General features: G+C 39.8%; 11 protein-coding genes and 2 long non-coding RNA genes across 17 annotated transcripts in view; 9 read left to right on the forward strand and 4 right to left on the reverse strand.

The window, feature by feature from the left end:
- Positions 1-21107: 21107 nt before the first annotated feature.
- LOC134881079 (uncharacterized protein C14orf132) lies at positions 21108-42207 on the forward strand. Its single transcript, XM_063908208.1, has 2 exons — positions 21108-21407; positions 40377-42207. Exons 1-2 carry the CDS (start codon positions 21381-21383, stop codon positions 40611-40613), a joined length of 264 nt encoding a protein of 87 aa, XP_063764278.1. The 5' UTR covers positions 21108-21380; the 3' UTR covers positions 40614-42207.
- A 12128-nt stretch (positions 42208-54335) lies between these two features.
- bdkrb2 (bradykinin receptor B2) lies at positions 54336-57195 on the forward strand. The gene is made up of 2 exons (XM_063907994.1): positions 54336-54499; positions 55835-57195. The coding sequence occupies exons 1-2, from the start codon at positions 54480-54482 to the stop codon at positions 56874-56876; spliced, it is 1062 nt and encodes a 353-aa protein (XP_063764064.1). The 5' UTR covers positions 54336-54479; the 3' UTR covers positions 56877-57195.
- A 238-nt stretch (positions 57196-57433) lies between these two features.
- LOC134880948 (B2 bradykinin receptor-like) lies at positions 57434-59753 on the forward strand. The gene has a single exon (XM_063907995.1). The coding sequence runs from the start codon at positions 58308-58310 to the stop codon at positions 59334-59336; it is 1029 nt and encodes a 342-aa protein (XP_063764065.1). The 5' UTR covers positions 57434-58307; the 3' UTR covers positions 59337-59753.
- Positions 59754-60243: 490 nt separating this feature from the next.
- LOC134881752 (uncharacterized) lies at positions 60244-78003 on the reverse strand. The gene is made up of 3 exons (XR_010168077.1): positions 77914-78003; positions 61946-62141; positions 60244-61815 (listed from the first exon to the last, which is right to left on the reverse strand). It is a non-coding gene; the product is annotated as an uncharacterized LOC134881752 (long non-coding RNA).
- Positions 60655-62938, forward strand: bdkrb1 (bradykinin receptor B1). Its single transcript, XM_063909289.1, has 2 exons — positions 60655-60718; positions 61171-62938. The coding sequence occupies exons 1-2, from the start codon at positions 60707-60709 to the stop codon at positions 62260-62262; spliced, it is 1104 nt and encodes a 367-aa protein (XP_063765359.1). The 5' UTR covers positions 60655-60706; the 3' UTR covers positions 62263-62938.
- On the forward strand, positions 63443-64730 carry LOC134881168 (uncharacterized). Its single transcript, XR_010168009.1, has 2 exons — positions 63443-63946; positions 64101-64730. It is a non-coding gene; the product is annotated as an uncharacterized LOC134881168 (long non-coding RNA).
- Positions 65676-68631, forward strand: LOC134881033 (B2 bradykinin receptor-like). Of its 2 annotated transcripts, XM_063908137.1 has the most exons (3): positions 65676-65813; positions 66737-66797; positions 67395-68631. In XM_063908137.1, the coding sequence occupies exons 1-3, from the start codon at positions 65794-65796 to the stop codon at positions 67806-67808; spliced, it is 495 nt and encodes a 164-aa protein (XP_063764207.1). In that variant the 5' UTR covers positions 65676-65793; the 3' UTR covers positions 67809-68631. The 2 variants fall into 2 exon arrangements, with proteins under 2 accessions (XP_063764207.1, XP_063764206.1); XM_063908136.1 differs by having other exon boundaries at positions 66737-68631.
- Positions 69358-74772, forward strand: LOC134881631 (uncharacterized). The gene is made up of 3 exons (XM_063909129.1): positions 69358-70436; positions 71665-71770; positions 72097-74772. Exons 1-3 carry the CDS (start codon positions 69494-69496, stop codon positions 73067-73069), a joined length of 2022 nt encoding a protein of 673 aa, XP_063765199.1. The 5' UTR covers positions 69358-69493; the 3' UTR covers positions 73070-74772.
- A 2906-nt stretch (positions 78004-80909) lies between the features above and the next one.
- Positions 80910-96009, reverse strand: kcnk10b (potassium channel, subfamily K, member 10b). Of its 2 annotated transcripts, none has more exons than XM_063909249.1 (7): positions 95832-96009; positions 90896-91311; positions 85520-85637; positions 84037-84197; positions 83736-83928; positions 83266-83408; positions 80910-82921 (listed from the first exon to the last, which is right to left on the reverse strand). In XM_063909249.1, coding segments are annotated over exons 1-7 (1674 nt in total). In that variant the 5' UTR covers positions 95833-96009; the 3' UTR covers positions 80910-82279. The 2 variants fall into 2 exon arrangements, with proteins under 2 accessions (XP_063765319.1, XP_063765318.1); XM_063909248.1 differs by lacking the exon at positions 95832-96009 and adding an exon at positions 95251-95530.
- A 1813-nt stretch (positions 96010-97822) lies between these two features.
- Positions 97823-103110, forward strand: spata7 (spermatogenesis associated 7). Its single transcript, XM_063908124.1, is given in 13 exon segments — positions 97823-98035; positions 98660-98716; positions 98819-98908; positions 99154-99201; positions 99693-99796; positions 99889-100296; positions 100298-100350; positions 100479-100524; positions 101013-101134; positions 101239-101289; positions 101454-101531; positions 101648-101705; positions 101856-103110. Coding segments are annotated over 13 exon segments (1788 nt in total). The 5' UTR covers positions 97823-97992; the 3' UTR covers positions 102486-103110.
- A 507-nt stretch (positions 103111-103617) lies between these two features.
- Positions 103618-118398, forward strand: ptpn21 (protein tyrosine phosphatase non-receptor type 21). 2 transcript variants are annotated; one of them, XM_063908700.1, is made up of 20 exons: positions 103618-103827; positions 104615-104913; positions 106068-106237; positions 106468-106565; positions 107598-107665; positions 107779-107849; positions 108112-108199; positions 108297-108385; positions 108852-108939; positions 109284-109363; positions 109483-109590; positions 110189-110249; positions 110390-110471; positions 110597-112122; positions 112605-112745; positions 114017-114235; positions 115136-115264; positions 115356-115590; positions 116280-116440; positions 116527-118398. In XM_063908700.1, exons 2-20 carry the CDS (start codon positions 104734-104736, stop codon positions 116653-116655), a joined length of 3723 nt encoding a protein of 1240 aa, XP_063764770.1. In that variant the 5' UTR covers positions 103618-103827; positions 104615-104733; the 3' UTR covers positions 116656-118398. The 2 variants fall into 2 exon arrangements, with proteins under 2 accessions (XP_063764770.1, XP_063764771.1); XM_063908701.1 differs by lacking the exon at positions 109483-109590.
- A 340-nt stretch (positions 118399-118738) lies between these two features.
- Positions 118739-122333, reverse strand: fam98b (family with sequence similarity 98 member B). Its single transcript, XM_063908103.1, has 8 exons — positions 122132-122333; positions 121398-121546; positions 121184-121312; positions 120923-121095; positions 120488-120568; positions 120245-120361; positions 119945-120112; positions 118739-119861 (listed from the first exon to the last, which is right to left on the reverse strand). Exons 1-8 carry the CDS (start codon positions 122179-122181, stop codon positions 119655-119657), a joined length of 1074 nt encoding a protein of 357 aa, XP_063764173.1. The 5' UTR covers positions 122182-122333; the 3' UTR covers positions 118739-119654.
- Positions 122334-123567: 1234 nt separating this feature from the next.
- The window catches only part of spred1 (sprouty related EVH1 domain containing 1), a 31179-nt gene continuing 10567 nt past the window's right edge, over positions 123568-144179 (reverse strand). Inside the window, exons 2-6 of one of the 2 annotated variants that reach the window (XM_063909043.1) lie at positions 142624-142894; positions 138053-138221; positions 134778-134824; positions 129357-129512; positions 123568-129187 (exon numbers count right to left, since the gene is read on the reverse strand). In XM_063909043.1, the coding sequence (XP_063765113.1) occupies positions 128489-129187; positions 129357-129512; positions 134778-134824; positions 138053-138221; positions 142624-142894 (1342 nt within the window). In that variant the 3' untranslated portion in view covers positions 123568-128488. Of the gene's footprint in view, positions 129188-129317; positions 129513-134777; positions 134825-138052; positions 138222-142623; positions 142895-144179 lie in introns of both variants that reach the window. The other variant, XM_063909042.1, reaches the window with a different exon arrangement.

Genomic DNA, 144179 nt, shown 5'->3' on the forward strand with positions numbered 1-144179 from the left:
AGGGTCGTGCCAATTTCAAATAACCTTCTGTGCTCTCAGTCAGAGGAGAAGTTTAAAAGCTTGAAACAAAGCAACACTTCTTCTCCCTAACCAGGTCACAGTTCAGTCCTGCAGTGTCAATGTCGTGACTTCCCTGAATCCAAAATCCTCCCCTCAATTAGGGATCTGAGAGGATTTCCCAAACAGATGTGTCCTTTATAGATTTCCTGTCACAGAGGCTGCATATATCCAGCTGCCTAACCCTTTCTTCACATTTATTCATGCAAAGAAATAAATCCAGTAATCAAATTCTGGGAACGGGCTTGAAGGCCATGACAAATCCTGATATAAATGTAAAACTTGAGAGACGAAAGTGTCAAAGTGTCAGGTTTAGCTTGACTGTTTAGATTATACATCTTTTTTCTTTTATTTTGCAAAGGGAAATGTTTTGAGTCATGTAATGGTGGAGATCAACCTGTCGGCCAAAGCAAACTCCATCTTAAGGGAACATTGGGATTTTAGCCTTTGCACACCATTTACATGCACGAAAACATACTGTATATAATACATTACAAGAAAGTGAAAATCCCAAGGATAATAGGGCCTCTTTAAGAGCATGCCTCCACCTTCTTTAGTACAGTTAAAGCTTATGATTCAAACAGTGACAACAATGAATCAGTTGAGTGAGTTCAGTTTAAATACAAAGAGTTAAAGATTTGTGCGTACATGTACTGAACATGTTTCACTTTCTGAGAGGAATACAGCAGGGGAAAAAAGCAGGATGTATCCTCTTAAATGTCGATAACCAATGCTATATGGGCTTGTTGAAAAGGGATTAAAGTTAAAAAAAACAGTTTTTGTTTTCATGACATGCTGCGGTAAGTAGCGCACAACCGAATTTGAAAGAGCTTCTTTCAGCAAAGCTGGCTCTGAGATGTCTGCTGCCGGCGATGAAAACTCCCACCCAAAGGCCAGAAGCTTTGATCATTTTCAAAGATTGAGGTATCATTTCAGTTTCTATTTCCATGCACAAAAAAGAAAGAAGAACATACATTTCAGTTCAAGTTGGCTGAGAGTAATTTACTTGTCTGCCACCTTTGCACCGTTTGAAAAAACTAGGAGCTAAAATCTGACCAGTAGAAACTAATGAGAAAAAAGTCATTAGTTTCCCCCTCACTACGCAAGAGCCAAACTGTTCTCGTATCATTATGCTTGTATTAAGATCATAAAAAACATGAAAACAACACACCTACACATCCTTCTCCTCTTTGCCTATGACACACACTCATACACACACAGACTGCCATACAGCTTTATTAGCAGTCGACTAGACAAGGAAGAGAAAGTCATTAGAGGGATGGGATGCTTCAAAGCAGTTTGTCTTGCATTTAGGACGCAAGCCAAGGATCCTCACGACAGAACAAACACGCTTTGTAGCCATCTTTACCTCAGAAAGTGGGTCATCATTATCACCACGGTGAACTGAATGTAAAACTTTATGTCCCTCTGTTTGGTGAGACAACAAACTGTATTTTTCATTCAAACGAATTTAGAAAGTGTAGATGTGGGTATTTTAGTGACATTAAATGCTCATACCAGTGACGACTTATGAACAGTTCAAGCTTTAAATAAGTAAACAGAGGTTAACAAAAAACAGAGGTTAAAACTTTGTTGTTCAAAGTAAACCGACCTCGGCTTTAATACATTCTGCTTCATTAAGTTAAAAGAGGCGACGTTAAAAACACCCAAACTGTTTACATACATTCCACTGAAGCTGTTTGATGCAAGTGATGTGCTGACTTTGATTGATTATGTTAATATTTATTTAGGGTCTGGTGTTTCACAACGGCATGATTAAGTAGCTCTCTTGTTAACTGTCAGAAAACTTTTTTTTAAAATCCAGTCTGATCTCCCTAACTATTGTGTTAGCCGACTGGAACGTCTTACAGTAAGTTGGAAGATTTTCACTTGTGGTTTAGAGACCACCCTGCGTTTCAGCTTAGTGTGATACAAGTTTTGGGGATGAAGACTTACAGGATATGCAAAATATGTCAACACTGAGTCATGCCGTTAAAAAAACTTACAGTGAAAAAACTCATTCATGTATTTTAACTTTGGGATAAAAATAGATCATGCCTGTAAAAGGACAGATCACAGCAAGTGGGTGTTTTAATGGTCAGACGAGAAGGAAAAGTGGAGGGTGGGACAGCTGTGGTGTCTCAAGCTGAGACTTGAAGACTCAACTCCCAGTTTCTGTCACTGTTGTCTAAACAAAGACTGCTGAGCTTCTGGATAGACTCCAGAGCCTGTGGCTTCTGCAAAGCTGACTATTATGGAAAATGTCTGTTTATAAGCACAGTTTGGATAAAAAAACGTCCCTTTGCTTTTTTGGGGGGATCAAAACTCTGCAAAGACGGCTGGTCAGAAAGTACAAGATATATTTGATCTGGTGTAAAATCAATGCTCGCTAACTACTTAGACTCTAGTGGACACGATCAGCAGAATAGGTTTCGCTCTTACTGTACTTCTCACTTTGAGTCTGATTTGCTCCCAGAGGAGAGGGATGGATGAGTCCCAGGCCAAATGATTAAGGCAGGGTAGAGACGAGGTTTAAGCAGAAAAAAGCCTCAACCATACACAGTCGTATTCAAGGGCTGAAACACCCCAGTGCACTTCAATCAGTCCAGCTGTTGAGGTGGCACACACGCCGTGCAGCTGCTGAACATACATTCACTCATTCCTGCTGTTTCAAGCACATCCCTGGTATATTCACGAAGCATATCATGTTTGCATGGTTTTTGCAATGTGCTCAACAAAAGTCACCCTTTGTATTTAATCACCCTTTATAAAGAGTTTCTATGTAATGACTCAACTGTGTTTGGAAATTAACTTACTTTTGATCCATGGATCACCAACAAAAACTGAAGCTTTCAACTACTTATGGGTTTCAAAAAGAAAGTATTAAAGTGATCATGTGACTTCATTTTCAACTTACATTGGTTATGCAGTATAATGGTTTAATGAAACTGAAAAATCTACTGACTTTGAATGACAAAAGAGGAATAATTGCCTTCAAAAACGTCCAGACAATAGTGCAGATCAAAATGATCCAGGCTGATGTAAGCCTTATTTGAAGAACTGGCAAAACTTCTTCAACAAATGGAAGAATTACATAAGAAAGTGAATTGTCTTTCGACGTGTACATCTAGACAGTACAGTGAGCATCAGCACTGAATATGTCAAAAAACCAAATCAAAAGGGTTTGCCTTGAAGTTTACGCAGGACTTTTTTTTATAGCAGCAAGAAAGACAATATTCTCACTAAAGAAAGACACAGAGCTTCTTGCTCACCAGCCAAAGTTAAGGTCAGAAACTACTAAACCTTCACAGCCACACCCAACTTGAAAAGCTTAAACTTTTGTGGGTAGTTTTGAGCCCAAACACTGGATGAAACTGTAAAAACCAAACAGATATCACAATGTTTCAAAACTAATGTGTGAAATACATAGAAAACAACACTATATTGACGAGTTACCACATGACTCATTATCATCAGGAGTCCCTTTATCATATGTTTGAACAGCAGCAGTAGTCAGGTCCAGCTCTGGCACACAGTCAGATTTGAATGGGGTCACCATCACCACAGTAGCTGAGTGCTTGTTTGACTCGAGCACCTTCCTCTGCCAGGCTGAAACACAGAGCCACTGCTGCTTTGTTTGACATTAAGCAGTGCTGTAAGGGCAGGCGTAGGATACAGAGGCAGACATAACAAGTATGCAGATGACTGCCAAGAAAAAAGAGGGGATGTCTTTATTTGAGCCGCCAAAGTAATTTCACTGCTCCAATAACAAGTCTGTTTGAAAAAGGATAGAGGAGAGAAGACCCACACTGCCCTCTGCTGATGGAGACTGAGAGGGGAAGCCAATTCATGACTCATGTTGGAAGCTGTTCTAATTAAAAGTATTTTATTTATTCATTGCCATCCTTAATAACTAATTTAGGAATTTATCAATATGCTGTTTAACCAATGCAATGGTAAATAATCAACCGAATGAATACAGTACAGAACAATATATACAATGTTATGATAGTACAAACAGACAAAAGCCTCTCAAATTAAACATATGCTGCACCAAATTTGTTTTAAGATTCAGTTCGCATTGAAGTATAAAATGCTAGCACTTAATGATATTTTTGTCCATAGCCTGCGTACTTTATTAGATTTAGGATGAGATATGAGGCTATCCCAACATTTCACTTTGGTCTACTCAAATGTTCGACCTCCCCAAAATCTGCATGCTGCTGACATCTAGCTGGCACAAAAGGCAACAACAAAAATATCCAGACAATCAGTCACAACACAATAAGAATCCAATAATGTAAAGTAAAATCATATTTCATCGCCTGGTGTTTTGGTGACTCATTCAAATTCTGTTTTTCACAGATTGAAAAAAGCTACTGATGTGTATTCAATGTGTTGCGAATGGTGTCGCCTCCACTAAGCCATTGATATTCAACAGAGTGATTGTTTGCTTTAATGAGGCAGTGCTCTACTCAGAACTAAATGTCATTTCTAAATCTGTATTCTGACATTAAAACTCAGTAAGGGATTTGAGAAACCACACAAACACTCAACAATTACACCCAAGTGCTTCTATCCACTGGGAGGAAGCATCATGCTGAGGAAAAAATACATTAAACTGTGATTTTATTGAAGGCTAAATCTTTAGTAGTACTATTACTCAAGTCAGGTGTAGCGTAGTTGTCCATCTTTGCAGGCGATCATGTCAAAACACCAGCTTACTCAGCCGCCCCCCTGCTGAACTCATCCCGAAGGTAATCAGGTTTTCTTTTATCCACACAATCATGGAGCCAGATACAAACAACTCACACAGCAGCAACAGGGCAATGATGCAACACAACCTGCATCAATATCGGGGTATTTGTTTCATAGAAGAGGAGAGTTACTAAAATAACCAACCACAGTGCCACCTACGAGCTACAGCTTAGCATTAAATAAACATTTAAATGTTGTCACAAAATGAAGAGATATATAGCATTTATGCAAAGCTAAGTTAGGCTCTTTAACACACTGATGACTAACACACATGTCAAAACACATTTTAACAGGCACTTCCTCACTAAATACCACTTAAAGCTTTGCAGGGTACAAATGAGAATAAAGGCATCAGGCATTTATAAGCACCGGGAGATTTACGCTTTAATACTGCAGTAAATATGTCTCAACACAGACTGCGCAACACCTGACCAATTTCTTAATGAGCCTGAAAACACCCATGACCTTGTTATCGCTGCCCTCCCTCTTTAAAGGATGCTAAAATATGGGTCCAATGTGAAATAAAATCTTTGTAGCCTGTCATTTTCGAGTGTCTGTCCATTTGACTTTACTGACAAAATAAGAGGAGACAATTATTCCATTAGCTTGGGCAGAGAATGTGTCACCTTCTGGGTATAAACGCTTAATGCATTGCATCTTCTTGTACACATGAATAATTCACAGTCGTTAATTGCACCCATTGCACGACCCTATTCAAAGTAAGAAAAGATACAACACGCATTTACGGTAACCTGGGACTTGATTGGGAAACATAACTTGGAATAAAAAGGAATGAAATAAATTATCTTTAGAAAAGCAGAAGTAAAACATAAAAACAATAGCAAGCAGGGACACACAAAAGAAACACTAAGGAAAATCACATGGTACTATTAAGAAGGGAGATATTGTTACACATTTTCAACATACTTACAAAAGACACATTATTTTCAGCTAAAGGTGACAAGGACAACTCTGAAAATGTAGCTATTTCAAGAAGTCAACTTGAGCTACGATAATGCATATACACGTGACATGCCTCACCCCGTTGTACTACCAACCAACCAACCCTATTCTCCTAAATCTGGCAGCCTATTCAAGCTGTAAGATTTGCTATCCCTTCGTCTGTCTTGCCAATGCTGCTGCTGCCCTGCTTCTGCACCGCTGTTGCTTTTCAGCCCCGCCACCACCGCAGCATACACCTGTAGGCTCCAGGTGGGAAGTTATTTAATCATCACTCCTCAATATTCTGTGTCAATATAATTGCAGGGAATGATTTGAACAGAGCCAAGACTCCAATTAATCAATAATACAAGCTCAAGAGTCCTTCAAAATAATTAGAAAGCCCATGAACTTGAATTTGTTTTTAGGAAAATACTGTTAATATTGTTAATAGCTTTAAAGCACATGGACTCTTAGAGGTTTTAGGCTAAAGTGTATTACATTTCGAGATTTTATGTGTTATCTGTTTTTATCTTTTCTTAAACCTCACATTCAAACATTTATTGTCCTTCTAACCAGCTAATTAAATCTAACATTAATGATGTCTGAGCTCAGTTACTTGGCAAAGAGACATCTGTGTTTATTTTATCCCTCAAAGTTGTCTCACACACACACACAGCTTGAGGGAATGGCAGGGGAGGATTGTTGTTGTTGTTGTTGTTGTTGTTGTTGTTGTTGTTGTTGTTGTGCGTGTGTGTGTATGTATGGGTGTGTGTGTGTGTGAACAGACGGAATTGGTGACCTTTTCAGAAAGCTATCATTTAATAAGCACTGACAGCCTTTAAGAGACCACTTACCATTCATCTGGTCTACAAGATTAGGCTCCGCAGTGAAACTACACAGTGATCGAATCATTGTCCCTAGACGACATAGTGACAGCAAGAAAACACAAAATCAATATTTCTTTTGGTGAAGATTTATTTTAGGAAATGCTGGCAGCAATATGTAGCAGTACCATCCATCCATCCATCCATCCATCCATCCATCCATCCATCCATCCATCCATCCATCCATCCATCCATCCATCCATCCATCCATCCATCCATCCATCCATCCATTCCATCCATCCATCCATTCCATCCATCTATCCATCCATCCATCCATCCATCCATCCATCCATCCATCCATCCATCCATCCATCCATCCATCCATCCATCCATCCATCCATCCATCCATCCATCCATCCATCCATCCATCCATCCATCCATCCATCCATCCATCCATCCATCCATCCATCCATCCATCCATTCCATCCATCCATCCATCCATCCATCCATCCATCATCCATCCATCCATCCATCCATCCATCCATCCATCCATCCATCCATCCATCCATCCATCCATCCATCCATCCATCCATCCATCCATCCATCCATCCATCCATCCATCCATCCATCCATCCATCCATCCATCCATCCATCCATCCATCCATCCATCCATTCCATCCATCCATCCATCCATTCCATCCATCCATTCCATCCATCCATCCATTCCATCCCATCCATCCATCCATCCATCCATCTATCCATCCATCCATCCATCCATCCATCCATCCATCCATCCATCCATCCATCCATCCATCCATCCATCCATCCATCCATCCATTCCATCCATCCATCCATCCATCCATCCATCAATGTATAAACCTGGTTAGTAGGGTCATAAGAGGGCTGGACTCTATAATGTATGTGGTAGGAGAATCATTATGGACAAGAGGAGTCTATAACAGGGCTAACAGACATGAGCTCTGTTGCGTTTCTGAGCCTGAAAATGAACTGTCACTCAAAGTGAGATGTCTACCCACACAGGGTTAAAAAATAAAGATGCCTTAAGGCAGCATTTTGCAAATTTGCCAGCCATTTCTAGGTTTGATATACAGACTTGGGCATAAACATTTCAACTTAAGCCGCATTTTCACACTTTCTCTGTTTTGTTGTCAGTAATTGTATTTATCCCCTGTAGTCAGCAGTTGTTTCCATGTGTGTGTGTTTTGGTTTGGGCAGATGGACTGTGTATTTGTGATATAGGTGAGTCTTCAGAAAAACAAGCAAGTAACTGTTTCCCTGTACAGTTACCATTTTATTCATTAGTGGAAATCAATAAAAGAGCTTTGAAAGAAAGATACAGAGTTGCATTATGGTGTGGAAATCCAGTGCACTGGGAGGTCAACTCACTCAAAAGACTATTAAAGATTGGACATCTCAATCTCTGCTGCCTCAATTTTGATGCATTCTAGAAGTCCTATAAACACTTTGCTTTGTAAGCAAACATCAGCTTGGCATAGTGACTTCCCAGAGGCTTGTTTTTATGTCAAGGGTCATAATTACTTTGTATGTATGAACCATCGCCTCAAAAATAACAGCGCAATGTTACCCCCGGGTGCTGCACGGTAGCTGCCCACTGCTCCTAGTACTAGGATGGGTTAAATACAGAGACCAATTTCACTGTGTGTGCTCTGCTGTGTGCATGTATGTGACAATAAAGAGGGTTTCATCCTCCGATTCTTCTTCTTACTTCCCTTTTTTCCTAACCTTCTACTCAAACTCTTGGTGTGCAAAACTCCCCACACAAAGTTCCCAAACAGCTTGGAAAGGTTTGAAACAAGGCCCTTCATGCTTGAGGCAACAGGGCTGCTAACAGTCCTCAAACTGACTTTTAAGGTTTATAAAAAGAACAAGGGACTGAGATTCAAGAAGAAAAAAAATCTGGGTAGTGTTTCTTCCAATAGTCAAAGTACATTTCACTAGTGCAACAAGACAAGACAGATTTTACATGACTTACCAACTTTAACTAAACACACATCTGCACACACACGCCAGTGAGACAGGTTAACTGTGAGTGCTTGGCCACCCTCATTCGGTAACGCGTTTCATGCACCGCTGCAGCAAACACGAGAAGTGCATACCGGAAACAGGCCGACAAGGAGAAAAGCAAGAGCACGCAACCGCTCCTTTCGTCTGAGGCAGCCTCTCACCCACCCGGCTTCATGTTTTTCATATTAAATATAAAGCAATTACACAGCCTTACACAAGCCACGTTGCCTCTCAATCTCACTTTTGAAGTGAAAATAAAATTCCTTTCCTCATGTTTTTCCTTGCTAGGAGGAAAAAACTTCAACGACATCTCAGGGTGGAAAAAGGCATCCACTCTCAACACCTTTCTCCAGAGGGACAGAGGCATGTTGATAGCGAGATAAGAGATAAATTGATGAAGTTTCATTTGGATGAATAAATTAGTGGGCCAACTTGTACCAGAATACATTTACATGTAGATGAGATATACAGTGCTGACATACAAGCTCATTACTGGCCTCTGCTACTTTCTCCAGATGTCATCACCCAATTGCATCCTAACTCATTCAGCCGGGTCGCTGCTGGGACGGTGAGAACAATGCTGGCTGATTGATGTGATATATCAGAGCGAGGGAACACAGAGGAACTACCGGCCACGCAATGTGAAAGCTGAGTTTTAGTCACCGCACCAAAGAGACCCCGAGGTGCAGATAAATGTCTCGACATTTTAGGTTAAAGGATTTTTAATTAAAGGCTAAATAGCACATCTTCTGGCCACAAACGTTATAAGATGAAAATCCTCCTTCAATTTACACGTCGGCCTCTGGACTCTTCCCTTGTCTACTTCTATGAGGCAATGGACCTTGGAGGGGCCTTTTATGTCTACAAATAAAACACAATGTTTATGCGATCATAAAGCAATACGAAACTGGAATTCTAGTTATATGTGGCTCTGTTACGAGGCCAAAGAGATTGTGTTTTAAGAAGCAGCATCCTAAGGACGTTTTATGCAGCACTATCCAAACTTATATCTACAAATATTGAAGGGCTTCAGTTTTATAAATAACGCATTTGTATTTATATGCATTACTTTCTTGCATCTTATGCTGAATATTTGTGTTTAAATGTTTTGTAATGATCGTGGAAAGTACAACTTTTGAGGTGCATTTATATAATTATAGTCCATATTTCAGTAGGAATTTATGCATACAGATTCTCAGTTCAAAACATACGATGACCTTGTAAAGTAGGAGGCAAATTCAATTACCCAACAGTGTGAATAGCTGTCAAAATTAAAAAGCTACAGTAACGTTCATACAGTATGTTTCTTAGAATATTATGTATAGCACTAGTGATGCTTTGATACTTTTGTTTGTAGTGCTTTAATGCTTATTAGGAATATTTCAATTATGAAGTAGTCATGCATAAATTAGCAATATGAAATTGCATTTATATTATATTTTTAGCTCATTCTTTTACAACTTTCTGCTTTGTTCCACTCTCATAGCATCAATCTGGGTTTCCAGCAATGACAGCTTTAAAAACCTACATACTCAACCTGCTTCAAAACACAACAGCTAGGTGACACAGATATTGATCAGCCAGTGAAACATTAAGCAACTGAAATGCCACATATTTACTCAGTAGTTGATTAAAAAACCAAAACAGCAGAAAATAAATAATACACTTAAATTAATCAGGAAGCCATAAACTTTATTCCAAATGAATGCTGATGTTTCTCTATGTCGGCTTGATGTATAAAAGTCAAATAGCGTGCTACTATATTAGAAAGATCACATTAAATGACTACTTTCAATCCTTTTGCATGTAGCATTTGCCACAGTCAGGCTTGCAGGCGCATGGGATCAAAGAGACAGCCCTGACATGGCCTGCAGCTTAAAGTGACAGTGAAAAGCCCGGACATAAATGGAAGGAGAAAAAACCATGGAGTGTGAAAAGGTAAAGGTGGCTCAACGGGTGAATCTGCCGAAGGGAAGGCTCAAGGGAAGGATAACACGCCTGTCAGTGGTGACCAAAGCACTTTCACACACACACACACACACACACACACACACACACACACACACACACACACACACACACACACACACACACACACACACACACACACACACACACACACACACACACACACACACACACATATACCATGCCACATGAACAAGTGCTGATATCATCTAAAAACACATAAAGGTGAACAGGTACCACATAAAAAACATGAACATATAGCAATGCATTGTGGTTAAAAAAAAAAAAACACCATTTGAAGGGCACCGCCTGGAGAGCGGGCGCTTCAACACCTGCCACTTCTCGCCTTCAGATGTTCAAAAGATGCCTTGTGACACTCGGCACAGCCCATCTATCACTCAGCACAAAGCCATAACCTTCTGCCTCCCCATGCACCATTACATATTCAGGCTGCAATCTGAATATGAGATTGAAGGAAGGAAGAATAAGAGCATGCAGGGAGAATGGAAAGTGAAAGGTTCAATTGTGGGCATGCAGGTGACAGTGCCAGATAGGGATTGTGGATGAATTTGGCAGGTACATATTATAGCTCAGAGACATGTCTGCTGTTTATGGTTTACAGCAGGCAATAAGGACAAAGCCGCGCTTCTGAGGACCTCACAGGTGCCGGCTGATGGACAGGCCCTGCTATTTGTATTAAATCACAGAGGATAAGTGTGACTCTGAGGGATAAACTGTCCAGTCTCGCTTGTGAGAAAGCCTTGTATCAAGAAAAAGGACAAAAAAGCCTCAGATGGTAAGAATAGACTTGAATCCCTTTTAACCATTTGGGGCCGCAGTGGTTAATAACATTCTTGAAGGCAGCACACAGCGATATATATTTGTTATAGAAAACATGTTCTCCTTTTTTATGGTATGAATTGATATTTCTAAAAGCGTTTCATGGTACAGAGAGTTCATTTTGGTTTATATATGCTGAAGTTGATTTTTAAATCCTAAAGAGAAGCAGGTGAGACAGCATGAGCTCACATCATCCCGTTCATTGTAGAACATTTAAAAGGTGAAGAGACTTTTGTGGGAGGATTTTGTGCTTATCTCATTGACTTTGTGGTTTATAGTTTATTTAATCCTGATGTCACAATGATTTAGAGAGTGAACCTAATTCCCTGGAATAAAAAGGACAAAACTATGGCATGAGAGTTTTAACTTCTCTAGAGGCACAAGTGTCATGTGAAGTTAGTCTGAGGTGTTTAATTAATGACAGTCCCAAGGGAAACATCTCATGCAAGAACTTGTTGTTCTGGGGTTTTGCCGTTATCTTAGCACTAATGTATCTCTTAGTATATTGTAGATGCACTTGCATATCAAGCAAACAATTTCACTGAATTAGTCTAATATCTTAATTGTTTTACGGCAACAAAGGTTTTTTAAGGCCACATTTATGATTGAAAAATAAATTGCTTTTGCTTGATGATAACCTGTGTGATCTTCTTACAGGAGCTTATATTACATGACATCAATAAATACTGAACACTGCGTTTTGACATTTATTTGCAGCTTCTAAATAAAATCTGGCTCTTATAAAACAACCTTGAGGAGGATATGGAGTAATAAATGAAATTGCCAGCAAAATGCACTTCTAATCAAAAAAATAGCAGATGACATTTACTGTAGCAGATGATATCATAGAGATGAATCACCCATTGTCCTTGAATGCAATTTGTGGATCAGTGCGACCTTTAACCTGGGTGTGTTTTAAGAGTGCATTTGTAAAGGTCACAGGGTAAGCCTATAAGTGTGTTGTTAGTGATATCATACGGAAGCTGGACACAAACTCAGTGGAGTGTAAAATCGGAAAAACACATTGACAGCAGGCGATGGAGGATCTGCTGCCTGTCAGTTACTTTATTCAGAGCAGTCTGCTTTCATTCACAGGCAGCACCACCTCCCTGTATGTTCTGACACAAAGTCCCATAGATGCCAACATTTTGATGAATAAGTAAACATCGCAAACAATTTCAGTCCATTTGTGATTTTCGATATTGGTACAATGCAAATGCAATAGTCAACAGGCAGTTCCTTCTACCTGGACGGTCCTGTCCTGTATCAGATATTACGTTCCCATTCATTAAAACTGCTTTTTCAAATTTCAAGGGGGAACTTAGTTTTAGATGCATTAGTTTTTTACCTGAGAATTTTAAGATAAAAAGAATATTATATTGCTTGCAGGCTAGTGTATTATTTTGATTCACTACCTCTTCTAAAATGAATAATATGCTTGTATTTAAATGCACAAATAGCACAGCAGACACGTTGATAAACCCTACACTATCACAACCTTACAATGGTCATTTGGTCAACATGCTGGCATAGACACAAACTCAGTGGAGTGTAAAATCGGAAAAACACATTGACAGCAGGCGATGGAGGATCTGCTGCCTGTCAGTTACTTTATTCAGAGCAGTCTGCTTTCATTCACAGGCAGCACCACCTCACTGTAGCATAAATGGGTCGCAAAATGTCAATATCAAGCACAGCTATTTTTTTTTCTGTTATATCGCTGTTGGGTGGGGTTTTATTTTACATTGTCCATCCCCTTGTTCAGTGTATTTATTGGATATTTCATAGCAGAGATAAAACTGTGCGAGACATAAGATGACATGCAACAATGATCCGAGGCCAGATTCACACGCAAGACATTCCAGCTACATGACACCTGAGACAACTAAACCTCCAAGGTGTCTATGTAGTCTCATTTCACACTTAAACATGTTGTACACACATCCTAACATCCACAGAGGGACAGATGCCATAAAGGTCAGGACAGTTTGCCTGCCATTTACTGCTAAAGACCAAATGTGTGCGCACTTCCACACACATTGACATTGTGCCGTGGTATTCAGGTATGAGCAGACTCTTTGTGTCTGAGCAGGCAACCAAACCTGATGCTAAATGTTGTTTAATCAATTGTTTTGGTCCACTTTGCTTTCATTCAATTACCACAAAGTACAGATAAATCTGTGCCAGTGAAAGCACAAAATTAACAAGAGGACATTTAAAAGTCAATTTTATTTATAATAAGGGTGAGTTGAGCCTTGGGCTAAGATGAATGTCCCAGACAGAAATATCCGAAATTAATCAGGTGATCATGGAAGTAGATTTTGAAAAGGCAGTTCATTTCCATTTATTCTGAATGGTTGAGAGCACATGGAGGATGTGGGAAGACAGCCAGGCCCCCCCAAAAAGGCTTTTGCTCTGTCACATGGTTTCCCTAGGGTAAAGATGTCATGAGCCTTGCATTAAATGGAAGCTGATACTTTTGAGGCTGCATTAAATATTGCTCCAGCGGAAAACGAAGAAGATATTACCCGTATGGCACTAAAAAGATATCAAAAGGAAGACATGGCCTAAAGGTTGTGATGACAGTTGTGCTGTGCATGTGGAGTGTAAATATTGATTATTACCAAACATTAACGGTACATTTATCATGGTTCACTTACCATAAATCTCCCCTGGAGCACTTTTTGTTGATCCATTTAAACAATGTAGATGGAGAAGGCAGCCACAGCTCCACATCTGTGGTGCCTACTGTACTATATTGCTTTGGTTCTACTTTTAACCATCAGATTGACCTGTTAAGGGGGGTGAATGAAAGTCAATAGGTATGATGGAACCAGGTTAAGCATAAATTGATGAAATGGGACCGATAATGATTCAGGAGGGGTGGTAGTAGAGCGAGGATCCAATTACTGGTTCCAAATCCCTGTTTCTATGAAAGAGAAAGAGGGGATGAACAAGAACATAATGTTTTCTGACTGAATCTGTATGGTTAATTGTTTGTTTCTTATAAAAACAAATAAAGAAAAAAGGGGGTTGGACACACCTAGGCATGGAAGATTGGATTAGCATCACCTTTGTAACTATAAAGCGATTTTCTTCAATGTGGACTAAAATAGAGCCCCCAAAGCCAACCAAACCAGATGAAGAAAACAGGCAAATAACCAGAGAAAGCTTTTACCCTCCATCCACTGAGCCACTGTGCTGCTCAAAGTAGTTATACCTGACCCATGAATATAACATACATTAACATAAGAGGGACAGCTTTAAAAAGAGGAATGCTATGTTTCTTCATCACTATTCCTTTATGATCTGTGGACTTATTAGTCACAACAACAAGGAATAGTCAAATTCTACTGCAACAACTTGCTAGTGAACCGTGCATGACATCTTCAGGTCCTTTATGATGAAGTAACAGTGACAGTTCAAACACGTGGTAACACTTTTATGTGCACTGATTGGTCGTCTACCTGTCACCCCAAGGCTTTACAGCTCATCCCACTGCTCTCTACCTACTTTAATCATTGGCCTACTGTAGGGCCAACAGAGGCGCAATGTGAGAACAGATATGATTAGTGCATTGAAATTAATATTAATTACCCTGCTTAGACTGTGACATTATAAGAACAGAGAGACAGATTAAAATCCAAGCTACAATAACAAAAGCTTTTAATTATTTAGAAAATTGACACTCTCCCTCTGCTATAATAAACCTTTTTTCTGGAAGTAAGTAAGAGAATATCTTTTAATATCCGTGGATGCTCCAAACCCCTTTCCCAGCGGCTTCAATGTGATTCTATTTCTGTGTCTAGCTGTAGTTGACAAGTTTCATTGTAGTGGTTGTGATGTGATAAACAAAAGATTAAGAGATAAAAGCGGTTTTAAACTACAATTTCACCCAAGTCAGGTATGTTTATGGGTATTTTAACCATGTGTGTGTGTGTGTGTGTGTGTGTGTGTGTGTGTGTGTGTGTGTGTGTGTGTGTGTGTGTGTGTGTGTGTGTGTGTGTGTGTGCGTGCGGGTATGTCTCCCTTCCAGCTGTCAAGAACATGGTTATACATGTGGGACCTTGATGTTGTTGCTGCAGCGAAAGGAGTGTTTCTGGCAGTGTTTCTGGCAGGACTGATGCAATGAGAGCTGAAGGGTGAACGGACAGGGGTCAAACCTCTGCGCTGAGTCTTCTTCCATCTCAAGTCAACGCACACACACATGCACAGACTCCACCACTGACATGAGTGGTATATACAAAGACAGCAGAATGTGTAATAGCCCTTGGTATGAAAATACGATTGATGTATAAAGCATCAAAACTCTTATGAAGTTCCACATATTTATTGATGGTGGGAATGACAAGAAAGGCTCCACCATTTTATTTGATGTTACCAATTGCTGCATTTAAAAGGTAATTTCTAAAATGTATTCTGGTATGTCACATAAAGATGTAAAGATATTCTGGTCACACATACATATGGGAATTCAGAGAATTATCTCTGGGAATCCTTTAGTTCATACTGAGATTGGGATCTTTAATGAGGCTGGTACACAGTGTTACGCAGTTTCATTTTCTTTCAGGCACAAAAGTGTCTGCTCTACAAGGTCTTTACATAAAACCGGAAAGTAATTGCTGGTACATTTATTTGCTCCATTAATAGTGTGTTAATACCACAGAAAAAAAACTAAAACCATTGATGGAACATACTCATTTTGAAGATTGTCGTTTTCAGTAGGAGCCAATTGGTATGGGATTGCCACATTGCTGGAGAAGTCCCAAAGTATTGAGGAAAGAGCTGAAGCATAGTTGCCTTTGCTCTTTTACTGTAGTGGGACTTTTTGAAAACAACACATAGAGAAACATGCTAGCCTTTTCCTTTAAATGCATTTATTCTTCAGGTTTTTCTTTATTTGTGCAAATCCCACTCTTTTCGCCTGATAGATAAAATCCTGAATAAAAAGTTTAAGTTTGCTTAAAATGTCGCAAAGTAATGCGTCTTGGATTTTGGAGGAATGACAAACAAATCCCTCAGGTTTAAAGCCACCATGTGCATATTTTAAAGATTTTTTTTTAACTTTAGAGCTTATTTCCCTGTCTTTGATACTACCACTGAGAACAGCAGAAAAAAAAGGCCCAAAGCAACACATGACTGTCAAGAGGATTTTTTCCTTTATACAAAAATATATGTGATCTAGATACTTCAAAAGAAGCTATACATACATTCTACACATACAAGCACACAGTAGCTTTAGGTGATATTCTACAGCAAAATATGCATGCTGTATGTGGCCATAAGCCAGAGCATATCCCTGAAGTATTTATGTGTGAGGGCATGATGCAAACACAACTACACGCTTCTCTTCAACCTGTGGGCTTTGAGAAAATGTGCTTTAACACATCTGGCTGGTCTATAACAGCCTCTGTCAGACAAACAAAGCCTGAGAGGTTTTTGCAATGCTGGACCATGATATGGTTAGATGCAATAATTTAGCCCGAACAGATGTGGTGTGAAGATGCAGAGGGAGGCTTTTCCATTTGTTTTGTTTGGTTGATTAAAATTAAACAGACTCGGCCAAGTGAAAACACAAAAAAGCCACTTTGATGAAAGACGACTTTGGTCTCATGAGGTACAAGAAAGAGAAAAAAAAGCTCTCCGTTTCCGAAAGGACACTTGACTGAATGCGCTGAAAGAGTTACTCACAGGCGCCTCATGTGAAAAATCTAGAAAAAAAACATTGTGTGTAAAGCTATGTTAAGACTGCAACCCATGGTCAAACACACACATGATGAATTTTGAAATATTCAGCTGAAAATTAATTATGAATAACCTGCCTTGTTGGCTATGCATCAATTGAGGAGACGCAAACTAAGACATACTGTACGGTGAGTGCACGAAGCCGAGAAAAGAGCTTATACAGCACATGAAAAGTGTGTGTGTGTCGCATGATGAGTTTGTGAGTAGAAGTGTGGGAGAGCAGCATGAATTTACCCACATTTTCTTGACAAATAATAAACCGGTGTGCGTGGGGAGAAGGAATGCAGGGTTCTCATTATAGGTTTTTTCCCTTGTGCGTTTGGCTCAAAATCCCTCTATTTGATGCTTCATACAATGTCTCTTGATTGATTTATCACAGATATTCAGCTGCAGTAATGCTATTCATAGGTTCTGACATACAGCTGTCACATTCAAAATGACTACAAAAGATTCAGGATAGTTAGGATTAATCAAACAGTATGAATCCACGAGTAAGCCAGCCAACCAGGGTATACATAAATACATAACATCTCACAAGCACAAACACGCTGATATAGGCTTAGGTGACAGACCACATCAGTCACACCACAGGCATTCATACATTTTGAGCAGGCCAGCATAGTAGGTGGCATGACATTATTCCAACTCATTACCGTCAACCTGGAATATTGTAACATGACAAGACCCAGTTTGATGCTTGTTAATAATCTATTTTTACCGAGATTATACTGCTGTGAATCGAGGCCAGTGGATGCCCAGTGGCATGACCATCACAAAAGGAAAATAGATGCAGAACAGATGAGGTTTGTTACAGACAACCACACAGATACCCATCATACTAAACTGAAAGCTTCAGCTATCTTGCATTCAAATAATAGTAATATAAAGTCCACTGTAATATAATAGTACTCTATTTTTGCTGGGATGTAGTTGGACTGAAATGGCATTTTCAACAGGTGAGACAAACCTGATAAACATTCCTGATCCAGCAAATGCGTCATTTTTTGTGTTTGACCTTGTTACTTTAGGGAAAATTACTTAACTTAAAAATTAGTTTAACAGACTCAACTTTTAAGAGAGTGGTTGGCTGTCTAAAATTTAAATAATCTTTAATCGTTTGACTTTTTTTTTTACTATGTTTACCTCTGTTTGAGAGACAGGCACTGTTATGTGATTCATAAATAAAGGTTTAACTTAATGTTAATACCCCTACATTTTTGATAATAAGGTGCTGGTAAAACCTATACTGTATAACTTCAGGTGATTCATGAGCCTCATCAAATAAAGACTTTTACCACCTGTTACATTTTCACAATCATGGTTCTACATTTCTGTCATAAAAATATGTTTCAAATCAAAGTGCTGATCAGGCTGAAAAGAGGCTTCTTTATACATGTGATCACTATTTGTCCCCCCTGGTTTTTTCTTACCATCAGTATCAGCAAAGCCGAATGATTAGAGATAAGCTAATGATAAAAACAACCTGTAACTGTAATGGCTCTAAACACACGAAGCATTACCAGTATCAGATCATTAATCAGTCTTTTTTTAATTCATTTGCTCTGTAAACTCGATCCAAAGATAGTTCTGCTACTAATTAATCACATTATCAGTGGGGAATATGGATATGTGCTGTTTTGCTTTATGCATCACTGAGTGATTCAAGGCAAAGTGTTTTCAGCTTCATGTGGCAAGAACTCAGCAATTTAAGTCATGTTTTTTCTGAAACCCTACAGTTTACCTTAACCACAGTTTCCTAATCACAGCCCAATGGTGAAATTGTTGATGCCTTTAACAGCAATTCTACACATTTTCAAATAAGGGAAGTGCACATGCCTATCTGTGAAAGTTACTGCTTTCAGGGCATATATAGATCTTTTCTACAAAGGCCTCACAAATTCCCTATTGGACTGTGTTTTATATCTGTGAGAAGCTGCAACACAGCAGTATGTTTATCGAGGCCGAGCTTTGGATGATTTGAAATGGTGGGAAAGAACATTTTAATAAGATCTAGGTTGGAAAACATTGAACCTAAGTGCTAATTTATGCAAATGTAGTGCTTAAAAGTAAGCGTGTTAACTGTGGAAGGGTCACTCCTGGGAATGACATTAATAACCACCAAAGTCATTTACATATTCTGTTTTCATTTAGAAAATGGCTTAAGAATCCTAAAAATATCATCCCTAATGAGGGATCATGAAATGTAATGATTCATGACAAACTACATTTGGTATGTTCCAAATGAGACGTCAAGCTAATACAGAAGTTAAAGTAGAAACAGAATATTTTGTTATGAGAAGCTGAAAAAGAAGCTAGTAACGAAACTGAAATTAAATCCCCAACCATCGAGGATTGAACTTCATGTTGTGTATGCCTGTTCAGCAAAAAAGCAAACGGCAGAAGTCTTAACTGCTGATCCAGGAAATCGACTTCGCCCCCTCAATGTCAGAGGTTGTAGTGAAGTGTCAAAAGCACATCAAGCTAAGGATATTAACATAAACCGGGACTGTATCAGTATGTCTCCATCCAGGGACATCACCTAAATTGTTGCCAAATCACCTTTTTTTTATCCTGAAAAACTTGAATAACATGAAAGTGAATTACTTTCAGAAGGGATAAACAACCTTGCGTTTATTTGGGAACAAACATGAATCATAATTTAAGAAGGGAAACAATAATCTGATATATGTCTGTGTTACTTGACCCAAATAAATTGCAAGTACAAGCTGTCTGATCGGCTCTTTGAAACGGCTCTCTATAGCCAAAGAATACATTTTAGTATTCACAGCGAAAGCCGGGTCACCACTAAATGATCACTCCTCATACTGTAAGTAGAGCTTGTTAATTGGCTTTTTGAAGAGGCTCTCCAATTTATAATGGCAGCATCCTTTATTCTGCAGGCCTAGTTAATTCAAGAATGTGTCATTAGTTTTTGATCACAGGTTTTCAAGCCAGGGGAAGGACTCTGGAGGAAAAGGACTCAAGTGCAAAATCTTGAGATTCAACTTAATTTTGGATGAGAAGTCCTCCTGCATTCAATGTCAGGTTCATCCTATAAAAATACAGAAAGCTGATATCAAAAGGCTAAAATGCACAAAAGCATTGTATTATCAACATGAGGAAGAGGTCCATTGTCAATACATACGTTCTGAATAAGTTGGGTGTTATTTATCATTGGCAAGCAGAAAAAAAAACATAACAAGCTTTGGCTACTTTGAGCTTTCCAGGTCTGCCTTTCTACGCACAGAATATCCAGTAAACCAGAGATTCCTGTAGTGCTTTTCAATTCTTACAAAATAAAATGAAGCCTGGCAAAAGCAGATAAATAAAATAAAATCTTTAAAATAAATAATAAATTGCTATAACAGGGAGTAAGGGGTTTTGCCCACAAATGTTAACCATCTTGATGATCTCAAGGAGGCCGGGAATGACATACATTAATGCTCAATAAGGATAATGAGTTGTACATACTGGTGTAACTTGCTATCATTTAAATGTATTCTTAACTATGTTGTGTGTCACACAAAACCAGCAAGGACCTGTGTCATTTCAACAGGTAGGTGTAGATTGTCCTCCTTAATACAAAAACAAACTCTGCTCTGAGATTTGAATAGAAATGAAAAAAGAGAGCAAAAGAATATGGGCAAAAAGCCCTAATTCAAAAGGAAACAATAGTTGGTTACATGGACATGTGTGTCTAAACGCACATGCACGTTTCACTGAGTGGAGATTTCAATAAGAATATTGTAGATACATTACTTTGAGAAAAAGACTGAATGAAAATCTAATATAAAGACAATGAAGAAAGAGAAGACACAAAGAGAAAGAGAGAGAGAGCGAGTGAGAGACTTGCACCTCCTTCGTTACATGTGACAGTCTAGCTCCCCCTCTCCCTCCCCCCTCTCTCACTCTCATGCCGTCTCGCGCGTCCTCATCTCTTCATTTCTCCGTCTGCTCAGCTTCTGCTCCTGCTTTTCCGACACATCCTCTTCATTTCCCCCTGATCCTTCTTTCTCGTTTTTGTTTTCTATATATCTGCATCTTCGACATGCTCACGTGAAGTCCGCCAACTTGCAGAGCACTGTGGATGCCGAGTTTAAAAAATAAAAAACAAGGCAAATGATCTATCGGGGAATAACAGAAACAACTACGCACGTTTGCATCTTTCGTTGAGTGCCTTGGCTTGAACGGAGCAACAGGATGGATCTGTCATTCATGGCTGCGCAGGTGAGACATCTTTTCTCTGATTTGCACAAAGAGGTATATCTAGTTGTAACTTTTTTACATTTATCTATTGATTTCATGGGCGTGGCCGGTCAACAAGTCTATGTACTTTAACAATTTACATTTTCTGTACGTCTGAACACTATTTAGCTTATCATATATATTTGGTACCCTGAACTGGAAAATCAATATATAAATTATCATAATATGGCTAAAGGGACTTTATGGCACTTAGTACCTACTCCCCTTCTGTATGAGAATTTGTGCGGAGGTATTTAAGTAAATACTTGATATTGGTATCCTTTATATGAGTATTACAGATTTGAGTTTTTTTGTAGTTTATGTTCATGTTGGACTTGGACACCTTTCCGTGTGTTTATTAAATTAAAACTTTAAAAAATATATTTCTTGATTATATTTTATCTTTTTTTCCCCAGTTAAATGAAAACAGTTTGATTTGACCAAGACCTCGTGGTCTACTGTGTTGATGAATGTGCCTGTTTGAATTGATTTTTGGATTAATGGAGAACATGTGTTATTGTGCATCTTTTTGGACATGTGGTTTGTTTTCATGGGAGCTGATAGGCTATTATTCCCTCTCCTCGCTCAGTGTCTGGCTGCATACGGTTTGTATGGTGCCATTTACTCTGCCATTTTCTTTGCAACGGCTAATAAAGGGGTTTACAGCATCATCTATGCTACCAAATGCTGTTGTGCAGGATAGACATGCCTCCAAATCTTTATAAATCATAAACCCCTGAATTGAATGGCATAGGAGCATGGAGTCATCCGAGAATAAATGTTTATTCAACATGATTCTAAGAGAGGTGGAGTGAGATAACAATGTGGAAAATGTAATCTAACATCCAAAAATAGTCTGCATTATTCACAATATTTATTCAATCTTTTGGTGAATCGAGTTATCAAAATCAGGGTTATAATTCACATCATACTGTTCATTTTCTTTAAGGACTAAATCAGCTGTTGTGTTTTTAGAAACTTTATATAGATAATATAGACATGCACATGAACCACACTTAGCTGACAGCATGGGAAAGGCAGACCACTATCAGCCTATTTATATGTGGGAAGTCAGTTACTCATAATCACACCTGGGAATGGTTTGAACACACTGGAGCTTGGGACTCCGCTGCCAAAGTAATATGTTTCTTTTGCCCTGGCGATGCATGAGGATGCACAGCTATACAGAAAGCACTCTCAGTAATGGGAAGACAATGAGCTGGCCTTAAAAGTATGTATAGCAAGCAATTAAAAGAAATGTGGAAACCATATTGCACATTGAGACCCAATGTACTTGCAAAATGAATAAGCAAGAGGGAAACTAAATGATCAGCAGTTTAAGATCATGTGTAATGGATTCAGTAAACCTACACCTAACAATGGCTGGAACTAACACAGCTAGTAATACCTGCAAATACAAGTAAAAATAAATGAGCAGAAGGTTCAAATTCTCTTTTTATTGCCTCAAACATCTGTTTTATCCTTCCTCACATTAATACATGAGACAATAACATTTTCTACAATGTTTTAAAACCGAATGAGGTCTGATTGCCACTCAATTTATTATGCCACCCTGTGGTGCTCTTCTTCTGCAACGGTATTATTGTCTTCAAATGTTGGTGCCACCTGCTGCTCATCTTGAAAAACGAATTGCTAATAATTGCATAACTGTTGGGGGAAAAAAACATTGTTCAAATTGTCTTTTTTTGCTTAAATTGGCTTTACATTTGTATATATAATGTCAGGTAAACTGTTTCTGCTCTGGACCAGTTGTGTTAAGAGTTAAAATGCTAAGATTCATGGTAGCAGGTGACAAATATTTAGTGCCAGGAGTCATGGCCTCACCTAAATAAGGCTCTGCTTCTAGTTCCCCATGACCCCATCACATCAAACTTATTTCCTGCGGCTCATCCAGTTAACCTTTTCTCTGAGCATTTGTACTCCTCGACCTCAAGACTGCAGACCCATCAGAAGGCTAATGGCTAATTTTACTGAGGGGAAAATCATCCCATTGCCTTGAGTCATTCATTAATGGTGTCTGTGAATGAAGTCAGGAAAATGTCCCTGGCGTTTTGAAGATTGACTTCACAATGGATGGTTCTTTTGACCATCCATCTCAGCGTAGCTCTGACGTCTGCAAATCACTGAACCTTTGCCAACACTATGTCTCTCAAAGATGAGTGATGCTGCCATAACTGTTCCCTCATAAAGATAGGGAAAGTTTTAAACAGGTCCAACTTAGAGGACCTGGCTGGGTGTTTTCTCCCTGTAGCAGGAGATCAAGAATAAGTATTTCAGGAGATCTACTAGTCATTGTTGCAGCAGTGTATTTAAAGAGAACCTATTAAACTCATTAGTAGTATAGATCTTTCAGAATCTAATTTCCTTAGAAAACTAAGTCTGGCATGCAGCAAAACACATTCTCCAACACAAGAGCATACATCATGTGTTTACCAGAGAATACCACTTCAGACGGGCAACATAATTGGCAGTATGTTCACTGCATTTGTCACTCTTCTTTTGTTCAAATGATATTGTATGGTATCACAGAAACATGCTAAATAGGTCTCTGCAGAACAATGGGTGCGCTTTGTGTTTGGTGAATCATTTTCATTTGGCAGCAATGCCTCACTGGTTCGAAATGAAAAAGGGCATACTTCATTAGGCTGAAAGAGGTGGAATCCTCAAGCATAGCAAAACATGGATTAATAGGTGACAATCACAGTTAAGCTTTGAATACTAAGGTGGAGTGCAATGAGGCAATTTATTTTTTATCTTTTCAAAGAGACTGAATTAGAAATGTTTCAGATAACTTCCCCCAGCTCCTTATTAAGATCAATTTTTAAGGTGCGCTTAGTTTCTGCTATATGTATTTTTCAAGACAAACTATGATTGTTAATCATACCGTCTTCACCTTTGTGATGTCGATATTATTGCAGTGGCTTAAAACATCAGCTAGTGTGTTCCCTGGTCACTAACTGATGTTGAGGTCAAGTTTAAAGTGTAGTAGACGGGCTTCATCCTGGGCATTTTCCATTTTCAGCCTTGCTTCAGCCGACAGATCTGCCACACAGGACAGCAAAACCCTCAAGGCTGTGTCTATTCAGTACAAAGTGACCCACTGGCCTTGGCCTTTAACTCATTTATGCATGTGCACATGAATTGCATGCACACAGAAACCCTTTTAAAAAAGTACTATTGTGGCATTTGTTTATCCCCATGTGTAAGAAAAAGGCCTCACTACATGTGTTTCTTTTCCTTTACTGTCTAGACAGTTAGGTATTGACCGTCTTGAGTTCCCTGTGGGTAAGAACTGTCAGATTGCAAGGTCAAGGGGTGAACATATTCTACATTTGGCTTGCACTTAACTGATATTGATTTCTTTTGACTGATCCATCTTTTAGGTCAAATAAAATATATTTCTCCAAACTAAGTGTGTGCCAACCACAATCTGCTGTAGATAATACTGTAACAATGGATGCCTTATACAACCCCACTATCCCTGCTATCCCTTTCTATGAGACGCTTATGGTCTGTTTCCATTCTCTTCATTTTAGATATTTTGTCTTTTCATGACAGGCCATCAGCCATTCTCATTACTCAATTACTTATTCAGTGAAGCTTTGGCTCCGAGTCATTCTACCTGACAGGGTAGTATATACATATATATCTGCTTGCGTTAGAGAGGATAGATGAGAATGAAAGGATGAGGATGGAAGGAGCCGTTTAGAGGCTCAACACAAACAGAGACATGTTTATTTACCCCGAGCAACAGGAGCAAACAGGACCAAGAAAAATACCTTGTTATAATAATGAACCAAAAGATTGGACATTAGAAAGTCAGTACAAACAGAGTGATGGAAATTATGGTACATTTGTTTAAATACATTGACCTGATGCAGCATTTATTTGCAGTTTTGAGAATAATTTGCTAAAGCTACCTAGATTATATAACCATTTAACTGTCATCTGATAATGTCTGGAGATGTACAGTAGTGAGGAGACTTGTTTGTGCACCTCTACCACTGATATGAAGCCAGATATGGTAATGCAAGTTGAATAGTTCACAAATGAGATTATTTTCCTATTAAACACACTTTGCAAAATAGCAGCCGCCACAAGGGCTATATCGAGACCATCTTTGTTCGAAATTGTATAAAAAATTCAATTACATAATCATGTTATCTCCCCCGTTATCTCTTCACACACGGACTGTCCCTTTTACAGAATAGATCTCCTGGTCTCTATAGTAGAGGCTTAATTGAAGTGTGTCATAATGGCCCTCAAGCCTTTTCATTTATTTGACTTCAGTTCCCCTCTGGCGTTTTTGTCTGCCTTTTCCTCAATTGGTTTTATATAAAAGCTATATTCTTGAGAAAACTCCCACAGACCCATCTCAGCCTTCTTCCACGTTTATGAACCTCCATGGCTGTAAACAGGTTGAGAAACCAACATTAACCTTAAATCAGTTAGACGGAGCTGTAAGTCTACAGAATAGTCAATGAATGATTTGAATAGATGAAAAGCCGCTCTTTGTTGGATCTGGTTTCTTTATTTAGAGGCTGTCCCGGGAAGAACTGCCTAAGGGTTTACATTTAATTTCAGTTTAGTTTTTTTACTTGCACCTTTATATTTATGCTTCCATTGTAGATATAAATACAACTTAAATTGATAGAATAACATTAAAAACCAAAGGGATTTTTTGTGTTTCTTTGTGTGCAATATGTTTTATGTGAAAGCCAGCAGAAGCATTCAAAGACATTATTACGCTGCAACAGACCAGGATGCCATGTTAAAAAGTAGATCCTTTAAATGGGGAAAATGTACCGGAAGTGATGAAGATGTTACCCTGCTTTTCACAGCAGAGCTACTTTGTGGTTTACTTAATAGATGTACTGCATGTAGAGAGGGAACATAAAATACACTGGGGGCAGAAACATTCAGAACAAACACAATGTGCAGCATTTTGTTGGGGATTTGCTTTGGATGACTGACTTTTACGTCATATATCCCCACAATCAAACAAAACCTCATTAAAAAATAATGTATGTATAGGTTTTTGTAACTGTTGCTTTTGGAGAGAGTTGCTACAGCTGCAGGTGGTCGGGTTAAATTAGCAGCATCGGACTCTTCCTGTTGAAGTGAGAAGTCTTAATGCTCTCACTGGGAACTATTGACTTACCACCAGGAAGCTGCAGGTCTCTATTTTTGGCTCTGATAACGGCTGAAGCAGGCTCCAAACAGCATGTAAACAGATTGAACATTTGCTTAACCCTTTCCCCTTAGCAGCAAGTGTCCAATCATTACTTAGCAACCGTTACTAGGCACAGCGGGCCTGAAGGTTTGGATTTCACTAAAAGTTGAGATTTGCGTTATTGTTTTTTTTATAGCCCAAAACCAAAATACAAGAGGAAAAATGTTGAGATTTGATCAAATATTGTTTGACCAATCCAAACAAGGGACATTTCGTACTTCATTATTCTCTGGGGTTAGAGCAGAAATAGATATTTGACCATGTTACCATGCTTCTTAAAATGACTTTTTGAGGAGTCAGTGTGCCAACAATATCATTTTATACAGCCATGCATGAAAAGAGAGCTAGACAGTATCAACCATAAGCCGTTAGTTACTGGTTAAATTAGGCGTTCGGTTCTCACTGAGATTACAGTGATTGATGAAAATAATGCGACTAAGCTGCCACAACACTGTACGTAATTTCCCAGTTTCTCCATGCTATCTCAGCTTACAACATGTTTGTACTGCAGATGCAAACATCTCCCAGCTGTTTTGCACCTGAAATGAATGATTGCATATTGAAAAAAGTCCTGGGGAGAATGAAAGGGAGATTTAATGGACTGTGACAGCCAAGTATGAAGTAATAACATCTTTCCCTGATAGACCTAACCCCCCTAACTGCATGATGCTTCCTATATAACTGTGCCTCTGATATTCAGCTGGTATGAATTATGTATTCCCGTATAAATGATCTATTCCTGACATCATTTAAAGCAGCTTTATCTCCTGTATTGATATGTTCCTGAATACAACAGATGCTTTGATTGTGGCTGAATTGTTGATGAATATTGACTCATCTTAAAAATGAAAGCTCCATGCACATACACTTAAAATCTAAATTCAGCTCGTGAACAGTTCTTTTAATTAAAGGGAATTTGGGAGGGATTTAACAATGCATGCTTTGCTTTTGTGTAGGCTGCAAACAATCAAGGAAGACGCTGAGATGTATTATCATTGTAGTTAAACATATCGGTATTGCTGCTGTAACTCATCGTTATATTTAGTGTTTTTCATTAGCATGCAAAACATAACATTTGGTAATTTTGCGTATGGAGTCTCCAGCATAGCTTTTTCTAGTTTGCCAAGAGTTTTCAGTTAAAATGTTCTATTCCCTCTGTTTAATTTCAGTAAATTACCCCTGTATACACAAAGAGTAAAACAGGATTTCTTGGAGCTTTTTTTCATTTTTTAGACAACAGAATTTCTGGTGCAGCTTTTCAGCAATTTAAGTCAGTTCTCACCCCAAGCTTTAATACTCTAGTGATTTCAAACAATGCCTCTATATTAACACCAACAGCAAAGCCTGCTTTTGATTTGATCTGTTTCACTGGGCCTTACTCTTTGAGTCTGACCTTGGGCTTTGTTCAAAGGAAGCTGCCTTGAAACTAATGACATAGTCTTCAGACGGGTCTCTCTCTCCGCCCTTCCCTCTCACTCACTCATGTTCAATCTGCAAAGAAGCTGAGGTTATATCGCATAATATACCTGCCGAGAAACACTGCTGCCCTAAGAGAAAGTTCAAGTTTCACTGTCTCAGTACTATATGTAGCTCAGGCACAGTCTGTATAGAACCCAGAGTATCCACACACCATCTCATTATCCTGGATTGTATAACACCCGTCCTATTAGAACTCAATTACCATATTTCAGTCTTATAGCTCATTTGTGTCATATGCATCTGATCATTATGCTCCAAATAGAGTAGTTTCAATTTCCCTACTGATGAACTTCCCAAAAGGTAAATTACACCCGTCGTCTGTGCATAACTTCAATGTGTTGCTGCTGATATTTTACATCAGATTAATGGCAGCTGTTTTTGTCGTACAATACTAGCCTTGCTTAAAGCTCCTCAGCTCCTATTATGTTTCATATGAAGCAAATCTGACTTCGACCTTCTCATTTCGGGTGCATGCAACTTTAATGCCCTGATGATGAATCAGGCACTTACGGTACAGTCAGTTGTATTACGTATGGAAATCATTTGGAATGCCCGCCGGTATGCATGAGTGGTGGAGAAGTACACTAACTTGGATTTTTCTTAAAATGTTGAATTTTTCATGGCTCTTACAATGGCTCTTACTAGAGCTTCAAAACACTAGAGCTTCAAGCTTTTTTTTTGCCGATGCTTTTTTGTGTTTGAGCTAAATACCATAATGTTTTAACCACAGTATCAGTCCTAACAATGTATCATTCTCAGTAGTGTGTGGCTCTCTGGTCTGTTGTGTTTCACTGTTTTACCCCTGAGCTATTTGCAACATATTAACTTATGAGGCTTCTCTGTGATTTCAGGCATTTTTATCCAGTGAAAATGGCACAATGAGTATTGAGCTTCGCCATGTAGTGCAGCACAACACTTCCATTATGTACGTTACAGCTTACAGATACTTTGTAAGCTTTACACATCACCTGCAGGTCAGTGCAATATGGGATTACTATGTACTCACCAATGTGTAAACAATAAAACAATTGTATCATTTTGAAGAAATGATTTTGTTTAGTGCTGTAGTTGCTGATCAAAGAGTGTGAACATGGTGTAATTGATTAATTTCACGCCTGAGACTCTTTTATGGGATGCTACCATCTTACACACAAACACACGCCTGCTGTTCAGACAAGGCTCTGTGTCCTGACACCCACCTCATTTATCAATGTGATATATTTCCATCTAAGAGTGGGAATGAAAGAAATCCTTTTATTTATGGCCGTTATTTATGGACAGTAGGTACGTAACAATAAACGCAGCGATTTAAAGTACCAGTGGTGTGTGTGTGTGTGTGTGTGTGTGTGTGTGTGTGTGTGTGTGTGTGTGTGTGTGTGTGTGTGTGTGTGTGTGTGTGTGTGTGTGTGTGTGTGTGTGTGTGTGTGTGTTTTAATGCATGTAATAAGAAGAGTAACTACCTTTACGGAGGAATAATTCACATGATTTGGCTGATGCATACATGTGTTTTGTCACATTATCCATGAACTAACAAACATGCATGACACTGAACAAACTCACACTAGCATAATTACAAGGACACACACATACTGTAAACATCATATTAATTCAAGACTGAGGGCATGCAGAGCACCGTTGAACTGTTACAGTATCTGAAATCACTGTAACTAGGCCAACATGGCACTTGCGTGACAAATTTATAACACCCCCGGCAACCCCCTCCTCCCACGGGGGACATACATACAGCAACCATTCATAAATGCGTTTGCCAACCTGCAGCGGTATGCTGCGCTATAGCAGCTACACCAGTACATACGGTAAGATGCTAACTTCATTTTACAGCATTTGTGTTGTTACGCTGAAGGCAATTTACACACTGAGGAAAAATTAGATTCAACCATGGCTTTATTATGACATTGGGCCTAATGCAAGAACATTTTCCACTTCTTTTACTCAACCCCTCTTACTTTTTTTTAGGTTTGCGTGAGATGTTATTACTTGAATTCAGGAAACTCGCTTAACTGCACCATCTTGTTTTCAACCTAATGAATTCAATATATGTTCTTACGTTCTGCAGGATTTGTAGGCAGGTTCAATTCACAAAAAATACTCAATAATAATAATAATAAAAAGAATCACAATTAATGTTGTCTAGTCATGTCTTTTATTTTGTTCATTTTTTGTGTGGTTTTTAATCTCAATAACTCCACCATTTGTGTCCCGTGTGAAACAAAAAGTCAATGTTTACTTATTTTAACTTACATATGTATGTTCATTGGTACTATTAGTACTTGTGAAACAAACAATGATCTTTCAATACATTTAACTAAATATGTATGTTGCCTAAACCTCATCAATTGTAAACTTCCACCTGGTGTTTAATACTGTGACCTTAATTAGGGAGTAAATATATGTGATTGTAATGTAATTGAGAATTTGGGTTGATTGAGTGCCCCGTCTTATTATCTACGGAACACACAATATTCAGTTGTAGAGAGGCTTGCTGAGTGCTGAGTCTTTCTGAGTCATTTGCTGAAAAACGGACTGCCTTTATAAAGTAGTACAACTACAAACAAGAAGAAAGAGAAACCAGACATTTACAGAACACAAAGTATTTATTATTAATTTTCACGACAAAAATTCATTAAATCAACATGACACTGGTAGGTGTATTGCCCAGGACCTAAGAAAGCGTAGTGTTATCATGAAGTTGTTTTGCGCTGCCGTAGTTTTACAAATGAACCAAGAGGATTCTAGATTATTATGGACTGACAGTTTGCTCATTTACTGAACAGGTTTAGGTGATCAAATGAAACCATTTTTAGTGCGCATATTAACTTTGAGTGTACTTCAAAGTTTTCCATTGTGGAAGTATATGTTTTCAAAACTTGCTGAGAGTTGGAAGTTGTATATAGCTCTACTGAGGGGATAATTAATCACATTTCACGTTTAGACTGACAGTTCGTGACAGCAGCTAGCAGGCTATTACACAAGAGAGGAATAGAACAAGGGACGAATAATTGCAAGAGAGCTTTTATATGTTAAAATAGAGATGAAAAACACAAACAATACAGCAACGAAGCCTCTGAGGATTTGAAACGTGTTATGCTTAATTTATACCGGTTGTCCAGAGGGGTCTCCAGCAACAGCTGAGGTTGCAAAACAAGAAAGACTAAAGAAATCTAAATTAGATCTATTATCTTCATAAATTCAACACACAGGATTTTATCTGTATACTGAACGTTAGTGGATAGAGTTTTGTTATACTGTCTAATGAGTGTCTCTCTCTTGTAGGTGTACTCAAATGTGTGCTCTGTTGATCTCAATTTCATCTCTTAAACCATGTAAAATACTCTAAACAGAATAGATTAAAAAGGAAATAATGCCTACATACAATTTGTGTGCTGTATGTTTAGTTCAATGCACACTGTACTGTATGTGCGAGTTAGAGGAAGAGAATTTCCTTCCATCTGGCTATCGTTCCTGAGTAACTTCTGCTACCTCTCAGTCTCATTCCCAGTGGAGTTATCTTACAGTACAGAAAGACACAGCACTACAGTGGAAAGGAGCATCTGTCACATGCTATAAATGTAAATGCTAATATTGCATGGTATGTTGGGTCATGAAGATGACTTGTGCTGTACGCAGAAATTAATAGGAGAGGATATTAAAGAGAAAGCCAAAGAAATGTTTGAATACAAAAAACGCGAGTGAAATAAATAGGATGAGCTAAAATGACTGAATGATCAACAATAATTGTAGAAATGGGGCGAAGCCTGCGAGCTAGTTCAGGCAGTCAACTCGAGCACCAATGATACATTCGCACATAACGCCCCTCGTCACACTTGCAACCAACCAAACATAGTCTCCTAATCTGGCGCTACCTACCTCGGCCTCGCTAATGCTGCTGCTACTACTGCTGTTTCCAATCTGCTAATGTGTTCACCTTGCTGCTGTTGCTGCTGCTGCTGCGTTCACGTTGGCGATGCTCGCCTGCCCCACCACCACCCCAGCTTCCATCTGTAGGCTCGGGGGATAGTTATCTAATCATCACTCAATGTTCTATGTTAATATGTGGAGTGATGAGGCCCAAGCTTAGACGCCAAACTCAAACTATATACTGTTTCTAATAAACATATTAATGAAACGCATGAGTTGTCTGACTGAACTGTAATCATAAAAATGACATGCAAGTCATAAGAAAGCGATCAGTCGATTAAACGGTGAAACTTCCTTGACTGTTTTTAAGAATGGTCTGTTTCCACAAATGTTGCAGAGAATTTGAATGATATGATGCAGTTTAATAGAAACCATGATGCTGGCTCAGCTAAAATGAGAGCTTTTCATCTCCCATTGGGGTGTTTCTGCTTTCTCTGTATATTAAGTCTCACAGTCTTGGCTCACCCTCAGCCAAGTCTTACATGAGTGGAGATTCAATTAAGGGCTACCATCTCTCCGACTGAAATTTCTCTGTAAAGCACAGTGAATGAGCAGGCATGGACGGAGCCGTAGGGGCGTCTGACGCCAGCAACAGATACAGTGTGGTGATCTTTTTCTCCCACCTCAGTTTTCTGACTGCTGCTGAGATACACAACCTTTACCTCAGGTTGGATAATGACAATGAATTTTATTAAAGAACAAATCTTCTACAGTAAAAAAATGTAAATCGCTTTTTTATTTTAGCAAGCCATTTGTTAATTCAACACATTGTTTTTACAATTTTGACAATCTACAGTAAGACTTGTTTTCAGTAATTCTCCCCTCATTCAACAGAGCAAATGTTTCTACTTTTACCCACGGCAAGATGAATATTAGCATTTTAATGGCATTGGAACATTTCAATAGTTTCTAATCAAACCTGTCAAAAAACACAAAATACTCACAAAAACAATCTCCCTTAAAGTCTTCAGAGAAGACATACAGTATGCTCATTCTCAGGTTCATATTTGTATTTTGTGCTTCTACTGAGACATATTTCTTAAATGTTCAAAAGTGCTTCTCAAACTGCCTGTGTCGCAACACCTAATAGGGCCTCTTTAAGAATGGGAAATGATACACTATAACCTCGGATACAAAAATGTTTATATTCTTAACAAGCTTTTATACCGTATTGTGTAATCAGCACAGGTGAGCTAAATCCTCATGACACCAACTCTAGCCTCAGGCTCCTGCAAAGAGAGCCGCTCACATAGAGGGGGTGCATGCCAATTACCTTGATTGGTATGCACATTTTCCCCCTATGCTGATAGCACATAAGTGATTTCTTTTACCAGAGTGTGTTTTACTGATATTCTTTTTGTCAATTCATGACTAAATACAGGTTATGATGTGAATGTTTCATTACTTTAAGAACATATTTATTCGCCTACTTTTTTTGTACTTCAATCAAATTGGTATTGCTATGGGTCTGTTACCTTCAGTATAAACTGCAGCAATGTTGTTATGTAGTATCAGATCAGCACATAGACTTGATTTGCCATGAATGCAATCTGTTTGCTTAACACATGAACATGCAAGAGGCAACATGTGACTCCACTGGGTGTGTTTTAATTAAAATTGCACATAATGTAAAATACATGTGCTCTGCATGGAGATTTGAAGTGGTGTGCAACATAGCACACCAAGAAATCTCTGTAGCTATCGCATGCTGTGTTCTTTGTTGTAAACTGTACCATAAAACACATGCTGCACATAATCCAGTGTATGCATATTTAAAATATCTGCTCCTTTAAATAATATATGGCCCTTAGCTTCATTGAAAAAGCAATTTTCTGTAGATTTTGAGAGGTATCTGAAAAAACCTAAGAGTGAAAAGTTAATGAATCAGGTTGATATATGCCAAAATATAACAGGGATGTATTTATCTGTAGGATTGGCGGTTTGTAAGAAGTATTTTTATAATTAATCTGAGCTATAATTGCTTCTAACAATAGAGACTTTAAATAAAGTGTGATATATTATGTATATTGTTGATGCTCTTGAAAACTTTATTAGTATTACTTTATTATGTTTACTGTGTAATCACACAAACCTAAGAAACATAGCTTACACCGAATATCGCTAGGTAGCCAATCAATAGTAATATATTGATTCTAATGTCTAGTTGGGTCCATAATACTGTAAATAAAGCATGACTAAAATTCAACAGAATAATCTCAAAGCTTACATATCAACGATAATAACATTCAAAACAATGGAACTGTCCGGGCTGACAGTTTGATACCAGTGTTGCATCGTCTCTGATCTGAGATTCCTCAGGAGAAAATGACGGTTCATCTTCTGCAGGATAAAGGATATATTTTTTGTCTTGTCTTCACCATGTAGAAGTCTTTCAACTTTCAAGCTACAATGATTCTCCTCCTTGTTTTAGACGATGATGACAGTTGTCATGTTTGATTTTAGGGTATCTGTCTTTATATTCCTGTGTGAACTGGGTCTCTGCAGCAAGCGTAGTCACAGACAAATGCACTACAAACATTCACATGTCAAGTCAGACAATGTGACGCACACACACACACACACACACACACACACACACACACACACACACACACACACACACACACACACACACACACACACACACACACACACACACACACACACACACACAGCCCCTGTCTCTTTCACTCTTTCTCGTCACTTTAAATTCTTGTTCATCTGGCAATGTTTTTCAGGTCTCATCTGGCGAGAATAAGAAATCACTCTTTCTTTGTGGTGGATTTTAATGTTTAATAACTGCAGAGTTTAGTTTCATCTAAAATGTCATCACGCAACTGAAAATTAGCAGCACATATCACTGAGCAACAACTCCAGATGTGAACATGCATTATTTCCTCCGCTTGAAGAAATGTTCTACCAGCGTGAGGCTGGAATTGTTTTCACCTTGTCTGTGAGTGTGTATCATTATAACAAAAGGTGGTCTTTGAAACAGAATCTTGAGTACTTTGACAGGTGTCTATGTTTGTGATCTTGGATAGATATGGTTAAAACAATAGCTTCACAACTGTTCATGGTCTAAGCAAGGGCACCTGGAGTAAGGAGACTTTACACATGTGGCCGGATATGGTGTCGTGGGACGTTTGATTCCATCGCAAAATGGTCTTTTAGTAGCTATGATTGTAGATACTGGACGAAAAAAATCAATCACATTGAGGTTAACTACTCTATTGATAAAAGAAACATGAAGGTGATACATTTATTATTCATAATATCAAGGACGTATAATAAACTTTCCCTTGAGGGGCACCATTTCCACAGAGCTGACAGATTGACCAGGATGTCAAGCAAGGACCACTTGCTCCACTTGTTCTTGTGAATTATAAGATGTATTGTTAAATGCTGCTGGGCTGCTGAGACAGGGAAAATCAATGAGAGAACAGCTGTAAATCTGACCAGCAGGAACCAGACCTGAAACTAGAGGTCTCGCCACTTCTGCGCGGGTGAACAAGCCTCCTTAAAACCCCTGTAAATCTCCCTTTAGATTTATGTCAAAACTAGCTGTTTCGTATGGTACTGACCAAATCTATTTTTTGCCTAAGTAGGTACTATTGGATGCTTTTCACTGCTACCCCTACACAGAAGAGATTATTTCTATGATTTTTTTTCAATACTGTAATCCCATTTATTTATATCCCTGATCATAGGTGTCCTGAGTTGTATTTGCAGTAGGTTATATATAACATCCCGTCAAAAAGCTGTCCTCTTTTTATCCTATCTTTGGGAAATGTGAGGATTTGAAGAAATGTGTACAGTTTAATACAGCTGTAAAGAATGCAAGGACAAATCTAAAATCGTATTAAGTTTTATTTTAATTAATGTAGTTTGGCCGTCAATACAATGGAAAGAAGGACACTCAATCTGTGCCTGATTTTGGCTGAAAGTTGAAAAGAAATCTGGAATTTCTCCCTATTTACAGTAGGTCAATACTTTCTGTCAGTCATTTAATATCAATGTCTGACTTCTGAGGGAGGATGACTCATTTAAAATCCTAAAAAAATAACAATGTTTTATTTTTGTATGATTGTATAAAGGTTTAAAAGCTGCATTTACTGCTCAATAGAATGTAAACGGACTATTATATAGGGATTATGTTGAGCAGTAACAAGACAAGCGACAACCAACAACCTGCATGTATTTTTTTTTTAAAAGCAGTACTTCCCTAACGTTCCAAGTCCACACATGAATTAGACATTAAATATGTTTTTGTTCAGTGATTTCCAAAAACACCACTGTGCCACAGTGCTTTGGAGAGAACACGAGGAGTTGATATAAATACTCCCTTCAATTAAACCTGACCCATGTGCCGGGTAAATGCTTATAAAGTGGAATAAAGCCAAAAAACATGTGATTGTGGATTTCCAACAGAAGAAGCCCCAAGTTTGGCTGTCACAATCTCAGAACTGACCATAAAGGGTGGAACAGAAACAGCTCAAGGTGCATGGCATTAATACTACCGTTCCTTCAAGGAGAACTCTCTTTGAACAGTGCTTTTGGGAACGTCAAAAACAAAAGAATCCAGAAGGCAATGTCTTTGAAATCATTGCTCTTTCTGCTTGTGTATGACAGTAGTCTGCTCTACGTCTGATTGCACTGTGATCTCAATACAAAAGTCGGATATAAATATATGAAAAACAAAGATGCCATCATAATGGAGACAAAGCCTACAATAACACCTTTCCAGCAGTGACGTGGTCGATAGAGCAGAGATGGTTGTGACAGAGGGCTAAATCGTTTTCATTGATTGAGGGTGTGATGTCCAGCACAATGTCCATTCTTTGCACAGCAGGGGTCCACCTCCGTGCCTTTCCTCAACGATTCAGTTTGTTCTCTCGAGTGCACCTTCAAGTTTGTTATCCACAAGGACACAAGTATTGACCTTTTCATTTGACCGCGTTTTATCCCTGAGCGCAGAAAACCAACTTGTTTTCTCTGATTTTGCTTCTTAACAGCCAATGCTTGAGTGCTTTTGTGGTTAGGTATATGTTTTCTCCTTCCCATTACCCAAAGACATTTATTTGGGTTTTGCTTGTTTATTCCAAAGCCATTTCACCGAGTTCTTACTGGTGGCAGCATCCAATCCCACAGGAGGCAATTACTGTCCATTCTATTTCACAATTACTGTGATCACCGATGTAGGATGGTACAGCTCGAGGAACAGCTGGGAGGATAAATCAAAGCTGTGAGAGCAGAGCAGGTGGAATTGTACAGCAAATGGAGCTTCACTGTATCGTCTACCTTAGATCGGGGTTTTCCTGTGTGGAATATTGCACAGGTGTTGTCATCACTCAGAACCAAGGAGGTGTGAAATATGCAAGTCAGGACATTTTCTAGTGTTGGTTAATGGGGGGAAGTTATTTTTCTCATTGACGTCACACAAGTTCTGTTTTGAAAGTCTCTTTCATTCTTCATGCTCATGTTACCCTTTTCTTTTACACATTTCAGTACTGTAAGTCTATAGAAGTTTACAAAAATTGCTTATATCTCAGTCACTGTATTCTTCTTGGGTTGATCAGAAAAGCTATTGGATAAACGTAAATGCATATTCTGTCTTTCTTAGTACTGGACACACAGGTTCATTACATGCAACCGACAACCCCCATTTGCAGGTCGTTCATGAAAAACAAGAAACATTTAAATGAGATGTGTGGTCCGGTCAACAGAGACTCAAATACAGTATGTGGCTGAGATTAAAGTAAAGTGCATTTAACATCATATGGTTCTATCAGGTTACAAAGCCCTCAAAATGATAAGGGTAAATGGAGCCTCTATATAATTAGGTATCTCTAATACATATCATTCTAACAAACCAGACTACCATACTAATTCAGATTAAATGATGATGATTGAACTAAGCTAGAAAGGTCGGTTTCAAAATAGGGGACATCAAAAAACAATATTTAATTTTAATCTAAAAATGAAAAATCATGTCTTGCCCTTTTGCAGTTGAATAAAACTAAAGCTATTTACCATTATTTTTTTAAACAATCTCCTGAAGTTTACATTTGTTGCATCTTGATTCATACGTAACGCAGGAGAGTAACACTGATGTCCTCGAGAGTTTGCACTAAATAAGAGATATATTGTACTATAATCAAGACACACATTTTCACAGTTTGAGAGTGAATCAGTTCACTTAGTTGTAATCTAAAGGTTAAAAGAAAGACTACTTTATAAGACAACATGTGAAATAAAACCACTTACTGTTTGTCAGGGGAATACTTATGGAGGGTGTTAGCTGTGGGTTCAGGAAGCTCGATTCCAACACACTTTGCTTTCTGTGGGGATGTTCTTGTTGAAGCCATTCAGCCATTGGTTTAATGTTAAACTGGAGAAGTGAGTGTGTATGGTTTCCAGGAAATTTTGGTCAGTGTAGTTGAACTTTATCACTTAAGGCATCAATATATCTCATCAAGAAAGGGTTTCCTGGCAGTAATGCTTAGGGGATGACCTTCATACCCCGCTTTAAGTGCTCAGATGCTTTAGGATGCTCCCTCTCTGGGTCTCTATTTCCCTCGTTTCCATTAGTGCTTAACCGCTTGCTGCGCAAACCTCACATGCATGATCCACATGGGATTTGTGGGCTTGGATGAATGGATAGAGGAGCAGGTCCCTTGAAAAATGATGATATACTAGTGACAAGTAATCGAAACAGCTTTCTACATGTACTGCATATATATATTTAGGCACACCATCTCCAAAAATAGACAGCAATCAAATATTTAAAAATCAGGCTTACTGACGGAATATATTTGCACACACTCCCAGTATCCACTTCGTTTTATCCGGTACACTTACCCAATTATGCAAACAGCTCACGCCTGTAGACAATGAGTTACTTATAAATAAAACAAAAATATAAAGAATGCAGACAGGGTTGAGAGCTTCAGTTATGGTCATATATGTATGACATAGCAGAAGGATCCACTGGGAATGAGTGGTGTGTTGGGGTTGCTGGACTTCATGCATGCCTGTCTGCCTCCATCATGCTCATGTGAACAGTAGGCGCTCCACGGGATGTGTCATGTCATTATTCTCCACCAGGGGCCAATGAACGTAGAGCAGCTGAATGCTTTCTAAACAGTGTTTTCCCCTGTGTGGGGCAAGACCTCACAAAGACTGTCTTTGTGCATTAGCCTGCGTGTACATGAGAGAGAGAGAGAGAGAGAGAGAGAGAGAGAGAGAGAGAGAGAGAGAGAGAGAGAGAGAGAGGAGAGTGTGAGAAGGACTGAAGGTGAGCAAATGAGCGAGCAAGAGAGAGTTCCTGTGTATGCGGGCGCTCGACATTCCTCCGAGGTATTTTTAGCATTGTTTTTCAACAACTTCAGCAGAGCCTGTTTTTCTAGTCGAGCGTGGTACGGGTCTCTCATGCATTTCACAATCATATCCTCTGCTTTCAAGACACACAGACACACAGACATACCCACACACACGCGCGCGCGCGCGCACACACACACACACACACACACACACACACACACACACACACACACACACACACACACACACACACACACACAAAATACTTTCTCACAAACACATGAAAGCATTTGGTTGCTTTCTGCTTTAGTGGCCAACATTTACAGAGAACTGATTGTCCAAGAAATAAATCATTTTCACTTCTACATCTGAAATATTTATTCCATTTTAATCAAGCACCTCTTCCTAAACACAAACACACTCTCAGCGGTGTGTGAGATTAGAGTAGGACCCTGCACGCCTTGTAGCCATTTACTAACGATGTCGTGATGCTGCTATACCTCTCAGTTATTTTAATACAGCACTCACACTTGCTAATGCGTGACCAATAGGCAAACAATCTGACGTGCACTGATTGATGGAAAAGGCGAGCTTTCCTTCCCTGCACGAAGACTGTGAAGTGGTTTGTTTTTATCGAGTTAAATGATTACTCATCTTTTACAGTAGCAATTCAACACTGAAAACATCATCACTTTGCAAGTCTGTGAGGCTACAACATGCTACACTGAACAATATCCAAAAATACTTTTTAGTTGTTTTTCTTACAGGCACCCTAGAAAAGTTGACCGGGTTGTCTATTTCTTTTGGGTTCCTAGGCAATCCAATTACCAATTGATAGCCACAGTATTAGCAGCCAAATATTGATAAATGACATACTGTCATTTTTTCCAACTGCAGCTTAACTAAGTGTAAACATTGAATGTTTTCTTTTATTCTTCTTTTTCTTCATCCCTTTCTAGATCCCGGTAATGACGGGGGCCTTCATGGACTCCTCGCCCAATGACGACTACAGCGGCGAGCATTCACTCTTCAACTCCTCAGCCAGTGTGCACGCCGCAGCCTCCACCGCCTCAGTACACGGCCAGCCGGACGAATCACAGTCCATGTCCAGTGATGCTATCTGGCTGTGGATCGCCATCATCGCCACCATCGGAAACATTGTGGTGGTTGGCGTTGTCTATGCCTGCACTTTCTGATGAACATATTCTAAGAAAGACAAACACGCACACAAACACATCCTGCTTTCTCCAGATCTCTGGACCACCTGAGCGGAGCCTCTCTTCATGTCTCTCTCTCTTTCTCTTTCACCCCCTGCACTTGTTTTTGGATCGGTTTGAGCCCCTAAGGGTGTGTAAGTTGTGATGCCAGAGAATGACATATGGACTATTATATTTCTTTTTCAGAGAGAAAGATGGGACTTGGCTGCAATCATTGCAACCAAGCAATTTTGGATGCTACAACTGGAGAAGAAGCTTTTGTGTTCAACAGCTCTTCAGTTAAAAACAGAAACATCAGTCTGTGCTCTCAACAGAGAATCAAAGCAACGTATTTCTTTTAGCCTAAGTTTGTTTCCATGTTTCTCCTCAGACAACACCCTCACTTAAAATGCAGAGATGAGAATGGAGATATTGGGCTTAAGATTCAGGTTGATTCAGGCCATCTTAAACACCCTCCAGATAGTTGCTCTGCAATTCAGGGCAGTCCTGTTAAATTATGCGGCTGAGCAGAGATACTGAATGTTGAAACATTTAGAAAGTGCTGGGATTATTTTCATTTAGACAGCCCTGAGGCCCAGGACATCAGAGCTCATTTAAGGACTAATTTGTAGATGTGTGGACAATAATCGTCAGTGTATATACTATCTAAACACTTTTACTGACAGGAAATGAAGAAAACAACACATTTAAAATTCCATCATCATCTCTAAATGGCTAACTATATACAATGAATCATGACTTTATGATAATGGACGTATTACCAAAAACATAATTTAGGGAATATTAGGAAATCTAATTGTATTGTCATGGTCTGTTCAGTCATGTTTAGATATTATCTACAGATGATAATGAAATACAATTTAAAGCACAAATTGAATCGCAAGAAGATGTAGCCTACTAAACTTACTCCACCTGATCATGTTTTGTAGTTATTTTAAAGTACAGCTTGTAAAAGTATTTCTTATCAATCATTATTAATACTAACAACAGAGCAGATCTGTAGTGAACTTTGTGATTTGTGTATGCTAACGTGAGTAGGGAAAGGATGTCTCAATTGGAAATCAAATGTTGTCATGTATCAAGCTACCCTTATAAATTTGTCCAGTAAATCAAATCATGGCACCTTGGCAACTAATACTCTCCTAATTGGGAACTTTACTCTTAAAATGTTAATAATTTTGATTTTCCAAATGTGAATATTAAATTAAGTAAGCAGTACTTGTTTTTTTCTGTAACGTTATATTACTTCTGGGATTTATGAAATGACATCAATATACTTTAGATTAAACAATACAAACTTGTCCTGTGAACACCATACTGTACTTGTTCAAATGTTCATACACTGCAAATTACAATACTAGCTTACTGTATCAACTGTACCAATGTAAGGAGAAATTCAGACACACTCTGTTATTATGAGTATACTTCTACAATGTTCAGAGAAGGACTTTTCAAGCCTGTTATTTTTAATAAATGGTTGATGTAGAAATGTATTTAGACATGTTGTAAACCACGTACACAATGCTCCTTTTGTAAAAATATATGCTATTATTAAAGTTTCTCTAATAATGCATTTTAGTTTTACTCTGTCGACAAAAGAGGCACAGAAAACAGTTCCCCTTGACCTTAAGTGTCAAATACAAACATGAGGCTTTGGGGACAATGCTTCATCTTGCGAAGAGGTATTTTAGCTCCATCTTTTCTCCGTCTGAATAAGCTGGCATTGTTCCTGGTGAAGCTAACCCACTGACAGACATCAGCAGTGGCTGCTGAGCCATCAGGTGATATTGATGCTCGACGAAGATGGTGCCATCTGTCATTTCGACACAGACACATCTTTTTTGGAATCCACTTGAATCCATTGTACTGCACCACTCCATCTCTCTTCGTACTCGTATTTCTGAGCCAACAGGCTGTGTGGGAAGTGAAGACACTCCTACACTCCAAAAATCCTACAATATTAAAAGAATGCAAGATTGTCTTGACAAATAATAGAAAGGTTATGTGCAAAAAGAAATGCTATGGGGTTTTCTAAATGCAGTTAATATCCTACCGTCTGAAATCCTTATAGCCAAAATGATTTTACTTGAAGTGAGCTTATCAGCTTACTGCAACAACTAAATTAAATTAATTAATTATTATACATCTGTGGTAATACTTGACTAAATGGATAAAGGTTATGGTTACAGGCAACAACGTTTCTAAGAATCCAGGAGGTACTGTATGTTGAGATGTTTCACGGAATAAGTGGTCCCAAAGAAAAAGTCGGGATCACTAAAGTCATCATTCATTAAAAGGCTTCGGTCGATGTGCACCATGGGTATTTTATGGCAATCCCACAACATTTTAACTAGAAACTAAACACGTCAACCTGCAGGAGTAGCGATCAGGATTCATCCTCCGGGAAACCATCCATCCTTCCATCTTCTCCCGAATATCCGTCAGGGTCGCGGAGGTAACAGGTCCAGCAGAGAGCTCCAAACTTCTCTTTCCCTGGTCACATCAGCCAGCTCTGACTGGGGGATTCCAATGTGCTCCCAGGCCAGAGAAGAGATATAATCCCTCCACCTGGTCCTAGGTCTACCCCTCGGTCTCTTCCCAGCTGGACGTGCCTGGAACACCTCCCTAGGGAGGCGCTCAGGTGGCATCCTCACTAAGTGCCCGAACAACCTCAACTGGCTCCTTTCAACGCGAAGTAGTGGCGGTTCTACTCCGAGTCCCTCCCGGATGACTGAACTTCTCACCTTATCCTTAGGGGAGATGCCAGCCACCCTGCGGAGAAATCCCATTTCGGCCGCTTGTATCCGCGATCTCGTTCTTTCGGTCATGACCCATCCTTCACGACCATAGGTGAGGGTAGGAACGAAAATGGCCTGGTAGATAGACAGAGAGCTTTGCCTTCTGGCTCAACGCTCTTTTCGTCACAACGGTGCGGTAAAGCGACTGCAGTACCGCTCCCGCTGCTCCGATTCTCCGGCCCATCTCACGCTCCATTGTTCCCTCACTCGAGAACAAGACCCTGAGATACCTGAACTCCTTCACTTGGGGTAAGGCCTCATTCCCTACCTGGAGTATCCAGACAGTCCATCGGTTTCCTGGGGAACCATGGGGAAACATCAATGGTTTATATGGCAATCAACCCAGCAGTTCTTGAGATACTTCATTGCTGACGGCGTGATTAAAAACCTCTACATGTTGAAAGAAGATAAGATGTTTTTTTTCTACCAAACAGAAATGCTTTTGTACTTTAAATGGGTGTAGTCTTTACATTCCTCCTTCAAGTTTCGGATCCACTGCCATTCAAAATGACTGGAGGAATGATAAAGTAATCCAACATTTATATGATGTGATCCGTGACTTGATCCGCAGCATCAGAGGTGCTTTTATAACAGAAACAATCATATCCAGAATGGCTCACTCTAATCAGTCAGTGACTGCAAATGTCACCCTGGGGAGAAGTAATGTCAAAAACATTTAGAAAGCTCATTCATAATTCCCTTAAACTGTACTGCTTAACCTTTTACACCACCTTACAGACTGAATCAGCCCTTTCAACACTGGAAAAAAAAAGGCAGCTTAATCTTTTAAGTGCCACAAATTTCCATCCTCCATTCTGATCCTCCCCGCAGACGAGATATACAGTAGCTGTGCAAGAAGACAGCTCAACACGAACATCTAACAACCTTTACATTGTGTTTGCTTTTCTTGTTTCTTTTCTCATATTCCAATCATGGGACTCAATTGGCAGAAGAATATACAAGTCTACAGGGCCTTGCCACAGTCCCCTGCTCCTTTAGTTATGGGAGTCTCAATGAATCCCTCAGGAAGAGAAAGATGAAATAGATAACGATTGACCTTGCCTTGGCTAATCTATGCTAATGCATGGTAATTATTAGATTTCATTTATAAGGTCTGCACGAGATGAAGCCAGTTTTGCCTGTGAATAATAGATAGTGTCATTAATTTAAAGCCAGGAAGAGATTAATCAATCTGAAAAGTATGAAGAAATGAGGGGGAGGGACAGGGTAAGGAACAGGAGAATGTAAGGAAAGGTTGTCTCTCCTCCTCTGTTGCCCTCGAGTCTTGCAGGATGTAACACTTCTAACTCCTAACTCCTGTCCAGCCGAGAGTGACAGCTTGGTGATGAGGTGCAGGGTATGCTAATATATGCCAAGCCGCTTAGACACATCTTGTCAAACTGTCACTACAGAGACACATGAGAACATACAGTATGGTTCTATACTTATCCTGTGCCTAGACAAAGGCTTCAAATTAACATCTACAGTATATAATGTGTCACATAAATATGTCCATAACAGCTCGTTGCTGTTTGTGACAAAGCGCTGCATCAGTAAATTGAGAGGGAGGAGAGGATGTGTGTTACAGCGTGCAAGCTCACAGTCTGTGGGTGTGTGAGAAAGTGAGTGATACTGGAGCCTCTCAATATCATCAACAGAATCATGCAGGAAAATACACAAAATACACAACATTATTTTAGCTTTTTGTATACTTATTAGTTTCAATTTGACAATTTTTTTTGTGTAACCAACTTTGGAGACAATTTTCTCAACCACCTCATGAGAGGACATGAACTTAACCATCATTCATTTAAAATTCAGAACGCCAGATCACCAGAGCAGCTCTATCAATGAATGGTTGGTAAATGTACAAAGATTTCTTGATCAATAATCAAAACAGTTATATTTACAGTATAAGAAATATGTTTTCACAGGAGACGTCATAATTGGAAAAACATAATAGCTTGGTATAAACCATGATTAGATGTCTGTACAGTGTTTATAAATGCTAAAGTATGGGTTAGGTTACATTCAATTGGTGCAGATGCCGTTTTGAGAAGGTGTTAGTCTGCAGCCAATCATATGCATGCATAAAGATGTTTTTTAGGTGCCAGTATGGCTGAGGGGAAATCTTTCCTACTCTGTATTTTGGGCGCTTCAAACTTTTCCCACATTCTTAGATACTATGCAATCGTTTTAGCATGGGAACCTGACAGAGCTACTTACAGTGCAGTTTCAAAATTTAAAAAAACTGGACCAGACTCTGGAAAGTTGGCAAAGGATCTTCAGGCCTTAACATGATTTGAGAGTTTTCTAACTTCTGCACCTCACCTGATGCATTAGTCACAGAGTATTATTTTTTTTAAATGATGTTCCCAGCAGTCAGCGCATCATGATATGGGATTGATTGTGCAGCAGGGACCTGGGGTCAAAAGTGTAATGGCTGTCCCCAGGTTAGTGAGCTAATAGCAGCAGACCACAACAGAGGGAGGATAATAGGGATTCATTAGTTTGCTTCAAGTTGAATAATTTGGTTGTCTGACTCATGGGATTAGGTAATCGGATCACTAATGGGCTTTTGCTCACAGTGTTTCCTGTTGAAGGTTACTTTCCAAGAATAGGAAAGATCATAACAGCCTCCCACTTCTTTATGACACAATCTCTGATCAAAAGAGGCATTGGTTTGGCACGAGTAATCAGAGCGTAACGTGAATTATGCTGTGTTTGCATCATCTGTAATCGACTGTAACATTACAATGATAGATGTTTTTGATGGTAACTGCTTGAGTGCACAAGCAGGATGGAGTTTCATTCCTTGATCTGATTCGATGAAGACTTGAGGTACTGACAGCTGTCAACACACTAACAGAGATTTTTACAGAGACTTCACCAGCTGGCATTGTTTGCCTCGTGGTAACATACAAGCGGGAGAACGGATAGTTATACAAATTATTTTAGGTGGGCTGCTACCATGGCAACAGCAGGCTATAATGGATTTGGACAGCACCTTTGGCTTGTGGCAACCATTCCTGGTCATTAATTCAGCTTGCGTCTTTCTTTGGTTTTTCTTCTTTCAACCTTTTATTTGTCACGCACAAAGACACCCTTTAATGAGGCTGGTCATTACAGATACTTGTCAATACAGCTAATTACTTTTGATGAGGGGCTCACCTTCTGCTCCGACGAAGCAGAACGATTAAACAAGATAATAAACCCTGTGAGTTGTTAACTGATGATGTGCATCCTCAGTAAGATTTAATTTGTTAATTGCTCTCCAATACAGAGTCATAATTGAAATAATTGCTTCCCCGCTGATTTATTAAGTCTAGTTGCCATTTGTTTGGACAGAAGCAGCAGCCGAAATGTAGGAGTAATAATATCTATTTCACTGCTGCATTACGTTTTCCATTCTAGCTTCAATTGCATGGGATCGTAAATAGTGTGGCAAGTTTTGCTGAGAACATAGAGTCTTTATTGCAATCCCAAGGGCTCCACCACCCTCTGATGCTACAGCAGTCTCAGTGAAAATGCTTCATTATTGTTACTCCATGATGGGAGCTCAGCATCACCCGCCATCCAAGGCACCCTATTCTCTTGATTTAGTATCGCTCTCTCTCTCTCTCTCTCTGTCTCTCTCTCTCTCTCTCTCTCTCTCTCTCTCTCTCTCTCTCTCTCTCTCTCTCTCTCTCTCTCTCTCTCTCTCTCTCTCATGGAAGAAGGACAGTGTATCTCTCTCGTTCTGAAAACAACCTTAGAAACAATTTATGAAGAAACTGCCATTTTAACAAGATGGCTATAGCCCTGCCCACCTGTGCCCTTAGCAAAGTCTCTACCATAAAGTGTAAAACTGTTGCAATCCGGCTGCCAAGAGCAAATAGCTTGATCCAGGATGCCACGATGGATCCAGGTCACTGAAACAGTTTCTGACGCCTTATTCTCTGATGCGTTTGGTCCAGCAGGTCTGGCAGGATACCCAGAAGATTCAGTGGGCATCTCAAGGTTTGCTAACCTTTTTCTAATCCCCATGCTTCAATAAATAATATAACATCAATCCAGTCATCAGTTTTTACTAAAAGAAATTAAAACCTTCAACCTTTTGTTTGTGGTAAAGATGGGGATGAGGATGAAGTCAGGGGTAAGTCAGTACGATGTCCAGACAAAGTTTCATGCTCAATCAACGACCTGGACAGGAAGTACTGGAGGATTTCTAGAGATAAGATGCCAATACCTCAGAAAACCACAGCCAAAACTCTGTCACTATAATAAAAATGAATATCAGCATGCCGATTATGCAGGCTGTCACCATGGAGACTGACATGTATCACTCCAGCTGCCTGATTGGCAGTCACAGTTGAGTCTCCCTTACCCGGTTGCTGGCCAAAATTAAAGTGGAAACCACAGCGGGTGGGGGTATTGAGGGATCCATTGAACACGGAGTGAGTTAAGTAAAGAGACAGATAGACGGATGCAGTGACTAACAGGAAATGACAGGATGATTTAGAAGAGCAACAAAGTTATAAAATAGGAAAGGAAAGGATTGGGATTAACAATGAAAACCTCAGGTCCAGTTCCCTGTTTTGTAAATTATGCGTGACAGGTGTTCTCTCAGAGCAGATCAGAGATTGATCGAACCTTGTCATCTCTGAATCACTCTGAAACATCGGCAAGTGTGCCAAGGCAACTCTTTCCTGCAATTTGTATTCCTACCTTGTAATTTATGTTTCATGAGAACTGAAAGGTTATTTCAGTGCAACTTAAAGTCAGCAAATTGTTTAAGGGATTCTTCTCAATTAAAGTGTTACTAGAATAGTAAAGTGGAAACATATTTGGGACAAAGGACAGTCATTGACTATCCCAACGTTAACCTAATGTCATGAGGAGTCCAAGTTAAAAGTAAAAGTCTTTCTTTCAAATGAAGTAAAGGTTCACAAGTATAATAACCACAACTGAGCTTCAAAGGTATCTGTTGTAAAGAATAGCCCATGTCAGTGTTTGAATATTATATTTTCTCAGTGGTGGATAGGAAATGTACCTAAGTAAAAAACTTAAGTACATTTTGAGGTGATGTTTACTTCTACTGTACGACAAATCAGAGGGAATAATTGTACTATAATTACGAAGTTACAAAAAAGCAGTTTGGTACAACACTTGAGTCAATTTACTTGAATAACTGCTTAATATTATGGTGTATTTTAGCATATTTTATGCAGATCAGATAAGGTAACTTTTGGTCAAAAATCAGCAAGGTCACATCCTCACAAACCTCAAATTTCAGTATCAGAAAAATGACAGATCTTATGACACTCACATGGACATAATGTGTGTGCTAAGTCTTCAATAGTTATTTTCATACATGTTGTATTGGTCCTGTGTTGAAAAAAAGTGGAGGGCTGACAGTCTGCACACTAAGTATGTTGTCTATATATTTCCAAGGCTCACAACACTTTATAATTCGTCCAGTAGAGGGCTCTATGTCAATAATATTTTCAGACGCTACATCAAGGATGATGAGGGTAAACATTATTTACAGTGCATAAGAAACTGTTAACTGTGCCAGAATTGTATTTTAAATATACTCACACTTGTGTCTGATGGCGTAACTAACACAATTAATGCTTTAAATCAAATAGTATAGATTTGTGTCAAATAGTACTTAAATGTGCAACAGTATGCTTTGACTGTTGTTTTTATATTTAAACTACGTTGTATACCTAAGGATCCATGGAGTATATGTGTTTTAGTAGAATAGATCCTTTCTTTGTTGCAGGGATATTGCACAGACATTGCTTTGTTAAGATAATATGGGTGATTTATCAGTTCATGATGTTCATTGAGCTGTGTGTTGCGCCAGCTGGAAGGAACAAGTTGAAGGAAATGGATTACGTGTGTGGTGTGAGGGACATGTGGGCATTTCTTTCCCTACCTATCTCAGCCTATACAGCCTTTTATTTGGACATAAAATGTAATTCAAATACATTGTTATTCAATTGATGTGTTTTAACAACATATAATGACTTTGTATCTAGAAGCAAATCAATTAAATTAAGGTTTAAAAATGTTTGAAAACACATGTCTCTATGTTTTCAAAAAGGTTTTCTTTTTAGATTGAAGATGTTTCAAGCAGGAGACACAATTGTGATGTGTCGAAGCAATCCTCTTTTTAAGTATCACTGTACTGTCAAAAGTAATGCAGTCTCATAAGCAGTCTTCTGTTTTGCCCCTCTGAGGCAAACATTTGTAGTCTGTCAGTAGGCATCAGAGTGAAAAGACATGATATTTTAGAGCTGTCTGTGTGTGTCTGTCTGTCACATTGCATTTCATTTAATTGAGCTGACATCTTGTATTACAAATAGCTTCTATTGTGCTTTTTTATGCAGCATTTGGACTGATGCATAGACCAGATTGGAAACAACTCTAATTTCTCAATATCACTCACAGATGTGGAAAAAGTTTATCCTCACTTAGAAGTTGTGTAGTCCAATAAAATCATTCAGAGTCATAACCACAACCAACCACTCTACTGGAGCCATAATAATCAAATATTCATTCCCAATCAAGTGGCTTTCTCGCACTTAGTGTCCCTCAGTCAGTTCCTCTATAAACTACTTCATTATTCTCCCAACTCTCAGCTCGGTCATTGCTGACAAACATGTTTAGTTTACCATAAATGGTAGATTTTCTGGCATTGCTCAAGTATTTTTTCTATTCGTTCTGACGTTCGTATCACAGAATGAAAACAAGACTAAGTCAGACAACCGATGTTTGGACTGCACCCACCTGATGTTTATAACATCTGGTTTCTTAATGTTGAGGGATTTGAAATTGAATCCCTTTTTATTAACTTCCAATATGATGTGTTGATTTTAGGTTGCATTTATTTCAAAGAAAGATTGAAATAATACATCAACCATTTGGAATCTAAGATATGAAAATATGAATGTAGACACAGATCACTATCCAAATCCTGTCTCAGCCTGTTAAAAGTCCCTGTCTGTATAACAGTAAGTGAAGCAATCTTGGTTGGGCTGTGTATTTTATGCCAGGAAAATGTGAGCAGTCAGACACACATTATTAGAAGCAGGAGTTGAATTGTACTTTTTGTTTTAAATGGCTGATTGTTCAATGGCTGGCTGCATTAGTGTATTAGTGGTTTCAGACATGAGCCTAGCCCGCCCGGGTCCACTCCCAGCATCAGTCCCTGGAGTTGGTACGATTCCATCTCTTATGAGGTCTCATTCCCTCCCCGTTTAAAGGCCCCGATTGTAGCTGACAGCTGTGAAAACAATATATATACACTACACAACGAGGGCTGGCTTTAAATCAGTGAGGAGTTATGAAAGAGGGAACGGGGGCGGAATCAGCTCCATGTTATGGAGCTCACAGCCTGGAAAAAACCTTAAGCAGACAGGCAGAAGGAGACAGGAAATGAGCTGAGTATTTTCTTTTAGAGGAGCATGAGCATGGCCGCCCCCTCGTCCAGACATTAGTTTTATACCTCATTACACACTACTGAGACATAACTAACAGCAGCGGACAGACTTGTAGTCTGTTGTCAAGATACTCAAGAACCTTTCAGTTTTGTATAATAAATTACTTTAGAGTCTACTCTGAAACAGTTATTTATTGGGAGAATATATTGAGTGTGTCTATATAAAGGATTAGCACAGGGTGGAGGCTTAAATTACTAATATTAGGCTTACGTTTAAGGCTGTTATATCTAATAAATGAGATATGTGGACATTGTGCCAAAGGGCCCACTAACTTTACAAAATCGCCTCACTTTTTACACGCAATTACGTTTTTATTTGCTAAGGTTTAAGATGGCGTGTTTCGTGGTGATCATCATCACAAGCCAAAGAGCAAAGACAGAACAGAACAGAACATTCTCTAAAAAACTAAACAATGAATAAAATGTTGTTGCGGGACATTTTATAGAGGGGTTTATCTCTTTTTCCCTGGAAGTTTGTACAATTACCTTTGTGAATAATTGCAAGCAGTACCAAAAGGAACTCATTTTGATAATTATCTTTAGTTGAAATAGTTTCAACCTGGTCGAAAAGAATTCAGCCAAATGCTGTCATAGCGATTCACATATCAATACATATCCACATATTTAGCATCTAAGGTATAGAGAAACATATTGAATCAAAGGAACATACAAATCAATACAAAATCACAAAACATGTCACAAAAAGCTTTCATGTTTAGAAGAAGAAGAAGAAGAAGACATACTTTATTAATCCCTTACAGGGAAATTGCTTTCTCTACTCTGTTGTGTTGACACACATTAAACACACAGAGGATATACATGCACACACAACCACATGCAGAGGAGAGGTGGCAGAGCAGGGAGGCAGCCAGGTACCCGGCGCCAAGGGAGCAGATAGAGGTTAGGTTACTTGCTCAAGGGCACCTTGGCAGTGGCCTAGGAGGAGAACTGGCACCTTTCCAGCTACCGGCTCACTCCATATTTTATTTATTTTTTTTGGTCCGATCGGGACGTGAACCGGCGACCCTTCGGTCCCAAGACCAAGTCCCTACTGACTGAGCCACTGCCGACCCCCTAATTTATTTTTGAATCAAGGTTTTTTATTATCTTGGGATATGCAGTGATATGGGAAATAGATTGCGAATATTTTGTTTATTAAATGGGAAATGAGAGGCCCAGAAAAAACATTTTTCCATGTCTCTCTATATAAACACAAACATAGCTTTATTGATTAAAGCTATTCATGTCAATATGTCTAGATTAGGACATTGACAGTCTTGAACAACCACCACAAAAAAGCAATACAGAGACAGAACAACATTCAGAAAGAAAACATGACCAAACCTGAGCTTATTGGAAAGAGGAAGCCTGAGAGTCAGCACCTAAAATAACAATTGATATCAATGTAGATATTAAAACATCTATCATATCAACCCTGGTCATTTAAAGACTTCCATTGTTTGGAGCATGGGTGTTGCATAACAACACTTGTACTTGTGTTTGGACATCCAATTTCCATCTATTGTATTTTATTCCAAGGAAATGTATTGTCCAAGAGTCATGAGTGGGAAGTCAATAATGCACAGCACTGTCAGAATTACACAGACAAAATCCATTAAACAAGTGTATAAAAACATCTGTCCAGTGATACATAGGATTTTGACTCTTATTATATCTAAAAAGAGGAAACGGGAGCAAGACAAAATGAGGAAACAATATCTCTGTTGAAACACCAGGAAGTCTCATGACTGTGCTGTTATTAGATTCTATGTTTGACAGCCTAAGCTGTCTTGGAAAACTAATGGTGGGTGAGAGAACGATGTCAGAATGGCGCCAGCAACAACTGGATTCTGCTTCAGCCGCTGCCAAAGCTATGGGCTCCCCTCTTACTGGAGGTCACTTCAAGGTTATCAGTCACATTTTCCTTTCACTCAAACACAGTTAAGGGTCCATGTGTCTTAATAACAGTTACACTTACATTACGGAAAAGCATGAAGGTCTTCTTCCATGTCTGTGTGTTTTAAGGACCAACAGGAAGAGGCATAACTGAATCATTATCATTGCAACATTTCTTTTTTGCATGACCAGTCATGGTCATGCATTTACTGCACGCTAATCATATGAATGTGACACAACAGATCAGTTTTCACACATTATTGGCTACCTTTAATCCCCATTATCTATTCTAATCAATGCTAACTTGAAAATGGCCTTTGGGTTAAAATGAATTCTCCCTATTTAGCTGCACTGTGAGATCTTAATGTCCCTCAAATGGCCATGTTGTTTTTCCCAAATGCTGGCTCTGAGATAGATGAAGATGTCAGCCCTCAGATACAAGCTGATAATCACAGGCTTGATGATTGAGTCAACAGTCAATCTTCCTGCACACACACATACACACGCAGCATAGAAAATCGAATCAGTCAATTATACATGTAGTTTAGTAAGGGGTCAATATTACATAACATAACGGAACGGACTGGGTCCTCCAGGGTCTAGAAGTAGACAACAAACGGGAAAACTTGCTTTTTTGGATTGTGCAACTTTCCTATTCACCCTTTTGTACCCAATGCCTAACACCGCTGATTAAAGCAATAGAAGAGCATGTGGAAAAAAATCCTAAACCACAATGGCAGCCATTATAAGTCCTACCCTGTTGTTTTGGTTAAGTCAACCCTTTGGCAACTAAAATCACTTTCTCATGCCAAACTTGCAATGTGCAGGGCAAGGGCAAGCGGACACATGAGGGGAAATGTTGGCCATGGTTTTCAAGTGTTTTGTAGAAGCCTAATGCTTAACCTGGGAGGGGAGCTTGAAAGGGTTGACATGATCATGGTCTAGAAGCACGGTTCAGTGCACATTATTTTCATTGTTTATCACCATTATAACATTTGTTTCTTGACACAATTATCTGTTCTTGAAAATGACTTTAATGAAATACAACAAACAAATATATTATATAAATAACAACAGTAACCATAAAGCCTATCATTACGCCTTTCTAAAGCCATTAAAAACGTTCAAACCAACCTGTAATAATGGTCTTGCAACAAACGCAATGCAGTGCAGGTTCTGGATTCACAGTAATCAGTGCATGAACATATTAATTCAAAGGCTTTCATCATAGTCCAAGCAAAAACAAATTGGACTTTGATGCTGAGAGAATAACACCACCATGATCACAAGTGAAATGTCTATGCAATGGATTTTGGTGTATATACTGAAATTTTCAAATATCCTCCTACTTTGAAAGTTTAACTTCCAGCTCAAGTGGTTACAGGAACTAAAAAATATTTATACAATGAAAAACATCAAGCAATAATAAAAAAAAACGAACTAGACGTGCCGGATGACTAACACACAGACATGCTGTATGTGATGACGAGGGCAGGAGACAAACAGGAGAGAGAGAAAGCAGACTGAAGTTGGCTGACATCCTTTTAATTACAGTTTTCTATAAGAGAGCGAGTCAGTCACAGACAGAGGAGGATAAGGGAGGGTTACTGGAGCAGTAGCGGCATCTGGAAGTTTCATATCTGGACTTAAGACTCAGGAGCAATGACTTTTCAACCGACAAGGTATTTATAACCTTTTTTAAGTTATATATTGTCAAATATATATAAACATTATCCTTTTTTCATGAAGATATCTACGTTTTCAATGTCAAACCACTGTAAAAGTTGTTTTGTGTTGACATTTTCGGATTTATTCTACTTCTTTATCAAGACTTGTTGAATAACAAAATATCTTGATACATAATGGTAAAAAATACAGGAAAATACATCCAAAACTCACTTAACGTCTCATTCATTTAGCTTACCTGGCAGTGAGCAGTAACCCCCCTCTCTTTTGGTTACAATTAGTTTATTTATATCTTTCTTTTCACTATGACGATACACTAAAAGTATCAATTTACAATGCGTTGATGGAAATGAAAATTGAATGAAGAGAAAAATGTATTGCATTGATTATCTGAGCTCGAATTTTGCCCTTAAGTTTAAAACGATATACTATAGAAAACATTTGAACATTTAACAAACATTTAACGACAAACATTTGGCGCTTTGCAAAAGTTGACTGGACATGCCACAGAGCTAGTACCTTCTACATACTGTTCAGTAATCAAAACAATAAAAACAATCGTGGAAAAAAAAAATGTAGACCTACGATCTGAAATTGTAGCTCTATTTTGATTGATTTTCAATAATGGTACAAACTATTTCATGTGAGTATCATTAAAAAAACAGTTGACTTTGATGTAAAGGTTCAGTGCAAAACAGACTCCCAGATGACAAAGATGATAGCCTATCTCATATTGTGCAGAGCAAAGTAAAATTACCCCCGGGGGAAATTAGGATGAACAGAGCCCAGCATGTTGCTCATTATTTGAACATGGTGACCATTGTACTACGCAATTTAGATGCAAAAACAATGAAGATACTAATCGATTGATGGGTGGCTGCAGGACTGCTGATGGAGCATTTACAGATTACAATGCAGTGATTAGTAGTTCTACCAGCAGTTAGATGTATAGTGAGGGGATGGATATTTAAAAATCGTGCTCTGTGTTATGATTAAGTTGGAAGAGATCTAAGAGCTCAGCGGTGTCTTTCATATTTCAGTGGTTGTTTATATTATTTTTGTGTCGTACAATGCCCACACAGCTTGGAAGTAATGAAGCTCAAGGGATGACCCTATGACCATTTCCCAACAAACAAATCATACAGCGAATGTTGTTACCTTTGGACCGTTAATTCCCACGGCATTCAGTCTTTTCTCTAAGATAGTCTCACTAGCTACATATTTACTGTCATGACAGAAGTATTGATCATCGCATCGAACTCCAAAAATTGTATTTAAGACATCTAAACATTTGTATTAATAACAATGTTTAATTGCGTTTTTTTCCACAGCGTCCCATTCCTCAGCACCACAGCTTTCAATGGAGACCAAAACAACACCAATGTCACAGAATGTCCTCAACTGTACGACTGGGAGTGGCTCCACACCAGCCAGCCGGTGTATATCCTCATTATCACTGTGCTGGGGATTGTGTTCAACGTGTTTGTCCTGGGGGTTTTCTGCTTCCACAAGAAGGCCTGCACCGTGGCTGAGATCTACCTGAGCAACCTGGCGGCTGCTGACCTTGTCCTGGTGTCCTGTTTGCCCTTTTGGGCTGTTTACATATCCAATGGTTTCAATTGGCCTTTTGGTCTGTTCATGTGCAAAGTTGTCAACCTGGGCATTAAGATAAACGCCTACAGCAGCATCTACTTCCTCGTTTTGATTAGCATAGATCGCTATGTGGCACTTGTTCATACAATGTCCCATGCCAGAATGCGTCGGCCAAAATATGCCAAACTGGGCTGTCTGCTGATGTGGGGTTTTAGCTTGCTTTTGAGTGTACCCACAATTGTCTTTAGGAAAGTGAAATATTTCCCTGAGTATAATGCAAATGCATGTTTTCTGGAATACCCAAATATGACTGCAGGGCTGTTCTTTGATGGGATTTTGATAGTATTTAGCTTCATCATCCCCATTTTGTTTATCTTGTTCTGTACTATCAAAATTATTCAGGCTTTAAAGATCCAGGCAATAGAGAGGCTCAATGCTCAGAACACGGAGCAGAAGGCCACCAATTTGATGCTGGCCGTCCTCCTGGCATTCCTCATCTGCTGGGTGCCATTTCACTTGGTCACCACACTAGATGTTCTCTTAAGAGCTGAAATCCTCGGAGGATGTCACCTTGAGGCTGTCCTAGAAATCTGCAATCAGATCTCCACCTATTTAGCCTTCTTCAACAGTGTTTTCAACCCTATTCTGTATGTCATTGTAGGAAAGAACTTCCGTAAAAAAGTCTGTGAACTCTTCCAGCATTGGAGAATCAGAAAAAGACCCAACTCTGACTCCTCACGTTCATCAAACCTTTCCGCTACACTGAAGACATTGGTGTAAAATACTACATTCAAAATCACTGTACTACATAAAAAGAAATGGAGTTATATGTGCATGGACATAAAAGGTCTTAAATTAATTGTTTTTTCAATTTATAACAGTTGAACTACAAGAATTAAACTTCAGCTTGTTTGAAAACATTCACAAACATCTGTATCTTAAACATATGATATATATCAGCCTGGAGCTGTAAAATGATTTATTTTACATACAGTTAACATATCTTGTCTTGTATATATAATAACCACAAATGATAATAGTACCAGTATTTGTGTTCTCCTGAATATAAAATGTCCAGATAAAAATACATGTTGTTTTACAGATGTCTCGTAAATCATTATAATATATTTAGAAGTTGATTCGAGCACATGAACCAGAGAGAACCAACAACTGCTTGCTAAGTATTTTCTGGTGTGTCTGACTCATTGTCTGCAGAGTTTAAAACAGTATCATGTCAAAGAGTTGCCGGTGCTGATACACAAAAATTCCTCTTTTTGTTGGCTGTATGGACTTCGCTTGTCTTATTTCACTTTCTTACCACACAACCATTTAATTGGCCAATGTTGACTCATTGTGGGTTGTGGGCAAGGGTACACCCCTACTTGTTCCTTAAATTAAGGCATGTCTTGCCAAACAGGAAATCTGTGTTAGGACTCTGTTTTTACCACCATTGCCGGAGCTGGAAAATATTGTGAAACAGAAAAATGCAGGCAGACAAAGTTATCTCAAAATAGAAAAGATACATGCAAAAATACACTGTTTGAAGTATTTCTTTCAGCCTTTCTGGACTTTGGCAATTTGTCTTGGTTGCTTGATTGCATCCTTTCAAGGTAATAAAACTCAACTGTATAATGCTTAAAGGTGAGGGAAAACTTTGAAGGTAGTACGTACTCCGTCAGTAGCATACCATGGTAGTTGACACTGTTCCCTCAAATGTCAGCCTGCCATTTAACCTCCAGCAAGAGGCTTGAAGCTTAGGTGCTGTGTCCCAAAATGTGTATATACTCTTCTGAAAAATGGGATAACACATTAGTTTAGTTAAGCATATATTCCCTTAGACAAAATCTGAACAGATGTCAGTTAAATTCACATTGTTGTTATGCTGTATGTGTTTGTGACTGCATGCAGGAACGTATTACAGTGACGGTACAGTATCTGTTGCTAAGACATCCCTTTTTTATGATGGCATGAGCGTGCTGTGTGCTCTAACTGATAAACCACCATCAAAACACTTACAGTCCATTAAATCTATAATTCCTTCTCACCTTGGAACTATCATTATGATGTGAAAGCAACAACAGAAAAATGTTTACCTATGTTGACACAGTTGAAAGGTTTATACTTGTATGTTCACTCAAACTGCAGCCTCTTTATCTTACTCTTAAATCGCTGTTACTGTGGAACAGCCTTTCACATTGAGCCACAGTACTTATGGAGACTGAGACGAGAGAGGAGCTTGTCTGCAACCACACGGATGCATGGGACTGGGTTTACACCATGCAGCCTGCCTACATGTCCATCATCTTCCTCTTTGGAGTGATCGGGAACTCCTTTGTGCTATGTGTATTCTGTCTCCAGAAGCGACGCAGCACTGTGGCCGACATATACCTGAGCAACCTGGCAGCAGCTGATCTTCTCATGGTTTCCTGCCTGCCGTTCTGGGTAGCAACCGTTATCAACAAGTTCCACTGGAGGTTTGGGGAGTCGATGTGCCAGCTTATCAACATTGTCATTGGGATGAATTATTATTGCAGTGTGCTGTTCCTTACACTTGTGAGTGTGGACAGGTACCTGGCACTTACTAGACCCCTAACCCATGGGAGAGAGAGACGGGCCTTCTGGGCACATGGGATTTGCTTCACTATCTGGATTGCTGGGATCTTGCTCAGCTTCCCTGCTGTCTTCTTTCGCTCCGTACAGTTTTTCCCTCATCTGGGTGTTGAAGCATGCTACCTAGAATATCCACATGAAGGCTGGAGACTGCGCTACAATGTGACTGTCAGCACTGTGGGCTTCCTTATCCCCGTTCCTATTGTTTCCTTCTGCAGTTACCACATCACTAAAGTCCTTCGCAACAGCCAGAAGCTGAGGAAAGGAAGCAGAGGCAGTGTGGAAAGCAAGGCCGCATATCTTGTTCTTGTTGTTCTGGCTATGTTTATTCTCTGTTGGCTGCCCTACCAGGTTTTGATTTTCTTGGACACCTTGGATCATTATGAAGTCGTCTATGGATGTACTTGGGCGTACGTGCTGGACATTGGAAACCAGTTGGCTACTTACCTTGGTTACAGTAACAGCTCATTAAATCCTTTCCTGTATGTGATTGTGGGAAAGCACTTTAAGCAGAGGGCAAGGGAAGTGTTTAGACTGATGCTGTGCAGGAGTAAAAGGCAGTGTGGGAAGTCCGGTCGCTCCAATGCCAATCTCAACTCAACCAGACAAACTGAGAGTACTAAATTCTAAATAGAATTAAATGAAGTAAAAAAAAAAACAATCATAAATTCACAGCCATTTAAAAGCCATATTTGGACATTTTGTGTAATACTTGTGAGGTGACAAAATGTGCATACCAGTACCTCTAATTATCATTATACCCATGTTTGATACAAAAACTCTAAAACCATACTTTCAGTTTCAGCACTTGGGAATTTAATAACTGAGATCATGTGATGACACGTGATATTAGACGACCACTTTTAAGGCTTTTTAAAAATGTATTGGCAGTCTAGCTGATGCAACAAATATTAAGAGATATACATCTATCATGTCTGTATTTTGTCCTGCCACTGTGCTATACATGTACGAATAAAATATATGTTTTCTTTCTGTACTATCGATATAACATAAATGATAGTGTGTATCATCCACAAAACATTGGAATTCCAGATAATTTGAATGTTTTTCAAGATAATTAAACTATGTATTGAGTCTTTCTTGTCTTCAATAAAGTATCATCTATCATCATTCGAAGCAACATTTGTTTTTGTTTTGATAATAATGAACTATGACAATGAGCCAGATTTCCTTTCGAAATGTGTTTCTTGACTGCATGACTCAAGCTTGGTGTTATCATTTTGACCATAAAAACGTTTGCTGCAGCCTCTTTCTCATTTTTAGATGACACTTCCCACTTCATACTGACAAAAACAATCTTTATATGTTGTTTTCCGTCTCAGTTTGTTTGGTATTTGATGTTAAGTCATATCAAATTGTCATTATTTCCATTTTAATCAGATTGAGTTAGAGTGACATTTAGAATAGATTAGAACAGGATAACATGACAGTACAAGGATCAATAGGAACATAGACACTATATCTTTTAATTAGTTAGACACATGTATTATCTGTGGATGCAAAGGTACAACTGACTTTACACAATAAAAACATACAAATCCTGTTCATCGATTTTATCGGGTGGATAAACTCATCAAAATCAACTGCATGTTATTTTCCCTTTGGACATGAGGATTGTTGTTATGATAACACAGAAACTCCTTTTTAGTTTAATAAAATACATAAAACTACCTTCCTATCTTCCTTGATAGTCTACTGATGGAGTTGAACACTCTCCAACACGTTTAGTGCGATGCAGTTTCAGATTTTCTACGACACAATTTGTGCATTGAACAAACTTTGACTCTCTCCTAAACAAGTTGATATATTGCATACTTGGCGAAGGATGTGGAAGAATGCAACTGTATACAAAAACTCTTGCAACAGGTCTTTCCTCTGACTTGCTTTGCACTCTGAGTGGGATCTCAGTGTACACACATGAGCCCTGTTCCAGACTTGTCTCTTATCATTAGCATTTTGACCATAGGAAGAACATTTTCATGAAGAACACGGTAAGAACTTTTCCACTCCATATTCTTTCCTATTTTCTGCTTGAGCATCAACGTTTGTACTTTACAAATACCTAGAGATATTACATAGTCTTTCAGCATAGACTCAGCTTGACATATAATGACGTAGACATTTGTTTAGCCTTATTGATGGCACAGCATTATTCAAGCTACCACATGGAAACACATTTCAATCAGGAACTGAGAAATATTTAAAGCGGTGTTAATCTAAAGGAAAGTTAATTAACGCTGCTTGTTATTTTCTCCCTCACTGAAGCTCCCTAAATGTGAAAATGTCATCATGTGGGCAACATTTTTATCATTATTTAGCTTTTTTTGTTAAAGCCAATACCTTATTGTCTTTCTCTGAATCGGTCTGGTCAAATAAACCATGTAATTTGTCTCATTTTAAACATTTTACTGATGAGTCATGCCTAATTGTTTTTGTTTTCTAGCCTATGGAGCCAATGATGCTTGTAACTATGGCGACATTGCGGTCTGAAAACAGCAGTGCTTCCCTGCCATCAGAGTTTCCTATCACTGCAGAATGGGAGCTTGTCCGTGCCATCATTCCCCCGTACATCTTCATGCTGTGCCTGTTAGGCCTTCTCTTAAACATCTTTGTCCTGTGTGTGTTCTTCGCCCACAAGGATCGACTGACTGTAGCCGAGATCTACCTGAGCAACCTGGTGCTGGCTGACTTTATCCTCCTGTGTGCCCTCCCCTTCTGGGCAATGAACATCCTCAACAACTTTAACTGGCCGTACGGAGACACATTATGCAAACTGGTCAACTCCATCATCCTCATCAATTTCTACACTAGTATCTTCACCCTGGTCATGATAAGTGTTGACCGTTACCTGGCCCTGGTAAAGACCATGAAGGCCAGGTGGCTAAGACGAACACTTTATGCCAAGGTGATCTGCTTCCTCTTGTGGATTTTAGCTCTTGCATTTAGCATTCCAACAATGGTTCACAGAAAAGTGGCATTTATCCAGGAAATCGGAACAATCTCCTGTATTTTGGATTATACTCCGGGCGTGTCTTGGAAGTTGGCCCATCAGATTTTGTTGAATGTGGTCGGCTTTGTCCTGCCTGTCCTGGTTATTGTTTTCAGCAGTGGGAACATAATCAATGTTTTAGTTCAGAGAAAGGAAAGGATTGCTTTTCATGACATTAATGACACAAAGGCCACATTACTTGTGTATGCTGTCACACTACTATTCTTACTGTGTTGGGGCCCCTTCCAGGTCTTCACATTCCTCGACATACTCTGTGATGTCCAAGTGCTGGATGAGAAGTTGTGGTTCCATGCTCTCGATATAGGAACCCAGGTTTCAGTGTATCTGGCTTTTCTCAACAGCACACTGAACCCACTGCTGTATGTCTTCTCAGGGCAGTACTTTAGGAGGAAAGTCAGCACCATCTACAGGAGGACCAGACATTATCGCAGAGGATCGGATATGACAACATATCAACGCTCAGCTGTGTCCACTTACATTAACAGGACCGAGAAAATTAAGCCAGTTGTAATCCTAAATGCATAGGGTTTGATTACATCTTCCACTTGCATTGCTGATTACGGGAAAAATCTTTGCAGCATACAGGATATGAGTCTCAAATTGTCCTTTCATGACACAGTTAATGCTGTTATATGGTTAACTAGCACTTTTGTTGGATGTATAATGCACAGAAGAGATAATGGCTGTAATTTGCTAAAGAAATACAATGTTATAAAGACACTTATATGTTGTTCTGAAGACATGCAGTATGTATCTGAAGTCCTCCCCTTGTGCGGTATGTGTCATGACATGTAATCAAAACAGTTACTCGGTAATGATAAAAACAAGCAAGCTTTTCTCTAGGATCAACAGTCATCCCTCAAGAATATTTGTCTCCTGCGGGAATAATTCTAGTGGGAATCTGTAACCTTTTCTCTTTGGAAGATAAATTATTTCTGGAGGACAGCAACCACATTTCTTATCTTTGCTCACTTCCAATGGTCTAACATCAGTGTATTTTAGAGAAGGATGCCACGTTGTGTCAATTTTCAGCCTCTATGCAGAAAGCTAATTCAATAGCAACATTAATTAAGAAGTTATTAAACACTTGTAAAACAAATGAAAAGCGTAATAAGGTTCTGTATACATGAACAATGTACTTAAAAGTAAACACAAGCTACTGAATCAACATAAGTATACAATGAATGAAAGGTGAATGTATAGATTGCAGGTTTGACAATAAAAAATATACAGTAAATGAGATACTTGGTCAATACAGTTTTTCTCGATTGCTAAGACACAAAACCCAGTACTCTAAACCAAATGACCAGTTGCCTAAACACATTTAGTAAAACTACCCCCCATTTGCCACAACCAAAAACACAATTCACCTGTAGACACTGTTCACAAAACCCATCCCCTTTTTCTCAAAACTCTAAACACATTTTGCCTTGCTAAAACACATTTAGCATATATCTCTGCTCAAATATGCATTGTGAAGCTCATGTGATGCAAAATGCCACACACAGTCAGCAAAACCTGAACACAATGAACACACCTGGTGTAATTCAGTAAACACAACGACTCATAATTGAAAACACCTATTGCAAATGATGTGACCACACCTATATAAGTCAGTTTGCTGAAGGTTCCAAACAAAAATGGATGATCAAGGAAGAAGAAGAGGAGTTCGTGCCAGAGGAGGGAGAGGAGTTCATGCCAGAGGAGGGAGAGGAGTTCGTGCCAGAGGAGGGAGAGGAGTTTTTGTCAGAGGAGGGAGAGGAGCAGGCCAAGGAGGGAGAGGAGCAGGTCAAGGAGGTAGAGGAGCGGGCCAAGGAGGGAGAGGAGCAGGTCAAGGAGGTAGAGGAGCGGGCCAAGGAGGGAGAGGAGCAGGTCAAGGAGGTAGAGGAGCGGGCCAAGGAGGGAGAGGAGCAGGTCAAGGAGGTAGAGGAGCGGGCCAAGGAGGGAGAGGAGCAGGTCAAGGAGGTAGAGGAGCGGGCCAAGGAGGGAGAGGAGCAGGTCAAGGAGGTAGAGGAGCAGGCCAAGGAGGGAGAGGAGAAGGAGGGCGAGCAAGACAACGCATCTTCATCACAGATGAAATGAGAGCAACGGTCATTGACCACGTCATTGTCCACGGCATGACAATGACCGAAGCTGGACAACGAGTCCAACCAAACCTAAGCCGATTCTCAGTGGCCACCATTATTCGGGCCTTCAGAGAACACAACAGGTACTGTATGTACTATTTTTTTAGTCACTACACTAGATGTTTACAGTATACAGTAGTATAGTGGAGTGCACCTACATACAGACAAGTGCAATAATGGTTACAGTAAAAGTGTGTACTGCAAGGACCATTTCTGACCAAATGACTGTTTCTCTAGAGTTGAAAGATTGCCATATGCAGGTGGGAGGGCTTCCAGATTCACACCAGCCCAAGAGGTCGACATTGTGGATATGGTTCGGGAGAACAATGTGCTGAGACTACGGGAGATACGGGAGAGGATCATTGGTGACAATATGAACTTTCCGAACATTGACGATGTTAGCCTGACAACCATAGACAGAGTCCTCAAGCGCCAGAGAGTACATCTTCTGGGACAATGTTAGTTTCCATCGCAGCATCCAGGTCAGAGAGTGGTTTAACATCAACCAGCAATTTATTAATGTGTGTCTGCCACCCTACTCTCCATTCCTAAACCCAATAGAAGAGTTCTTCTCATCATGGCGGTGGAAGGTCTATGACCGCCAACCGTACACCAGAGAGAACCTTCTCAGGGCTATGGACCTGGCCTGTGATGATGTGGCTGTGGAGGCGTTCCAAGGCTGGGTGCGGCATGCCAGGGCATTCTTCCCACGATGTTTGGCTATGGACAATATTGCCTGTGACGTGGATGAGGTACTGTGGCCCGACCCAGTCCGACGACGTGATGCCGCCCAATGATTGCAGTGTCAACATACTGTGTCAATTTACATGTACAACGTAGGCCTAATAAAAGAGATCGCACCCTGAACATTGTGTTTTCAATTGTTACTGTACTTTATCTATTGTGTGTAATGGATCCTCCATGGAGTTTACAGTACTCATTTTCTGCATTACGTTGTGATATTACTGCATTTTATGTATTATTCATTATTCCTATGAAATGCACAAATCTATAGTAAATGCCCAATACATATTTGAGAATAAATAAGGGTTGCTCAAATGCATCCTGGCAGTTGTGAAACTGTAAAAAAAGAAGTCTCACACTGAAAATGGTGTTTTCAATTTTTTGGGTAACGTGGTTAATGATGCTCAGTAGTGTTTACATTTTTGCAGGCCTTGAGTGGTATTGTGGTGTCAAAGTTTGCTTTTGAGCATATGAGCCACTGTTTAGGTGTGATGGGTTGGTTTTGAGCATATGAGCAACTGTTTTGGTGTGATGGGTTGGTTTTGAGCATATGAGCAACTGTTTTGGTGTGATGGGTTGGTTTTGAAAAGAGACTGTGAGGTTGTGTGTACGTAGCTTTAGAAAAGTGTTTTGTGTTTAGAGTTTTGTGAAAAGTGAGGGCAGTATCACAAAATGTGTTTAAGCAATAGAGAAAAACTGTAACACGGATTATGAACCAGTTGAGTTAATGATTGATTTAAAACTTCAACCAATGTAACACTTCTGGAAAACACTGCCACATAAGACTAAGAGGTTTAACAGGCACAATAAAGGTCAACAGAGAAAAGAAGAGAAGGGGAATAATGATTAAGACAACAATTCAGGGTTTTCTCTGTCAGTTTATTTTATTCAGTAATGTAACGAGTGTCCAGATGGCCCAAATAGCATTGAAAAGTAAAATATAATTTATGAAAAACAAAGTTAACCTTAATGTAATCCTAATGGCTAATGGTCTTTGTGAAGTTGGAAAAAAAAATGCAGCATCTGAGTTAACTGCAACCAGATGAGCATTGAGAATGAAGGAGGAGGCAAAACAGCTTGCCAACATTAAGGCAACCGGTTTTTTTCCATCTGTTTCATTTTCCTTGAGGAGCGAGTCAGAGACAGACTGAGGACTGTGAAAACAAAACAACAGCATTGAAGAAGAATGGCTCTTGTGCTCACAAGGTATGCGTTGATTTATATGGCTTGCATTTGACTTTATGTTTTATCATTATTGAATGTAGTTGGAATATTAGTGTGGGCCATAAATAAGTAACATCAGTAATGTGCTGTAGTTTGCGCGATACTGATTCATCATAGAAATGGACTTTACTGCATGATAAAAGGGATTTGAATGGTTTCATATTGGCACCACATTTAAACAAAGTCTGTTGACATAGAGGACAGTAAAAAAAAACGTTCCCAACAAATGATCAGTTGTCTAACTTCACAGTATGATTCTCAACATGTTGTTACATGAGGGTTAGCTGTTAGATAATATTGAGGTATGTACTATGTTGATGAATTTTAGAATGACTCTTGACCTTAAAATATAAGTAGTTTCAGTGGTGGCAAGTCTGGACATGATTCAAATGATGGTACTTGTACTTTACTCAAGTATTTGGCATGACCTAGTTGTACACATGCAGGGAATATTCATTGTTATTTCCCCAAGCATTCCTTATTTTACTTAAATTCAAGATATATGCTAAAAATACACCAGAATTAATTGCATATTCACAAAAGTTATAACAGGATATCTGTCACGTTGTCACGGGGAGAGAAATAAAAAGCCTGTCATAAAAGTAAGTCGTAAAATAATTTGAAAACTTTCATTTTGCTTATACATAAAAAATACATGTATAACATCCTTATTATTATTTTGTCCCCCTTTTATTCATCATAAACTAGTCTGGCACCCACATTAAACTTGGAATACAACTATTTCTGATTGTTCAGTGTCACTGTGTATTAAGCATTAAGTGTTCGGTGTTTCTTAGTTTTACCAAATAATGAAAAAACACATTTTAAAGAAAATGTTGAAGTTACTTTGAATTTGTGTTTGTTATAACATTTCATCTTGTTTGCCTTCCTCTTACTCTCCGCAGCATCCCCGCTTACTTCAACACTACGGCCATAAATGGAGAGCAAAACAGCACGAATGGGACGGTGTGTTATAGTGATGAACCCAATTTTTGGCACACCTCTGTGCTGCCGGTGTATATCCTGATCGTTGCTGTGCTGGGAATTGTGTTGAACATTTTTGTCCTAGGGGTTTTCTGTCTTCATAAGAAGACATGTACTGTGGCTGAGATCTACTTAAGCAACATAGCTGCTGCAGATCTCATCCTAACATCCTGTCTTCCCTTCTGGGCTGTGAATGCAGCAAATAAATTCAACTGGCCCTTTTCGAATCACCTGTGCCGACTGGTCAACTTTTGCATCAACATGAACGCCTACTGTAGCATCTATTTCCTCGTTATGATAAGCATAGATCGTTGCATGGCACTGGTGAACCCTCTGTCCCATAAAGGAATATGGAGGCCAAAATATGCCAAATTGGGCTGTGTGCTGGTGTGGGGTTTTGGCTTGCTCCTAAGTGTCCCCACACTTGTCTTCAGGGAAGTGAAATTTTTCCCTAAAATAGCATTTCAAATATGCCATATGGCTTACCGAAATCTCACCGAAGAGGTTGTCTTTGATGTGATGCTGTTGACATTTGGCTTCATCATCCCCCTTTTCATTATATTCTTATGTACTATCAAGATTGTTCAAGCTCTGAACGACCGGATGTTTGAGGGGTTAAAGACCGAGAAGAAGGATCAAAAGGCCACCACCCTGCTGCTGGCGGTCCTCCTGGCGTTTATGATCTGCTGGATGCCATTCCACATGTTTAAGATATTACATTTGCTGAAAAAAGCTCAAGTCCTGACAGGGTGTCACTTTGAGCATGCCCTTAACATCTGCGGCCATGTCTTCATGTACCTCGCCTTCTTCAACAGTATTCTTAATCCCATCCTCTACGTCATTGTAGGACAGAAATTTCGGCAAAAAGTGAGGGAAGTCTTTAAGCAGTGGAGTCCTACCAGAAAAGCAACATCAGTCATGCTCTCCTGCGCAGAATCAACCCAGATGAGGAGTGTTGTGTTTTCTCATGCTGTTCTGCAGGACATTTCTTAAAAGCTGTTGTTTTTGTTTACTATCTTTCACATAATGAAGTTATTACTTATGCTCCCCGAAGAAGATATCAAGTAATTAGGTCATTTCGAAGTTCCTCAGAATACCCATTAAATAAATGGTCTAATACTCAGATTATTATTTAGATTATTTCAGAATTAATTTGGTTTAATCAAACAGTGTCCTTCATCTAGTCTTCTATGAGCATCAGGAGAAGGAGGAAAAAGATGACCATAATATATAGTAGCAACGTATAAGCGCTACTAATATCAACAGACCAGAGGAAATCAATGTTGTAGTGACCTTTTAATGCTTGGGATTATTACAGGATGTGGGACGTAATTTGTATTCCATTAGTAATGTAATGCCCAAAAGAGATGGATTTGTATGCATGGCATGAAGTGTTTCAATGTTAATGTGTGCATGTCTTTGTTTCTGTGCACTGTCAAATGCTGAAGATCATAACTTCTTGTAATATTTTAATGTTATACATCCAAAAAACAAACACTGTTTCTTAACTAGTTATTTATTCTCTTATTTATTGTTACTCATGTATCTTTTATTCAACTCCAGTACAGTAGTCGGTTAAGAATATACCCTTAATCGTCCCACAGAGGGGAAATTTACATTCTGCATTTGACCCATCCTAATCTTAGGAGCAGTGGGCTGCCATTATGTACGGTGCCTAGGGAGCAGTGTAGGTAGTGGTGCCTTGCTCAGGGACACCCCGGTAGCATTCGGTCTTTACCCCTATGTCATTGTATAAAGAAGTGCTTTTACTTTTTGCAAAGTTTTGCTTTTCCTGATCAATAAAGTTACAAATCTGTCTCGTTCAGTAAAGAACTTCATTCAAACTATCCAGCAAAAGGCTTTTATAAGTGTTAGTAATTCACATTGGTTCTTATTTATTTTCTTGGTTCTAATACATCTTCATTACTCTACATCTGAATCATGCAGTTTAAAAACAAGCCAACACTATGATCAACTGTACACACGAAATGTGTTCAAAACATTATTTGCTCAGGAAAGTGTATACACGCCCAAGTTATAAGAAGGTAAAGGTTGAATTGAGATGTTAGTTTGTAAACTTGACCAACTGGTTTTGTATCCAAGTACAATAATAATGTTGCATTGCAAATCCATCCATCCAGTGTCCCAGATCTTAGGAATTAACTCAGTGAGCACAAAACGTTGCAAATGCAAAATTAGCCCAAAAAAACCCTCACGAGAATAACTTTAGAAAGCATCCACACTTCAATACGCAGATCATTTATTTTTCACCACATCTAAACTCTAGCACTCAACATGTCTTATTTGGTGAGCTTTCAACCCTCTCTGCTGTCTCATGCTTCTTAGTGTCAACTTATTCTTGCTGAAATGTAGACACCATTCCTGCCCTTTTTCGACTGTGTTGCTGTATGGCCGACTCTTTGTGCCTGGCTTGCCAAATTTCAAATTTCCTATTCAAATAATGTACTTTTTTATTATACTTTGTTTGTTTTGCTGTCCTTGTAAGCTACATGAAAAAAAGGGAAGTACAATGAAAGCATTGGGTCCTGTTAACATTATCAGCCTGGAAAAAGCCTGTTTAGGAAAAACTATTTGCATTGCGATGCTTATCTCAGTTCATCAGAACACAGGGCTCTCCATTTCCATCCACATTCAGGTTTGGTCATTAACGAGTGAGGATGGACGCAGCTCTTGTTAACCAGACAAACACATATACCTCCTGCATCACGGAGTCCTCAGTGGAAGGGTACATGTATCCATCTGTTTATTCTCTATTTTTTATGGTGGGCTTACCGGCTAACTGCCTATCTTTGTATGTGGCCTGGATGCTGATGAGGAGTGGAAACAGCATGGCAGTCTACCTCATCAACCTGTGCATCTCTGACCTGCTCTACACAATCTCTCTGCCTGTGTGGATTGAGCTGGCCCTGCAGAGACCTATGGGTGACCTTTGCAGTTTAGTGGCAGTGATCATGTACAACAGCTTTTACGTAGGCTCGGGCCTCCTTTGCTGCATCTCTGTTGATCGCTACCTAGCAGTGGTCTATCCGCTCCACTTTCACTGGGTCAGAGAGGTGCGGACAGCAGCAATAGTGAGTATTGCCGTCTGGACTTTGGAGATTACCATTCACATCATCTTGCTTAACCACACGGGGGCACTACAAGCTTTCTCCTCAAGAAACTTATGTGAGGAGCGAATACCCATGACACAAGAAGACGCCAACCTCGCCCTTACACGTTTCACCCTGGGTTTCTTGATCCCTTTCTTCATCATGACTTTTTGTTTTCAGCAGATTATGCAATCGCTCCAAAAGAACATTTCCATCATGACAGTGGAACGCAGGAAAGTGGGATGGCTGCTGTTTTACCTTCTTCTAACCTACACAGTGGCCTTTATGCCCTTCCAGATTGTCATGCTGCTAAGGGCCATACTGGAGCCAGGGACCTGTGCATGGGCCAAAAGGCTTAGAGATCCATACCTGGTCACTGTCGCCACCACCACCATAAACAGTACACTTGATCCTATAATATACTGTTTAATCAGTGAGAGCGCTCAGAGAGAGATAAGGAAAGCTGTAGAGAAATGTCGGGGAGTGTTTCTGAGGAGGAGATTGTCAGAGAGTTCTAATCAAATTCAGTCAGTTTCCTAACTGAGTTATCTATTTGTTTCATTTTTAACCTATAATTGCAAATCATATTAAATGTTACTGACATTTTTGTATTGATGAGACAGTGCTGTGTCTGTCCAGGAAGGAAAAATGATCCTATGTAAGGGCAGTTCCTTTACAATACTTTTTATATACATACACTCATATACATTTACAGAGGTGGTGTTTAACCATCTATTGTATAAGTGTTCTGCTTTGTTTGCCTGTGAAGAAGATCAAGTTTGCCTTCATTTACTTAATTGATTTTATATCTGATAAAAAACTTAAAACGAAGGAAATCTAAATAATCATCCTCTTGTTTGGTCTTATTTTAAGTACACCTCCTTTATGCGTGTTGGTATTACTTTTGGAAGATCTTGATTTTCTTGTTAAATTCTGATTGGCTAAAACATTTTTACTCAGAACAAGGATTGTGGATTTTGCCCTGTCTTTAACATTGACATTTCTTTATGAAGAGATATCCTTGTAGGCAGCATGGACAGGATGTAACAGCAAACAAGAATACTTTAAAAAAAAATGTATGCTCTTATCATTTAGCAGCATGTAGGCTCAGCCAACAGTATTACGATATGGAAAGAATTAGTCAAACAGGTATGTGCTCCTTTATCACACAATAATCAGAATCACCTTTACCCGGGTTCATGTCTATGTTGACACACCAAACATAAAGACAAGCAGTGTCATATGGACTTAGTTACTAAATTAAATCTGCCATGTGGTCTTTAACGCCGGTAGTTTGTTCTGCCATGGCCTGTCACCGAGAGGAAGACATACGGTAGTCAGGGAGGACCCTTCCTGTTCCTCTGATCTGACCAAGCAAGACGAGGAAACAACTGAATGAATCCACTCAGCCTGCTTTAATGTTTTCATTTGGCTCTTAATGAATTTTATGGTGTTATCTTGGAGCAGAAACACATCTGAATAAAGGGTAAGTAGATCTTTATACGAGTTCAATTGATTTTATGGTTTATTTGATCTGGCTAGATTAATAAATGGATGTTTATGGTTGACACTTGAAGTCTTAAAGTGTACCACAGATTGTTCATGTTCGATCTCATTAAGGAACCATTTACTACTAATTGCTAATCACTAAAAAAGCACAAGTTTTAGATTATTTCCCACCTTCCAGGGCTCTATTGGTTTTGACTAATTTCAGCAAGGTTAGATTTGATTTTAAGTAGATAATCTACCACAGCACACATCTGATCAACAATTGCTTTTGTTACAGCATGTTTTTGTCATCCGGAAATGCAGGATGTGTTGTGAAATTACCTTCTTCCATAAAAGGTCAGCATCAGAGAAACTGACTAAATACTACTACGTATAAAGGCAGACGACTACTCAAACCAAATGTTCCCTTGAAGGTGAACAAACAAGACTTTGTCAAATTTGCTATTTAATGAAAAGCAATCTGTGATTTATTTGCTAATATAATTGAATCTCTTTGTAATTTAAACAGTCGCTACATTAAATATGTCACTGCTATGAAGTTGGGAAGCTCAGTTCAGACCTATAGGTTTTAGAATGTCAGAATTAAAAGTAGCAGAGGCTGATATATCTTCATAATTTAATGTGACATATTTACTTATTTCCTCCCTTGTTTCTCTGCAAAGGTGTGAGCGTATACACTCCACAATGGAAAACTTAACCCTGACCACAAATAATTCAGAATGCTTCCCAGTTGACAGCGCTTCAAGGAGGCGGTTGTTTATGTTTTTCTACATGGCTATCATCGTCACTGCCATCCCGTCCAACGCCTTCTCCCTCTACGTGTCATGGCAGCACATAAGACAGAAGAATGGGCTCGGTGTGTATCTATTTAACTTGGCCCTGAGTGACCTGACCTTCACCATCGGCCTGTCTCTTTGGCTGGACTTCTTGTGGAAAGGACTTTGGGTCCACGGAGGCTACGTTTGTGTGCTATCTGTCTACTTTCTCTACACTAATTTTTACACCAGTGAAGCTCTCCTCTGCTGCATCGCTGTCGACCGCTACCTAGCAGTAGTTCACCCATTTAAGTACACTTTCTTGAGGAGAGTTAATCCTGCAGCAGCAGTCGGTGTTGCCATTTGGGTGTTGGTGGTCTGTTTCAACGCTTCTACCATAACTTGGGAGGACTCCTACCGTGAGAACAACACGTTTGCAGTGTGCTTTGATATTTTCCTCCCACTATCAGGGAACCTTGTCCGGGCTAATGTAGCACGCTTTATCCTGGGCTTTATTGTTCCCATTCTCCTGGTGGTATTTTCCACTTGGGGGATCTGTGAGGCCGTAAAATCCAATCAGGCCACAAAGGAACGAGAACGCAAGCATATCTTAAAGCTGCTGACAGTAGTGCTGCTTTGTGTTTTGTTCTGCTTTGGGCCTATCCACGTCATGATGCTCCTCCGCACACAAATGGATGACTGCAGGGAGGTTGCTTGGCTCCTTTTTCCATACAAAATCAGCATAGCTCTCTCAAGCCTAAATTGCCTTGCAGACCCTCTGCTTTACTGCTTTATTACTAGAACGGGGAAGGCAAATGTCAATCAGGTTGTTCTGTTCTTCCAGGTAAAGAAGAGTAGCAATGATGAAGATGTGGTATAGCTTTAGAAAAACTTAACTGGCTAAACAATATAACACATTTGTGGTAAGCTTTAGAGTTAGACTTAAATAGTCAAATATGATCCTGATGGTGCATCATTTTCAGACATCAAATGTAAGAAAAGCTGTCAACTAGTTAAGATTCTCAGCTATTAAGCGACAAAGTTGACAATGTTGATATTTGTCTTGTTGTCGACAAATATCATTATACTACCAATGGGTTACTCTGTCTCTAAAAAAGACATCCTTATACCGGTCTGTGGCACCCAGGCCCCAGAAGTGGTGGAAGAAGTATTTCTGTGAAGAAGAGAAATCCTGCATTCAAAATCTTACTTAAGTAAAAATATGAGTAGAATATATAATGGTATAATATAAGTATAATATAAGTATTAGCAAAAGAGTAAAACACAGTACTCCCTGCAATAATGGTCCCTTCATGTCAGTCATTTTCCTTTAAAAAAAAAGAAGTTTACCTACTGCCCATAATAAGTCTCCTCAAGTAGGTCTGTTTATAGAATGTTTGCCGTGTCACACTTTGACCCTTGACACACACACCATACATCGTTCTGCACACACAAACATGTTTAAACCGACAGTTTACTTTGCTTGTACTTTACATCTCTGCTATCACGGTAAACCTGCTGTGTATACCCTTTATCCACCACATCACTCCTGTCCTCCAACAGCTCCACTGGCTCCCGGTTCAGTTCCGTATTCAATTCAAAGTCCTCCTGTTAACATTCAAAGCCATCCACAACCTGGCCCCCCCATATCTGTCCGACCTCCTCCATGTTCCCACTCCCTCCGATCTTCTTCCTCCATACACCTGTCTGTCCCCTCCGCCCGTCTCATCACCATGGGGAGCAGAGCATTCAGTCACTCTGCTCCCCGTCTCTGGAACTCATTACCACCCCAACACAGAAACATGGATTCATTCCCCAATTTCAAAACACAGCTCAAAACACATCTGTTCAAAAGTGCTTATTCCACTTGATATCAATTCCTCTGTCACCGTCTATTGTTTTTATTTTTTACTTGCATTGTTGATTCCTTTTATTGTCTTTGTGTGTGTATCATGTACGGTGTCCTTGAGTGCCGAGAAAGGCGCCTTCAAATAAAATGTATTATTATTTATCAGCATGGACTTACATGCAACATCGGTTCCAAAGAGGAATATTTGTCTCTCAACACAGTTATTCTTTTATATAAAATGTTCTTTTTAAAGGCCAAAAGACATGCAAATTTGGCGCCATTCATCATTTGAATAAAACATGAGCAGGCGAATAACATTAACAATAACAAACCCGGAGACATTTATCACTGGACTACACCCATACATTTGACTGGGGTTCTATTTTAGCTTATCTAACCACACCATTTCAAAAACAAACAAACAAACAAAAAAAAAAACAGTGGTTGACAAGGGAAGTGTGTATTTCAGTTAAAGGGAAAACAAAAATGTTCTCCTTTTTTGAAAATAGCTATTTTCATTAAAGAAAAAAGGACATATTAAATGATGAATAGAAGCTGCATAGTTCAGTACGAACAAATGAGAATCTTTATTTAGATGAAACTGCAATAAAATGGCTCTTTTCACTAATAACAGTTTTTATAAAGTGGTCAAATGAGTGGCTCTCTGTGGTTATTTGTGGCTCTCTAGTGGACAATTCTGGTAGTGCAGAAACTATCTACACTCTACACTCTTACACATTCCAATTTGCATATATTGTTGTATGATGAAACCTGTAGTGTTTTATGTACTGCAATTAAAACTCAAATGGTGAATATGTCTCTTATCTTTTTTTAATAACATGATATATGAGTGAGGATCTAAAGGTAGTCTAAGGTGTAATTCTGGTGTAAAACACAGAAACCATACACAGTCCTGCAGCTCATACATGCATGTAAATGCACACAGACTTTGACAACTGGTATTAAAATGACAAACAAGGTTAATTTATAGAGACCAGATTTCTCTCTCCATATGAGAGGCGAGTCCCATTGATGTGAACTCACAATACACAATATACATCTATATTTAATGTATTAAATGACATCCTCATAAGTGGGCAAATTATCAGGATCCCCATCTAACATTTCCAGTGTGTAACATTTTACTTTCATAACAACAAAGTCAGGCAAGGACAGGTGTCCTTCGATGTTAGTCCTTGTGCTGCCTCTTTATCTCTTCCATCCATTCATCCAGGTCAGACAAATGCGTCACCTATCACTAAATAACCAGCATCAGCAGAAAATGGAGGTTATAAAGCCCATTTGAACATCCATCTTCACCTCTCGCCTTCCAGTGTCCTTGACTCTGTAATAGACCGCCTTCTTTATATGTAAAGCACAGGTCTATGTGGGGATGGAGTTAACGAAGGATCAATGGGCTTCTTTAGTGAATCCCGGCCCACCTGGATGTTGGCAGAGTTTCAACAGTTGATTAATGGTATGTGGGTCTGCTCCTTCTCAGCCATGATCCATGAACGGTGATATTTTTTGTGCAGTCACATTTTAAAAAACATGATGCTTGTCTGAATAACTAGGGAGAATTCAAAGGAAGTTGCAGTACTTTAGTTGATCTTTTGTTCAAAAAACATCAGTGAATCCATCTGTATTGACCAGATTACTCCTGGTATCTTGTCATTAAAAAGATCCACCTCTTTGGTTAAAAAAAAACCCCTCATCTTGAATCAAGATGCAGAGCCACATTTTGGCCACTCCCGGGCCTGGTAGCTGTGAGCGGTGCTGGCAGGCAGGCTGATTTGGCGGCCAGGGTAACGTACACAACCATGTGCCTCAATCTAAACTGAATAAACAGATGTGTTGAAGATGGAAACAGATGGACAAATATAGTGTGGAGTTGTCAATGTTATATAAGGCATTTTTAATGTAAATTTAGAATATAATCTATGGTTTACTCCAGTGATTTTAATCTTTATCTTTATAGACTGCAACTGTAACACCTCCTTCTTTATTGACTCAGTACAATAAAGACATGCATTACCAGAACTGAAACAGAAATGAAATCTCTATCTCCCATTTTAAAATCTATCTCTGTAGGCTAAAGGCTGACTGGCTAAAAGAAGAATCTTTAGAACATGTAATCTCATGTATAGTACTTAATTAAAGGTAGTTATTGTCCACCAGTTCATATTACACAGCTTTTTACTTCACAAGTACCTCACCTAACTGTCAGGCAGATTTCACACCTCTCTCCCAATACATTTCATGTCAAGCATGCTGGGCTCCTACTGTGACTGTCTGACACTCTCCCACAATTCTTCCTCTTCATCAGGGGGGACCATGTTGCTCTTAGCACTTTCACACTCTCCTCGCAACAGCTCCCAATTCCAGCAACAACTTCTCAAAATATTCAATGTGGGATAACTTAAATAACTTGAACGCAGGGGCTAGTTGTTTAGCTTGCTAATTTTGATATCTCTGCCACACAATACATAATGAAGACGACATAATGTCCAAACGATTTCTGTTAAAAATGTTGTTTATTTTTTATATATATTAAAAACTATACAATTCTGGTCATATCCCTTTTGCCGGTAGGCAATGTCCAAAACAGAGTGTGGCCTTAATGGATTAAATGGATTACTTTTTTGGGTGATCAGCCATTTCTGCTTTTGACACAAATCTAACATGGCAGAATAAGGGACTCGTTTTCTTACTGTCATTCAGACAGGCTTTAACAATGGTAGGGCAGATATTTTTGCTGCACTTACATGGTTTCTACCATAATGTCAGTAACCTATGCTAGGCCTAGCCATATCCAGTTATTGGAAAAACAACATCTTTCTTATATATAATCCCTGTTGTACTTTACCTCTTTTGTCCTTTCAATCTACTTTGCAGGTCAACTGTGGTTTTGGGTGTGTAATTGCTTCTTACTTAAAAGCATTATGCATTGCTGAAGATGGACAAACAAAGGAAATTAGTTCGACCCAACAGAGGCTTTCCTTGAGGGTGACACCACCATTTACATGTTTTAAGGGAAATCAAAGTGGGCATGAATCACAATTACAATCCCTCTACTTGGTCAATGTTTAACAGGCAGTGCATTTCTTGTATGCTCTCCATCAGACACAAATAGTGACTTCTCTGTTGTATCTGTTTTTACCAAGGGGCAACCTCCGGGGCTGAGCAGTGAAACACATAAGGAAATGCCAAAAACTGCAGTTCATCGAATGGCCGCATCCAAAACAGAGCAATTTACATAGACCCCCATGTTAAAATGCCAGTTTTTACAGCAGAAATTAACATGTTTACAGCGTGGTACAAAAATGCTTTGTCTCTATAGCTAATTTCCCTATTCATGACAACTGTGAGGAGGGTGAATTTCTATACAACTCTCCCATTTTTATTATAATTAAGGGCGTGGTCGCTTTGATTGACAGGTTAGCGCCGTCAGTGGGCGCTAGCCGCTAGTTGTCTGCTCTGCTAGCTCCGCTAACAGCCTCTGCACTGATAATGTGTCTTGTTTGATATAATTCCTTAAAGCAGCAATAATAACTAGGACTATGCAAGCCAGTATCAATAATACATTTACCATCACATGTAACTTAGCTTATTAAACGTATTAAAAGTAACGTTGTAATCGAGTGTTCCATAGAAACGACTCGTGAACTGAATCATGTGAAAATTTAAATTCGGTTTCAGATTAAACGTTAACGTTACGCTGATTCACGGTAACACTGGCCACATTTCTGGTCCAAATATAGTGTTGCAAATTACGTCTATATTTGAAACAAGCATTTTAAAACTAGTGCAGTATAATCTCAATAACAGATAGATCTTTATGTCAACTTTTGTCGTATAGTTTCAGGTTAACTGACCTTGAGTAAGACGACCGGCAACGAGACCGCAGGGTGTGCTGTTGACTTTCAGCAGGATAGCGCCGCGAGTAGCATACGGTAGCATGTAGCCTAGCTTGGAAGCCTTCGCTAGCTTGGTAGCTTCGAGCTAGATGGGCGTGTTTCAGTAGCCACGCCTCCTTCAACTCCAACCCTATGTCCACATTTGGATTAGCCGGGAGCGAGCGGGAGGTAGACTGAGAAGATGTCAACGGTGGATGACAGCTCTTAACAAACCTATGGGTGACGTCACGGATACTACATCCATTATTCATACAGTCTATGGTTTTTACCCTTGCTGAGATTTCCTTTTAAAAGATCAATTGTAGATTCAGATGTGTGTTTATGTATGCAGGCCCATTCTTGCAGAGTGAGACACAAAAGCTATTTTCTCATTCATACACACACTCAATTCTTGATAGTTTTTTGATTGTGCAGCAGCCCTCGGCTAAATTGAACAGCTCTCTAATGGCTCCCTAAGAGTTGTAGAGCAACAGCACTCTGACAGCTGACATCAGTAAAAGTTCCTTTAACTGTCTCTTTGCCAGACACAAACTGGCGCAATAAAAGATGCTATTTGGCATCAGAAAAGTTGTAAGACCAGGAATGTTCAGTTTTTCTCACTCAAGAAAAGTGTCATGATTTGTTGAGGCCAGATTGATCAACAGTACATTGCCAAACCATCAAATGAATTCATGCTATTCATGCTTTCTATTGCATTCAAACGCCAAATTCAAAGCACCGTATGAATCTGAATGCAGGTTAATTTGAATTTCACCGTAAAACTGCATGTACCAATGGGACGTATGAAGTCTTTTCCTTCTCTGCTTTCATTTTAACCAGTCATAAAAGGATGCCTTTGGGTGCAATCCGATGTGTGTAGGCCATCCATCATACTTTCTTTCATCCCCTACGGTAGTAAAATAACACAGTTGATCGAAGGAGGTTCAACACTATGCACACAGAATGAACATGGGTTAATGGAGAAAGAAGGGAGCTGTATAGAGAGACCTGCTCCATCCCACTCCTTGCCGCAGCCTCCAGCTCCACTAATGCCAACCTCCTGTCTCCACCAATCAAAACAAGGCATCGTACATAGGGCGACAGAGCGTTTCCCTCCCTCTGGAAAATCTCTCCCCAAACATGTTCTTGTCAGAACACACCTTTTCAGAACTGTTTTTAATGCATGTTTCATACTGTGGATAATATCATATATTATAAAGCATCCTACCCATTTACTAGAGGCTGCACGTGTGAAAGCACATTTTAAAATATAAGAATTAATATGTTAATATGTAATCACGCTAACCCTCTGAAAACTATTTGCATTCTTGTACATTTTGTATTGAGGCTCGAAAATTGTATTCCCACACAAAACTGCAACATCATACCTGCTTCAGCTCATCCTTTGAATTATCAGAAGTATGACATCATCTGATACAATGTCAAATTTATAACTGGGATTGTACAAGGGTTAAAAAAGAGTTTCTGTTACCTAAGTGTTGGAAGATTCATTTTTTCAGTTTTCAGTGTGACTGTATTAGTTAGGTGTCGATTATGAGACTGTATTTGATGCTGGTGTTGTGAGAGATTGGCTTATATTTGAAAAGTTTTGTTACATAGCAATGTATATGGGAGGCACATAGTTTAAATAATAACTTAATGGCATGTTTGTCCAGATATTTCAGTTTCCTGTGTTTCTTCCAGGGTCTTTCGTATTGCCGATTGACTCTCCAAGGACATGAGTACCTATACTAATGAACAACACACACTCAAAAAAAAAAAAAACATATTAATAGAAAGCAGTGGTTGAGTCATCATATGTGTGGGGGAGGGACAGATGTAAAGATGGATGGGCAGAAAGATAATGACAGACAAACACAAGATAGAGTGGGAGGGGGGGGGCAGAGTTAGCTGAGGTCACTTCCACCTTGAGGAAAAACCAGCTCACACACACACACACACACACACATACACACACACACACACACACACACACACACACACACACACACACACACACACACACACACACACACACACACACACACACACACACACACACACAATGTATAGCTCTGCCTTTACTGACTACTCTGACCGAGTAGTTCTATTGTGGCACTGTGAGCTGGCTGTTTCTTCCTTGGTGCCTGTTCACGCTTTGACACACATGACTTTGACTCTGAGTTGTAGATACACACTGATGGAGACATTGGGCGCCTTCAAAACGATAAGTCAGTCACAAAATAATGAATTCTGTAATTGAATTACAGTAATGCAAATTCAAATCATGTATATTTTATTTTACTGGTTCGGCTAAAATGTTGAGATTAGATTTTGCAGCGAAGCAATGCTTTCTTGACATATTGTGTTGGAATAATATGAATAAATTGAGAGCATTTACAATGTGTGTTTGAGTTACCTCTTTTATCCAAATGGTTGAAAAAATATATATATATATATATATTAAATAGCTGTAGAAATGATATGATTAAAAAATAATGTAATAGAAGAGCATTATAAGAGAGTATAGGGTTAGGGTTACTACATATATTTAAAATATATATATATATATATAAAAGTATATAAGGATAATGACATTACGCTACATACCTTGCTAAAGAACCCTTCACAACTGTATATGTTGTTTTACAGTATAGTATGTCACATAAATGCAGCCCATTATGCTAGAGGTCAAATTCAACCATTAGTGTTAAATGGACCGCAATCCCTCTCAGCAACCTGCCAGTATAAACCCCATCTACCAGAAAAGTGCAGTATTAAAGCCCCATGCCTGAAAGATGAATTGAATGATTGCCAAATACCATTTAGATTCAGTTCTAGTTCATGGTGTTTTGAGTGCTGACTCACTGACACACTATCTTGACTCATTGGGGACATTTTTAATGATCTGTGTAGTCTTTATTATTTGGAAAAAGGCACTCACTACATTTAATGTGATCTGTTCATAAAATAAACTGTACACAACAAACTTGTCACAGGTCATGGTCAAAGGAAAAGGTCAATGATATCAAATGAACAGGTTATGAGTATAACCAGTGTGTATTTTGTAGCAATAAATGCAATGCACGCTATAGTGGTACGTTAAATAATTCAGTAACATTTTCAGAAGGCGTTGAGTAGTGCCAGTGCCTATTTGTAAAATGTAAATATTAATTGGTGATGTGCCAAATATTTCAGTCAGTTAATGTAGGAACAACAAGAAAACACATTTCAGTGTGAAGACAATTGAAGCCACTGCTTGACTGTGTTCCAGAAAAAAATATATGGTAAAAGAAACATGACATGTTTAGTTCATATTTTACAGTTCTATGGAAAATTCAACTCGAGTGCTTGGCTGGTATAAAACGAAGTAAACACATATACAAACATGCTTGATGAGTAAAAAATCAACAGCATCACATTCATTAATTCAAAAGTAGTTGAAGTCGTCTGAAGACATGTGTGATAAAAGCAAATGTAATATACAAATAAACTGTTTTCAACATGGTTGACAATCTCATAGCCAATGGTGATTAAATGCGTCTATCAGGTGAGTTCCAGCCTGGTGTATTCTTGTTTACAAAATATTAAATTAAGCTGTAAATGTAATGTTAATAAAACATTATTACAGCTGTATTTCAAGCTTTCAAGTAAGTCAATTATCTGCAATGGTTGTGGTTTAATAACCATGCACAATGAAGGTGAATAGTTATTTTTTTAGTTATGAGCTCTTATGTAGATGTTTAAGCCTCAAGGCTGCATTTTCAAAGCCACATACCATGTAGGAATCATTGTACATGCCAGGAAGGTATATGCTTGTATTGTCTATTGATCGAGCAGAAACGCAACCTTCCACTCTCCAGACGTTGTATTCTTAAAGCAGCTGAGCTAAAAATAGCCAACACAGCATGAGACGACAAAGAGGCGATCGATAGCATTTTTGAAGATGGATGACATTTTACTTGCTCTCTGGATGTCCTGCCCACATATGTAAAGAATAATATTCTACATTAAGAGACAGCCATTGTCCAAGTGTCTCTTAAGAGTCGTCTGAAAGACAACAAAACTGGATTGATAGCTCCCGTAGATATCAAGGTTCTTATGTAGCCCATTCTACAGCAACATCCCAAGTGAGGTATTTTAACTAAAGCCTCTTCTGTCTCTTTACATTTTTGGCAACACATTTTTTCCCATGGCTATGGCACAATGACTGAATTTCCTGGGAGCAGTTGTTATGTAAGCATAGGAAACAGAAAGGCACATTTACTGACATCTCAAAGGTCCATGCACTCTCTGTCTGTTTCACTTTGTCTCTCTGTCTCTTAAGCACTCTATCATTCATCACCTAGTCGTTCTCTCCATCTTTTGCCTCGACTGTTGTGAACCCATTCAACTTGCTGCGCTCTGTTGCGTAATGTGACAGGTTTGTCAGACTGGTGTTTCCCTCTTTTTTCTCTCCGTTTTCCTCATCTGGGTCCACATCTTCTTCTTCTTCCGTCCTCTCAACACCCAGCATGGCATTATTTATTCCTAGGCTTGCCCGTTGCACATCCTCATTATTGTTCCTCCGCAGATCACGGTTCTTGTTGCGTCTGGCCAGCTTGGTAAGGGATCCAAAGCGCAGGTTGGAGAGATTCTCCTCTGAGGAAGATGCCGTCTGTGGTGTTTGCTCACTCGTGTGATGGTCGTACGCTTCACAGGCCCCCTTCAGCCTCAGGTTGTTGAGCTTGGTGTCAATGCTCTCCTGAGAAGAAGTCTTGAAGCGAGCAGCATCCAGACTGGCAAACAAGGCCCTCTTCTCTGGGGACAGCATGTCCAGAGAGAGAGCTCGCTGCTCCAGGCCAAGCTGACGGCGCTCCATGCTGCGGATGGTGGCTGCCCGCTGGAGCTTGTCGTGGATCTCAACACTCAGGCGCCGCCTTGTTTCACGAAACTCTGCTCGAACATTTGCCTTCCATTCAGCGGCATGAGCTTTAATCTCCACAACCTGTGACGATAGTGAAATAAGGAAAGGATCAGGAAACGATTAAGAAAGCAAGTGGTGTATAACATGTAGCAGCAACATATTGCATCATTGTATTGAACTATTTTTTTCTTTAAAGAATTCTAATTCAGCTTCTTCAAATTAGTGTGTTATGGGTACCTCAATGATGACAAAATTCTCTGCCAGCGATGGAACAGTTTTTTTTCCTTTCACTTTAAACATTACCAAAGAAATCTACATAATAGAAAATGGATAATTGAAGACTTGTACTTGGTCCCTAGAGAAGGCAGTAACAGAGTGGGAATTTTTTTTCTTTTATAGTTTCTCTACAATTTTATGAACCTCACCTCATTTTTGGTCTTTTTAGACAGAACTCGAAGCCAATCTCCAATCATGCTGAGGACGGCAGCAAAGTATGCTAAACCCACCAAGATCCAGAACCACACCAGAGGTTTGTACCACTTCATATAGTCGATTATACGGTCCCCACCTGGAGGGGAAGGAAAAAATATCAAAAATGTAAGTTATCATATTTCGACTTAACAATAATCTACATCCTGAGATACAGTACATCTAAAATGGCAACTTTCGTTGTTTTAACTTTTTGTCGTTAATAGAAAATAATTGCCAACTTTTTTGATAATCAAGTTTTCTACAAGTCGTCTTTGAAAAAAATAGTAAAAAATTCTGTTTTTAGTCTTCAAATGTTGAGATTTCCTGCCTTTTATCTGTTTGATATGGTATACAACAAATCGATTGATCTACAAAAATGTTGGCTGAAGAAAAGAAAACAATCTTTAGTTGTAGCATAATCTACCTGCCACATAGTCTCCTATTCCCACTGTGGTGAGTGTGATCACAACAAAGTAGATGGCCTCTAGTGTGGTCCAGCCCTCGATGTGTTTGAAGACGACAGCAGGGATGGTGACAAAAACAATGCAGCCAGCCAGAATGAACAGGATGGTGGACGTCACTCTGATCTTAGTTTGGCTTATCTGTTTGTGTTTTTGCTGAAAAAGACAGGAGATGCTATTAGAACAATATATGAAATTAAAGAGGGTAAAACTAAATGGAAATATGAATAAAACAACTGAAACTAGCTAAAACTTGCAACTCACCCTGAATATCTTCTCAACTCTCAAGATGCTTTTCACAAAGATAGTCCCCAGCTGGTCTCCAATCCCCGCCAACAAAAAGCCAAAGAGTGGGATGCCAAATATGGCATAAAGGATACAAAAGATTTTCCCGCCCTCCGTGCTTGGAGCTATGTTTCCATAACCTAACACAAACAAAGAAAAAATGATGAAGAGCGGAGAAAAAAAAATCAGTCAAGAAACATGGCCAAAAGACGTGGTGAGGAGGAAGTGGAGTGTTAGGAAGTGTTAGGTTGAAAAAGCAGCAGAACACAATCAAGACTTTTTTAAGCAACAATCAATTGAAGTCCATAAGTCATACTACACAGGGTTAAGCAGTAAATAAGCTCCTCAAGAAACAATATTCTCACCCTGAGAGATATTGCATTATTATTTTACAGAGATAAAAGGCCAGGGAGACACATATAGGACAGTTTTAACATGTATATTTCAAATGCAATTGTATTTAAACTAATTTGATTAGAACAAAACATTTTGTATTTGTAATGCATTTCATATAAAGCTGTAAGGTCTTTTTTTTTTTGCATTATTGTACATCTGCTATTTAAAAATATGATATCTCTATTTAAATTTAGCCATTACAATCCACTGTACAGCAGCATATATGCAAATCCCATAGTTAATTAAATCTCTGGACCATAACAAGTGGTTGGGGACTTTGTGTTTTTTTCCCTTTCATTTGAAATGAGGGAACATGCAGCTAATAGAGAAAGCAATAGAAACTTTAATGTATCATCCTTGATGTTGGAATTATGGCTCCTATATGGAACTATATATATTGTAAATATTCCAAGCTTCAAAGGCCTTTCACTTTCATTTAAAATGACTTATGATCAATAAGGTGTTCTTCTTATTTGAGCATGTCAAGAAAAGAAAAACACATACAGAGACATAAAGTCAATTGAAACTAAATAATCTGCATCAGCAGTGTGTGTTTTGAACTTCCCTGGTTGTTAAATCCCACAGGGCTTAGGCTTGCATCATTTAGCTCCACCTCATGAGGGTAAAGGGACTTGTAAAACTCACCTGAGGGAAGCAATAAGAGGGAGGGATTTACACGGTGTAACAGAAATGTGTATTGAGAAACACCTTTTACAAACTGAATGGACAAAGTCCTTTCAAAAGTATTATAATCCCTTTTCAAAGTTTAATTTATAAATGATGTTGTTGTTTGGCTCATCACTAACTCATGATTTAACTACATTTTTACAATAATTATAATGTCATGTCATTCTCAACACACAAGCAGTGTTAGGATTCTATAGAGCTACTTTTGAATTGCTGGGGTAAAAAGTGTATGGCCATTTTTCGGTGCCAATGGGGCAATTTTTTCGCATCTACACAACACTTAAGTCTAATTAATCAGTCAACACCTCTGTGATATTACCTTATGCAACTTAATTATAGCAGAATTGAAAGCGTTAGAGTGGATTATTTAAAACATTACCTATGGTTGTGATGACGGTCCCAGCGAAGAAGAAGGCACTGCCCATGTCCCAGTAACTGGAAGTGTCGGATGTGTTTCCAATAGGACTCACTCCTGCGTTCATGGCATCTATAGCACGCTGAAATGAGAGTATAATGGAATATAAATTAGATCTAGACAATCCTAAATGTATGTCATAAACTGATCATATGTACAGCTAATTCGATGAAGTTAAAATAAATTCAATCAGTTCAATATTGTGTTTTAGCCATTGGAATTATAATGGTATGATCATTGGTTTGTAGTACAAAACACTGCTGTGTAATAACATTGAATTAAAAAATAACATTGAATTGAACACACATAAAAATCAGTAAATGCAGAAAGATCTATCATGAGATCTGTTTCTCATTATTCAGTGTCTGCACTCTGCATTCTAACCCGCTGCATGTTTTTACACTTCACTTTACTGACTAAATCTACACTGACATTCACTTGCAGCAAACAGACCGTTATCTCTTTTTCTCCTCTATGTCAGCCTCCTCATTTACTCCCTGAGCTTTCCTTTACCTCCAGCCTGTCTAGAGAAACATTTAGCACCTACAATGCTCTGCACACCCTGCATCATTATTCTCAATGATCTCATTCTGAGCTCGATTATGTAGCAGTACAAGTAAAACAAAATATGTTGAACTATTTCTAAAGGTTCTGTTTATGGGCTTTTTATGTGAAAGGCAGTTTTTTTTCTTCTTATCTCTGTAGAAATTAATAGTTTGAATTTTGCTTCATGTAAACATCACTTTCTTCTGGCATGAAACTCATCGATGCCATTGGTAAAAAAAACAGCTTGAGTGCATTTACCAACATCCTGAATTCAGGGCAACCCCCCCAAACTATCCATTCAAGCTGTTAGTAAAATGCACGACCATCTGATAAAATATGTATCAACTCTTTTGACTTAGCCTACATTTCAAAGCAGACAGCGTAAGGGATCACTTCCACATGCTGCACCTGCCTACTCATAATCATGCATGTGATTACCTCAGCTCCAGCAGTGCAGCCCCCCTGATTAGACAGACTTTGGTATCTAACATTCTTTGAATAGAGTAATGCTATTTCATATGGCAGACATATTAGCTCTAGCATAAGATCTGATCTATAATTATATAATAAATCCCAAATAGCCTAATTCTTGAGTCAAAGGAGAGCTAATAATAGCCTCACAATATATCTGAATACTTGATGAGGGAGTCTATTTTTGTCTCCAGTTTTCACAGCCAAGTTCACGCTGCATTAGATATGTGGAAAATCCTCTTTTTCCACCGGCACATGAAACATTAGGAGGCTGAAGATAATTTGTGCTGTAGTGTGCTAATTTTTCAACAACTGTCCTCCTATTTGATTGAGATTTAGCACGCAGAATTCTTGTAGACACACAATCAACCGCAAATGTTTGTGACGTGCCCTTTGCTAATGTGTGTTTTTATATTCTACTCGTCAGGATCAATAAAGTGCAGGCTAAATCACTGCAAATCTTTATCCTCTCAGTGTGTCCTTCTGCCCCACAGCAGGTGACAGCAATGATCCAGCCAGCATGGTGCCTCACTCTGTGAGCCGGTGCCAAGCACTCTGCCCTGCAGCACTCTCTCTTTGACTGGTAACTATAACTTCTTCCGAACCAATTTAAAGCATTAAAGCTGCCTTAATGAATGCCAAACTGGAGGACTCTGGTCCGTCACAGATAAGGCTGATTTCTAATCATAAAACAGTTTGTGAGCGAAAAGAAACAAATCACAGCTATGATACCGAGATATATTTCTTTATATGTTTATGCACTTTGTGTAGACCTCAGAGGAGCTTATTTCTCATGAATCACTGTAGACCTTTAATAAAGCAGCCTAACTTTGACAATCATTCTCATAGATAATTATAAATCCATATATTACCCAAAAAATGTAATCATGTAAATCATGCTTTGAAAATGTTTTATGTTGTGATTTTTGGTGTCGTGACTTTGATTCACTGCAGGTAGCTCAGTTTTTTTTATATAGTATACTGTATTTGTAGATTTAGTGAGTCATCAATAAAAGAGTCTTGACTTGTAGCAACAACAGCAAGGCTCCACATTGCCCCAACGAGTGAGTCATCCCGACAGCGCCGGAAAAGCCAATTTGGTCTGCTGCCTTTGTGGGTGCACAGCAGGTAGGTGGACAGCACAGATGCTGAAGCAGACCTGAATGAGGAGGTCACCAGACATGCATTGACAAGCACACACGAACACACAGACACACTGAGCCAACATGGGTTGTGGAGCAAAGCATTACAAGTGTTTGGTCTTTGTTCCACTCACCCACACACTAGCTGTACATTTACACACATGTCTCTTAAAGTTTCACATTTTCGTTGAAATCCTCGGCCAAACATTCACTCAACTGTGAGTCATTACTGCTGTGTCACCACAGAGGATCTTTGTCTGAGTGACAGGCTCCACGCAGCACGGACAGACCGATAACAGAACCTGTGACCAGACAGACTCTATGGAGTACTTGTGAAGAAGCATGTCCTGAAGGCCTTTTTTTTAAGACAGCCAAGAAAAAAAAGTGTTATTCGTCAGTTCGAGTTTCACACATGGCATGATTTTCGTTATTTTACTTAGAATTGAAGAACTGTCATAGATGATTAACAGGGAAACTCTGATAAAATTCTCAATCTGGTACGGTATATATCAATCTGCAGTCAGCAAACAGTTAGCTTTACTATATATATTTCAGGATATGTCATTTGTTTAATCTGTAGACAAACAGAAATGTAAATATGACATGTTATAGTTTAACAGGGGGTTGCTTGGGTCCCTGCTTCTTACGAAACATAATCTGGCACATGAACCATAAATACTCATTTTTTACAATTGGTTTTTTGCTCGTATAAAACACTTAGGATATATGATACTTTTGAGTTTTGGCAGATTCAGTTTGCGCAGACCTAGTCAAGCTAGCTGTCTCCCCATCTTTCCATACGCTAAGTTAACTGGCTGCTGGTGTTAAATTTATATACCATATTATAAAGACAGCGGTATTGATCTACTTATTTAACTCTCTGCAGAAAAGCCAATATATCAAACTAAATCTAAACACATCATACTTGTACAGGAACAATAAAAATACTACGCTTTTTAATACAGTCAATCTGGCAGATGTGATATTGTAAATGAGTTCTTGAAATGTTTAATAGAGGCAAATAGCTGGTGAGACATGCCGTCATAGACTTTATGTCCTGTCTCTGAATCTGATCATTAGTCAACTGCTGCTGCCTCTGCTGCTGCTGCTTTCGAGCAGCAGGAGGTCTGTGACTGCTGGCCTGTGCAATAAATAATTGAATCCCTCCGGACCCGGGCACACCTAAAGGTTTTTATTTCCAAACTTCTCCTAAGGAAATACTGTCATTGATTTTTTTTTTACAAACTCAGGATAGCAATTTTGTGGTTTAAAGGTTGAGTGCTGCAAGAGAAGAGAAGAAAGGAGGCTTCTCGGAGAAAGAGTAACAGAACAGGCGTGGGTGTGGAGGAAGAGGGAGAGACAGATCGGCAGTCCAATGATTACTGGAGCAGTGTTGAAGAAGCTACCGTCAAATGGAGCCATAAAGGAAAGTGAGGCACACCAAATGTGGTTGGGGATATTTTTAGTTAAATATTATCAGTTATCAGTTATACAGGTAAAAGGGATTTGTCGTTTGGTCCTTGTGTCACAAACGTTTTCTCAGCAAAGAAAATTACCCACATAGATGCAGAATCCCTCCCTCTCTTTTTCCTGAGGACATTCTCTACATAGGAGTGTTTGACTGATCTGAGTCCCACTTTTTTATATCACAGCACACCCTCACAAATCAAAGTTTCCACTCAAGCTAGAAGCCAACATATCTCAAATTATTTTCCAATCCCTCTTCAAGTTGCACGTGTCAGATTGATGTATTGACCTTAAATCTCAACCTATAATATCAGAGGACAGCACAAGGCATCGCCATACACTGTGTTATAAAGCGGCTGACACCACAAAAGACATGCTTCGAAGGGAATGATTTTTCTTCACAATATGCTTGCTATCTGGTCCAGTTCACTCAGGTATTGGTTGATAATAAAAGCTTCTTGTTCTGTTAAAAAAATGTGGAACATTGCAGAAACAGTATGCCTTAGGTCGACCTTTGTTGAAGGGTGGTCACTCATGTTTTTAACAACAAGCTGTTTTATCAAGATACACATGTTAGAATGAATCATTCTTAAAGATGTCATAATCTGACGCAATTCAGGGTCCCTCTGCCCTAGACATATCTCTGGATCTTTTAAGTTTTTGCACATTTCTTGTTAAAATAGAAGAGATATCACACACTGTTTTGGTAAAAGACAGAGAAACTTGGCTTCAAACGTTTCTTACAGCAAAGACAACAATGCTCTTGTGGCCGTGAGCTAGTTTCCTTATTTAAAACGTGTGGGTGTAGTTAAAGCCTCACTCTGGAATATCATGCACAAATACATGTACTGTTGAGGGTATTCAGATACAACTTAGTTATACAATCTTGATCTCAAAACAACCCACAATGCTGTTGTAATAAAAAAATGTAGGTTGTTTACTACTGCTACTACTATTTGTTTAATCAAGTCGAGTCAAGGACACAACAAAATCAATATAGACCTGTAATTACACTTCACTGTTCTCCACTCCAGCAGCTGTAATCCACCCTAAAAGTGATACTGACTGACCTTTTTCTCTACGGTGAACAATTGCCCTTACTGTATATACTGTTATGTAACATACAACAGCATGTGCTCGTCGAATGTGTGTTTACCAACATATGTGAAGTGTCACAGAGAATTATGGGTATCTCTGTGGTGACCCTGAAGGTATTAATGTGTTTCCTGCTGAAGGATGAATCTGCCTCTAAGTCTTCTCGTGACATTTACCCATCAACCAGGGGGGCTAAGAGTATGGGCGTGTCTTCTGTCCCATTTGTCTATAAATAAGTATTGTCAGAGCAATGACAGCACTCTTGAAAAGGTTGTGATTTAGTTTAATATAAACCTTAAAACCAAAATCTTAATTTGAGTGACTTTAGACAAATTCAAAGTGCTGCTGCAAAAAGGTTAGTCCTCTGGTTGTCTTCCTCTTATCTACCAATCACATTGAATGGCGCTCAGTGTCAGATCATTTTCATTATATCTCTCTAATCTTTATATCCTCTTACAAACTAAGCTGTGGATGAAGAGATACTGTGATGAACAGATACAATAAATGCAATATACCATTAAAAGGCTGACTGAACAGCTGAAATAAAGTTAATATCTGTTAAATGTGCAGATTCTATTTAATCTATTACAAAGGCTCTTCTGGACTTTCAATCCCTCACCTTGATAAGTCCCTCAAGCTCTTGAGGAGTAACACAAGGGTGTCTCTCCAGGAACAAAGCCTTCTCCAGAGTGATGCTGGTTTTCTGGTTGCTCTCAAATGGCTGCTCCAGCGCCTTGAATGTCAGACCCCCGCAGATCAGGTAGAGAACAACCACGATGAACACGGCCAGCACCGTCTTCCACTTCATGACTGAGTGGAGTGCTGCGGCCATGCCATCGCAGCTGGCGTCCATGCTGGCCACCACGCTGGCAGAGCGGGAGGAGATGGACAGGCGTGGCAGTGGACAGTGACCATTGGCCTTAGGGTCACAGCTCATAGGATTCTGCATGGTGGCCACACTGGCCTGGACAAGACTTGACTTCGCCATGCCAGCCTGGGCCTTTTTGGGAGGGACCAAGTTGGTTTGGACCGCCACTAAGAAAAAATAGGAAAGAAGAGAAAATTGTTTAGTTTGTCTTTGTATTTTGGGATACCAAGACATAAACTGCAATCGTGTATCTTCTGAAAGTTATTCTCTGATGATTTTATGCAAATAAAATTAACAGACATTTCTTGGCTGAAGGCCTTGAATCTGTTTCAGACACACTGATCATTGAGAACGATTCCTCTGAGATGATGTTTTATATTAACTCACTAATTGTGTTAACATTCCCAATGTTTGTTCTTTGCCGGACTCTCTGATAACAAGTCTTTTGCAATAGTAAAAAGACTATATGGAATGAATTTAATTTCAGTATTTTTCTCTCACCTTTAAACTTTTATGTGGCACGTACAGTATGTCAAATGCATTAATATCAAAGGGAGCTGAGAATATATTTCTTCTGCTTCATACGTAGATTAAAGTGGCCCTAAAAAAGCATCTATCTGGTATTTTAAATTGTTCTCTGTCTACAAAGAAGGTATATAACTTTGGTTGATCCAAAAAATGTCCAGATGCGGTTTTACAGGCCCATTTACAACCCTATGATTTAGTCCTTAATGAAACAAGCTGAATGTCCTTATTTGGGGGCTCATTTAAATATTTATGACAAGCTCTGCTCTGATTGGCTGGTTTACATGGAGCAATCCATGGCTGCCTCAGAGCCCACAGAAGTAAGTGAAGTTTGTGAAACTGTGAGAGATGAACCATGGAGGCTATTGACATCCAACCTTACATGTTTGAGCCTTTGTCGGAGGAGGAAACCGATGAATTTGAAGAACAGCCAGTTGGTCGGAGGTTGGAGAGCAACGTTACGGAGTGGTTAGTGTTAGCGTTAGTGTTTCCAGCAGCTGGTGTATGCAAATGTTGGGGCTGGACTACCGTATGTTACGTCACACACAGGGATTGTTGTAATTCGCCCGTTTTACCGCTGTGATATGCATATTCACGATTTGCAGGTGAAGGAGGAAACAAAGGTTCACGGTATGTCAGTTCAATGTACCGAACTCTCATTATTCAACTCTGCCATGGTAAATACAGTTTTCCATTCTATGGCACCTTTAAGTAAAGCAACATAACTTTTCAATGTTTCAAGCCCAAATTGGGTATTCATTAGGTTGGTATCAACAGTGATTGCTTAACTCTGTTAGTAAGAAAGACCTCAAAATATTTTACTTTTTCTAAATGTAATGAAGTAAATCATTTTAAAGGGAGGTTTTGGGAAGTGGATATCACTGTGCACGTTTGGATTCAGCCCGTGCACAAAGAAACATGTGTATCTGTTTTGCACACTGAACAGGTCATTGGACATAAACACAGGCTCTTAGCCATTAAAACCTATAACCTACTTGTGAAGCATTAGAAAGTAATTCCCCTTCTATTACTCTGAGCTAATAAAGGGCTCTTTACAAAGCAAACACTTAAAGCTATCAGCATAAAGGACAGATTCAATACAGCTCCACAGCAGTCATCCCATACTCCACATACTGAGAATTTGCTTTGGGTTTTAAACATAAAAGCCATTATTTCTCTGAATTGCAGTCTCGTCTCGTCGCGACAACCTGAATCAAGCAGGCAGAAAAGGTAGTCATCAAAAATAAAATAGAGGCAACAACATGAATCTGCAATACAGAAAAATGCAAAACTACATTTGCAAATATCTAAAACATGATACTTGCAACCAAACCCTCACAATATTGCTAAGAGGCGGTGAAAACTGAGTTACCCTCGGCTAAGAAAGCAGGATTCAATTATGCTAATTCACAGTAAGAGAGGGGGGGGGGGGGGGGGGGGGGGGGTGAGTGCCACTTTCAGTAATAGGTTTCTGGGTGGGTTTTATAATAATACATGGGTGCTGGAACAGGTCAACGAAGTGGCAAGCAACACCTTGCAGGTGGCCAAATGTGGATTCATTTAATATGTATAACGTATTGAAAAAGCTATTCAGAGCATCAACCTTCACTCCTGACGCCCCCACCTTTCTTAGATCGGAGAGTGCAGCGAGCCTCGAGCCATGGGTGGAGCCTGTTGTCTTTAATGTTGCAACTCTTGTATGTAGGAATACAATATGGATTTCTTTGAGAGATATACTCCTTTACAGGTATGCGATCACTAATGGGATATTCTAAATACAATGTATCCTCTCACTCACACACCCCACCCTGATGAGTCAAGGGCATCCAGGAAGTGTCTCATTCTCCGCAGGAGCTATGAATCTTGTTAGTTAATGTCTGTATCATGAGTGGATCAATAACAGCAGAGTGATGTCAAGCTCAGGAAGGTGGAAAACTGCCACTTTCAATTTATACATGCGTATAAGGGTAGTGGCTGGCTTGTTTTAGAAAAATGAGATGGATTGGAAAATAAGGACTGAATGCTGAAGCAAAGGAAAGAAAAGAACACATAAATCTTGTATGCTGCATTTGGTATTGATGATAGATGTAGATGAACATTAACTGTCAAATGAATTGCAAATTGGGCCAAATCAATAACTAGTTCCACTGAGACAAGAAGGGCTTCTCATCTCATCTCATTTGAAATGTAATAAATCAGTTATTTGCAGCAGAGTGACGGCAGCTATAGGCAGTTCAAAAAGATGGATCTTTTTGAGTTTGGTTAAGTAATAGGAAAAAGTAAGAGTTATAAAGCATAAGTAAAAGGATATATTTCTGTCAAAGCTTAAAACCATGGCGCCAAAATCAAAAATGGGATAAAGATAATTCCCGATTTTTGAGGCTCGTTCGGATCTATAATCCTTTTACAAACAATGAGTTTTCTTCAGATTGATTTTTGCTAATTAAATAAGTCAGTCATTTTTATCTGATAGTATCTCTCTCTCTGCCCTTAGTCTTTTTCCAGCTGGTCTGGCCAAAGCAGCGGTAAAGTTCACTGGAGACTCAGGTCCATAAAACAATGGAATATATATAAGGATGCTAATGAGAACTCTAATGATAGAAATTAAATGTTGCATTTATAATGCAACACACTGTTTAGTGGGGCACAGTTGTGGTGGGGGAAACATTCAATTTGTCAACAATTTCAGCACACAGCTGTACATTAAAGCATTATTCACCCAGTGATAAACGAAATGCTAAACAGTAGAAACGGTTAACACGAGGGAGCGTTAAGGGTTGGCTCAGGTCGACACTAGGCTTAAATCTTCCCTAGGGTACAAGGCAGGTTCTAGGCGTTAAACTAGCCAGCTGAGACCAACATTTAGCATCAAGCCAGCCTGAATCACACATGAAAGCCAAGGACTTCCGGCAAAAAAACTGATTTCAACATAACACCCATACTGAGTACGTTTCAAGGAGTAGCCTAGTCCTTCTAACTCTATATCTCAATACAAAAGCAGAACAATTGATTGCGATATATTTCAAAGACCAAGCAAAATCCTTATGTTTTGGTAAGAATATGTTGAATAGAACAAAATAAGTCAACTCACATTAGAGGAGTCATGGCCAACTTCCTACGATATTAATTATGTTATAATTCCCCGTCACCAACCACCTCTGGTAGTTTGTGGGATAAATCACATAGCCAACTTTATTCTACAGTAGCACCTTTGCTTTTATTTTTTAAGCATTTCCGGTTTCACGCGGTTACTCCACACAGCTTGAATCGGCCGAAACTCCGCTCCCAACAGCGTCTCCATAAGCACAAAGATAATTAGGAAAAAACCCCAGCATCATTGTCGTTTGTTAAAGGTCCTTATAATATATAGAAACATAGACTACACAGAAGAGAAAACGAAGTGAAATCAGCAAAATAATAAACACAAAATAGTGCAAAAGTGTTCCAACCCTTGAATCTTGCAGCCCGGTGTAAATTGGTGTCTCCATGAGATGATTCTGAGACTAGGAGTAGCCTATCTCAAATGGCTAAATTGCATATATCAAAACTTATCGGAAAATAAGAAAGGATTAATCACCCACCTTGTTCTGGTTCCCAGTTAACTTGTTTCCTTGGGGTTTCTATTGGAAATTTCATCTCTGTTTTTGTTCTTAATCAACACGTACGAGACTTTCAATACGATTTTAAAAAATCATGAAAAATAGCCAAATCAAGAGGTAGTCCTCCAGTATCTTCGGGACATCATATGTTTCTGGATATTGGTGTAAATTGCACACAGGAATAAACGCATCGTAAAACCGCATTGTCTGCCTCTGCTGTCCCCCCTCCCTTTTTCTCCTCCTCGCTTGGACGCACGGTGTTCGTCTGACAAGAGAGGTCTTTGAGAGACCTTTCACTGAGCTGTCGCACCGGAGGACCAAACCACATCACGTCTCACACCCAAACACACAAAAAACAGTGTTCCGGTCCACAAACACAGCTACAGGGTGTCCAAAAAAGCAACTTTACGCCAGAACATAGAACAACGGGAAGGGATGCTCTCCTCCCTTTCATTCCCAAAGTGCTACAACAGCTTTGCTGTAATTACCTATAGTAAATATCCCTCTAGCCTTACATCGGTTACATTTTCAAACATTTTTGTAATACATTTATGAATACTTACTCTTTTGGTTATTCCCCAAAACGGGATTATCTTCTCGTCATTTGGCAACCGGGGACGAAGCACATGGCGCAGGGTGGCAAGTCAGCGCTGTACCGCAAATCAGCTGCAGACTTAAAGCATGACATCATTTACATGTATGGGAAAACGTTGTATTATTTATGAAGTCCTACAAAGTGACTTCCTCCATCCCCTCTGAGGCTGACCATTTATGGGAGCAATTTTGAATTCAAAATATGTAAAGTATAGATCAGAATAAGCCTATGGGCTTGTTACGCCTAAATGTAACGCACAACTATACACTTATGTTTTGATTATGTTGTCTAAAACGTATCAGCAGACGTGTAGAAAGATTTCAAGTAAATTGAAATGATAGTTTATGTTTGTAGCTTCTATTCTGTTTTAAGTTATGCTTTCGTTTTTAGGTTTTCCATATTGGATTTAAGCAAAGACATTCATGACACAGAACCATTTCAGGTGAGGTCACATGTGGGCTATAGCTACAGCGGAAAATTTAAGGAGTGAAATCAAATTTGAATGAGCCATTTCCCCAACCAACAGTTTCAAAAACAGGTGTAATTGATAACACTATTAGTGCATTATTTATTCCACCTTGGGTTTTCTTGCTATAAAACTGTTATACAATAAAGAAAAAAATATCAAGATTCACAGTAGGAGTATTTATTCACAATTGTTTGCTGGTAAATGACATGAGGGGTCAAAAGGTCTATAAAACAATACAAGGAACACAGCAGAGTTAACAATACACTGCTGACAGACTTTTCCCATGTCCAACATGCACTCAGTTGAATCAGAATTTATGTTTTGCACTCTGTGTTTTCCCCCTCCCACATTATATATAAATCAGGCAACTGGTTTTGTTTTTTAGCAGGCCAGATGGTGTATGTTTGCCTCAAACTGTCCTCAAAACAGCACACCAGCAATTAACAAGAAGCTACCAGCCAGTAATTAGGACCCTGCATATGACTAGAACTAAAGAACTAACAACAATAGATAGATAGATAGATAGATAGATAGATAGATAGATAGATAGATAGATAGATAGATAGATAGATAGATAGATAGATAGATAGATAGATAGATAGATAGATAGATAGATAGATAGATAGATAGATAGATAGATAGATAGATAGATAGATAGATAGATGGATGGATGGATGGATGGATGGATGGATGGATGGATGGATGGATGGATGGATGGATGGATGGAGACAGACAGACAGACAGACAGACAGACAGACAGACAGACAGACAGACAGACAGACAGACAGACAGACAGACAGACAGACAGACAGACAGACAGACAGACAGATAGATAGATAGATAGATAGATAGATAGACTTTATTGATCCCAAATTGGGAAATTCTATTCTTTAATTCTATTATACTATACAGTAATACAATAAATAAATTGACAGTACATTTTAAAATGTAAAAATACCTGCAGTACAAAGACATATCCCAAATAATACACTACTTAAAACACTACGGATAAATTAAAACGATCTATAAAAGAGAGAAAAAAAGGCAGTAACAGAAATATAGATTAATACTCGGCATAGACATATACATGAGATAGTATATCAATTGCAGAAGTTGATGCTAGCCATTATCTCTATTGTCCCCTCTTCTGGATAATGTTTAACTGTACTATTAGGCAGGCAATTATATTCAATTCAGTGCAGGTTTAAAGCCATTGCTGACACAGGGGCTACAGTTCAGATGCAGATTATTTTATTGGTGTATTCATTCAGATATCGTAGTTCTACAGAAATACTCCTAATATTTCTTAAGTATAAATACAAAAGCAAGTAATGTTGATATGTCCAATGTTGTGGATCTGTGAATTCTGAGTTCACTTTTTCCTGTTCAGTGACAGGTGTGTTTTTTATGGGGGTGCGTGTTGTGGTGGTTTGGGGTGTGACTTTCCTTACGCATGAGCGTGATGACGACAGCAATCATAGCAACCAGCATGGCGACGGGGAAGCTTTGCTCCGCCGCTCATCTGCTTATCAACTCGAAGTAGGCTGTTACCTTTACGTTACTTGATTATCTTCTAGCGTTAAAATGTTTGCTTTTAAGGACACTATAGTTTCTGGATGTAACCAAGCTCTGCCGTCGCTGCCCAATAATATTTCTGAAAATGGGATACGCTGAGAGTAACATTACCATGGAATCGAGAATAGGTATGCAACTACTATTAGCATTAGCTAAGCTAGCTGTTTGGCTAGCCGATCAGCTGCAAGAAGCAAATTCAAATTGTGCTTGGGCAGCTAGAAGAAGATCAACTCATGCTAACTCTGTATAAGCTTACTAAGGTGGCCCCACGTTTATGTAGACAATGCTCAGCCCTCTACTAACTTAGTTTATTCTTAAGAGTTTAATTTGCCTATAACACGATGCTCCTGTTAAAGCTAGCTAAAAATAGGTTCATTTATATGGTTTTTATTTACAGTTGAAATTAAATGTATTTCTGTAAACATAAAACACATACCAAAAAAAACCATTAACCAAATGTATTTTGTTATTTTCTGATTAAACTTGATTAATTTATTGTTTGCGTCACGTTTTTGTTGATAAAATATCTCTTCTGAAAAATATTGACATACTACTCATATTAATAACTGAGCTAGAACAGAAATGTGTAAACAGTTTTAGACAAAAAATACTTACCCCGACTAGATGTGATATAATTAATTATAATACATAGAAATTATATTTAAAATATGATAAATTGTCTAGGAAACACATACATAATTCAACAAGTTATAGGATGTTTAACATGTCAATATGCATTTGTGTTCATTTAGGGAGTGTGTCATCTGGAGTGGGCTGCAGTGTGAGAGGACAGACTTTCAAAAGTAACCGTGAGTAATAATATGCACTTGTATTGTCATTTGAAACATTAAAATTAAAGGTTATTTATACAATTAACTACATGTTGTGTGTTTTCTGTCTTGTGTTTTTAGCTTTCTGCCCTCGCTCCTCCAGCAAGTTGACACAGTCCATCGTAAAGGACCACATGGTGTCTCATTACAAAAAGGTTTACTCAGCTAAAGGTGAGCTTCATGGCAGGAAAACATTATGATCATTATAAGATACGATAAGAATTACTTTATTAATCCCAGACTGGGACATTTTTTATATTGAAATTCTATAGAACAAACCACCATGGAAAGCTTTAAACAAGGAAAGCACTTTGTTATTCTGTTTTGAAATGCTCTTTATAAATATATAAAGATGGTTGCTTAATATTGGATTCATCATTTGTTGTGATCTTTCTTATCGTTGCCTTGTTCTGCAGCTGCCATTGATGCCTCAGTACCCAAAAGCCTGATACACAGTGTAAAGTGTAAGTTCAAACGAATCCAAATTAAATTGAAATACACTCGAAACACTGTTTTGCTGCTGAATTTAGGATGTACCTTATATTACTGGGCTTATTTTTTTATTTTTAATATATCTCATTCTAATTTTACTGTCACAATGATATAACCACAAACACTCAGTATTTAATAATTGTGTCTTACTTGTTATCAGAATCAAACACCAAAAAGATTCTCTTTAAACCCAACATTTTGTCCAAGTTCGATCTTTTTCGTAATACAGGCAGATAGTCTGACAGAATCCTCAAGAGGCAATATTGCAATGCAAACACTGATCCTTTTGATCTACATCAAGAGTACAGGATGTAGCTCATCCTTATCTTTACTGGTAAAGTAATGCCCTCCTCTTATGACTGTGCTATAACAACTGCTCTCTTGCCTCTCCCAAACCTTGCAATTAAGTGCAGTGAGTCTTGGCCTATTGTTGACTATTACCTTTTTCGTTTCCTGTTTCCAGACAATGACCAGATCAGACAGGAGCGGTTGAAGAGGGGGGGTCGTCCTCGGTCAGCCAGCTCTCTCTCCCAGAGGAACAGCAGAGCCTCCTGCTCATCTGCCCAGGTAAGAAATCAAGACAGATTCACCAATGTGAATGCTTCATATGATGACTCAGAAGCCAGACATTATTTTAAAACAACATGTTTCCTTTTCAGAGTAGATTATCTGTGCAGTATGATGACAGCCCTTACCTCTGCTCAAGGAGTTCCTCAGTATCCAGCCCAGGGTTCAGCTCCTCCTTCCATGCCAAGGAGATAGTTTATCCATCATATAAAGTCAACAATCTCTCTCATCACATACGGCCAGCATCAGAAAGAAAATACCGTAGTCCTGAGGCAACTTCACACAGAAAGCAGTCAGTGTGTTCACTGGGAGCTTCAGGAGACCACAGTCCCTACAAGTCTTTCCAGGACCCTGTTCAGAAGACTTACGGCGGAGACTTGCTCCAGAAACATTCACAGCACTTTACCCAAGACAAACCCTTCACCCCGAAGACACTGAAGTCAGAAAAGAGTTCATACCTATCACAATATCGCTACTACAGAGCACCCCAGAGGAAAACCTACTCAGGATAGCACCAGCTCAAAATTAATGTGCCAGGAGACATATCATGGAAGGTATGTACCACAAGTCTCAAGGGAAAACAATAGATAAACTGTATGTTTTTAAAAACCTGTTCTTAACCTGTGCAACATGTGTTCCTATGTATAAAAAAATAACTTGGAATTATATATTTTTTATGTAGCACAAAGCCCAAGGAATACACGCAGGAATTCTATGAGCCATTTCAGGTAATTTTGAGGGATTCATTTGATTATTCAGATATGTTTAATACAATAGCAGTATGGTGTCAGCTTATTTTTTGTTAATCAAATAATCGATTCAACCCATGCTTTTGTATTATGATTCAAAGTGTCATTGTTTATGGTTTATCATCGTTTCAATGCTTGCACTGCACTTCCCAAATATCAATGAAGATGTTTAACATGTACATTATGCCTTAGCTTTTATCCCATAATTATTTCCAAGACGATAAAAGCAACATGTTTAGTAATACCAGCACTGACTGAATCAGATTGCATTCTGTGGTACAGAAGCCACATACAAATACTGGTTTATAATTATTTGTTGCTCAATGTTGGTAATAAATCCTTCTGAGGTTTATCATCCCTTTGAGCAAGAAGAACTGAAGTATTTACAGCTACGTTAAACATTTAATCATGAGAAAGCCTTGGCAATATCTAATGTCCCCCTTTTAACCATCCTTTTTGTTTGAAAGGGATTTAATACAGAGCATGAGTGGTCCGAAGAAGAAGTCAATGGCACATATTTCTCTGCGTCGGGACAACAGAGTCGAGCACACAAGAGCAGAGACCATGATATCTTTGACTCCTCATCCAGGTAAAATCATAAATTGTAAATACGATGTTGGATTTTTAACAAAATGTTATACCTTGTGTATTTTCTGTTTAAAGTCCTAAAATAATTTAATTCTCATTTTTTAGGAGCTCACTGGAGGGCGATAAATCTTCCATCATAAAAGGTTTTTCTACAGAGTAAGTTTTCTTTGATAATGTCTAATTCTTTTACAGCTTTTAAATGATATAATAGAATGCTTTTGTCAGATGTATAGGGATTGACAGTACGATCCTTAGTGATTCTTCAGACGTATCAAAAATAATGTGTCTGAAGTTGCTAATTCTAATCTTTTATTTAACAGGGAAGAAGAATTAATGTACCTCGAATTCATTTCTGCTGTAACAGAGGATATATTGTCCAAGGGTCACATATCTGACAGGTCTGTCATGTTTTCCTTGAACTGCTTTATGTTACGTTATTTACATTTACAGGATGGTACTTTTTAATTGGTATATGTTCTCATTTTGATTATATTGTTAAATCATCTGTGTATAGGTTCCTAGACCAGGTGATGAAACGCCATATCGACATGAATCGCCATCAGCTTGATGTGGTTAGTGACTTTTTGCAGAATACCAAATATGTATAGCAAGTCTTTGTTCAATTTTAGGGTTACAGCTTTAAATACAAATTTCAAAATGAAATTGTAAACATTGTCACAAAGGACTTTCCTCTAGGATCTGCTTATTGTTTTTGTTTTTAGGGTAAAATGCGCCACCTTCTGGAAGTGCTGCGTAAAGAGTTTGAAGAGCCATCCAACTTATTCACCTCAAGTACCGAGCTAGAAAAAAAGAAGAATGATCTGGTTGACTCATTCTTGCCATCTGTTGGATCAGGAGGGAAACAAGAAAAGACCAAAACGTACGATGACCTGGTCTCCTATGCATCACTCATTAAATCTTGCGATTTGCCAGATTATGCTGATCCCCTGTTGGTGTCAACACCCTTATGCTCTCCTGGAACGACTGTCGCCTCAGCAGCTGAAACAAACGAAAAGGATGAAGAAGTTCACAATCAGGAAGAAGGCAATTGCTCTCCTTGTCTCAGTGACCATGTTTCTAATACTATGAAAATCAGCGAAGAAGTCCATCAAAATCAAACAGGCGCTACTGAGACAATCAAAGAAGACACCAATGAAAACCATGAATCTACCACCACTGACAGACACCAAGATGAAGTCAGTTATGATGGACAATCTAAAGAACTTGAGGATCTGGGGAGAAGTTTGTCAGAGTCGCTTCATGTTTCCAGCAATAAACACCACAGCGATGAGGAGACTGCCACTGAGCAACATGCACATTCAGTTGCTTCTGTTAGTGATGACGAGTTCTGAGTTTCAGCTGTATTCTAGGATTGAATTCCCTTTTCATATTCTTGTTAACAAGTCAGTGTTTTTTCCAGAGAGAAATTTAATATTTGAATTTTCTGAAAGTATAGTTTTGTATTTATGATTCATGTGTTGTGTTGTCAAACATTTTTACAAGCCTCACCAAAAATGGTGTTGTTATATTCAGAATTTTTTTAATCTTTTTTTTTTACAAAAACAAACAGGTTTGCAAGTAGAGACATGAATTTCTCATTTGGGATATTTTAAAGTGGCCACTTACTGGCCGTAGTGGTTTATCTTCAATTGACCCTCAGACGAATGCTTTAATGTTCTAGATGGTTGCCCTGTAGTATCTAGTAAGATTAGCAAATGTAGCCCATAGCACTGATGTCAGATGTGTGAAATTAGTGGTTTTATTTTTGATTGAGTCGATTGCAGAGTATACATAGTCTAAATGTAGCTACTGTTTATATTTGTTGATTTCCCTCCCAAAAAACAACACTTTTCTTGTTAAAAAAAACAAACATTTTCCAGTGTGTTTGACTTGACATATGCCTCACAGATGTAGCAACTAGGAGTTGATTGTCACCGGAAAGTGTCTTTACAATTGCAATAAATGTCTATTCTTCCAGTTCTGATCCTTGTATACTGGCATTTTATGATTAACAATTTATTACAAGCTGCTAATTATTCGACCTGCAACAAGCGCGGCTATTATTGCCATATTAAGGATTGTTACTTGAGACTTTTGCAAACAATTACAGAGAGGGACTTTATAATCGTTGCAAAATAATTCATGTTTGCGATTACAGCTGTCAGCCGATGTAAAGGTAAACAGACAGGTCAGCGGCCAGCAGTTCCAGGCAGCTGTCCCATTTCTGGCATTTTCACCGCTCGACATTCCAGCGGTGTGATGTCATGGCCCTGAAACCTAAATGTATTCCTCCGCCACGAAGGCACTACAATGCATTTTGAAACGTCTGCTCAAGCAGGTCCATTAAAATGTATAATTTATATGCAATTATTGAAAAGTCAGAGTAACTTCCAACATTTTAATGGGACTTCAAAAATGTTGAAGCACAGTTCTTAGAACTATAGTGCTGCGGAGGTAGACGCTTGTTGCTCTTCCAATCCCAGGAAGCGAAACACGCTTGGAACTTGAGTGAACTGTTGGACCAAGAGGCATGGGTTGCTACGTTAGTTTTGATCCACCAACAAACTACGGACCAGAGGGCTGTCTCTAATTTAGAAACATATCTAAACAGTAGAATGTTCCATTGACCTTGATGGCGGAATCCTTCAGGACTGAATCCTAGTTGGACTACTTTCTTGCATCTGGTGGCTAACGGTAACGTTAACGTTTTTGCCCAAAATATTTACCGGCGACGTCAGCTTCCAAAGGGTGTCGTCTATTTGCTGGAATACAAGTTAGCATGCTAGCATTAAAGCTAAATTGACGCTAGTTGTAGTTAACGGTTAAAGTTAAGGCTGTATCAAAACTACTAACGAAAAGTAGGAAGTTAGAGCGAAAATTACAATACTTGGAATACACATAATTGATTTTAAGTATTGCTAAATCGGTTAAGTTTTAAAGTGGAACCATTACAATAAAATGGATGTATGTTTGAAGTGGAAAGCAGCAGGGATTTTGCAGGGTTGTGTTCAATAGTAGCTTGCTTCGTATTGAATCAGGTTGCGCTTGTCAGTGTATTAGACTATTCACTGGAAGGGTTTTATTTGACCGCAATCGTGAAATATGGCTATACCGCTTTATAGACAATGTAATTTACACAGGTCAGGAGGCTACTTCAAATGGCTGTCAATCGATTTGTTTTTAATCTTATTTTGACAGTGTAAACCTAAAGAACTGACTTGTGATTTGGAAGCAAATTCAGGCCAAGTTGGGTATTTAGAAATAAGTGCCTAATTTAAGAAGATTAGGCTAAGATAAGTCTTGTGTTGTCTGGTCTGGGGTCTGTTTCAGGGTGACAGACTAGCTGTGAAGAAACTGTTGTAATATACTGTTAAGTGATAAGTAACACCCCTACTTTTGTGATTCACCTTTTAACTTATCATCCTATTCCAAGTTCTCTATTTTATATTAGTAATTTTTGTGAATTTATGTCTCTTTTCAGATCTGTCTGTTGATGATGAACCTCATGAGATGTAACATTCACATAGTTTTCGAAGGGACAGCAAGGGGAACTATTTCCCTGGACTAAGTGAAGACCTCCCTCTTGGAAAAGTGTGAAACATGCCCTTGCCATTTGGCTTAAAACTCAAAAGGACTCGAAGGTATACTGTTTCAAGCAAGAGCTGTCTTGTCACCCGGATTCAGCTGCTCAATGGAGAGTTTGTTGAGTTTACACTTTCAGTGGAGAGCACCGGGCAGGAATGTTTGGAAGCAGTTGCTCAGAGACTTGAGTTAAGAGAGGTATGTCTGTTTTTTCATGCAAAACAAGTGCAGATTGTTCTATTTAATATATGGTTATATTTTGGTTACATTCTTACTAGGAATTGGTAAGGAATTCAACAGAAACCAAGATGATCAGTTTGTCGTTGTTTACTCATAACATCTAAAACTTTGTCCTGGTTATGGAATTTGTCAATAACATACTCAGCATTAATATGTAATCACCAACTCATCACACCTATTTGCAAAACATTAGCTTGTTTTGGAAATTTTAAACAAAAGTACCAGCTACATTATTGTTCTGAGTCATAATTATACTAATGCAATGAGCTTCATATCTGCATTTGGTCACATGGTTTTCATGAGCTGAAATAGATGCTGTCATTCTCAGACACAACTCAAATTAACAGTGGAGACTGCTTTATAAACAGGTGTTTTGGCTAGGAACATGCACTCAATGACAGTGTCTGTTATTTGCTGCAAAGTGAGTAGCATGGATACGCATCCAGATGCATTTAGAAGTTTTTCTTGTATTCAGAGCAATAACCATAGTGTTTGTTTTGGATATCATTGGGTTTTTAGGTGCAATCATGTGATTTTTTTTTTATCCATATCTGGGAGAGCATGTCCTGTCACTGTACTTGACTTAGGGATGATATTTACAATCACTCTTCTTTGTTACTATTTTCTCTTCTTCAGGTCATTATTATTTCAGTTTATTAAACAAAAAAAAGTATTAATGTCTGCTTAGTATTAAACAAGAGTTTCCAACCAGTGCTTTTATGTTGGCCATGTTTCTAGTTGTGATTTGAGAGTGGCTGCAAATCACAAAAGCCCTCTTTCAGCTAATGTGTCTTTGTTAAACAGCAAGCCTATAGGCGTTACTTTTCTTACCAGTGTTTATTGTGAGATGTTCAGGCAGTCACAAGACTGTACAGGGACTGCCAACAGACAATAAATCTGGGAACGTTTGCAATGGTTGAGTTTACTGGTCTTCATAAGTGTTGAATATAATGTGCAGTATTGCTCGAAAGCAGTCACTTAATATTGTCCTGCAGTTTGTTATCTTTGGGGTTTCGCACTGATAGTGAAACCTAAATTGTTGTGCAAAATGTCAGGATTTCTTTGGTCACAGTATGCCTTGGGTGTGATGTTTTTGCTTCTCTCCTTGTTAGATAACATTCTTCAGCTTGTGGTACTTCAACAAGCAGAACCAGCAGAGATGGATCGACTTGGAAAAGCCGCTGAAAAAGCAGCTGGACAAGTATGGGCTGGAGCCCACCGTTTACTTTGGAGTCGTGTTTTACATACCCACTGTCAACCAACTGCAACAGGAGATCACAAGGTGATTTTTAGTCAGTGGTACGAGGTCTCTTGTACTAGGTCTACTAGGTTTATTAAATACTTTTCAGGTTAAGGTGGCCACACTTGTAAACAAGATGAATGTTTATAGTGATTTATTTTTACCTATGTCTGTTTTAATACACTAATCCATGCAGAGCAGCCAATTTCCTTTTTGCGTTTTCGGGTGCTTGTTTATCCCCCCCAGAAGTAACCGTCTCTTCTTCTCCACAGATATCAGTATTACCTACAGATGAAGAAGGATGTTCTGGAGGGCAGGATCTCTTGCTCAATAGAACAAGCTATTCGTTTAGCTAGCCTGGCAGTGCAAGGTAAATAAATGATTGCTACCAATCGAGAAAAGAAACAGAGGTTTGACCAGCCTGGTGTTTCCTGACATAAAGCCTCAGCAAAACTTGTAATTTTAAACATGTACAGGCGGCTTTTGCTAGTTCATGTCTTTTTCCACAAAAATGTAAAAAAACAAAACTTGAATTTAGGTTGGTGTTTGTTCCAAACCACATCACTTTTTATAATCGTGTTTCAATAACCTGCTGCCAATTACCAAAAGCTCACGTCAAACTAATTTCAATATCTTATCCAACATTTTTGTGATTATTTTATTATTCCACACCTAACAAGCACCATTAAATCTCAACCAGCCTATTAAATGGGTCAGTGGTGTGTTTTTGTATGAATGTAAACTCCCCTTGCAAGAGCTTTAGCCCTGACACGTCCTCCCATTTCTGGCCAGCCCGAAGAATCTCAAACACTGCTGGCAAAGTTAAATCAGGCTCTGCAACGTACTGGCCTGGGTGCTGGAATAGCACAGCCTCTGAGATCACTTACTGCTGCAGCCATGTTCAAATGACTGACCAGCATGCATGATGTGCATTTTAAGAAAAGCAGTGAGAAACATCTACCAAGTGTCCTTAAGATAAGACACTGCTCAAGTTGTCATGCAGACTTTGCATTCGTGCTTTAAATGTGCAGTGTGCAGTTCCTTGTTTTGTCCCGGGCTGGGGTATGTTAGAGTGAAGGGCAGTTATAGCATTTTAGCAGTGCTGATTCCTGGGAAAGCCAACATAGTTGTGAATGTTGCCAGCTGACAGCCTGAAACTGGGAACAGCTTCGGACTTCTACGTTGTCAGACGCTAAAGCAATCCCCCTTTCTTTACAAACGGGCCCCTCCTCTCCTAAAATTAGTTGCACTGCAGCTTTCCAAGAGGCATTACAGCATTCTGCGATCCGTGAATGTCTATTTAGGCTTATACTCTATGCAGAAATGGACATGTAATGGAGTTTATTCAGAGCGCAGTGTTATGCAGAGTTTGCTCATTAAGTCTGTCTTTTTTTGTACACAGCTGACTTTGGAGACTTCAATCGATATGATTCCCAAGATTTCCTGCAGAAGTTTGCGCTGTTCCCTATTGTAAGCATTTTATTTTGTTTTGGATAATAAGTGAGATGAAATAAATTGTAGCTGTTGTGGTCGTATTTGTTTTCAATACCAGAATTGTATCAATCCTGACTCTGTCTCTGCAGGACTGGATCCAGGATGAGCGAGTGCTTGAAGAGGCCACTCAGAAAGTGGCTCTTCTTTATCAGTCCTTCAGGTGAGCATCAGCCGGCCTGTACTGTGTGTGGCTACACAGACAAACAGCTTTGCATTTTGTGCAGACAAACACAGTCCTTTCACATCTATAAAGCCTCTCAACCTTTGTATTATCTTTTTAAATTTAGATTCATGTAGAATTCTACTAAGGCCATACAGTTAGTAGCATGACTTTATGCATTGTTGCTACTTAGTGTTTCTTTCTTGGTGTTTCTGTAGGTCAATGGGTTTTGATGATTGTTTTGTCCTGTTATCTTTTCCAGGGGTTTATCAGCCCCCGAGGCAGAGATGTTGTACATGCAGGAGGTGGAGAAAATGGAAGGATATGGTCAGGAAAGCTATCAAGCCAAGGTAGGTTATCACGATCCTTTAATCCCTGACAGCTCAAACATTGAAGAACCTCTAATTATGTGCTGAATGTCTTTATCCTCTCCTTGCATCTAAACAGGACAGTACAGGCACAGATGTTTCCATGGGGTCGTGCCTCGATGGAATCTTTGTCAAGCATAAAAATGGCAGGCCGCTTCTTTTATTTAGGTAAGTCTAGACAGAAATAGTTTACATTGTTATATGTTCTAAATAATCTTTACTTGTAACGGTGAAGAATAAAACGTTATAAATGGGGATTCTGATCAGTCATTGTTTTGAATCAGTCAGTATGAAGTGAGTACAGCTCACAGCTATTCTTAGGTGAGGTAGTCTCCTTTTTATGTTCCTTAATGCTTTCCAGATCTTAATGTGGCCCAAGATGAATGAGTCAAGTAAAGTAATATTGTATAATAAGGATTGTGGGAGCATTATCTGTCTGTCTAGTGAGTAGGTGTCCATTCTTGACCTTTCTGAACTGTGTCTATCCACATACCTTATTTCATCGACTCCCACATGCATTGCTGGAGCAGTGCAGTTTCTGTAAAAATGCCACAAAGTGTTGTGACAGCCATGACATCATGTGTTTTTCTTTTCCCTCTCTCTCTCTGCCACTGCGCTTTAAATGGCTGCGTAGGTGGAATGAAATTAACAACATGAGTCATAACAGGTCCTTCTTTGTCCTGGAGCTCACCAACAGAGAAGAGAGTGTCCAGTTCCAGACCGTAAGTCTTTGCTGCCATTGCACCATGTCCTCTCTGCCCGTCCCCAGAGACATTTCAGCCACTCATTGGATTTGGCTAAATTAGAAATGGCCATGGTCAGGGAGCTTAGCATCAGCTAGTCTGAACAAAGCACCTGTGTTTGTGTGTGGGTGTGGCTGCTACTGGGGATGTTTGGGTATGTAACTCGTGTGTTGGCCATAGTCACATACCATTAGCCGAAACTCAATGTAGCAAGTATTTGATAGCATACAGAGGAGCAACTTTACATGGAGAACTAAGCAAACACAACCTTTGTACCATTTGTCTTAACATCTAATGACTTTTCTTTTCTTTGTTTACTCTAGGAAGACATGGAAACCTCCAAATACGTGTGCCGGATGTGTCTGGCCAGACTCAAGTTTTATAAGATAAACAAGAGTAGCCTGTAAGTGTTTTTTTTAACATGTCTAGGCTAGTTCCTGTCTCTTTGTTCCTTGTGGTCTCGTGCATGTGTCTCCTCTTCGGTGTAGCCTCACGTCTATCCTCCTCTCCTCCTCTCTTCAGAGAGGAGTGTGACCCCCTGCCTTCTGAGGGCTCCCAGAAGTCCCTTCTTACTCTATCCTTTCCTCGCTTTCCAATGCTCTCTCGTCCCTCTCTGCCTTCTAATAAGGGGTGAGCAACACAATCAGCCCCACCTATAATATTTTGCATACAGCTGTTTGGCATGTGCCAAAACCAATCCCTTTTTGATTGTCTAGAAAACAATTCAACAAAAAACAAACTGTTCTTTTTAGCTGAAAGGCCTTGGGTTGTAAAATTGTAGTGACCTTTAATCAAAATAAAGAGGATCTTTAAGGTTGCTTTAAATCTTGGCATTACCATCGGTTGTTCAGTATTTGGTCTTACAGTAATTCCTTTAGTTTTGCGTTTATCTGATATTTAAAGTCCTACATTTTCTAAGTGTCTTATTTTATTAAGTTTCTGTTTAGCTTCATGTGTTGAGAAAATATTCTAAACACAGAAATGTGCTTTGTTTACGAGTAAATCCAAATAAAAACACATTGCATGACTCCTCTCTTACACCATGTGCGCTGGTCTACCTTTAAATAATGTGGAAAATGTTGCATGGTGTTCTGGAGAAGAGTTGAGCAATGTGTTTTTAAGTTTGAACTTGACCATTTCTGCAGCTTGCTGTGTCTGCGAGGAAAAAAAGCTTTTAAAAAATATACTTGAAATAGTAATAGTAATTCACTTTTGTTTTTCCCACCAGCCAAACCCAGCCTGCAGTTGTGAACCCAGTCAGACGGAGGTCCTCTACTCGAATTTCTCTGGTAATGTCAATGCACATATTTTCCTTAGGATTTTCTAGCTTGCCGCTCAGAACACGATGTATTTTCCAATAAGAAGTTATTTTTAATCATTTTTTCAGATCATATGAGCTGTCGCTGAATTCCTCTCTTGTTTTTTTCAGCCAAAGCCTCAGGCCTACATGATGCCCCATTCACAAATGCACTACAATGGTCATTTCACAGAGCCTTACACGTCATCACAAGGTAATGACTGAAAAGAAGCGCACTAGATGGCATTAAACTTTAAGGATTTTCATTCAACTAAATTAAGTTAATGTTGGTTGTTTGTAATCCATGTAAGGATGTCTTTTTCATTTGCTTTCTCACAGACAACCTGTACATGAACAATCAGAACGGTTATTACTACCACTCCCAGACCAGCCTGGACTGCTCCCCTCTGGAATACAGCAGCGGAGGGCGTTTACGCAACGGCAGCGTGTACAGCGCCCACAGCACCAGCTCTCTGACTAATCCCCAGCACTACCTTCAGCCCTCACCCATGTCCTCCAACCCCTCCATCACGAGCGACATCACCAGGCCCGACTATGTCCCCTCACATCGCCACAGCGCGCTCATCCCGCCGTCCTACCGCGCCACCCCGGATTACGAGACAGTGATGCGTCAGAAGAACCGGGGAGCAGGATTAGGGATGCTTTCCTCTCAAGACCATCGACAGAGCCACTCCATGAGGAACCTGAACATTGGTAACTCATACGCCTACAGCAGACCAGACCCTCTAGTTTACAGCCAGCCAGAGATCAGAGGAGAGCACGGCGGGGCAGCCCCACACCATCACTATCCCTTCCATCTGGGCTCCAGCTTCCACAGCCCCTCTCCATACCCCTACCCTACAGAGAGGAGGCCCGTAGTGGGGGCGGTCAGCGTCCCCGAGCTCACTAATGTCCAGTTTCAACAGGCACAGGAGTACCCCGCCCCTAACATCATGAGAACACACGTGTACCGACCACCTCCGCCCTACCCGTACGCCCACCCTCGGCCTGCTAACAGCACACCTGACCTGTCGCGTCACCTCTACGTCAGCAGCAGCAACCCAGACCTGATCATCACCAGGCGCGTGCATCACTCGGTCCAGACTTTCCAGGAGGACAGCCTGCCCGTGGCCCACTCCTTACAAGAGGTGTCGGAGCCTCTTTTCAGCGGCCCTCCACAGAGACACCCGTACCACGCTCAGAAGCGGAACTCCATTGAGATCGCTGGATTAGCGCACAGTCTGGAGGGGATGAGGGTGAAGGAGCGCACCGTGTCTTCCTCAGCAGCCGATTCCGTCACGCCCCCTCCCGCTCTGCGCAGTGGTCGCTCTCAAGGCTCTCATCTCGACGTGTTTTTGGAACGCATAAAGACCGATGACAGGGCCGACATTAAGGAGGACGTGCGGTACGGACACAAGAAGTCCCTTTCAGACGCCACCATGCTGGTTCACAGCAGTGGTGAAGAGGAGGAGTTCGAGGAGGACAGTGGACGTCACACTCCACTTTCCCAGGATGCACTAGAAGCTGTTCCCGAGCAGCCGCCACAAAAGCACGTCAGTTTGACATCTCTGTCTTCTCTGACGCAGCAGCAACAAATTCCCATCGAGCCGCCTCCTGCATATCCCATAGGCTCCTCTCTTGACCCCTCTATAACCAGCTCCTTGGCTTACAAAGTTCCCCCCCTGATCCAGGAGGGCGAGCCTCTCTACCTGCTGTCGGATTTACGACAGCCCAGAATAATGCCTTCAGTCTCAGAGGGAGACCTGAGTGGCCAGGCTAAGCAGAAGACTAAAAAAGACTTCAAGAAGAGGCCTGTGTCTGATGTGCCTGCCGGGAAGAAAACAGTGGAAGGATTGCCCCCTCCGGTGAGTGCTGTTCCCAGTAGCTAATAATCCTTATGATATTTAGATATTTCCCCAGGCCACCTGTTGTTATAGATATAATATTTCTCTAGACTTCTGTGTTTGAAATGGGCATTAAAGCAAGTGTTTGTTTGTACTTGCCATACCAGAGAAAACTCAGTCCAGGTAAGCAAAAAAAAAACAGCTCCGAGCTTTCTGTAAAAGTGTTTTGTTCTCAGACTCACATGAGTAACCATCAAGATAACCTAAGGAAGTCTGCACATTGTGTTAGAGGCAGTTTCAGGGGCCAGCTCAATGACGTAAGCCAGCTCCCTCTGACACTATGACTAAGAATGCAGTTGGACTACATTGTAGAAACCGGCCAGGTGACATTCACTGAGCAAACACCCAGTGAGGCAGCGTTGTTCCGTCCCTCTCGTATGCTTACTCCCTCGCCGCGACGCAACAAGCTCACTTTCTCTGTCTCCTCTCTGTTGTCACATCAGGGCATGAAGAAAGGAGCCAGGTCAGAGGTGAAGAAGATGGGCCCTCTGAAAGTGGCTCATCTAAATGGCCTGTCAGTGTCAAGGCAGCCGATGCACGAGGAGGTGAAGGATGAGCCTGAGAGAGCATCCAATGACGAGAGGGTAGGACTGTGGATCTTTTTCAATGATTTGCTTCTTGACAGACAGAGTTACAAATCAAAATAAAGAGTAGTTGGGTGTATTTAGGCAATGGAAAGCTAAGATATGTGAGATGTGTTGTATTATCGTGTCCATGGAGAAGATAAAGCTCATTAGCAGGTCCTACTGTTGGTGTTTTTATTAACCTGCTGGTAGGTGAGGCCTTGTTTTATACAGGTAAATGAGGGACAGTGTTTTGTCAATGTTGTTCTGGAGGTTAAAAAACAGCTGAACCTGTCAGCCTTGTTCATCTTGATGCTAGCTGCTTTGACACTGATGGTAAATGTACACTTCCAAAGGTAATTATAGGGTTGATAAAGTGATCTGTGAGCATACAGTAGATCCCTAAATGTCACATACACACAAGGATAGTTGAAAAAATATGAACAGTACGTATAACTAACTTGTTGTTTATGTAGTAATCATTTCTACATGGCGGTTGTGTGCATGCTCCTTTTATCTATTGAATGAATCCATCTCCTTCTGTCATCTGTGTATTCACAACACTCCACTACGGCAAATCTGTACTTTCACATGACATTTATTGCATCTCTCTTTAGTGTTTTGAAAGATTCCAGAGTAACTAAGCAAGAATAGCGCTAAATAGTTTAAGCTCTAAAAGATTTGTCCAAAAAAATGAGTGTTTTTAAAGGTTTTAAATGGATGTGCGGCCAAATTAGATGTTGTTTAATTAGCTGCAACACGGTGAGGTTCTTGGGGCTCAACTTCGGAACTTATAGGCAACAACCACATTTGTTCTTGACTATCCAGAATCCAACATTCGGTACTTAAGGAGTAGATTGCAATAGCATGACCCACAAAATCATGCAGCATGCTTAAGTCCAGATCTGATAATGCTGGGTTTAGAACATGTTTAAGCTACACCCAGCCATTAATACCACTCACAACTGAAAGCTACGTCCTCTTAAGGCGAGCACAGCTCCGAATAGTTCTTCAGGAATAGAGCTACAGTCATAGGAAGTTACACACAAAAGAGCTGCTGAGTGTGCATCAGTCACTCTTTCTAATGTGGGATTTTAACATTGTTTACTTGTTTTTGAATAATCAAAATATTGTTTTTGAAAATGTGTCACTGCGGATACAGATTTAATTCTGTCCAATTATACTGACATCATTTATGTATATGGAATTGGAATTGGGAGTCCTAATAGGGGGAAGTTGCGTATGAGTCAGGACTGCCTCACCCATTGTTTCCTGTGCCTTGTGTGTGTCAGTGTAAAGTGCTGGAGCAGCATATGGAGAGGGGGGAGCTGCTGAAGGAGTACGAGAGCATCCCGAAGCGTCGCCCGGGAGGGGAGTGCTCCATCGCCCAGCTGCCGGAGAGCGGAGACAAAAACCGCTTCCAGGACGTCCTGCCTTACGATGACACCCGAGTGGAGCTGGTTCCCACTAAAGAGAACAACACAGGATACATCAACGCGTCACATGTCAGGGTAAGTCGTGCAGGTCACCTTGTCTCCTGACCTATCACGTGTTCCTGATTTTGTTTCGTAATGAGGAAAACAAAGCCCCAACACATCCAGCAGAAATGTTTGCTCGTGGTGATCAGCAAGGAGTTTTGCTGACACAGCTGTTTTGGTCTTGTTTATTTGTCTTTCTATGAATGAAGGGTTGGGTCATAATGGCAAAAATCAATCTGCATTGGTACGTCAATACAACAGGCTGATAAGCTTTCCAGAAAATCCATTTACCTACTAAAGAAACAACCTACCATTATGTCATCTACATGTGATGGCAGTGTTCCCACAATACTGACTGGAGCATCACAGCGACAGAGCGAAGGAATACATTTCAAAACCATGCCGCTGCCTTTAGAAAATTCAAATTCAATTTGGCTTTTCAATGCAAAGACTATTTGTTCCTTCTTTTTTAAATTTGAGATCAAGAGCGGTGTTATGTGTTTGAACAGCTGTTCCTATGTAGCTGCTTCTCGACCACTCCGGAAAATCACACGCAGAAACATGCTGTCAGTGCATGGAACTACTTGGAATTAAGAAGGGCCTGCTTTAAATACAGGACTTGTGAGTGACTGATGAATATAACTCAGTAATTGCTTGGCAAGAGTAAGTTGTTAGAGTGCAACTGATGTTGAGCCCCTCGTAAGCATGGTAACACTACATTCTCTCTGTCTTGAGAATTACAAGGTCTGAAACAAACACCAGCAAAGTCCAGCTCTGATAACAGACACCATGACTCTGTTTTTTTGGCTGCTGCTTTGTCTCAATTAATCATCAAATCTCTGACACAACTGAAAAAACGTTACTGCTTCTGCTACTGCTGTTTCTGATGAGTACCTGTGTCTGAAAACATATTCTTGTCTCCTTTCTCATCAGATAAAGGTGAATGGGCAGGAGTGGAGCTACATAGCGACGCAGGGTCCAATGTCGAACACGTGTCCTGACTTCTGGCAGATGGTGTGGGAACAGGGTGTCTCCATCATCGCCATGGTCACTGCAGAAGAGGTGCGATTTCATATCACTGGCTCCACATTTTCTTCACTCCTCATCATTACCTCGATTTACCTTTTTTGTATGTCCTCTCTTCACCCTTCAGGAGAGCGGCCGGGAAAAGAGCTTCCGTTATTGGCCCCGACTCGGCTCTCGTCACAACACGGTGACGTACGGCCGCTTCAAGATCACCACGCGCTTCCGCACAGAGTCCGGCTGCTACGCCACTACCGGGCTGAAGATCAAACACCTCCTGACGGGCCAGGAGAGGACCGTCTGGCACCTGCAGTACACTGACTGGCCCGACCACGGCTGCCCAGAGGACTTCAAAGGCTTCCTCAGTGAGTGGATCTATATCCCTTTATCCTTTATGGTCGTCATGCTTTCATGTTCAGATATCGAGCGGGAGGACTGAACATGTGAGGGCATTGGTGGCAACGTTAGTTTGACCTAGTGCCATAATAGGTCAGTTTTGATGATAATTGGGTTAATAAAACTCTCCTATAAAATGTTACTCTATACATTGGCCTCATTCATATGAATATGCATTGTTCCCACGCCCTTGAATTGTGAATGTGAGGGCACACGTGCCTTTAATGCTTTTGATAAGAGTAATACAGACATGGGTCATTGAAAGTGCCTGGATTTTTAAATATTTTTTTTAAAACAAGAAGTCCAACTTCTGTTTTCTTTTACTAAGCTTAAGTATAGAGGCCATGTTCCAATGTCTGCATGTGTCTACCACAGTTGCATCAATGTAACATGCGTCACCTGCCTTAAAAAAAGTGTGACATGCTATTGCTTACTGTAAATATGTTCAGTGTTGTAACAGTATTAACCTTGATCAGTGTCCCAAACAACCCTGTCTTTGAATTTAGGCTAATAGAGCCCAGAGAGTCCTTGAAAAGTATTTTAATGGAAGTGTTTGGATAGTATTGGAACTCTCTAAGAAAGTTACAAGGTAGATTTTTATTGGATGTATTTAGTTATTGTGTACCTAATTAAAATCGGTGTACTCGTGTTTCTGCAGCGTACCTGGAGGAGATCCAGTCTGTGAGGAGACACACCAACAGCATCAGTGACCCAAAGAACACCAACCTGCCGGTGCTGGTGCACTGCAGCGCTGGAGTGGGCCGCACCGGTGTGGTCATCCTGTCTGAGGTCATGATCGCCTGTCTGGAGCACAATGAGGTAACATCCCCACTCAAATTGTGACCTCATCTGGGGTCAATATTCCTTCTACGTCTCTTTCATACTAACGGTCCGTCTTGTTTCAGGCGCTGGATGTTCCAAAGTTCCTGTCAAAGCTGCGTCAGCAGAGGATGATGATGGTTCAGACTTTATCTCAGTACACCTTCATCTACAAGGTCATCATCCAGTACCTCCGCAATTCCAGGCTCATATGAGTGTTTGTACAACCCTCCGCACACACCATCATTACAGGTTATTGTAGGGTGGGGTTTGCTCCAGGTTTATGCCAAACTGCACTGGGATGAAGAAGCAGCTGTATGAATCTGCTCACTGTAGCGCTCTGTGGACTCTGATAGGTCAAGGCGAGGCTGAAGGAAGGATGTGTGGATGCGCAACAAAGAAGCGATGCGACACGAAGGAGCATAAAGACTAACGACCTGCCTCTAAACAGTATTATATATATTATTTTTTACATACAATATTGCTTAATAAAGCCCAGCACTTTTACAGTACTTAGCTGTACATGATGAACCAATGTTAAGCTGCATTATAAAAACATCTTTATCATAGATGGGTATAAAAGAAGGAGGACATTGGTTCTGATAATGAAGGATGTTTCTTTAAGTAATGAAGGGATAAAGAGCTAAAATATCACGTGTCTCATATGAAGGTTTATTTCAGGGTTCAGGTGGATTTGAACTTCATCAGTGGCATGTGGCGGTGCAGAGTACCTGCATTTAATTTAATAGGAATATAGAATTACATTAAACAGATGATACCGGACAGTCTGATTCGGTTGCGTTACTGAGCAATTTGTATGGTTAAAAAAGCCTTTAACCCACCAAACGTTATCAAAACAATCTCATATATCCAGAGATGGATGGGAGACAAAGGATTGATGGGTTGAGAAGCAGGTGGGAGGCAAAAGTAACATTGGATAAATCATTTTGTACTGTTCATTATTTTTTTACATTGAGAAATCTGAGTGCTGTTGCAAGATCAAGCTATTTTAAGATGTTATTACAAGACAAAGTGCCTCAATATCTGCCTCTAAAAAGGAATATTATTGCATAATAAGAAGGACATGTATTAGTTTTCTTACTGTGTAATTTAATGCTTGTTTGATTGCAGTGATTTTTTTTTTTACCGCAAATCAATACATTTTAGAGACAAATAATGCAAACAAGGATCACCATACTTCTTTCATTTGGTTCATACCCTTATTGTGCCTTTGTTTAATTATTGAATACTTTCAAATGGAGCAGTGGGGCCATTTGACAGTATTGAGAAACTGTGCGTTATGGCTGTGATGCTCAGTGACACTTGGACATCCTGACTGCTTTTTTAAAAACCTATTCTTCCTTCTGTTACAAATAGCATCCGGACTTTCAATGAACACTTTTTTCCTGCTGGAGCTACAGAGTATTCACAGCCAATTCTGAAGTTTACCTGTACAGAAACACTGCATACAGGCAAAGTTTACATGAAGTCAAATATCTTTTTAGCAATGAGAAATATTTTGCCTTTATTATCTATAGGCACCAACTTAATTTATAATGTGGCCAAAGTGATTTTTAACGCCTTATTTGTCTTACCTTGTTGACACGTGGGCAGTGATCTAACTTAACTGGAGAAAAACTCATCTTGACTGAAGTTGAGATGAGTTTAACTGGATCTTTTGAAATGCCCGCATGAATTTGCTTCAGGTTTTTGGTTTTAAGATACTGAATGAGTCTTAGTGTGGAGCCTGAAGAGTGATGTTTGATGCCAAGGTGTAACTGTGTTGTCCATGTACAGGTATGTTGTTCATAATGTACACAATGTAAAATTCTGCTTTTATGAATATTGGTTATTGTACAAACTGTATAAACTATCTATTGAATAAGAAATGGTATGCCATTTGAAAAAAAAGAAATGTAGAAAATCTTTTCAGCCAAGAATAAATATTTGGAAATAAATCGCTTCTCTTTTTAATTGATCATCACCTACTGTGTTTCTGATCTATCACGCCCCCTTGTGGTAGGAATTGTTCTGCCTCTCACTACAGCTACAGCTCTGGAAAAAATGAAGAGACCCTTTCAGCATTAACTATTATTATTTATAGGTATGTCTTTGAGTTAAATTATTTTTAAAAGATGTTTCATTGTATTTTATAACGTACTGACAACATGTCTGTGTTGGAATTCAACAGACACTGGAATGGCTGCCGTACATGTAGAGATGACGATTTTAGAAATATTTGAAGTGGTCTCTTAATTTGTTCAAGAGCTCTATATCTGTTACATCAAAATAGGAGAGTTGACATTTGAAAAACAGGTCTTTATTAAATAAATTCAGAGGTGAAAAGGATCAAAGCTGGTACAGAATCTTCAAGGAAATGAGGCGAGAGCTGATCTTCTGATCCTCAGCTCGTTTCTAACAGGTAGCAGTTATTTCAGTCTTCAGAGTGCGCACTGACTCCTCTTCAAAGATCAGTTTTCTATCTTTAAATCCCTTTATCACTTCAATAACACATGATTGAAAGGGTAGAATGGTAGTATATGCCATGAAATAAACAGTGTAGTGTCTTTGTTCAGCGTGCAGTGGTTCCTCCCTCATATCTGAACATTGTGGAAAATGCTGTGTCCCAAACTCCTCACTAATTTAATAAAATATAAACAGCTTTTCATAGTATCCTTTTCAGGGTTTTTGCAGATATTCTAAAAGAAAATACACCTACTGAACTGGTTATAGTTTCCCCACAACTTATAATAATAAATTAGGTTTACTGGGGCTGTTTCACAAACATCTGCTATTAGTTTTAAAGTTATGAACAGCTTTTCTAATGTCCACTGCATTGTGGAAGGACAGGGTCCATCAAGTTATTTTCAGTAGTAATACCTTAAGTGATGTCTACAGTCTAAACACAGCTCACTGAAGCATCCTTAAAGTCAGTATGAAATATGGATTTGGGAGACAGTTACAGAATTGTGGCACATTGCAGTTGTAAATTCGTTTGCTCCTGTGCTAAAGAAATTCTTAAAATGATTGGTGTTACTCAACTCAAACACTGATGAGAAAATAAAGAATGCAAAATGAAGCTCAAATTGAAAAGTACAAAACACTGTATGAGAGCTCAGATATGGTTTTCTCCCTCCATGGAGTTCAGTTCATGTCCAACGTGATTTTTTGATCATTTATAAAAAACAAAAAACACAAGATGTGTCAGTGGAAACTAATACTGGTACCGTCCTCTCTTTCCTCCTTGTCCACCATGTCTTCCTTGGTTCCTACTACCTCCTTTACCTCTCCAACTTCCTCCTCCTCCCCAGCCCCCACCGCATCCTCCATCTTGTCTTTTTTGCCAGGGTGGCATCTCGGGAGCGGGGGCTGATATCTCAGAGGGACGTCCTCCTCTGTCCGGGACTCTCCCCATTAGAATCTGTGGACAAGACCACATTGAAATGGTTGGAAACATCGGATTGATGGCATTTAGTTGAAAAAAAGGAACCGTCTCCTCTGTACCTTGTTGACAGCGCAGGCGGTTTTCTCCGTGCTGGAGCCGCTGCTGGTCTTCACCACGTTGCAGATGTCCTCTCTGGCAGCCAGCAGCTGGGCCATGTCAACTGTGGACTGCGGCTTCATAGAGTGTCTCCTGGGTTGGTAGGCCCTCGCCATGCTGTCCACCTTTACCTAACAAAACACAGGGACACACCGAGGATTAAATCAGCTGCTAAACACACATTACTTTGCAGTTTTTAGACTTTACAGAATCACCATCTCCACCAAAGAACATTACTATTTATGATTTTTATACAAACATGCCTTAGCTCTGTCCGACCAGCCAAATGACTGAACTGTGACGTCCAGCCGTTTGATCAGCATCCTGCGCCGACACTCGTACTCTGAAGACAGAGCTGCGTTAATGTTCTGCAACTTCTCCTGCAAAGACAACAACAAAAAAACACACTATAAAACCCCCTTTAAAGTTTACAAATCCCACCTAGCTACTAATGTAAATATACAATAGTTTTAATGTGGTCCATTTCATTTAGTTGATCTACTTACCCATTGTTCACTGTGTAGAGATTTCTGCATTACTGGGTTTTCAATGGAGCCATTGGGGAGTTCTATTAGTACTTTTTCAACCTACAATGACAAACAGAGTCTGTGATAAACACAACTTTGTTTCATTGTGAAGGATGGATATCAATGCAGACAGGACCTATGGGACCATGGCCAGTTAACAACTATTAAAAAAGGTATGTAGCAATTTAATGCATTAAACATTGCACAACAAAACAATGTTGATATGAAACCTATCAGGAAGTCCGAGCAAGTCTGCAGAATGTTCACACCAGTTTGTGAACAACATGCACAACAATAACACACACTTTTTGCTGGAGTTGAGGTCTACCCTGACAGGTTGAATATTAAGACTCTAACAGAGAAATGCTGGTAGCCTTGACATAAATGTACTTGAATGATATTAAATAGTCCCACCTTGTCTTGGACTTGAGACAAAACAGCTGCTGTGTCCTGTCCTCTGGGCTCCGGCAGGTTCAGGGTTTCACAGATTGCCAGGAGCTCCAGACAAACGGGACTCTCTTCATGTTTACGAGAGTCTCCTCTTCTCCTCACAATCTGAGCCGCCTGGAGCTCAGAGCTCAGGAACACTTCATAAGATACAAAAATCATGCTGGTTACTCACTGAAAACCGAATAGAACAATGAAGCGAATAAGCAGTATGATTTGATTACGTACAGACACATTTGAGATGATCTTCCGTATTCCGCGCACTGCCTTTAAGAATCCCTGAAACGAGATCTTCATAAGGACAGTGCAGCTCTTTGAGCAGACCACTCATCTCCAGCTGAAGGCTGTCCATGTCATCTAGAGGGAGGACAGACAGGAAACAGGTTGAGAGGAAAAAAGGCTTTTGAGCATCACAATCAGGTGTGAATGCAGGTGGGCTAACCTGGACCGGAAGTAATGCTCTCCTCCAGATCACACAGCAGCTTCAGACTGGATGCCAGCCACCTGCACAGCTCCACAAACTCTGGAGAGGACAGGCCTCCCTCTGCGGCTCCGAGCAGCGCCTTCTCCTCCAGCAGAGGACCGTCATAGCTACGGAGAGAGAGGAGAGTCAAATCAGAACTCAACACTTAGATGTATTGTTTCTCCCTCCTTACTTTGGTTCACCGGCAGTCTGTTTAAACGTCTCTTACATTTACACAAAAAACATTCATTATCACAACATTTTATTGAACAGCTTAAAGCTGTAAACAATGTCTCAGACCAAGGTTCTACACAAATAACTGAAAATATAAAAAACAGACACTCAAAATGTATTCCGAAATTAACATTTTGCCAGTTTGTGGTTGAGTAGTATCTGATGGATGAACACAAACTAGGGTTACCCATTCATTTCCTATGACGGTCATTTTTGACTAAACCACTTAAATATTATATGAAAGTGGAGATCAGCTACTTTAAATGTTCAAATGCCTAATGCGGAGGCCATCATAAGGCCTTGAAGCAATCAAAAGTAAAACACAATATTTAGGATTAATCGAAAACAGCTGGAGGGTTAAATCAGATACTCTACAACCTGCTAAATAGCTATCAAAGCCACCCTGCCTTTTGTAAACACGCAGACTGATAACGTAACGGTGAGTGTTGAGGCTAAATGCTAACAGTACATTAGCTTACCCAAGCTGCTCCAAAGAGTCCAAAATATCGCACTCCATCGTTAAATCCATAAATGTTTAGTATATGTTTTATACTACTTTAAACATGACGACGTTACGGTCATAGCACTGTCACAGCATGTCCATGTTTTTCCACCCATTCATTTCTGCGTCGCTCTTCTCTCGTGCCTTCTGGCAGTTCCGGTTACTTACGTGATCCGGAGGGAAACCCGCGACTTTGAATTTATGGTTCCGCTGCAATGGTTCCGCCCTGTACTAGATTGCTACTTACAATAATTAAAGAAATGCAATTTAAAAGTCAGAATTTTCGAAAGTATTCGCTTTAAATAGTTAATTAACCTTTGCATTAATAACGGAATCTTTAAAAACGTGTAATAGAAATCGGAATAGGAAAGAAAAAATTCAATGTAATAGAAAATGTTTGCGTCGTCCAATATTTCAGTAACATCTTTTAATAATGTTGAAGAATTATAAACTGATTTATAGGTTGAAAAAAATATATCTAAGTGTCTTGAATGTATTTTGTTGTTAAATTACAAAAAGACAGAAATCTTGAGAAGTTGACATTTTGGAGATATTTACAGGACACATGCTTTTTTTTATCATATCTAAAGTAATGTAATGTAAAACGTTGATCCACAAAGTAACGAAAAACCGTCATGGTAAATGTAGTGCAGTAAATTAACACAAAGGGCCATGTTTGATGTGATATAGCAAAAACATAGGTAACAGTTCATAAAATGATCTTAATTAGGTACTCAAGTAAACATACTTACTGCCCAAAACCATTCAAGTTTAATCAAAAACTTAATTTACTATATGCGTCAGAAAATACTTTTTATAACGCAAATGGACTATGAGAAGACGTTTCTATCTCAGTTATGCCAATTAAAAGGGCATTCCTTATTAACATAAACACAGGCATCTACCATTTTGTTGAAGCTGGCAATTATTTTTATAAATCAATTTATCTTTATCTTTGTTCAATGATAGTTAAAAAATAAAGAAACATGGCTATCTAAAAGGTTGCATGTCTTGTTGTCTGAGCAACAATCCAACAGTAACATATTTGGTTTAAAATAACTTAAAGTTAAGTAACAGAAAACATGGAACCAAATAATGTATGCCATTTTCTGTCAACTGACCTAAACACTGTTGAAGCTACATTTTCTTTTCATAAAAAAAAGTGCTCAGCTCTACGTCTTGTTAAGTTTGGCTGTTTGGCTTTTACACACATTAATACTGTTAAGCATTTCAACTGAAGAAGTATCAACTGGAGATCTCAGCCTTGATAGCTGATCTTCATCTTTTTTCAAAAGAGGAAGAAGGTTATTTAAATATTGTGACCACAGTAAACTTGTGAACGTGGTGTCTTCACAAAACAACTCATTTGTATTCTTATTACCTGGACAAAAATGCAATGAAGCTTACACAGCAAAAGATTAAAACTCACCATTTTATTATGATAATGTTATTTGATATGTCAAATTACAAGTGTATGATGTAACATAAAAACAGTTACAAACATATGTATGCATATTTACATTATATATTTATGAAAAGTAACGAGCTACATCTGTATAAAGAAAATACAACTATGACATGAGTTATTGGGACTATAAATCATATACTTGGTATTCTCGAACCATGAGAAGAAATACCTAGACGTGTAGAAACCAATAGAACCAGAACGAGAGATGCTTAATTATAAAATGGAAACTAGGATGGACGTGAGGCACTTTTTTGAGGTTGTCAGGATGTGAAAGCCGATGGCATTAAGAAACTTAAGGAAAAAATAGATGCACAGGAAAGAAATATGCACAGAGAGAGAGTGAAAGAAAGAAAAAAGAAAGAAAACAGGCAGTGTTTACAGAATAGTTAAGAGTAGTACCATTTATACTGCAAGTTTCAAAACACAAATGTCTTCCACTATTTAGAACTAATCACATAAATGTTACATCAAGCGCTGTAAGATGAAAAAAAGCTTACATATAGTATCATCAGTGCACCAAAGCATCGGAGAATTGAAACATAACCACTCAACTGCTGTGAAAAATAACCTTTTTAAAACAATACACTGAAGAGAAACAGGTTTATATAGCTTTTTTCTTTTTTTAAATCTACACAATGTCAAGAATGTACACTTGTATGCATTCCCAAAGATATGCACAATTTCCAAGATTGAAAGAGGATAAAAGACTAGCAGCAAAGTGGTTAAAACTGAAGTCTTATATAATGCAGGTCAAAAAATATATATATTAAAGCAGACAGACACATGTTGCATATATAATACAGTACATGACAGGAAGTTGCACTGTGCTGGTTAATGCAGAATGAGAAGTGTTATTTCAGCATTCTCTACACTTTGTATAAATGCACGTCCTACATTTTTTGCTTCTCAGCCAGCAAGTTTTAATCAGGTTCATCAAACCTTGGTTCAGCTTGCAATAATGCAGGGCAATCCAATTACAATGGGAGAATATGACAACCAACCAAACATCTGGTTACACACCAACCCCGCACTCACACAGCCAGCACACTGGAAACACACAAACACGCACGCACGCACACACACTCGTGGGCACACAAGAACGCACATATATAGTAACACTCGCGCACCCACACACAAGCACAAGTGTCCACTCACACAGAGCAATCAAACATTTAAAAACTCACTGTCATGGTTATATGCTGTTGGAGAATTAGGGTTTAACAGTCGTTCATAGCTGATTTTTCTCTGTCAACACAATAAAATTAGTGATTGTATCTAGCAGCTTTATATGTATGTATGTATATATATATATTTATATATCAAACTTTTTGAAACAAGTGGACTGCCACTACTGTACCGTGTTAGCACTATCCTTCCTTCTACCGTACAAAACTAGAGAGAAACTCTATTAGAAGCTCAATAGTCATTTCCATCACAAACGCCCTCTACTTTTCAATGTGAAATAATACTAAAAGGTGACCTATGTACATAATGCTGTCAATTGAAGCTACGGTATATGCTGACAGCAACGATAAATACAGCTCTATCTTTAAAATTTCAAAGACAAAAAAGCTGGGATTATTATCAGAACTTAAATATAGTGTTAAGTATTTACAGGTTGTTTGGAGTTTGGTACCAGGGGTCGGTCGTCTACCTATATATAGCGTTAAAGTGTCCTATCCCGTCACTGACTCAGTCTGCAGAGAGGTCAATGTGTTTCCCACGTTAGAAAGTTTGCATAGAAAGTAAAGGGAGCGTCGGTCAGGGGGGAATTAGGAAAATAAATGTTTCTCCTGCAATCCGAAGTGCCACAACTACTACTACTACTACTATTATTTTAGCCAGGAGTGAGAGGAGACGCATATCTGTTAGCAACAGCACATGGATGTCACGCCAGATCTGCTGTTAAATACTGCGGTGAATCACAAATAGCATTAATCTCAAACATGCCAATGCCTTAGTTAGGAACATTTTCACCAGTTATTGCAGCCAGACATCCAGGCTGAGCTGGTATTACTGTCGGGAGTCTGTCGTCGTTCAGTACTAGTCCGAGTCAACATTTAGTTAGTTGAGGAAGCCAGTTCAATTGAAAAATGTTCTTCTCTTTTGGGCGGGAAATAGGATTCAAACACAACTAGACTTCCTGTTCCCCCAAAAGATCTTAAGGAAGTAGTTTGACATTTTGGGAATTAACTTATGTGCCTTCTTGTTGAGAGTCAGAGGAGAAGATTTATACTACTTTCATATGTAGCCGTTAAATATGAAGCTGCCAGCTGTCGTATAGCTCAGTGGGGGGCGGGCGGCCAGATACAGGGGTTTGAACCCCATGCGGTGGACCCAGGTTCAAATCTCTTTTAGTCCCTCTTCCCCTCTGTCTACCCGTTTCTGAACTACACTGTATTAAAGGCACTGGTTGCCCCCCCCAAAATAAATGAAGCTGCTTAGCGCAAGGGAAGGTTGCTCTGTCCAAGAGTAACACAATCCTACTACAGCTAAAGCTCACTAATCAATACATTACATCTTGTTTATTTAATGTGTGCAAAAACCAAAGTGCAAAAATGGCAAATTGAGGTTTTACAGAGAATTAGGTGAGTTTTTTTTTTTGTCCAGGCACAGTATCCTCCTGATGACAACAGAACACATGGTAGTCACTGTGCCCGTCCATGAAATAGTCCCACACATGACCCGCCGTAAAACCACAAATTGTCATCTTTACACTTTGGTTTTTGGAAACTTTCAATAAATAAAACATGTTATTCACTTAAATTTAAAGTGCAATAAAGCAGAGTTTGTTACATTTTTTCCCCGGGCGCTGCACAATAGCTGCCCACTGCTCCTAGTACTAGGATGGGTTAAATGCAGAGGACCAATTTCACTGTGTGTGCTCTGATGTGTGCATGTATGTGACAATAAAGAGGGTTTCATCCAGAGATTCTTAGATAGAGCAAGGCTAGCTCTTGAACTGTTTCTAAAATATATGCAAAGCTAAGCGACTGCTAGCTCCAATTTAACAATACCTACAGATACACAGTTGAATGATCTTCTCACAAATCTTTGTAAAGAAAGCAGATAAGGGAATTTCCTAGAATGTTAAACTCTTCCTCTAACAGTTCGATCATCTCTCTGTTAAATAGTCAAAGATGCTTCAGGAAACAGGTTACAAGTCAAAGCCTTAATCACAAAGTCAGTGGTGACGTTACATGACACCAGATTAACAGTGCATATGTAGACCTGCACGCACACGCACACACGCACACGCGCACACACACACACACACACACACGTATGTTTAATAGCTAAGATACTCAGCATTCCTGAAACAATGCATTCATTCATCCAGGGCCTGTTAAATGAAGACATACGGAAGGAGTGAACTTTTGAGGAACAAAGAAGTACTACATTTAAACAGGATGTGAAGGGAAATTAAAAGAAAACAAAAAAACTGATTCATGGGACAAACATGGAAATTTGGAGAGGGTGCTGCAACCAAAGCTTGGAGAGCAGTGCTTTCAGGAGGAGTATTCCCAATGGCAAATTAAATGTTATATTAGTTGAATATATGTACAGACTAATTATAAAATCTGAAGGATTCCCAATAAAAGAATAACCTAATTTAAGTGCCTCATCATTAAACCAAGGAGTACTGTAACCCCTTTACTCACCGAAACAAAACTTGCTGGTTGAGCAACATTTCAGCTTTTGTTTAAAAAATAATTATAAAATGAGCAGGAAAATAACAAATAAGGAACAAAAACACCAATTTCACAACAGCAGTAAATAACTGGACTAAAACTGGAATTCACTGGAGGAAATCAAATCGTCACGTGTTGGCTTCAAAAGTTAAACGGTTCAAGAGGTTTTAATGCTATTTTCATGATGTGGAAAAAACTATTTTGGGGAACTCTTCATGGTAAAGTCATTACCATTTTATCCCTTCTAATCATGGAATCGATCCCTTTATTTTGGAATGCAATCAAATAGTCTAAATCACCTCGGGAAAGCAAGGTAATCATTTTAACATTAATGTCAAAAACAATACCAAGCTGCACCTTCAAAAACAAGCGCTTACCTTCTGATTTTTTTCAACATTCGATGGAAAGGAAAACAAAAAATTGGCCATACATCCACCACAGAAACATCTCTTAAATGTTAAAATTACAATACATATGGTGGTTAATGTACCACAAGAATTTGAGGGGGTTAACTTTACTCAGGGGGGAAAACCATTTCTAGTGCACTTTTTCTCAGTCTAGTAATTACATTGTCAGCGAATGCTTAAGCCATGAAGGAAAGGCCACTGTTACCCAACTGTAAATTCACAAAAAAGCAAGAACATATCCCTTTTAGCATACTCAAACAGCAAGTATTTTTTCTGAAACGCAGAATAGTTTTGTTTTCTTTTTTTGTCAATAAGTTGTCACTCTCTGTACAAAAGACAATTTTTCCTTCATAAAGTTACACATTTCTTGCAGTAGAGTCCTGACATTTGTGGCCTGGCTTTTGTCAATGCATGAGTGTGAATGTGAGAGATAGGTTTGTGTGTGAGTGTGTGTGTGTACAGGTGTGTTTAGTAACATCTCCAAGTCTATTAATCTTGACGTTGCCTGCTGCTCTTCTCCTCAGTTTGAGCTCCTGAACATAGCTTGATGCTCAGAGCTCCCACAAAGCATATGGTTTGTCCTCCACCGCTGCTTGTCGGCGACAAACACAAACTGAAATCTCCAAAAGCCCTCAGAGCTGGGGATCAACAACATATCACCCCGTCTGAGAGGGGAATGAAAAAAGGATGCCGGCTTTTAATTATTCCGCATTTATCCACTTCCTGTGTTAGCTAGCTTTGAGGGTGTCCCAGAGTCCATTGTCGGGTCACCCCGCGGCCTTGTGCTTGCCCCCGCAGCAGCGGCAGGCCTCGCCACAGTGGTGGCAGGCGCGCAGGGGCAGGTAGCAGCACATGCAGGGCGCGATGAAGGAAAGCGCCACCAGGGCCAGCCAGCGCAGGCAGAACTGCTCGTCGGACGTGTCACATGAGCAGGGGTCTGAGAAGTCGCCCTCGGAGTCGGACATGCAGTGGTACAGCATGCTCTCGGCGCAGAGCATGCAGCTGACTTTGTAGATGCACTGCTTGATGGGGTCGGGGGCATCTTGGCACTGCCCCCGCCAGTTGTCTTCGTGGTTGAACATCTCCCGACAGTAGATGCAGCGCGAACGTTCGCCATCTTCTCGCCGCCGCCGGCCCTTTTTGGACTTGAGCAGGGGCGAGGGCTGAGTCTTGATGGCCGTGTCCTTGCCAAGACCCAGCCCCATACCTGTTCCAATGCCCATGCCGGGGCCAGAGTGGGAGTCCCCACACGGCCCATCGGGGAAGAGATACTCGCACTTCTTACTGTCCAGTTTGTGGAAGGCGGTGGGGAAGTCCATGTCCTCGCGGTCGGCCTCCTGTTTCCACATGACAGGGTGTCGGTAGTCCTCATAGCCGCGGATGAGCACGTCTTTGCGTGGGTTGATGCGAACAATCTCCTCTTCGTCCATGTGAAAACTGACATGGCGCGTTGACTTGAAGGAGACCTGGATGAGAGCAGAAATTGGGAATAAGTTAGATTACCAAACAAGAATAGGAATGTAACGCGAGAATGAGAAATACTTCATGCATGTAATTATATCTTTGAAGATTGAATTTATTGTAATTTTAACAAACTTTTTTAGATGTGATACTTTGTGTGGAGCAGAAGCAGACCTGGGGAGGCAGGTAGCGGCGGTTGCTGGAGTTGAACTCCTCGAAGGGCTGGGCACGGACGTAGCAGCCCCTGAATGGCTCGGTGGAGACAACGTTGTTCAGGGGAGAGAAAGGTTCTTTCATTGGGGTACAAATGGAGGGAGGATCATCACACACCTGAAGAAATATTGGAAACAAATCATGTTAGTTTGTGAAAATTCTATTGACAAATACCTGAAAACACACATCTCATATTTACACTTCCTACAAGGATTCCTGAAGAACAACTGGAAATAATGAATACATTGGATACTTACAACTAATGATAAATGTTATTTCAAAGACTTCAAATACAATATTATCACATTCTGTGTTACCATAAAATTGCCTAAAGCACAAATGGATTTTCTGGACTACAGCTGTTTTGACTAGAGGTGTGTAGGCTGTGTGTGTTCCACTTGTAACCACCAGAGGGCATCCCGCGCCCACGCTTGGCCAAATGAGTGTGCTGTGTGGTGATGACTCAAGGCCCTTCTGTTAAGAACTCCGAGTTCCCATCAGCCTTGCATGTGTTCCCACAAACATTTTAACTGATGCAAAATCTACAAACACGAGCCTAAAAAAAGAGCCACTTGAAACTTGCGAGAAAAGAGAAATGTTGGAAGCCATATGAGGCAGAGCGAATATTTCTTACACCTCGCGCCAAACAATCTCACAATTACACCAAAGAAGCTCACTGTTGACATCAATCAGAAAGGGAAGTCTATAAATAACATCTTGTGAATGCCACAGATGATATTAAAAAACATATTTCTAGAAAGACAGAGTTATAGATCCAATAGAAGTGGTCCAACACTTCCGTACTCATGGCAACAACATCAAAAGTGATGGCTATTCATGATTCATGCGTGCAGAGGTGATGAGAGATGGGGGAGGATTGTCAGTTATTACATGAAGAGCTGTGTGATGATATTTCATGTCCAGCATTATTTCAGGACAACCATCTGTATCATTTCCAGTTACATATGCAGAATACTTGGAAATAAACTGAATTAGGCATCATTAGAATCACAAGTTGTCCCTTATTTATTCAGTACAGTCTTTATGGATAGAAACTGTCTAATAAGTGTCCAAATAAACTGCGAAACAAGGGTCTATCTCTCTTCGAATCCCACTCAGAGATACACAAACATGGACACACGCCGAGGTGTATCTCCACAAGTCCGTGTTCGATCCGACCATATTCAAGCCTTGTACACACTGGCTAGCTGTCCCTCTTTTCCCACACACCCCCCGACCTCATCAAGGCAGGGTTAGTCCTCCTCTCTTCTCCTTCTCCCACCCTCTCTCTCTCTCTCTCTCTCCCTCTCTGCTCTGCGTGTGGAGGAGGCTGCTGGCTCTGGTTAGTCAGTGCCGTGTGTAAAGTAGCCCACGCCAGTGCTTTAACGCACAGCGGAAATCTGGTTTGCTCCCAGCTGCTGCTACAGTAATTACTGTCCTGTGGTTGCTAAGAGATGCTTCCTTTGACTTCTTTTTTTCCCTCTCTTTCTCTTCTTTTTTTCTCCTCCCTCTCCTCCGCTTGCTCTCCCCCCTAGACTGCTAACACATGGTGTGTGTATGTGTGTGACTTTGCTCCCTCTCTTTGCCTCCAAGCATACCAAGTGGTGTAACGCACATCCACAGTGTCTGCAGGGGAATGTGAGGAATAGGAGACAGTGGAGGGAGAGCGGAGAAAGAACAGAACAGGAAAAAATGACTTTGTGTTGTATTCGTGTGTGTGTGTGTGAGAGAGAGAGAGAGAGAGAGAGAGAGAGAGAGAGAGAGAGAGAGAGAGAGAGAGAGAGAGAGAGAGAGAGAGAGAGAGAGAGAGAGAGAGAGAGAGAGAGAGAGAGAGAGAGAAAGAGAGAGAGAGAGAGAGAGAGAGAGAGAGCAAGAGGCCAAAGAGTCTGCCGAGGGAATGTCATAAACCAGCTCCAGCTGGAGAAATGCAGCACAGAACTTAAAAAGCCAGATGACAGCTGTGTGTGTATGTGGGAGAAAGAAAGAAAGGAGCGAGGGGTGGGGGGGTGAAATGGGAAACAGACTTGGGCTTCCTTTTAAAGCGCTTGCCTAAGCCCCACTATTCAAAGGCATGCGTGGGGGCCAATCTGGAGCTGAGCTGACCCTAGAGATGTAGCAGGGTGAGAGAGGAGAGGAGACGAGGGGAGACGAGGGGATGGAGGTGCTGGGAGCCCGGGGCAACCTAGCTCCACACCAACATCAGGGGTCTCTGTACTTCTGCCCTCAAAGGCACAGGGGTTCAGGAAAGGGAAGGCTGGGGTCGGACCATGTACTGAAAACCAGCGAAACATGCTAAGTCTCTGAATCACACTGAGAAAAGAGGATGTGAATGCCCTGGTGTTTGGTCACAAACACTTCATGCTGTCTTTTTTTATATATGTGTTTATCACACCCTAAAAATAGCGATCGGCCATCATCTGTGTGTGTTTACCTTAAAAACAAAGAAGTACAGCACAGCTCGAGGATACACCCAGTTAACTTTGTTGCAGAGAGGCTTGATGTGAAGCTTCAGCCATTAGCTGGTAGCTTAGCTTAGCATAACACTAGGAAACAGCTATAAAGCCATTCATCCTAAAGTAACAAAACCTGCTCACCGGCACCTTTATAACTCACATATCAACATGTTACATCTTGTTTATTTAATTACTGTGTGTTAGTTGTGGTTGCGTTGCCCCAACCCTAAAACCACTATGTGTCATTTTAATGTTTCAGGTTTTGTAAAGATTCAAATTAAGGGATATACCATGTTAATTAGTTATCTTCGGAAGGTGATGGTAGGCGGATCTGTTACATCTTTATTCATTACGCTAAGCTAACTGGCAGCATGCTATATAGCTTCATATTCTACAGATGTATATGAGAGTAGTTTTAAACTTATCTTACTTGAAGGAAAAACATTTTTTAACACATTTCCAAAGATGTCAAGCTATTCCTTTAAACATATCTATATCCTGGCTACAGGTGCTTCACAGAGCTCTATTTTAAACGTTTCTGGTGTGTGAGTGAGGCTGCAAAAGTCAACTGGCCAACAAAACCTCTGTGTACTAAACTGATAAGAGAACGCTTCCTGCCAGTGCTAAATTAGATGCGGATGTTTTCCAGTGGCATTCGAAAAAAAAAACAATTTTTTCTTTGTACTAGCGGAAGGACTGTGGTGGTACGGAATAATTCCTGGCAGTGGGTCATCACAGCTGAGTAGGGTGTTGTGCAACCAAGTTCTTTTTTTTTTTAATGGGTAAAATATGTTGCATGTGCATATAGTGTGTGTGTGTTGTGTGTTTCTGAGTGAGAGGAAGAATGTGGTAAGCTTGTGAAGGGCATACAAGTGGATGCTGAACCTCGGTGGGCAGGATGTGGGCGGATGAGACCGTCTTGAACGCATGTACAATAACTCACTCACACACACAACTAACACACATGCACAAACAAGCCTGCTCTCACACACACACAAGTCAAATGCTTCTAGCAATGCAAGGCTGACATGGATTCCAGAAAATCCTAAGGACAAGGGATTTTTTTTGGGGAGATTGTAAATCAAGGGAAGGAACAAGGCTTGATGGTGACCTCCAGTGCTGATGAAACGCTGTCCGTTCTCTCAACGTGGTCAAGACAGGAATGATCTAAAGGGGGCCGCCAATAACACAAACTAAAGGCCAGAACTTAGAATTTTCTAAACATTTTTTCTATACCATCCACCAAAATCCTCCAACTCAATACTCTACCAGAGTATGCTGTTCTGTTGTTTTTCAGGGGACGGAGGTATAACTTTACGATGGAGCATAAAGCAGAACACCTTGTTGTGTGCTGGTATTTGCTAGCTCTCTGGCTGCAGCCACTGGTTCACTTCTCTTTCTCTGTAGCCCAGGTCTCCGACCGCAACATTCGGGTGCCAAATCACCATGGTGACACCCTCGGTGGCTCACTCACTGAACCTTGTGAACACCCCCTTCTATCCCCCCTCCCGCTGCACCCCCCTCCTCCCCAGCCCCTGCTGCCTAGCAACAGTGGTGCCATTGGATTTCCTGTATGTTCAGGCGGATTCCTTAAAGAGGAACTTCGCCACAGGAACAGGAACGCAGCTCTCCCTCCTTCTCCCTCTTCTTCTAGTCAACATCGTACAGGATGACACTAGTTAGGTCAAAGGTGATGACAGTCCTCTGACTAGTAATCAAAACTATGTTATGGGGGGTGCAGTGTGATGTCGAAGATCTGGTTCAAGCTTGTTGAACTTGAGGGGCATTTTAAATAAACAGTCAGCAAAACTTTGAATTGAAATGCGATACCACTTAACTGTTAATAATAAAGTTATCTGTGTGTTGACTCATTCTTTATTATGTTTTTAAGAAAATGAATGACCTGTGATGAATGAAAACCTCTTGAAAACAGTGTCAACAGTAATAGTTTCATGTATTGCAGGACTATTGTTTGGTTTATTGTCACTCAGTTTAAGTGTTCTAGACAAGATCTGCCATTCCTTCCTCGATGGTGTCTTTTCACCTACATTACAATCAGAAGCCGAACAGGTGACTGGTGTTTCCTAACAGGCCTGATATCTAAAATAAATGAACATGGGTGGAGTACACTTGAACTATATACCTGCTGCCTTTCCCTGCACAAGAGAGCACAGCTTTCTCAACCACACATGTCGACAGGTCAATAGATCACCACATGTCAGGAAATATGAACAACTGTTCACATAATGCACCTTAAAGGTTCTCAACCTGTCAACAGAAAGAGGCCCGTTTCACGAGGAAACAGATTCAGTCTGGAGAACAGTGAAATCACAGAGCAGTCCTGCCAAACTGCTTTAGAACAAACAGCTCCTGAGGCAATAGTTATTATTTCGGCATCAATTCTAACAAGAGTGACAGCTACCAAGTCAGATTGATAGAGACAGCTAAGCCTGTCCTAGCACATTCGCTGGCCGACACCCAGCTCCACCTCAAGGCCTGGTTGGCACCGGTTAAACACCTGTAAATCTCCAAGAACAACTGTAAGAAAACAAAGGCAGGTGTCAGCGCCTGGGTGGGACGCATCAGGACTCAAGCAAAAAAGGTCACAGCTCGAAATTGGCTCAAGTTCGAGCTGTGACCTGCCTTCTTTTTAATAGTGAGGGAGTGTTGAGTAATAAATCCAACTTTTAAAAACCTTCAGTAGGTGCACTTGAACATCCTATCATTCATTTACCATTCCACAACAAAAGGATACTACATTTAATTAAATGTCACCTTTTTTGTGAATGGGTTTTACATTAAAAAACAACATGTTTTGCTCTAAACAACCACAGAGAAATCCTCCAACTCAGCAAGGTAAAAATGTATGTTATTTCATGATAAAATAAATTCTTTATAGTTTATCTCTTAGCCTTTATATCACACTTACCGGTAGTCCATCCTCAGGAATATCCCCTTCCCCAAACGGCCGAAATCCTAAAAGAAAAACCCAAAGCAGAATAAAAGAGTGGCCTGTCAACATTTTATATGCTTAAAAAACACAACAACAACAGTTACAGTCAAATACACAACAAAGTACTAACAGTTCACATTTTCTATTAGCATATACCTTGATTAAAACATCCGTTAGCCGCTAATGTTATTGTTGACATGTAGCATTAGGGCTTTTTCACAAGTCTGTAAATAAACATAGCATCGTTTTTTTAGCATCTTACATGGCTACATTCTTTTAATGCAAGGAAATACTTGTTTTTGGAACTCAACCAGTAGGGGGCAGAAACACAGTCATGTCTACTTGTACCACTTTCCAAGCTTAGCTATGTTTCTATTAATTATATTGTCAAATCCATTCCACTCTCAATGGATGCAGACTCCTCAACAAAGCATATTTGAGTGAACAGATTTACATTGCTAATTCTTGTCAGGCCAGAAAATGACAAGACGTGTGCTTTCCACTGACTGTGGCCTTATGGTGAAATGAAAGCTGCTTTGTGTCAGTGGGGCACACAGAAGTTAATGAAATATGCATGTCTAGAATAATGTAACCCCAACCTCGGCTTGAAACCCCCGGGTGCCATTTCCGCATCCAAAACACCTCTTCCACCAATGCTGGAGTCAGAGCTTATGTTTCAGGTATCAGGCTGACCAAGTTACAGATTTTCATTATCACAGAGAATCAAACTGTGGAGGGTGTAGCCACAGGAAAGACACGAATGCTGCTGATATTTTTCAAAATAAACTTTTCTACTTATAAAACATGGGGACATTTTCTATACTGAGAGACCCAATAACATTAATAACAACTTGTTAGCCACACACATGGCTCCTAATCTTTTTCGTTAATCAAGTTTCACATTAATTTAACTGCTAAATACAATTTTAAGAGAGCCATTTCTGCAAAACTACGAGCAAATTATATGATGTGAGGTCAGTATGATGTGTGCAACTACTATTTACTGTAGTTATCACTTTACAGATACTCATATTCAAATAGTATTGTAATTTTAGTCAGCCTTAGTAAACACACAACAGTATTGCGTGTCTAAAGAAAGCAAAACTTGCACTCGATTTTCTTGAAAAAAGAAAACACCGTTGAATAAACTAAATAGAAGAGAAGATGGTTGAGTGTACGGCCTTGGCAATGTCGCAGAAAAGAGAGATTAAACCTTTTCCACAGGGATGAAGGAAAAAGCGTTTGTACCTGGGGCTCTAAGAGGTTCTTTTTAGAACTTAGGTTCACTTAATTAGGATCACTGCGGCCTCATTTGAAGGACCGAGCATCAGCCTGTCTGCTGCAGTCAGGCAGGAGAGGAATACAGCAAGACAAGAGGGCAGAGGAATTCACTGGGCTTGTGTCAGACCCATGTCCATCAGTCAGTCTGTGTGTGTGTCTCTGAATCACATGGAGAAAGGTGTTGGTTTGTGTGTGAATGCTTTTTTGCACTACAGAGAGAAAGAGGCTTCCTGCAGCACGACTCTGGCAGTGCTGGGCCGTGAAGCTGCCTGAGCCATGTGCCCAGCGTTGCCATGGCAACAGAGGACTGCAAGACTGATACACACAGGCAAAACATATTCTCTCTCTGTCTCTCTTACACCACACACACACACACACACACACACACAGCAGCACTGCGATGCAACAGGAATACAGAAGAACCTGCCTGCCTGAGCTGAAGAGAGGCATTACACAACACTGGTAGAATACAGAAGATGCCAGAAGAGAAAGGAGAGCGGAGTGAGGAGAGTACAGCAGAGGAAGGGGGGGGAGAGAGGGAGAGGGAGAGGGAGAGAGAGAGAGAGGGAGAGGGAGAGGGAGAGGGAGAAAGAGAGAGAGAGAGTGTGCAGGCACTGGGGAGACAGAACTCAGCATCACCTGCTGTAGCTGACATTCACAGGGAAGAGTTGAAGCATTTACAAGCAGACAGACACTGTACAGACTCTGGGAGAGGTGAGGGAATGCGTTTGATCACACTGACCAGCTATCACAGATGTTCGACCCAAAGGAGACATGTTACTAATTGTGGGTTATTTGTAAACACTATTTATTGACCCGCAAAGACTGTTTCCTGTCAATCTACTGATGTATTAAATTAAAACAGGAAACTTGCTCTCACACCAACCATGCAGCCCTGACCTTCGATATGACATTGTCATCTTGTCATTATTGTAGTGTTTTGTCACCTTTAATTGAAATTTGAAGGCAGTGCTGTTTGCAAAGCCAGCCTGTCAGCTGTTGCCCATGATTACCTTTTACCTAGACTGTGTGTGGACTTGTGCCCAGGAAGCACAAATCTCAGATAAACGCTTGTGGGCAAGAGGCGACTGATGCCTGGTACTGATAAGCTTTTACGATATGTTTTGCTGTACCTCCTCTATGCTCCCCAGGGTTCTCAGGTCTACAGGGTAAAGGAGATTATAGCTCTCCAGTCAGCCAGCCTCTTATGTAACACGGGGCTGGGTGGCAGATTGCTGAGCTGGCGTTTCTCTTGCTAATTGGATGACTTTGCAACCTCCGGCACTGTACTAAAAAAATATTGCTTATCAGTAAACTCAGAGACCAAGCATCACCCAAGTGTAATATCTAGTTTAGCTTGAAATCAAAAGTAGAAAATAGAGCAAACCTTATCTTTTTTTTAATCAAACGTTAGCTCAAACAAAACAAAAGTCTAACCTGGTCAGTTTCTTCTGACAAGAGCTCTTACATTATCTCAGGTTGCCACCCATTCAGTGTCCCAACTCCACACCCCCCCCCCCTATATCACCCACTGTGTTGCCCTGCCAGTCTGTACAGGAAGTGGGGACTTTATCTGGGCAGCTGGCTCTGATAAGATACCACAGGAGGGGTCATGCTTGGGTGAATGAGCAGGTAGCAGTGGGGGGGGAAGTCATCAACGCTAATCAGCGCTATGCATCTCTCCTGGAACAGATGCTAGGTCAGCCATTACAAGCCAATGACAAACAGGCAGAAAAACAGGCTGCAGACACCCGCGTACAGATGCATGCCATGTTCATACACATACACCCGTATCACTTTACACGCATTGGACGGCTGCCAACACACATAGAATAGTGCAGCCTCTGAGAGGGAATTCCAAACAAATCTGATGTTTGGTTTTTTACCTCCGAAAACATATGCATGCACCATTGACAATCTGCTAAAACACACACAGACACACAGACACAGACACAGACACACACACACACCTTGGTTGATGTCCTCAATGGCCCGGCGTATGCCGCGGTCGAAAGCACGAGCGTCAGCAGGGCTCTGGAAAGTCAGTCCGAATTTCTTCTCGTTGATCCTCCAGTGGTGGAAGATGGGGTTGACCTTGTTGTATACTACGTCTTTCTGCAGGACACACTCCAGCACCACCTGATAAAAACACACATCATATTGAAACAAGGCTTATTAATAACATTTTGTCAAGCCCGAGTTAGTATGCAGTCTGGCAGTTGCATCATTTAAAAGGTTTAATAAAGAAACTCAATGGGGAACACACATGTAAATCCTTCATCATACTCCTCAACCTCAGTTGTTTAAATGTGTCTCATTCAATTACTCCAAGTCAACATGAGTGAAAGAAGAGAGAGAAATAGATTGAGGCCTGCATCTGGAACTACACATAACTCAAGGGGTGTCTAAAAATAGAGAAGAAAATCATAAACCCAATAATTTCACTTGCTTCTTTGGATAATTTGTAAAACACATTCTAAATGGTGGGGTTCTCATTTCAGATGCTGATAAAGTTGGAAAGCAGTGGTGGTGGCAGAAGAAGGGGGGGGGGTTTGGAGTCAGGCAGCCCAAGTGTGTGGCGTGGAGAGACTGTGTTTCCAAAGCCTATTATTAATCAGGGCTACTGGGCCGCCTCCCGGCCTTCCTCTAGGCAGATTAAATGAAATGAGAGACGGCCATTACAGTCTTTGAGGTTTTTTACCGACATGCACGAGAGCTGGCTTGTAGGGTGTGAATGTGTGAGCGTGCGCTTGGTAATTTGCGTGAGAGAATACGTGAGCACAGGAGCTGGTGTGATGAAAAGCTCAATGACCCGCGTGCTACACTGTGCATCTTCGCAGTGCAAATGCCTTGTCAGAGGATACCGGTCAGAAACCAATACTGGTGTAGTGAAAGCAGATGGCAGGGTTCCTCGTCGATCTGGACAACAGTCAACGTGCACGCCTAAGGAGGTTGATACGTGGCAGCTGTACGAGAGGTTGGTGATATGTGATATGTGTGTCAGAGAGGGTGTACACAGGTCTAGATTTCATTCTGAACGTCCAAGAGCGAGATGCTTTTTACACTTCGGTATACTCTCACTATAGCCGTCCTCAGGTCACTGTTGCATACATGCCTCCCCAAGAGAAGCAGGGCCAAAGGTTAAGCCTGTGTGTTTACCCAGAGCCAGTGGATGAGGGGAGAGAAAAAGAGAAGGGATGGATGTGAGGAGGATCGGGTGGGGTGGTATGGTGGGGGGGCCTCTGGGGCTGATTGTGGAGGCGAGACTGAATGGAGCCGGAGCAGGTAAGGTGAGCGCACAGCGAGGCCAGCAGAGGAGGAAGTATCACAGTTGCATGGAAGGACGATACTTAACACCGCATTCCACACCGGGCTCAGAGAAAAGAGAGGAGGCGGAGCCAGATACGGAGCAGAGGCTGGGGATGTTAGAGGAGGAGAGGGACGGAGACAGAGACTGACGGAGGTGAGACGTGCCGAGAGTAGTGAAGAGATAGCGTGAGAGCGGAAATGGGGGAAGATAGAGAGACTGCGTTTACATGCATAGAAGAAAGAAATCAGGCTAGAATCTTTGAACACTGCCTCTGCCATCTTTTAAGACGTCTCGAAAACAACGCTCAAAATAGCAGGACATACTACAATATTAACTATATTAGAATCAGCAAATGTGTTTTGAGCATTTACAAGACAGAAATATAGATATAAAACATGAAAAATGGCTTGTAATAAGATTCAAGCACTGCGTTTTCAAGGCTTAGCAAGAGGCATTTGTTGAAATAGATACATGTTTTTCCATACACCCGAGACTTGAAGCTAATAAAGCATATTTTACTAGCAAAGATAAGTCAAAACAATCAAATGACAAGGTTTAACAGTAGAAACAAACAACTGTATCAGGTGGGCGCCTGCCCCGAGGCAAAGGCTTTCAGAGTAGGCCCGGACTACACCACATTCAAAGCTTTATCAATCAGAGGGACGCACAGACGATCAACGTCAAAAAACGAGGTGAAAGCTTAGCCAGTGATTTGTCATAATCCGAGAGCCAGTATGGTAAGTAATCATCAACCAATTAGATCTGTAGTTTTTAAGAGAGTCAGAGAACGGGAGAAAAGGAGAGAGGGAGAAGGGAGAGGGAGGGGGCACGGAGGAGAGTGATTGGTAGCTATATGGAGAGCCAGCTGAGTCATCACCAGTACACTCTGTGCCGCATCACTGCGCTTATAGACAGATCCCCTCCACCTCTTCCGTCTCCCGTCTATCTGGCTCCACCTCTGTTTCCTGCTCTTTGACTACACACATCTCTTTCCCTGATTCTTCTCATATCATATGCACCCCAATCACCTCATTTCTTCCAGCCAGCATCATCCCTTTGTGATTTCAAAATAACTGCATCTCTGATCTGTTTCTTCCTCTATCTAGCTCAAGTTCCTATCGGGATGGGAGATGTCATTGTGTATTCTAGTCTGTCCATTTCTGGCTGATTTTAATCACTGAAGTCTATCTCTTAAGAAAATGAAAAATATCTAAAACATGGAGCAGGATTTCTGTGCTTTAAATGTAACAGACCAGTGATAACAACAGGATTTGAAAGACTATCTCAGATGGATATTTTTATGAATCGATGATAGGACATATGGGGGGTCAGCCCTGGTCTACGTCATTACACCAAACAGGGGGTTCTTCCCCATCTCATTCCCACATCACTTATACGACATAATTGTGGTCTTTCATTTACTTCTGAATTCAAAACACTGATGTTATGGTCCCAGACAATACTGTGTTAACAAGCGCCATTCTTTCCCATAAGAGGTTACCGTGCTTTTATGTGGTTTTCTCTGTTGCTGTTGATTTAATCTCCTTCCCCACTCTGCCTATCCTCTTCTGATGCCCTCAGACTGTCGGTAGCACTGTGGTTGACGCCAACACCAAGGCACTGGGTGGCATCCCGACAGACCTACATATGGCTGGGTGTTTGTTGTGGTGGGCTGGGGGTAGACTCTGGCGTTGATAGGGGTGTTTTTACCACATCCCAGAGCAGTTGCCGGGGTCTCTGAGCAATGTCTATACCCTGTCTGAAACAGAGCATTCCCGTCACACCCTTTCCTATGCCACACACACACATTTGGATAGCAACGTACAAACAGAAACATGCCGTAAATATGAAGCGTGTGTAAAATGTGCTCAGTTAAAAAAGATAAAGAAGGTGATTTAGACGCCGTACTGTAAGAAGCCTCTAATGTTAAATTGTCAGGAGCCACCAGAGTCTGAGCATCATGGTGGCCTCATCGGGCTCCTGACATCTGACAGACAATACTCTCTCTGTCACACAAACACAGATTTACACACTCATTACCACAAACCAGGATTAACCCGAGCATCAACTGGGTCTGTTTTAGATCTACGACACAGAAGGAGTTTGTGACAAGAAGATCATGAGCTTTACAGCAACTACGGCAAAAGCTATAAGGAATAAAACTGCAGCGTACAACGTGATCTTGCGAATCCTCATTGTTATTTCTGAGAAAAACTAAATGACTATGCACTCTGCAGCTGACCTGTTCATTGACTATGGTGCCAAAAATATTGGAAATTAAATGGAAAAATTCTAATCTATTTACTATTTAAGTAGACATTTGTAAAACTTTTTTTTTACAACATATTATGTTATACGGATAATTGCTTTGTTAATTTAAAATCTGCCTAAAAAAGGGCAATACCCTTGATGAGTAGTTGATTAAAAGGTAAACTGTTTTAATATAAATAATTGCTAGCTGTAGCTTACAAGGATTTGTTGTATAATTGTTCATTGTAGCCATAGTGCAGAAAAAACCCAGCTTTTTAAAATAAACCGTAATCTTTCTAAATACATTTTGAAATGCATTCATTTTTTATGGGTTTATAAAACAAGCTATATCTGAAACCCCCTTTTTCCTTATCTGTAACTACTTTAGCTTTAGGATTTTTTTCCCCGTTACAGTAACCAGGAACATATTTTCCTGATTTAATTAACTCCAACATACAGCCGCCTTTACATTACACATCAAGGAAAAGGAATTGCTCATGAAAAAGGAAGGCAAATTCTTGTGTACTCATGGAAAACCGGAGTGAGTGTGAATTTCCAGCCCCCATTCCATCATTTAGCTTCTTTTCCAAGCTCTTTGTGCGTTTTCCCACATCCCTCATCCCACATTCTCTTTTCCTGAGTAATCTGCCCTTCTCCTGATGATATCATCATGCATCACAGCATCAAGCTCCTATTTTCAGATACCTGCACCATGGAGGAAAGCCAAATAACCACTTCCTGTGTGTGAGTGTGTGAATGCGTGTGTGAGTGAGACAGAGAGAGGGGGGTCTAGGAAAGGGGGGCTCAGGGTGATCTCATCCAAGAAAATGCACCATCTCTGGTTTGTGCACCTGAGTGGGAATGACTACATACCCAAGAATGTAAACACATAAACTAGCTGGTTAAATATAAGGTATTACATGAATTTATGAAGTGTTGCATAACTTATGTTTTCTCCGTTATGAACAGAGGTTCCCTTACCGATTTGTCTTTGAGCCTTTCGCCCTTGATGTGATATTCCACAGCGGTGGGGCTGGGACTGGGGCTGGGGCTGGGACTAGGAGTGGAGCTACACGGGCTGAGGTTGCTGCTGCTTCCTCCGCTGCCTCCGCTGTGGATGCTGCCGCTGTCCTCTGCCCGGCTGACCTTATAGACGGTGACACAGCTAAGGCCTCCGCCTGCCAGGGGAAGCCACCCACCACTGGAGTCATCCCGAGTCATGACCACTGCTCTCACACGCGCATAACTGTCACTGTGGAGAAGGAAAGGAAGGAAGTAGGATGAGGAAAGTGAAAGGAGTAACAGGAGGGGGCAGGAGCAGAAGGAAAAAATGCTTTTAGTGAACGTAATCAGTAGCAATCCACATTTTAACCACTTTTGTATCACTGTTCTCTGGTGACCTTTTAAAGCACTTCGATTAAAAACAGCATCTAAAGTAAAAAAAACCTACATGAAATATCAGCCCACAGAATTCAGTTGAACGGCAGCATTAACAAGTTGTAGTAAAGTACACAAAAGTGTCTGTAAACTTGTAGTAAGGAACACACCAAAAAGAAAACAGATAACATAAAGTTAGGAAATAGGACTAAAATGTATACACCAAGTTAAAAAGTTTACCAAAACACATCAGAACTACCCCGATCATGTTATTAAATAAATCAAACGAAACTACTGGTGAATATGGGTTGCTTCAATATTGCATTCAGCATTGGTTTGAGTGCATGCATAAAGTCTGATCAGTGTATGTTTAACCCAGGTCCGAGGGTGACTGACCATGTGGACAAGTTCAGGCTTTGGTTGCTGCTGGTTTCCAACCTTTCCCCTAAGCAGGTGGTTTCAAACCAGACAACTCACAACACAGGCTCCAACTCACATCAACATCTTTCCTTTCTGACTGACGATAAAAACTGCTGTCTCGCTCATCTTTCACATGTCCCGTTTAAAGGCTTTGAATCCCAGCATAATAAATAAATGATCTACTTATTTTACAGAAAACATGCTATTAAAAAAGTACTTTTATACAAAGCATGAATGAAACATGGGAGAGGCCATTCACTTCATTTTAAAGGCTTTAAGTTTAAGTGGTTTACACACAGCTAACATGAGGCAGTTTGTACAGAAATGCTAAAGCTTAAGGTCTCTTCAGACATTAGCATAAACATGTGAGTCATCATTCAAATGTCAAACAGTTACAAAGTGGAAAAGGGCTGGACTGCCAAAATTATAATAATCCCGATATAAAAGGTTTCTAGAAAAGAGTGGACATTTCCCAAACTATCAAAACTCATTGTATTTCTATATTGATCCCAGCGTGTCAGCGTGACTATCATGTGAAGACCCCCTCCATCATTTCATACTGACTATTATAAAGACATCATAACTCTTCATCTATTTATCCCCAATACAATTTTGCCCTTCCCACCTCCTTTGCCTCTCTGTCCCTTCACTTCAGAGTCAGATGTTTCCCTGATTATATAACACCGACTGCACTTGGCCACCGGAAATGACAAAGGTCAGGGTGTGCTGAGGGCAGCATT

This window comes from Eleginops maclovinus, chromosome 19, assembly GCF_036324505.1.
Source record: "Eleginops maclovinus isolate JMC-PN-2008 ecotype Puerto Natales chromosome 19, JC_Emac_rtc_rv5, whole genome shotgun sequence".
Classification (NCBI taxonomy): domain Eukaryota; kingdom Metazoa; phylum Chordata; class Actinopteri; order Perciformes; family Eleginopidae; genus Eleginops; species Eleginops maclovinus.

Coding starts and splice junctions, on each gene's coding strand:
- LOC134881079 (XM_063908208.1), top strand. CDS start 21,381: ATGGATCTGTCATTCATGGCTGCGCAG. Junction 21,408..40,376: donor TGTCATTCATGGCTGCGCAG/GTGAGACATCTT, acceptor ATCCCTTTCTAG/ATCCCGGTAATGACGGGGGC.
- LOC134881033 (XM_063908136.1), top strand. CDS start 65,794: ATGGCTCTTGTGCTCACAAG. Junction 65,814..66,736: donor ATGGCTCTTGTGCTCACAAG/GTATGCGTTGAT, acceptor TACTCTCCGCAG/CATCCCCGCTTACTTCAACA.
- fam98b (XM_063908103.1), bottom strand. CDS start 122,181: ATGGATTTAACGATGGAGTGCGATATTTTGGACTCTTTGGAGCAGCTT. Junction 121,547..122,131: donor GACTCTTTGGAGCAGCTTGG/GTAAGCTAATGT, acceptor CTCTCTCCGTAG/CTATGACGGTCCTCTGCTGG. Junction 120,113..120,244: donor GCTGGTCGGACAGAGCTAAG/GCATGTTTGTAT, acceptor GTGTTTTGTTAG/GTAAAGGTGGACAGCATGGC.
- LOC134880948 (XM_063907995.1), top strand. CDS start 58,308: ATGGAGACTGAGACGAGAGAGGAGCTTGTCTGCAACCACACGGATGCA.
- kcnk10b (XM_063909248.1), bottom strand. CDS start 95,305: ATGAAATTTCCAATAGAAACCCCAAGGAAACAAGTTAACTGGGAACCA. Junction 83,409..83,735: donor AATAGGAGACTATGTGGCAG/GTAGATTATGCT, acceptor CTTCCCCTCCAG/GTGGGGACCGTATAATCGAC. Junction 82,922..83,265: donor CTAAAAAGACCAAAAATGAG/GTGAGGTTCATA, acceptor CTATCGTCACAG/GTTGTGGAGATTAAAGCTCA.
- ptpn21 (XM_063908700.1), top strand. CDS start 104,734: ATGCCCTTGCCATTTGGCTTAAAACTCAAAAGGACTCGAAGGTATACT. Junction 114,236..115,135: donor TCAACGCGTCACATGTCAGG/GTAAGTCGTGCA, acceptor CTTTCTCATCAG/ATAAAGGTGAATGGGCAGGA. Junction 115,265..115,355: donor CCATGGTCACTGCAGAAGAG/GTGCGATTTCAT, acceptor TTCACCCTTCAG/GAGAGCGGCCGGGAAAAGAG.
- bdkrb2 (XM_063907994.1), top strand. CDS start 54,480: ATGACTTTTCAACCGACAAG. Junction 54,500..55,834: donor ATGACTTTTCAACCGACAAG/GTATTTATAACC, acceptor TTTTTTCCACAG/CGTCCCATTCCTCAGCACCA.
- LOC134881631 (XM_063909129.1), top strand. CDS start 69,494: ATGGACGCAGCTCTTGTTAACCAGACAAACACATATACCTCCTGCATC. Junction 70,437..71,664: donor GAGGAGGAGATTGTCAGAGA/GTTCTAATCAAA, acceptor GATTTTAAGTAG/ATAATCTACCACAGCACACA. Junction 71,771..72,096: donor ATTACCTTCTTCCATAAAAG/GTCAGCATCAGA, acceptor TTCTCTGCAAAG/GTGTGAGCGTATACACTCCA.